Source organism: Canis aureus, chromosome 27, assembly GCF_053574225.1.
Source record: "Canis aureus isolate CA01 chromosome 27, VMU_Caureus_v.1.0, whole genome shotgun sequence".
NCBI classification, from domain to species: domain Eukaryota; kingdom Metazoa; phylum Chordata; class Mammalia; order Carnivora; family Canidae; genus Canis; species Canis aureus.
The window spans coordinates 26,375,784-26,481,389 of record NC_135637.1 but is presented as its reverse complement, the minus strand read 5'-3'; the positions used below and the strand labels follow the sequence as shown (position 1 = coordinate 26,481,389).

The 105,606-nt window shown below is 46.6% G+C and overlaps 1 protein-coding gene across 6 annotated transcripts; it reads right to left on the bottom strand.

Moving 5' to 3' along the window:
* Positions 1-19,865: 19,865 nt before the first annotated feature.
* Positions 19,866-98,741, bottom strand: NF2 (NF2, moesin-ezrin-radixin like (MERLIN) tumor suppressor). 6 transcript variants are annotated; one of them, XM_077874256.1, is made up of 17 exons: positions 98,221-98,736; positions 71,351-71,476; positions 69,289-69,411; positions 67,137-67,220; positions 58,434-58,502; positions 57,477-57,559; positions 55,314-55,389; positions 51,023-51,157; positions 47,856-47,930; positions 45,787-45,900; positions 42,943-43,065; positions 41,998-42,215; positions 40,321-40,426; positions 36,898-37,025; positions 34,983-35,148; positions 33,228-33,272; positions 19,866-22,772 (listed from the first exon to the last, which is right to left on the bottom strand). In XM_077874256.1, exons 1-16 carry the CDS (start codon positions 98,332-98,334, stop codon positions 33,237-33,239), a joined length of 1,776 nt encoding a protein of 591 aa, XP_077730382.1. In that variant the 5' UTR covers positions 98,335-98,736; the 3' UTR covers positions 19,866-22,772; positions 33,228-33,236. The 6 variants fall into 6 exon arrangements, with proteins under 6 accessions (XP_077730382.1, XP_077730381.1, XP_077730384.1 ...); XM_077874255.1 differs by lacking the exon at positions 33,228-33,272 and having other exon boundaries at positions 98,221-98,735; XM_077874258.1 differs by lacking the exons at positions 33,228-33,272; positions 98,221-98,736 and adding an exon at positions 72,108-72,371.
* Between the last annotated feature and the right edge of the window lie 6,865 nt (positions 98,742-105,606).

The window sequence follows — 105,606 nt, the reverse complement described above, 5'->3', positions numbered from 1 at the left end:
GCGGTCGCCCCTAGCCCGCCGCGGGCGCCTTCCCCCCTTCGCCCCGGGCTCCCTGGTCCTCCCGCGGAGGATCACTCGGCTCTCGCCCCGAGTCCGCAGCCACCGGACCGAGGTGGGGGTGGGGCCCTTCCTTCCTGCCCCTTGGCCCGCCCCTACCCCCCACGAACAGAGCAGGAAACTGAGGACCAGAGACCTGGCGGCGAGGTGAGATGGGCCCCAGGCTCCCGGGTCCTGGAGGAGAATCATACGGTGTTGGTGCCTGGTGAGGCTCCAAGTTGGGGAAACTGAGGCTGAGAAAGCAGGGCGTTGACCAAGGTCATAGGGTGCTGGTGGCAGTCAGGAGTTTGGGACAGACTTGCGGCAGGCTCCCCCTGCCCTGTAGCTGAGACTTGGCAGCTGACCTTGCCCCCCACAGTGGAGCCCCAGGCCTGGCTCCTCTCCAAGCCCCCACCACTCTGCCTGGGGAGCTGCCAAGGGTCTGTCTCATGCCCCTCCCCACCCCCAGCTCAGGGCACTGAAGATCAGAGAGGTGGCTGGGTGCCTGTAGGGACTGGTGTGAGAGCCTGTCAGTGCACATGCCTGCTTAGACCTAATGTGTGTGCAAGGCTCACCCAGGCCCCAAGGCATGTGTGCGCATCAGGGTGAGGGGGCAGGTGTTTGTGGGAGCAGCATGTGCGTGCATATATCTGTTATCCAGAAGGGTGTGTTCATGTGTTTTTGAGTCCGCACGCAGATGGATGCATGTTGGGAGTGTGTATGGAAACCTGTGTGTGCCAAGGTTGTGAGCTGGCAGGGCAGGAGCTTCTGGGCAGGAGCCCATGGGTGGGCAGGGGGCGGTGTACGGGCCCATGGGCAAGGAGCGGCATGGGCATGTGTGCACAGATGTGCATACATATATATGGGGGAGGGGTTGACCCCCTGGCCTCTCCATGGCCCCAGCTTCAGGACCTGCCCCTAGAGGCCCTGTGGGAACCACCTTCAATCAGTCAACAGCCCCAGCAGGAAAGCTGATTGCCACTGCCCTGCCCAGCCCTGCCCTTCCTGAGCTGATTACATTTTTCTGTTTGTTTCTGCTTTTGTCGTTGATTAATCACAGCCCTATCTTGGGGCCTGAGGAGAGGGGGCTCAGGAAGAGATGCCAGCCCTGGCTGAGCTGGGCCTGGCCAGGCCTGGGCTCCAGCACTTCTCAGGCATGGGTCTGGACGGGGATCCCAACAGCATCCACAACTCGCAGAGGAGGAAAGACCCTAGCTATTTGTCTCCTCAGCCTCTATGGATCAGCTGAGTGCCTGTTAGAACTGAGGGCCGGGGTGGGAAAGGCCTCCGAAAGCCCTACCCCAAAGCCCTCCTCATCCACCTGTCCGGGTCTGACGATTCACCTTCAGAGCAGAGTGTTTTGAGCTGCCTCGGATCTTCTGGTGCAGCAGAGGAGTGGGGAAGAAAAGAACCCAGAACTCAGAGCCAGGCAGACGTGGGGCTCCTGCATCTACCACCTCCTTGCCATGGGACCTTAGTCACCTTCCTTAACCTCATGGGCCCGTGGTTTCCCCCTCATGAAGTGAGGGTAGCAATGCCACCTCCTAGGCAGCGGTGAGGATGGAATGATGTAACATGGGAGAGGTGCCTGGCAGTGCATCCCTGTACCTCTTGGGAGTTTCCTATTAGCATGGAAATTCCCCCAAGGAATATGAATTAATAATAATTATAGCTGCTATGTATTGATTGAGAGCTTGAGCTATAGCAGCTCTCTCTTCTGTTTACTGAGTGGCCAGGCTGCACCAGCCCATGCCATCCAGTCCTAAATCAGGACCCCCAAGCCAAGGGAAGCTGGGCTGGAGCTTGCTAAGGGGCTGATGGGAACCCAGCTCCTAGTGGTGTCTAGAAAGACTGCTGCAGAGTATGTTGGCGCTCGCCTGATAGAGGGGCAGCTTCGGCTGCATCCCCTGTAACTCCCAGCCAGGGCAGTGGAGAATTTTCAAAGCACAAGGCAGAAATGGTCTGTGAGTAAATTCAACAAAAATCGAGTGAATGGGCCTACCCAACACAGCCAGGCCCTGAGGGTCTGCGCTGAGGGAGGGCATGAGTATCTGTGGAGACACAGGCCTCCCTCCAGTCTGTGGCCAAGGGGTCAGGTTCTACATATTGTGACCAGGCTGCTCCCTGAGACAGGCTCCCACCAGGCCAAAGGGACAAGACCTGATGAGGTTTACAGCCTCAAGGTCACAGTACACCCCACTGCTTGGGCCATCCCTGCCACCCCGTCTCTGGTGACTCAGGCCGGTCCGAGTCTCTCCCCTGATGCAAAGCCATGGCCCGTAGAGCTGACTGTGGGCCTAGGGGACTCCCACATGCCACCGGCTGCACGTGTTCTCGCTTCTCTGTCTGCCTGTCCCTGGGCTGTGCATGTAACCAGAACAGCATCCCCCAAACCTCTGAAAGCAGTTTGTCCTTGCCTCCATTCGTGACTGAGGGGACCCCTGCCTAGGGACCAGGTTGGGTTATGCACCATCGTGAGGCAGGGCTGGGGTTGGAGCCCAAGGCAGGAGCTGGGTTGGGGTCAGGGTGAGGGCTTTAGGAGCCAGGCTCTGGGCCATTCTGATCTTATCTTTCCAGGCTCAGAGGAATGCGGCCTCCTCTGAGAACCATCCTAGGCTTCCTCAGCCCTCTGTGCACCTCAGGCCACTGGGCGGCCCCTGGATGTGAGGTCCTACGAGCAGGTCAGGCCAGGAGTCAGAGGATGAGAGGTTGCTGCTTGTACCTGGGCCTCACAGAACAAGTACCAGAGAGCTGAGCAGCATGGTTGAGGTGACAGCTCACCGTCTGGTGAAGGGCAGTGTGGGGGAAGCTTCTGTAGAGGAAGGACATGAAACCAGCTTGAAAGACAAGTCTCGGACATGGGGTGGGTGAGGCGGCGCCACAAACTCTGCATGGAGAACCCAGAGCCAGGCATATGCCTTTGGGTGGCTACACTCACCTCTCTGAGCCTCAGCTTACTCACCTGTCAAATGGGCATAGATCTTGCTCCCAGAACGAAGGCTTAGATCCTGCAGTGCACAGGACATGACGGCTCTTACTATGAGTCAAGGGAACTCCAGGAGGAAAAGCCAGGGTAAGCAAAAGCTCAAAAATGTGAGAGGACCACCCCTACCTCTGGAGGGCAGGCTCTGAATCTGTACCCCCAGATTTGGTGCCTGGCACAGGGCTGGGTCGGGCTTGGGAAGTTGGCAGGGGCTGGATGAATATCTCCTGGATGAATGGATGAGAGAATGAATGAATGAATGATCACCCACCAACCCACCAGCCCTTCGGCATTACAGCCCCGTCCTCTCCTCTGCACGTCACAGGGGAGCAGATGGCGTGATTGCAGGGTGTGAATTATGTCTGTCGCTCCCCCATCTGGGGAGGTGCTGACGCCATCACACTACACTCCCTGGGGTGTCATCGGGAGACTCAACTCCAGAGGGGTCTCCACAGACTGCCCACTAGTCCTTGGCTCGGGGTGCTAGAGTCACTGGGAGAGGTGAGCCACCTGTGATTCCAGAAGAATCCACCAAGTGGCAGAAAGCAAGGGGAGAGAAGTGGATACCACCCTGTCCAGAGGCTGGGTGCCTCCCTCCCAGAGCCTGGAGCCCTCTCCTGTCAAAACTCACAGGCTTGCCGCCCTCGCTGGCTGGAAACCGCTCTTCCGAGGCCAGCATTCTCCTGCCACCCACATTCAGCACCAGGGAGAGCTCCTGGCAAAGCCCCGGGCCCAGCCCCGTGGGGCGCTGTCTGGAGGGATGGGGAGCCTGACAAGGCAGTAAATGAACCCACTGTCCAGAAGAGGCTATCAAAGTAGAGGGAGGACAAGTGCCAAGCTCAAGGTCAATCTAGGACTGCTAACCGTAGCCCTGTCCAAGCTGGGGGGCCTGCTGGGGGAGGAAGGGGGCTGCCAAAGGGAAGGGGGTGTCCAGGAAGGGCAGAGGCTCTGGCCTCTGCTCCTTGGCTAGGGAACCATATTGTTCCAAGAACCCTCTGGGGACAGTGTCTGGAGGTGAATAAAATATTCATCGTCTAGGCAAACTCACACAGTCACTTGATGAATAATGGAATTTATAGACTTGCAGAGGCTGACCCAGCTGGGAGGGTGTATGGGTGGAAACTAGAGGCCCCTATCTGTTCTGATCCCATCTTGCCTTGGGCACCCCCTCTAAGCTCCTGTAGACAGGACAGAGCAGGAGACAGAGTCCATCAGAGGGACATAGAGCAAAGGGGACAGGTCCTTGAGTTTGTTGCTCCTTGAGAAGAAACTTGGTGATGGAAAATGAGCACTGGACTCCGAGTCCGATGTGGCTGGGATGAATCTGATTGCTCTTACCAGTTCTATGTCCTGAGTATGTCAGTTCTGCCTCAGTTTTCTCTCCTGTGAAATGGGGTTGATACAGCCACCACACAACTAGGGTTGTTGAGATCTGATGAAGTGAAGAAAGTGACAGTACCTGGTGCCTCTGTCCCTGACATACATGGTGCTGAGACATGTTGCTGAAAGGCTGGACCTTTAGAGACTTTCTCTGGCCCCCAGACTCTCCTGAGCCCAGGAGTGTCTAGAAGGCAGAGAGAGGCATGGCCACAGAAGTAGAGAAGTTTCTAGTCCTCAAGGCAGAGTTTGCTGTTAGTAAGTGCAAAAACTTGGCCTGGGAGAGGCACTCACCCAGGCCCCCTCTACCCCAGAGTGAGCTCCTTCTTGGCTGGGCTTGGGCCTGGGCAAGGGTATTTTTAAAATGCTCTCCAGGAGCTTCTAAGGTATAGCTGGAGTTAGAACCACTGGTCTAGGGGAAGAAGGCTTGGAGGGGGAAACAGTCCAAGCAGGGGTAAGAGGACTTGCAGATGTCCCACCCAGGAAATGACCAAGATCCCCACCTCTCATCCCCTTTGGACCTTTGTCTCTCCTCCTGGGAAGTGGGAGCCTATGCCTAGGGTTTGACCAGGCTGCTGGCTGGGAGCGGGATCCTGCGTACCTCTGGCCCAGCCCCTGCTCCAGCCCTACTTCCTGAGTGACAGCTGTGGCAGCTGGCAGGAGACAAGGCGCGAGCCAGCTCCTAATTGCTCTGGGCTCCCAGATCCCTGCCTCAGTCTGTTGCCTCTGATGAGACACTCGACTGACCTGCCCAGGGCGGCTGCTTTCCCCAGAAGAGGCCCCATCTCCGGCTAGCCCTGGCATCATGGGGAGCAGGGGGAAGACGCCTCTCCTTGCAAGGTCTTGCCACCTCCAGAGCAGGGTGAGGCCAGGACCCTGGAATCCCCCACAGGCCTGCCCCCTCCTCTCTGCATCTCGCTGCATGACGTAAAGAGCTGTGTGTAAACTGCCCTTTGAACAAGCAGCTACACAGGTGCTGAGATGTGTCGACCCTGTGGGCGTGCTCTGGGGCCTCACCTGGCACACCCTGTCCCCTCCAGGGGGCTTGAGCACGTCCTCTGGCGTCAGACCTAAGAGAAGAACTGTGTGACCCCAGGCAAGTCATTGGAACTTGGAGTCTTGATCTTGGTGCCTTTGCTTCTGAGGGCGAGCATGAACAGAGGAAGGCATGGAGGGTGTTGAGCCCAGGGCCCAGGGCTCAGCACCACAGTTCCATAGGTATTGCGGGGGTTCCTCGAAATACTGCAGACTGGCAGCCTTTTGGCACACCCCCTTGGGCTGAGTTTTCAGGTTCCTGCTTGCCTCTCTCTCTGGCTGCCTGGACCCCTCCCGAAGCCCCCTCCCCTGGCCCTCTCATTCTGTAGAGGCGCTTCTAGGGCAAGATGTAGAGAGCTTCTGGGGATTCTCAGACCCTTACATCTCCAATTCTTTCTCAGGAGGACCAAATTATTTACCTGGTTTCAGTGATCTAGCCCAATGCTCATCCTTCCCCATGTGTGAGCTGCTACCTCTACCTGCTGCCACGTGCTAAGTGGTAGCCTGTGTTTGCATACCTCCAGGGACGGGAAGCTCACCCCCCCCCCCAGGCAAAGCCAACACTTGCCTGTTCCCTGGGCTCTTTGTCCTTTAAGATCTCCCCTGTTCTGAGACAAGGCACTGAGGACCTCCAAAAGGGGCCCCTGCATGTCATCTGGGAGACAGACAGTAGTGACTTATAAGCGGCTCATCAGAGTGGTGCTCCACCCCTATAGTGGGGACGTGAAGTAAGAACAGCTCCTCAAGCCTGTGGGCCGAAGAGAGCCCCATGATGGCAGAGAGGGGGCAAGGGAAGTGGGAGCCAGGCTTTCGGGTGACATTTATGGCTCCTTGTCCCAGGGCTGTGCAGATTAGCTCATTACAGAGAGACCAGGACATGAAATGGGTACGTTTTGACAAGGGGACTGTGGGAGAGGCCCAGACTGGGGGTGCTGGCCAGGGAGGGGCTGGTCTTCTGAGAGCCCCTCCTGCCCTGACCACCACCAGTTCTCTATGATCCTTTGGAGTCCCTGACGTTGAGAGACAGGGTTGGGGCAGGGTACCAGGATGCCAGGGGTGGTGAATGGAAGACTTCCTTCTGAGTCTCTGTCCTCCAAGGCTGAACTAAGCTACTGCCCCAGCCAGCCTCCCACCCAAAGGCCCACATTAACGGGCCTCTGAGGCCCACGGTGCCCTGATTGTGTTGAGCCTAAGTGATGATAAAATCGACAGCAGTTTAATTGGTAATTTTAATCCTGGACAGAACAGTAATGGCGTTACTAATTGGATCGTTAGAGATTTGTGCTTTATGGCTGTGTAATTAGAGGAGCTGTGGGGGGCCGGGGTGAACCAGGGGGCCATGTGGGGCCGGGGCAGGGAGCAGCAGGCAGGGCCCCTTCCCAGGCTGGGACTGGGTTGCCACTGGGACCTACTGCTCCTTCCAAGCCAGGTGCCTGGGGTAACTGAGTGAGGGATCTACACGTGCCCCTCCCAGACCTCGAGTCCCATCATGTCAGGAGGGGGAGGCCTTGGGGACCACTATACAAAAGGCCCCAAAGCTCATACGCCAGCTCCCTATAGAACAAGGTGGAGGGCTTCCCGTAATCCCAGTCCTTCCTGTCTGCACAAGAAGAGCCACAGCCCTGTGTCCTCCTCGTAGTCTGGCCCCTGGGACTCTGGATAACCACAAAGTGTCCTCATTTAAAATAGGAAATGGTCTTAGGTTCCGTCGCCCTGCTCGTTTCTCATATGGAGAAGGGGAGAGAACATCCTTTGTGTGTTCCATGCGGGTCTCATATGTGCATGTGAGGCTGACCGGCCCCGAACTCCAATATTTGGTAGGTTTTCTGCACACATGCAGCTGCTACTTCACACCCTGGCGAGGGGACACAAGGGCTGACCCGCGGGCCCAGCTGCCACCCCAGGCACATGGGCACAGACACTGTGAAGTGTGAAGGGAGGCAGGGTAGAGCGTCCTTTGGATTGAATTCACAAAAGGCTAGGACCATGCCTGGCACTCAACAAATATTTGCTGTGTTAATTAATAAAGAAAAGAAAAGAAAAGAAAAGAAAAGAAAAGAAAAGAAAAGAGAGGGAGAGATGGAGGGAGGACAGGGAGATTATGGGCCAGGGGCCTTTGTCACATGCCCTTCTCATGGGTCCCTAACCAACCACTGGTTGTTCTCCTAAATTCAGGCATGATCCCTTCACAGCCCTGGAACGAACGGCATCCACCTTATTCCAAGGGAGAGTCAAAGTCACAAGGGGCCCCTAATCCTCCCGCCTCACCTCCCCACCACCACCTGCCCCCCCTCCCGCTCCAGGGGCTCCAACTGCCTTACCTGGCAGCTCCTGACAGCGTGCCAGTCACACTCCCCCCCCCCACTCTTGTTTGCCAGGAATGCACTCCCCCTAGACATCTTCATCGCTCACTCCTTAATCGCTTTACTCAAAAATCACCTTCCCAGTGGACCTACCCTGACCACCCTAGCTTAAAATTTTTTCTTAAACACACAAAGAGAAAAAACAGTGCCTGTCCTCCCACTGCCTGCTGATCCGGGCTTGCACACACCACAATGTCACACACCGTGGACTCCTCTTTCCTGCCTGATACTGGATTCTTTTCCCCGCTGCATCCCTAGTGTTGTGACATTTGGTGGGTGCTCATACATAGTTGCTGAGTGAATGAATGGATAAAGAATGGGAGGCTCCCTATACTGAGGTGGCCCTGGAAGGTGAGGGCAGGCTGTGGAATTGTGCATGTTGAGGGGGCAGGAGGCTGATGCCAGGCAGGGCCGGTGGCTGAGGGGCCAAAGCCGTGAGTCCTTGGCCCTGGCTGACCTGGCTCCCACCGCCTCTGCAGCTCAGCTAGGAAAGTGCCCCAGCACATCAGCCAGTTAGGCAGGTGGGGGCGGGAGGAGATAAAAATCTCTGTCCTCCTGCCAGATGCTCCACCTTGGTGCCCTCCACCTGACGGCCATCAGCCCAACCTCTGCCCCCCTTTTGCCAGGCCATCCCGTGGCCTCTGACCGCCTCTGTCCTGCTCCCCCCACAAGAGGTGGCTACCTCTGGGGCGGACTTAGGGACCCCAAGGAGACCCCTCCTCTACTGGCCCCAGCTCCCTGTTCCCAGGCAGGAGACAGTGTCTGAAGTGCCACCACCAGCACCGAGGTGGCTCGCCCTGGGGCCGAGCACCGGGGTCCAGGACTCTCAGCAATGCCCTGCCCACCCGCCTGGCCCGACTGCCTCAGGCTTTGTCAGGTGATGTATGGCCCACTGGCCCTGCCAGGAAGTGACAGCAGATGGATGGGCAGTGCCGAAGGGTGGGCTCAGAGCCAGGAGCAGGGAGCAGGGAGGGGGAGGTGCCTGGCTCCAGAGAAAGCCATTCCGGGAATGCCACCCTCCCTGACCGAGGGCAGGACGGGGAGTACAGGAGTTGTCTCAGGCATGGCTCCCACACGGAGGAAGTGTGGGAAGTGCAGGGAGCTGGGGGGGGCTCTTGGCTCCTCAGGGCATCTCCACAGGCCTCAGTTTCCTCATCTGTATAATGCAATGAAGCACCCACCGGGAGGTGGCAGGAAGGATCAACCCAGAGAATGCACACCAAGCACGGTCCGGTCCCGGGACTCAGGGGCTCTCCAATCACTAACCACCAACCTTGTTAGGCTTGGTGCTGGGCCGGGGAGGGATTGCCCCTACCACTCTGCTTCCTTCTCCCTGTGTCTCCCCACCCGACCCCCGACCCCATCTTCTCTCTCCTGGCCTTTGGGAGAATCACACAGCCAGAGGCGGACAGGATCTTGGAAATTTCTAGTTTGACTTCCCTCCCATTTTCCAGAGGGGAAAACTGAGGTGTTGAGAGAAGAAAAACCTGCTCAAGGTCAATTAGGAAGGCTTTGTAAGACGCCCTGTGCGATTCTGAAAGAAGTGCCTTCCCCGTCATGGATCCAGGAAGGTGGGAGTGGGGGGGCACCGGCAGCTGCCCAGCAGTTGGGAAAGGGCAGGCAGGACAGTGCTGGGCACAGGGAAGGGGGCTGGGGGCAGGAGCGCAGTGCAGTTGCTTCGGCCAAGTCAGGATGTGCCAGACGCCGCCATGGGCTCTGTCTGCGTCCAAGGAGACCAGGACATTGGGCGGGCGGACGGCTTGTCCTTGCTGGCTGGTCCTGGAGGAGGGATGGGGAGTGGGGGGGTCATTCTGGGAACTGGGGCTGCCTGCAGGGCCAGGCGGCGTCTCCCGGCATCTGTTCACCTGCCCTGCTCCCCAGAGGAGCCCGGACCTCACGTGGGTCTCCCGACGGTTGCGGGCATGTGACACAGATGTACACCGGCAGGTCTGGTGGACGTGTGAGGGGGTGTGGGCGAGCATGGGCGCGTGTGCATCTGTGGCTGGGTTTGTGCACATGTATGGGGGTTGGTATGCATGTGCAGGGGGCTTAATGCCTGGGCCCCAAGAACCCAGGGCTGGGGCAGAGCTGTGTGGGCACCGCACGCATCTATGTGGGCATTGCACTGTGCACATGCAGCCTCCCCGTACACTCAGGTGTGGATGAGGTGATGACATATATCAGTGGGTATGAGGAAAGACATGTGCTCAGTCAACACCACCAGGTCCTGTTCAAGCTCAGCTTCAGCTTCAGTGAAAAGGAGCAGTGAGGCCCCCCCATCATCACTGGGAAAACCAGGGACAGTGGCCTGCCTAAGGCCACCAGGGTTCTTGCCTGCGAATTCAGGAGAAAACCCCTGGACAGACAAGAAATATCCCACCCAGGTGGGACATGGGCTTGGCTCCAAAGAAAAGCTCTGCCCAGATCACAGGCCCTATTCTGGAATGTGAGTGAGGCTTCCTTTGGACTTGTTCTGAGCAGGGAGAGGGCAGGGAGGACAGGGGGCATGGAATCCCAGGGTTGGCTGGGTCTTTGGGGTCATTTGGGGCAACCCTCTGCTGCTGATGTGGGGGCTCATGGCCAGGACCCTTGCTGAGGAGGGAGCCCCAGGTGGAGGGCCTCATCCCCGTCCTCCTTGGAGACTGCTTCCTAACCTGTAGAATGGAGCCCCACCCCCACTCCTCTGGGGGAGGGGAGGGTACTGCCAGAGGACTGAGACCCAAGGTCAGCTCAGGGACAGGGGGTGGTCCCAGCCTGCTCTCCTGCCAGTCTGGGAGGGGAGATGAGCCCAGAGCTAGGGGGTGACCAGGAGGGGGGTGGGGGAGAAGGAAACTGAAGGGATCTTAGGCAGGGAGGCAGGCCTTCCAGTTCAGTTAGTGAAGGGATTTGTCATTTTAATGATGTGATATTTCTTGCCTGGCTCTGGTCCATGGCAGCAGGAAGGGGACAGCTGCCTCCTCGAATGAGGTGATGCCTGTACTGGTGGAGGGTGTCCTCGGGCTCCGGTGCTCCACCAGGCTGAGTCTGGGGGTGAGGCCTGGGTGCTGGGGGGATTTGGGGACCATTGGCCATCACACAACTGCATCTCCAGTCCAGCTCTGCTTCTCCCTCCCTGGGTGACCTTGGGCGAGTCCTTCCCCATTTCCAAGTCTCAGTTTCCTCATCTATGAAATGGGGCTAGTACCAGCACCCCGGCTTCTGGCACCGACCACCGCTGGCTCTGGCAGCTTTCACAACCTCCCCTTTGCTGTCTCTTCTGGTCCCACCACCAGGACCTTCTCTGCTGCTCCTGAATTTCTACAGACCTTCAGTAGGACCCCTCCCCCGAGGCCAAAAGGTCTTTTGGAAAAACTGACCTGGCTCGGCTCCGTCTCCCCCTGGCCCCCTACCCACATCCCAGCTCCAGGCCGCAGGCATCCCAAACTTGTTCCAGCGGCCTGAGCATGCCTCACCCTTCCTCGTTTCCAGCCTTTGTATAAGCTGCTGCCTCTGCCATCACACTGGTCCGTCAGATGTGGTCAGCGGCCTCCTCTGGCTCTCACAGTGACCGTCTATTTGCCCCTTGGCCACGTCTGTCACATTGGAGGGTGACAGCTGGTTTCCCAGTCTGTCTTGCTTGCTCTGTGTTCTAGCGCATAGTAGGCACTAGATAAACGTGTTTTTGTTGAACTGCTGGAGGGGCCGCAGGGCTGCCCTCCTGCCCCTGGGGTGCAGCAGCGAGGGTACGAGGGTGCGGGTGGCGGCTGCAGTGAGCTTGGCCCAGTGGGTGGCCTATCCATCAGCCTGGCTCTTCGCCTGACCAGATGGAGGGAGCCCCTGGGGAGAGGAGAGGAAGAAAAGATCCATCACCCAGCCGGTTGGTCTGCGGGTGTGTGGGTGTGTCCCACCTGCCCCCTACGAGATCCCCATTCATCATGCTGTCCCTGGGATGCTGGGATGGGATGAGCAGTCGGCACCCCCTCTGGCAGGTTCTGTGGGGCCTGAACCTTCGGGAAGTCAGTAGCTCTCTCGTGCACAGGGGAAATTGAGGTCTGTAGGAAGCTGGCTGCAATTAAAAGTGGGGAGTCTGGGGCCAGACCGAGCAGTGTTTGAATGACAGCTCTGGGACTCACTCCTGGGACCCTGGGTAAGTCTCTGGCCTCTCAGAGCCAATGTCTTCATCCTTAAGATGGGGACACAGCAGTGCTTCCTCACCTAGAGGAAGAGAGAATTCATGGAGGTGAGGCCCGTGCCTGCCTGCCTCTTGCCCCTTACCTGGTCCCATCTCCTCCAGCAGACGGCAGAGGAGGAGGCAGGGCGGCTGCAAGTGGCGGGGCCCGCAGATTCAGGCGGGACTGGCTCATTGGGCATCAGGGAGAAGGAGACATTGATGGATGCTCCTCTGGGCCAGAAGGGTTGGGGGAGGGGGTGGCTGAGTGATGACCAGGTCCCTGGTGATTACAGCTCAGCTGACCCAACCAGCTGGCCAGGGGGCATCATGCCCCAGACTCTCTCCCAGGCCCCCAGCTGGTTTGCTGGGAAGTCACGGGCTCCCTCCTCCTCAGCATTTTAATTATAAAAGCCAACGCTTTCTGAGCTAGCATCTCACCTGAATTGCACAACGGCCTAGGGAGTGGGGATCAGGATCCTCATTCCACAGATGGGGAAACTGAGACCCCTTCCTTCACTCAGCAAATATGTACTGAGCACCTACTCAGTGCCAGGCTCTGGACAGGGGCAAGGGGAAAAGCGCACAAGGTTTTGGCCACCTGCTTACCCCAGGTGTTCTGGAGGTTACAGGCGGATCAGGATTGAGTTTTGCATCCCACGTGCTACATAAGTGAGGCTGTGGCAGCACAGACAGCATCCTCCGGGTAGCGTGTACTCCCCGGCAGCCACAGGGCACGCTTGGGGCCAGGTGCAGTGCTGAGCACTTAAGGTAAATTGTCTCATTTCCTCATCCAAGGCGGACATCAGTGACCCTATTTTCCAGCTTTAAGAACTGGAGCTCAAAGTGCTGATGTGACCTGCTTGGAGATCCCCAGCTGGGGTGAGGCGGAGCCCAGGTGTGCACCCAGGACTCGTGTTCTCTCCACCCTCTCGGGGCCACATGTCCCAGCCAGGTATGGCTCAATGACGAGCTGCCAAGTGGGAGACTCAGGAATGAACAAGTGTATGTACTCCAGCAAGGCTAAGCCCAACCCGGAATCCTCAATTCCACCTGTACTATGGGGACGAGGCCAGGGCTAGAGCCTCTCTTCCCAGAATCTGATCCCACCCCCAGACAGCCCATCCCATACCTGTCCTGCCTTGGGCTTGGCCCCTCTGCTGAGCCCCTTCAGAAAGTGCATGGCCACTCGCAGATAGAAGGGATAGGATACTGTGTTCCATCCATGCTGAGCTGGGCCGGAGGGAGGAACTCTCCTCTGAAGCTGAGAAGCAGAAGGATCCCAGGCTGGAGGCGGAGGTAGGATGGGCACCCTGAGCTTCAGTCTCCTCCCATCTTCCACGGGAGCAGTGGAACTGCACAGGTCTCTCATGAGGCCTCATGATGCCACCAGGTAGGGACCTACCTGGGAGCTGCTGCCATGAACTGAGCCCTGGTGTGTACAGTGGTGAATGTGGCCCTCCTGGCGCCACTAAGGAATGAAGAGAGAGACCAAGTATGCCGAGGCCAACACAGATCCATGCTATTGTTTTCACACTCCTTGGTGCCTGGCTGGAGCAGGTACTAAGGGGACCCAGTGGCCCTGACCCCAGACAGACAGGGTTGCCCCACTAGAGTGGGTTTTAGAGCCTGCTCTCCTGAGCCAGGCCTGGTGTTGGACTGGCCAGAAGATGCTGGGGGGCTCTGGGGCTCTGGGAGGGGGCTTATGCTTGGCCTGTACTGACCTACCCAGTGGAGCAGAGCCGGCTGTAATGAAGTGGGCTAGCCCCAGGCTGGCACTGATTTCACATCTCAGTGGCTACTTCCCAGCTGGTAAATGTCACTAGAGAGAACGGTCATGGCACCTGGCATGGGCCCAGTTGACAAGAGTAGGGGTGGGAAGGCTGCCAGAGGGGCCGGGGATGCCCATGGAATGCTGATGCTGGCGCAGGGTTTCCAGACCCTCCAGACACCCCTTCAGGTCCCAGCTGCAGCTTTGACCCACTCAGGGACATTTGCCACTACCAGCCTCTGTCCTGCTGTCAATCTACAAAGAGTCTGAGCCCCAGTGCTGGGAGGGCTCCCCTAACCCCACCCCACCATCGGCCACAGTCCCCTCCTCCCTTCATTGGGGGTAAGCTCAGGGAGGTCTGGAGAGAGGCACAGCTGCCCCAGGCACACAAGCAGGCGGCTGACCTCTGGGAGATCCCCTCCTGGCCCACGAAAGCTCCTGCTGCCCTGAGCTGTCTCCTTTGATAACTGAGTCCAGAACAAGCTAAGAGTAAATAGCTATAACCACACAGTGGCCGATCTTGTTTAATAAACTCTCACTGCAACAGGCACTGGCTCAGAAACTGGTATCTGTGACCTTGTGGTCACTGGGAACCGATTCCATCGCGCGGGGAAGGAGTGTGAGGGTTGAGAGGCCAAGCCCTCTCCACAGAGCAGCACTGGAAGCAGGAACCCCGCCCCCCTCTGCCCCGCTCTGCTATGCCACCTAGAGTCCTCAAGGGACCCTGCCTCTGCTCATCTCCAGACCCCAAAGGAGATGGGTGGCCCACCTGTCTTCCTTGTATCTTCCTCCCCTTCCTTGTCTCCTGGGACTGCCAGGAAGCAGGAGGTAGGATGTGGGGGGTAGGCTGGGGGTGTGTGGCTATTCTACTGCTCATCTTGGACTCTCAGCAGCCCTCAGCCTTCAAATCCTGGCTCTGGCCAATGAGTGCTGTGTGGAGGGAGACGGGGTGCAAGTCCCCTCCAGGTTTGGACCTGGGGAGGAGCTGGGCATCCTGCAAGACTAGAAAGCAAGAAGGACTGAGGGCAGGTGTGTTGCCGCTTACGGTTCCTCCCTATCCCGTACCCCCTTTCTCTCCTTCTAGAACTTCCTTTGAAAACCAAGATCTGTCCAACCCACACCCAACCTAGACTCAACATTTCCCAGGTGCAACCCTCCTAAGTCACACGAAGGAGTTACTGGCTGACAGCATGTGAGGGTGGCTGACATCAGGCCTGCTGCTGGAGGGTCTGGGGCCAGCACCCCTGGGGCAGACACGCAGGAGCTCCTGAGTCAGGCCTGCCTATAATGCTATGACTTCCACATGGTGCCTGCTGGGGCCCTTCAGCCCCATGGGAGCCATCCCCGAGTTATCAGCATCTCCTGGCTTCCCTCACTGCCCAAGGTGCTCCAAGGTGGTGTCTACTCAGTCACTGCCTTACCGGACCTCGGGCCTCTCTACCCTACGCCCAGCACAGCACGGACTGGCCCCAGCACAGGTTGGGCGGATGGGGGTCCTGGGTTGGCCTGGGGCGGGGGCTGTCCCTGGAGCCGAATGTCCTCTCAGAGAGCAGGGGACCAGCTCACAGGCCTGCCTTGTCTGGAAACAGTGCCCCTCCACCTGGCACCTGCTCCCTGCCCCCCTTTCCCGAGTTTCCCTGGATGGTTCTACGTGGGGCGGGGAGCCCTGGCATCCCCAGCCGCTCTCTCTCTTCCATGGGAAAGAGGACAGAGGAGAGAAAAGCCGTATTAATAAAAGAATAGGATACTGCGACTAACTCCGCAGCGTGTGCAGCCCAGAATAGCAATGTGCTTTCTCAAGGCAAACAGAACTCCCCAGGTGTTAATGCAAATTCACTCCAGTTAAGATGAAAGAGGGTTGTTTCCCCCTTTGCTGGCTAATATGAAGGACTTAATAGATTCAGCTTCAGGAACTTCAGGCTGGGAGCAGAAGGCTGGGGGAGGGATGTAGGCGTGGGCAAAGAAGGGAAGTCCCCATGGGCTTCAGGGCACAGCAACTGCCACGGTGCAGCGGCGCGGCTACCGCCACCTCATCCTCTTCCAGAGGTTGCCAGGAGCCGGGGCGCTGCTCAGGAGGAGGCGGTGGGAAAGCCCAGGGTGGCGGTGGCAGCCCCCTGGCCCGGTGCCCACTGCCCTGCATGTTAACTTGGGGGCCGACTCCACAATCGCCAGTCCCTCATTTGTGCCAGAGGAGCGTGGAGCCCGAAGGGACCGGGGCGAGCCTGGCTATCTGTGCAGGGCACCCCATTCTTGTCCAGCTCTTGGCTGTGATTGATCCTGTGGGATACCAGGGGGGTCACTCACTTCCTATTGGGCTCCCTGGGAGAGTGAAACTGGCTTGGGGCTGCATGGAAAGGCCCGGGGAGATCAGCTGAGGAATTCCTTTAGAAATACGATATTCGATATTCGAAGACTATTGGAATAAGAAAGCGAGTGTGAGTTCCTCTGGTTCAAACCTGACCTTATAGCCAAGGACTGGAAACCCAGAGAGAAAAGGGACTTATTCAAGGCCATATAGCGGCAAGCAGAGAGCCTCTAAAGGACCATGCCCCAAGGCCTGCTCTCCTGAAGTGCAGGCTGGAAGGCTGAGTTGCCCTCTGTGGGACACAGTCTGGATGGTTCTGCCAGCCACAGGCCCCTTTATCCTGTGGCAGAGAGAGGGACAGGGAGGGTGTCCTCCTTGGGCCTGGGGTCCCGGGGCTAAGCTGCATATCCCAGACCAAGCAGATTTGGCACACATATTTCTCCCAGAATTATCCTCCATTGAAAATTGCCAGGGGTCCCAGCTGGGCCAGTCTAGGGAGGGGGAGGGGGACACCATACATGGGCTGGCCTGCAGCTGGAACCGAGGAAAGGTGTCTCTAGGCTCAGCGGGGGACAGAGGGAGATCCAGGGGTGGGGGTAGTGGCGGGAGGCTGCCCCGCCCCCATCCACTTCACTTGCCTGCGTTTAACTCCTTTCTCTCAGGGCAAATGGCACCGCAGGTGCCCATAAGGAGACACCTCCGAAGCCTCTTCCCTTTTGTTTACGGACTTAATTCCTTCAGATCAAAGACTGCCCCTTCCTCCCCTAGCAGGCAGGCGGGGGAATTACATTATTTATATTAGAAATGGGCAAGACTCCATGGGGACTTCTTCCTTATGCCTGATAAGAGAAAATTAGGTCACTGGCGTGCCTCCCTGGTGTCTGTGGTTGGGTTTTCTACAGCCCGGGCACCCACAGGCTCAGGAAGGGCTCCAGGTGCAGAGCCAGCACTGCCCACCCAGCCCCTCTCTCCTCCTGAGCCTCCGGTAAATTATTGACCGGAGCAGCGGGTATTAATGTGACAAAACCAGAACATCCTTTCCGTGCAGCCCCAGCCGGGTTATCTATCATCTCCGGGGCTTTGCAGCTGGCACTGGGCAAACACAGCGAGGACAAACAGGCCAGATGCAGGTTCATTAAGCTCCCCGTGCAGGTGGAGAGATGAGGCCCACGTGGGGGCCACTGGTGGGCTTGACCCTTCAGAGCCAGGGCTTCCTCTGGGTCACTACTGCTCTTTTCTCTGCTTCTCCCTGCATGCCCACCCCTACCCCCACAAAGGAGCATCCAGGTAAAGAGCCACCCTCACCGAGTGGCACTGTGCTTGGAGCTCTCTTATGAATCCCCATAAAACCCTGTAACTTGGCTTGGGGTCACAGGGCTGGCAAGTCGCTGAGGAGGGATTTGAACCCAGGTCTGAGTTCCAGGTCAGAAGGGGCTGAGAACTTCAGCTAGTGGTTTCTTTAGCCCTCTCCATGGCTGGGTGTAAAGAAAAAAAAAATTGTTTCTTCATGAGCGCCGCTCCCCTATTACTTGTAAATAATGATAATAATTGCCACATATCCTCACTCTTTTTCTTAGAAATCTGAGTATTTTTTTGCTTCTGGTCTTCCACGTTATTCTGACAACATGCCAGAGGTGCCCAGAGATGTCATCGCCAACCTTCTTTTCAGAGGGGGAAACGGGCTTGGGGAAGCAGAGCCCCTGGCCCAGCAGGAAGGGGGCAGCCAGGAGCAAGGGCTTCTCGGAGGGAGGGCGAGGCAGGCTCCCCGCTCTGACTGCGGCACTCTTCAGGAGATGTCTTGATTTCTTCGGCTCGGAGGCAGCATGCCAGGTGCTATTCTGAGGCTGCCACCCCAGTGAGATGGGCATCAAGTGGGCACCAGGAGAGGACGAGGCGAGGGTTCCGCTCTGAGTCAGCTCAGCAGGTCTCGGGGCTGATGAACCGAGCCGTCTCCCTGTAAGCGAGCTCCTGACTCCCCACCAGAGCCGAGACTGCGGCCGCAGCAACCTGCCATAATGCAGCAATGACAGGCTGCCAGGGAGCCCCATGGCTGCCGAGAGGGGAAAGGAGCCCTTGGCCTCTTGCTGGCCTGGGCTGGCTGAGAGGGGGACAGAGGGAGATGGGGCAGCTCAACTTTCTCCTCCCCAGATGTGCAAGAAATGAGATTTCGACATGGTTGCACCCATACCTTTGCACCCAGAGTCCTGCTGCCAGGATTCATCATTGTACGTGGGTGGCTTCCTATCCATTCCTTCAACGCAAAGGCTTCTTGGGGTGGGCAGCCCTGGGAACAGCCGCCAGGCACTCAACTGTCAGGTGAGGACCAAATGCAACAGACCAAGTGCTGGCACGGAGGTCGGAGGGAGCCTCTCCGGGACCCCGTGGGACCGGGCTGCAAGCACTACTAAGCACAAAGGTCTGGCCAGCAGCCTTGGGTTTATAGCACCGTCAAAATGAAGTTTAAAAAAAAAAAAAAGCAGAGAATTCAACTGGTCTCCCCAGTACCAAAATACCAGGTAATATTATTATTAGTTCTAACTCCACTTAATGGAGTTAAGTGTTCAGCATCTGTGTGAACATATTACTGTCTTTGGCGAGGGGGTCAGGGATTGGCTTTAAAAAGTGAGGCAAAAATATTGTCTGGGCAGCTTAAAATGACCAGTATGTATGAAGTACTTTCTCTAGCTTGCACTGTATAGGAAATCAAACTATTTCTAATCATTAAAAATAACATAGTCTACATTTTAAATAAGTGAAGTGCCTTTATCTAATTAGTTACTAATTTTATAAATTTAAAACAAAAGATTTTATTTATTTATTCCTGAGAGACAGAGAGAGATTGAGAGAGAGAGAGAGGGAGAGAGAGGGAGAGGCTGAGACACAGGCAGAGGGAGAAGCAGGCTCCATGCAGGGAGCCTGATGTGGGATTTGATCCTGGGTCTTCAGGATTAGGCTCTGGGCTGAAGGCGGTGCCAAACTGCTGAGCCACCCGGGCTGCCCCTAATTTTATAAATTTAAAACAAAATGTTGTCTACAAATTTTGCAATTTTCTAATTTTACAACTTCAAACATATCTTTCCAGAATATATTTTTAAAATTATCTACATTTATCTTCCAACTCCTGGAAATATTTGTGTATTCTGATAGGTTTTTTTTCATGACTGGCACGTACAATGGAGACAGAAATGTATTCTGACACGTGGCAGACAGCACTGTGGTCCCTGAGAAGTCCTGATAACACATTGTGCCACCTGAATCTTTCATTTTAGGCTGCATGATTTGAGATAGAGTTGTCTTATAGTAGTTGTGGTCTTAAAGGATTTGTATTGATTGAAAAAATAGAAACAGAACAAAAAAACATAAGCTCTGCAGCAATGCTTCCCAACTTGAAGTGTGAATGTCATGTGGTCCTGTGACAATACAGGCCTCATTTGTCCTGTAGACAGTGCCCAGGGCCCCCACTGGCTCTGCAAGCCCCCATTACCAACCCCCTCTTCCAGAGCTCAGAATGGGGGTGCCTGAAAGCAGAAGCACCTGAAGGGGTTGCCCAGTCTGGCACTAGTTTTCAGGTCTGGAATTGAGGACAGGCACTGGGACCCTGTCCAGAGCTCTCTCCCAGACCCTGAGTGCCCCACTGGGGGAAAAGGGTGTTCCCGGGTGAAAGTATTGTAAGCGGTGCTGTCATTGGCCTGAAAAAGGTGATCCTTCTCTTACTGCAACATGGGCTGAAGTTGAAGTCCAGAGTGGTCAGGGAGGGCGGAAGCCCCATCTCCTCAGAGCCTGCCTACCACCCAGCCCATCTTGCCACCTCAATGGCTGGGAAACAAGCAAACCAAGGAATCCCGAGATACTTTTGACAGCTTAGAATTTTTATTAAAACAATCACTTAAATTACAACAATCCCCCGGAATAGAAAATAGCCTTCCATGGTCTGGCCCTGACGGGAAGCAAGATTCAGGCCCCACTGGAACAAGTGTGGTTTGACATCTTTGAAAACGGATGGAGCTTCCCTGGAAGCCCACGAGGGGCCTACCTGGCCCCAGGGCAGCTGGGAGAGGTTGTCTCCCCACTGAGGCGGCCCCTCCGGGGGCTGCAACGCCCCAGCCCTGTCAGCAAGCAACACTCGGTCACTGTCCTGCTTGTCAGCCCCTGCGTTTGCTGTTTTGATTTAAAAGAGAAAAGAGAGGGAGAGAGAAGCCGGTCCCCAAGATTACAAAACATGGTCACTTAAGAAGTGTTATGTAATGCCACAGGGTGTCATCTAGCAGGGTCTGGCGGGTACATAATTGAGTGGATGCCACAGGTCAAAGCCCTGCTGGGGCTGAGGCAGGGCCTCAGTCAGGATGAACGAGGTGGTCTGTGCAGAACAGCTAAGGGCCAACAGTGCAGCCTCACGGAGTGTCACTAGCTGGGCAGCCCAAGAACTGTCAGAAGAGCTCCTAATGAAATCTTTGCGGCTGGGGCCCTGCTCTCAGTGGAATTCAGAGGCTTCCTTACTTAATAAGCTCCCATGCCCTGTGTTCACTTGAAAAGACCACAGTCACTTGAGCTATAGGCACAAGTCCCTGAAAACCAAGCTCCTCTTTCATTCCCTTTCCTTCCACTGTGGCTCAAGACCTTTCTGAGGGCCACCATCCTCTCCACCTAGGCTTCTTTGGGAGGTACACACCAGCTTCTGCCTCCAAGGAGAGCTGAAGTGTTCCTGGATGAGCAAGGCTCCCTGGCCCCCCTTCCCCAAGTCTGCTCTCGGGCCCGAGGGTGCTCCTGCCACAGCTCAGATGCCAGCTGGCTCCCTTGTGGCCACATGGCTCCGCATTTCCCGGACTTGGAACACACACACAGCAGTTAAATAAAAAAAAAAAAAAAAAAAAAAAAAAGCCTGACAACATTTATATAAACCACTACCATGCTCCTGTGCCCACAGCCACTGCTACAGATTAAATTTACAGGTCAGGAGGAAAGTAACTCGTCATAGAAACTGAAGGATGGGTGGTGAGCCTGGGGAGACAGAGCCTCAATACAAGAGCCAGGCCCTACATTACAAACGCTTCCCTTCACTGGGACATCTTGGGGGAAGAGGCTTATTTTGAGGGACAAGGAGACACAAGGAAACTCAGCCACAGCCATCCACACTTAGTGTCCAGATGTAGAGTTACACCCTGCTTGTCCTAAGGGGAGTGGGTGATGCACACAGCTGGCTTCCTTAGGGCAAGGTGGCCCAGTAGGGGAGTGGCTAGCCTGGGATACCATTAGGTCAGCCTGACTGTGGAAAGATGGCAGGATCTTTTGTGAGCTTCTGAGTTTCTCAAAACCGCACAGCACGGCCAGAGATACCCCTGCTCTCAGGAAAACTCCAGGCCCTTACATGTCCTCACTTAATAAGCCTCTTTTTGCTGGTTCAGACTTATCTCCTGCTCTATGTAGCAGTCCCATTAGAAGGATCTGAATGGCTGGTGGATCACAGCAGCACCACCAAACCAGATAAAAGAAAGGACAAGAAAATAGCCCCATGGAGGTGGCTCTGTGACCTGCTGCTGCTCCGGTGGTAGGGAGTTGTGTACAGCAGGTGGAGAGCACCAACAGTGAGTGGATACTTGGCTTGTGCATCTGGCTTGTGCTGAGAGGAGCACAAGGGACCTACACGGCCCAAGGAAGAATATAAAATAAAGGGCCGCCTGGTGTACAAGGGCAACACCAAAAGGAGGCCCACTACAATCAAGGCTTAGGAAGGGCTTGCTGGCACATGGTCAGCCACAAGACTGGGGCCTCAGCAAGGAGTACCTGTGGGACCTCAGAGCCCTAATGGACCCTGGCCGGGCTACCAAGTGCTGACTACAACGTGACCAGGGAGCTCCCTGGCCGCCGCAGGCAGGAAAGGTTAAGGCTGAAGGGGGGTGAGGAAGACACACAGCTCCTGCCTGCCTCTCAGACTGGTCTGAGGTGACAAAAGGAGGGGAGTGAGTATTTGGTATGGAGCAGATTCCTACACAGCTCTGCTGGCCTCCCAGCCCCTCTGCTGGCAGCCAGCCTGTCATCACAGCTCCTGCTTAAAGTCTTCCCCCAGTCCCAGCTGCCTTTCCCATTCCCCACCAGCTGGCAGCCAGAGTGTAGCCTCAGGCGTGCCTGGGCTGAGGACCCATCGTGTGGCTTGTCATGAGCCACAGGTCAGCTCACCGATGATATGCAGCAGGCAGGCTGGCAGGCAGGTCGCTCTGGGCCTGGGCTTGGGCGAACCATACTTCTTCGCATGCCAGGTCCTCACCAGTGGAGGAGATGAATGTTTTGAACCCAGGGTGGGGTAGGGACAGTGGCACCAGCCGCCTCCCTGTCTCCAGGGCTCCTGTGCACTTCACTCCCTACAGCCACTTCCCTGGGCTGTGGAGGTCAGCACTGGACAGTGGGACACACACCCCAGGGCACCTTTGACAAAGGAAGTATGGAACCTCACATTAGATGGATGAGGAAAGACAAATATTTAAACATTTTAAAAAGAACTAGAACCCCACGAGAGAGCTCTCTGCAGGTCACAGTTCAAGGCAATTGCACATGAAGGGGGTTGGGCTCTCCACTCAGCTGGGGAAAGTTCCAGAGCTTCCACAGAAGCTCCCAGCCGGCCCACCTATGATGACTCCCACGGTGTCTGACCCATCCCTCTGGTGCCAGGAGCAGCAGATGTGACAGATCCTGGGGTGGCTGGGTACTTGCTAGAGCTCTTCAAAGAAGGCCACTCGGGACTTGGCGCTCTGCAAGGTGAGCTGCAAAGAAGCAGAGAAGAAGTTGAAAGGGGGCTGGATTTCTACTTTCATGACAGGTGCTGTCCTGCCCTGGGGACTAATCTCGGGATTGGTTTGGAGTGAAAGGGAAGACGCTCAGATAGATGTTGAAGAAGCTGGCGCCCAATCCCAAGTAAGTTTCCAGATTTGCCCAGGAACTCACATTAGGAAGTGACAAATGAGGACATGCCAGGAGGGATGGCTGGTGGACAGAAGCATGTCAGCAGGAAAATGTCATCACCGTCTTTTCACAGAGGGCAGCAGATCCCCTGGACACTGTATTAGTCTCATATTCTCATCTACAAGAGTCTCTAATGTGCCTCTGTGGGGCCCTGCCTGTGGTCATGTCAGCCGGGGATGCTCATCCTCTCCAGGGCTCAGAGGACTAGCTTGGCATACAAGCCTCAGGCAAGGCAGGCCTGTGACAGACAAGGAGGAGGGAGACCCTTCCAATGCTGTTCCCCAGGTGGCCCCAAAGCAGACTTGTCCATGACCCAGCAGCTCAGAGGGGGTTTCCATCTACAAGCTGGGAGGCGATGAGCTTTCTAGATAGGACTGGTTTGGGCAAGGAGGACCATGCCCACGGGGCAGCGCTCTGTCTGGAAACTTACTATAAGGCCTTCCCAGGAAGAATGCTGCCCTGAGGAGCACCTGGTGGGGGCAGAAGGGAGGGAGGCGATCAGGGCTTGAGCTCTTGGTAGGGTGGAAAAGGTACTAGAATTTGTGACCCTGACATGCTGAATCCTCATCCCCTGACACAGGAGGCCACTTCCCAGTAGCTTCCCCAACAGAAGCATCCACCACAGGCCCCTTCCAGTGCCCTGCTCTGGGCCCCTCCAGAAATCACCTACTTGGGGGAGACTGTGTGTTCTACATCCAGTTCCTAGACCTCACAAAACAGGGTTTTCAGGGAAGGGAGACATGGAGTACTGTTCATCTTCATATTTCCCAAACCCAGTTAGCTTACTGCTTCATACCTAGTAGCAGCTCAATGTTTGTTGAGTGAATAAGACGTAGGCTTAACAGAAATGGTCTGATGCATGGGAATGGCAAAACTCCACATAGGGCTGAGACGGCCCAGGCACTAACTCTCCTCTGTCACCAGCTTGCTGCATGGCCTCAGTGGATACCTTTGACCTCTCTGAGCCTCTTTTCTCTAGAGTTAAATCACAGAAGCTGGCTGGATAGTCTGGCCCATTCCCTCGACCTCTGGCAGTCTCTAAATCTAAAAAGTCCTTGGTACTATCTCAGCTCTCTAAAGGGTGGGGGAGGGAGCCTCAAAACCTATCGCTTCTCCATCAAACACAGGCAGCGTCAGTGTGCTCAAATGAGACAGCTTGAGAGCCGACTCTTTAAACCCTGCCAAATCTTGTGGCCTTGAAGTTCCTGACTAACAAGCTAAGTGTAGAGAGGCGTCTGAGCTGTCTTCTTCAGTGGAACCAATTTCAGAAGCTCTCTGGAAAACCCATCTCTAATAGAATGGAGAGAGCTTTCATTTCTTTGCTTAAGCAGAACTCCCTCTAGGAGGGAGCCAAGTTTAGATGGGTTTCTCCCTAAATGCAGTCAGAGGAGAACGGTCAGGAGTTACGTGCTCTGTGATAATGGTACTCAATGGTAACCAGGAAAGAAGAAAGAGAACCTGAGAATCACTGGGACAAAATCCTTTTCAGGGAGAGTTTAAATCAAAAGGTATAAAACTCAGGGGTGCCTGTGTGGTGCAGTCGGTGAAGAGTCTGACTCTTGGTTTCAGCTCAGGTCATGGTCTCAGGGTCCTGGGATCAAGCCCTATGTTGGGCCCTGCGCTCAGCATGGAGTCTGCCTGAGATTTTCTCTCTCTCTGCCTCTCCCACTCATGCATGCACTCTCTCTTTCTCTTTCTCAAATAAACAAATAACCCCCCCCCTTTTTTTAAGGTGTGAAACCCATTATCTCCACTCAGGTTTCTTCCATAATCCCGTAGAAGACCTCAGGTAGGCTCCTCAGGGGGACAGGGCACCTGCAGGGGACAGGGAGATACAGCCCTTCCACACACTGAGTCAACACCGGCACAGTGCCTGATTCTCAGCCACGGGGCAGGTAGATGGCCCTGGGCAGGTCACTTGGCCTCTGCTGTCCACCGTGAAGTAGGGGTAGTAGCACCCCTTCCTTATAGGAGGACATGCAGAATAACTGGGGAAGCACTCAGCACCATGCATGATGTGCACTGAGAGTTCAACAGCTCCTATTACTAATCACAGCACTATGTTTTTCCCCCCAACCCCAGTTCTGACTCCTCTCCTTCCATTGGGGGAGCAGGACAGAGTACAGGTTAGAGAGGGTGCAGAAGGCAAGATCACACACTGTGCTGGCCTTCACAGCCCCCAGGAGGCCTGGCCACTTCCCTAGGCAGGAAGCCCAGGCTGCGGGGGCCTCTGAGAGCCTTCTGCCCGTTTGTACAACGTTGACTCCAAGAATTCCTGGATCCTCTACTGGAGTTGCGTGCTGGCTGTCCCCTCGAGGTGCCAGGGGAAGGTTTTGGCAGCTCCTGCAGCACCAGATTCCAGTTACTCAAGCATGTGTTTGCTGGGAGGCAAAGCTCTCCTTGGGTAGGCAAGATGCTTCCCTGGATCCCCACCTGACACTGCATGGCAGGGGCTCAGCCTGACCTCTTATCTTGCAAGAGCAGGAGTTGTACCCCAGCCCATGGAAAGGTTTGTAGCAAAGTCAAATACTCCGGCCACACAGAAGGAGGCAAGCACTGCAGACACATGGCCTCGGCAGGAGGAGAGAGCAGCACAATCTTCCATAAGGCACTGGGCTGCCACAGGGCCAGACAGACCCACCAGAAAGAGGTGGCTGACAAGACTGCTGGTGCTGAGGACACTGGGAGCCTCCCGCATCGGCCCACAAGCACACCTGACAACTGTGTGATTCCTGGTGGACCCAGTTCCCTTAGGGACTCTACTGTCTGAGGAAATTACCTCCACAAGCGCACTATCTGCTGCTAGAACCCTTCCAGTCAGCACCCCAGCCTCTGCCTGGTCCCCCCTTCAGCAGCATCTTTTATCTTAGACATCAAAATGTCCTCCTCCTGAGCCAGCCGGCTCTCCCTATGCTCATGCAGGAAAGCAGGTGGGGAAGCACTGAAGATGAGGCTCTGCAAGGAGAAGCCTTGGGCTTCTTTCCTTTGGGTGAGGACTCAGAAGCCCAGGGGCAGAGGTCAGGAGGGCCGCCCCAGCACTGCCGACAGCAGCTCCCAGCTGCACTCTGCCTGGTTCCTCTCACCTGTGGGATGTGTCACCACCTGCTGTTTCTAGAAGGCCTACTGACTGTCACGTTTACTGTACAGCTACAGGCAGGAGGTATTCATAAGAGAGTAGGGGAGGGCTCAGAGGATAATGGCACAAAGCGAGGCCTTCATAAAACAAACTGCCTCTGTGGGTCTTTGTGTGCTCATGAACACCGGCCAACCAGCGTCCTGGTTTCCCTGCTACCCTCCCATGCCCTAAGGTGTACGAGTCCGTGTCAACGTTTGGTCTGCCTTCTTGCTCAGTGACAGGCCTAGCTCTCTCCGCACAGCACCACAGAGATGGCCTGACGAAGGCCCTCACCTCTCTCCTGTGGGTCACACTGTGAGATCTGAAGCCAGTCTCACGAGCTCCCCACCGCCACCCAGCACTCCCTTTGATGGCCCAGCAATACCCCTCCCTCACCCTCCAACCCTCCAGCCTGACCTGCTGGGGTGGGGGGGCACCGCCTCTAGGAGCGAGGGTAATTTCCCAAGTACACAGGGTGTGAGGTCTATGCCCACACCGCCATGGCTTATCTCCAAGCCTGACCGGAGCAGTCTCCTCCCAATTTCAGTAGGTGAAGCAGAAAAGCGTCAGGACATGGGTAGAGAAGCATGGCCTCATGGACAACGGCTGTATCGTTCTGGGACCTGCGGACTCCGGTCTACCTTCTTGGATTCCTTCTGAGGATAAGCGGCTAGAGCTCTGTCTGAACACAAGTTGACCACGTCTGCCATGCATCGTTCTAAAGCCACGCTGAATCTAGACAAGCCATAGAGCTCCTGGAGGTCATGCCCAGCTCCCGCGAGAAGCAGTAAATCACATGGGCCCTGCACAAAGCCCCCAACCTGCAGTGCTCTTGCCAGTTCCCTAAAGATGACTAAAAGAACATGAAGTTTCCTCACCAGGCACTGGGCTGACCTGCTTCTCTCTTCCAGCTAGCTGTCTCTTCACATCTGATTAAAATCAGCCGTGTGAATAATACAGGAGGAATTAAGTTCTCTCTTGACTGAACCAGCTGTTCACGTCTGTCACTAATCCAATTCCATTCTGAGGAGACAAACTTCCTTTGCTTGCCCTGCTGCGATCTATACAACTTGGTTTTCCCCTTACAGAGGCTCTGATCCACCTGTGGGGCCTGGACCCTTCTTCTTGCCCAGCGCCAGCAGCCTGGAGACTGGCGGAGTCACCTCTCCTCCTGCTCCTTTGTCTATCAAACTGCCAGTTGTTTGTGACAGCCACCAGGCTGTGAAAGGGCAGGAGAGGGAGCCACTTGGAGAGTTACACCTCTTCAAGCTATCACAACTGTGTGTGGTATGACCACTGGATGTATCCACCTAATCTCAACAAGTTCAGATTTGGGAGACATATATGTCTCCTTAAAAAGACAGGAGGTTGGCTCCTCTTAAGCCTTAGCAGGATCAGGTGCCCAGCTGGTTCTCCCTAACCCAGGCATGCACGCCAGATGCAGACTCAACTGGTTCCTACTCACTGGGTAAGCATTTCAGGCAGCCCATCAAGATGCGATGATTTAGCACTTGTCCACTTCTGAGAAATGGCTCACCAAACCCTCCCAGCCTGCCCCCCACCCCCCAGCAGAATGTGGCTGGCCAGCTCCAAAGGATCTTTCAGCATCATTCCCAAGAGTGCCCCCTGCTGGAAAAACACAACAGAAGCTGGCTGCCAACTCTCCTTCCATTCCAGCTCTCCTCTAAAAGTCCTTTTGGGGGAATCATTTCCCAAAGTGATGGGAGGGTAACTAAATGTATTCCGGCACGGAGCCTACAGCAGCAAGGCTGCTTGATTAAGAATGAATTACACTTTCATCAGCACATAGAGAAAATTGATTCACAAGGCTGCATTGTGATAATCTTGTTCCTAAAGCAAAAAAGGGTGGCGTGGGGGTGGGCAGGACACAAGAGCCACTTCGGCTATCAATGATGAGAGAAAGGAAGCTCTACAATTAAGCTGGGAGAACAAAACTAATCAGAGCGCCAGGATTCCTCCAACTAGTCTCTGGAGGCCTTGCCTCAATCCACTCATCCCGAGGGAAGAGAAAGGAAGGTGGGAGGGGGACTGCCTAATCCATTTTAAACAATAAGACCCACAATGCTGAACCCATTTTAGATACTAACCTAATAACTCTAGGCTTGGAGACTCTGCATGTCCCATAAAAACGCAGTGGAATTGAAATGCAAGCCCTAAAATCATGTTATACTTCCTCTCTTCCACTACATACTGAAAATGAAGGAGCGGGGGAGGGCACAGATTCAAAAGGACATGCAGATTCTCTGGCGCTGGGATTCACCAGGAGAAAGCCAACTCTGGAGCAGAAAGGTGACAGCCAAATCCAGCAGCAGCAAATTCCAACATAATCTTTGGTTTCGGGTGTGATCAACAGTCCCCCTTCCAAATTCAAGCTGAGGGGGCAAGGCCAGTGAAGGGGCACAGTTGCTGTAAACTGGCCAGATTAAGCATTTCTGCCATCTTGCCTAGTGACGGCTTGCACCGAATGCCATCTGGTGATATACACAGGATGAGAGCTGTGCGCACACTTATCCCTAAGCAGAGGTGGGATAAGAGACCAAGTCCACCCCAATTAACACATTCAATTTGTTATTAGCTTCTTTATCTGTTCTAGAGAAAAATCTGCCAGGGGTCTCTTTTGTATATTAATCCTTTAGGGACCTAAAGCAGGACGATGCCTAGAAATGGATGTGTGCCTGTGTCTTGAGCTGCCTGAGTGATCCTAGCCCTTTGCTACTCCGTTCCTTCATCTGGAAAATGGACTAATCAGCCTGATTCACCCCACTGGGCAGGTAGCGGCTAACTCATGGCTACAGCATACTCTGCACGCCGAGTACCTTAGCAAAAAGGTGCAGATATGCTGATGTCATTTCCAAATTGCCAATATCAGAAGGGAAATCACGGCAAGGATCGTAAGAACAGAACCTCAAGCCCGCAGAATGAGTTTGCATCCCGTCTTCCCTCCCACTGTTGCAGTAACAAATCAGGTGCCGGAGGAAAGCTGCACTGAAACGCATCTTCAGTGCTGAGGGACCAAATGGGATGTTTTACTGCATCAAATAAGGCCCAGCAATGTAATCAGGCACTTTCAAAGGGTTGTAAAATATCCTAGGAGAGCAAAGCAGGTTTCATAGGCTCTTCAACACCTCCCCAAAGGGCAACTGCTTGACTGGGTAAAGTCTCCCAACCAAAAAGAGGAACTAGGTCATGGTCTTTCAGAAAAGAGGCTGACAGAAACTTCTATCTAGACAGCTACCAGAAATAAGCAAGAGCCCTCTCCAGTCAAGAGGCCCCTGGACATCTTCTAGCTGGTACATGTGTGAAGTAGAAGTGGCCTTTGGAGTTGAGCCCAGGCATCATGTCCATGAAGACCAAACTCCCTGAGACCAGTCCACGTCTCCCATTGCCTTTCCTGGACTTTCCACAGAGCAGGGAAGAGTTTGCCACTGCACTCTCTTCCATGTGTTTTCTATCCACACGTGCTGTGCTGTTGCTCCTTGCTAATCCATCCCCCATTTTTCTCCCAGCCGCCCCCCCCCCCCCCCCCCCCCCCCCCGCCTGGCCTCTGCTACCTTTCAACAACAACAAAAGAAAGGTTCTGGAGCCATGTAGCCAGTGTGCTGCTTTTTATGTCAGGGCAGCGGATGCTGCACCAGACAATGCCCAGTCTCCAGAACGAGCAGAGCCACTGGCATCGAGTGACTGGGGTCATGGAAGGGCTGAACACATTAACCACACACAAGCAACAGAAAGCTCGTTCAGAGGCGAGCGACCAGAGGTCACCAGGGAGGCTCTGGCCGTTTGTTTTAATTGTGGGAGATGCCTTTCACGCATATTCAATCTCGCCCTGTGATTTATCACCTCCCTGGGTGTTTTAAGTGTTCTACTCCACTTCGCCAGTCCTGCATCTCCAAGGGGAGTCCGTGCAAATTGAAGATGACATTGGACTTTTATGTCTTCCTGAACCAAGAGGCGGCTACAGCTTCAGAACTGTCAAGGCTCCTCATTTGTGTTCTTCCACCAGCAGAAACCACAGCTAGACCCTGATGGCTCAAACCATTTACTAATAAAATAAGCTTTCTAAGCTCCGTGACCCCCATGATTTCCCATCTGTCGATTTCCTTGGAAATCCTGTGCTTCCTTGGAGATCAGGGGCAAAAAAATGACGAGCAGACCAGCTCAGGATCGGGGAGTGAAACCTGTCCCTTGAGAGGGAATGGAAACAAGACCCTGAAACGTGCAAGCTCAAGGACTGCATTTTCACCTTCCAAGTGTGCAGCACAGCTGGCCACTGCTCACCTCATCAGCACTGTGGCTCTGAAGCCCACAACACCTGTGTCCCCCTCACCTCAGCCTCACTGCCAGATCTCCCTCACTCAAAAGATTCAAAGGCCAGGAACATGTGTCACTGTTGCTCTCACTGAGAATGAAATGCATCTAGGTTCTTAGGGGCAGCTTCTGATCAATAGGGGCCACTATGAGTTAGTTGCAAATGCCAAACCAGTTGCACTGATTATCAACTGGGGGAACAAAATGGAAATGTAGGGAGTTGAGATTAGCAGGAGGAGCAAAATATTCCCTTGCAAACTCAAATCAGATAGTAAAAGAACCAGTGAAGTTAATTTGGGCTTTTTCAAAGTTTTTACCTCCAAACACATGGAAGTTAATTGCTGAGCTCTTATGGTGAACTATTTCCTGTGTAATTTAATCCTTATCACAATCCTGCAGGGTTAGGGACTGTCTTATTCACTCTTTACAGGTGAGGACACTGGGCTTCAAGAGAAAGAATTACAGAGAAAGTAAGTGGCAGAACAGTGGTAACCTCAGTTAACCAGACCAGACAGCCTCTTGGCAATCCCAAGGGAACATGGCAACCCCTGAACCCAAGGGTAAACCCCTGGAATTAGTTTAAGTGCTACTCAGCCCCTGAGGGTACTTTGGAGACAGTGTCAGATACTGAGACCTCACGGTGAGGCGGAAGGGTACTGAAGGTGAGGAGGAGGAATACGTCTGCACTGGGGTAGCCAACTAGGTAGGACCATTCTTTTCTTGAAAGAATCTATGATCAGAAAACATGAAAAACAAAAGAAAAATCAATGCAGGCTGCTTTGAACCAAGACTAATAGCTCTCAGCACACTGAAAACTCTCCAGTTCACTGCCAGCCTTCACATATCTTGTCCCAGACTTTGTAGATGGAGCTCTGCCCTTCACATGCTAGCTGGACATGCTTCCAAAGCCCACAGTGGTGTTTCCCTTCAGCTAGGTTCTCTTTGGCCCAGACTGTGGCAGGCACAACCCCAGAGCTACCCCGGCACAGGCAGGGGGCTGCTTGTCAGGCATGGTCACTGGCCCCAGAGACCACTGAAGTCCAGACACTGGAAAGGGTATCAAACTTCATGTGTAGCAAAACCCCCATTATTTCATCTAGTGATCCTGAGATAAATCCAGCTGTATCAAAAGCCAAGTCCATGCTTTTATTAACCCTCGAGTAATCAGAATTCTTGATTAACTGGAACCTGGCAGCCTACTTTGAAAACAGGTTTACGTTAAGACGTTTAAAAAAAAAAAAAAAAGGTTTCTATGAATGTCCTAGGAGCAGTACAAATTTGACTACAAATCAAACCTCATTTGTCTACAATAAGAGCTCAGTGAGAACTGACAGTCAAAATCAGGCCCCTGAAGAATCTAAATGTTCTGAATCATTACAGAAAGAAGAAAGATGAAATCCTATCAAGACAGAATGGTATGGTCATATGTGGGCATAGCTGACAGCACGGGCTGAGACAAAAAGGGACTTTCTGCTGGACCCTGTGCTAGCCACAAAGTGGCTCCACCCCATGGTCTTCTGGGCACCATGGGGTCACTACCTGAACTAATGATCTACCTGGCCTGCCCAATTCCTGTGTTGGCCATACTGCCCTCCTCAGGGCATGCACTGCTTGGTGGTGGGGTGTTCGATGCCAACATTTGTTACAAAAACTGAAGAAAGAGGAGCCTAACTAAAAGCATCACACACAAATCGGGGTTCATGTTATGGTTCTTGGAACCACTGACAGATAGAATTCATCTTGTAATGAGACCCATCTGGGACTTTAATAGCTAACCTCTCTTGCTTGGATAACAACTGCAAATAAGATCTATCTTATGCCAGATCTCACTTTTTGGTAGAAAGCTTCCAATAAGCTTATTTTATCCTAATAGCAGAAACTGTGCCGAGGACACCAAAGGACACATCCTACGTGACTGTCAGGTGTCGGTGGATTCACTGGCTTGCATACTGCTGGGGATCAGGTGAGGAGCAGAGGTAGGATGTTATTACTGGGCATAATAAATTCTCCCTATTGCCGAGGCATGTTGGGAGGATGATGAACTGTTGCAAAAGGAAAGCAGCAATCATTCCATTAATTCACTCAACAACCAGACTGCTCATCTACTGGGTGCCGGCGATGAGCAATGTGACTTCACACTGACCACAACTCTGCCCCAGGCTGTGGGGGGTGCTGAAGCAGAGATGGCCTTTAGAGCACCAACAGGCAGATGGTCCCCTTAGATGGATTAGAAATCAGCCTGCTGTGCTGGTGGTTTGCTTTACTTGGAAAGAAAACAGATGTGTACAGAAAGGGGAAGCTCTAAAGGAAAATGAGGGAGTACAGGCAGCCCCTTCATTCTACCACCAGAAGTGGCCGGTATGACCATGGGTCTTCAGAAGCTGTTACCACAAGAAAGGTCTTGATCTTGAGTTAAAGACACCCAAATTTATCCCGTTTCCATGCTAGGGCTATTTATCTAAGGAGTATGCCACTGGGACAAACGACTTTTAGACAGACCTCACTGGACAAGAAGCATAACCATCCCCAGCCCAACGATGACACAAGATGTGAAGAAGGACAGCTGGTCCTACAGCCCCATGACATGCTCTTCAGAACGAGACAGCCTTCTGGACCCCTGGAGGCTGGTCTGGCCCCACAGGGTAGATGCCTGCTCTCAGACTCAAAGCATGCTGCGGCCAGTACCCAGGCACCACCTGCCCTCAGGAGGGCTAGGCATGGCCCAGGGACAGAGACAGGCAAGCTCATGCATGGGTTAGTATCACAGAGGGTAGTACCATCACCACATACAGAGTACCTGGGAATAACCTACTTTGAGGGCTCAAATGCAGATAGGTCTTCTGCCTTGGGCTTGAGGCTAAACCAGCAAAATAAAATGAAGAAAAACAAAAACATACCCTGTGATATCAACAATGCCACATGTGCCATTTGCAAAATGCTCAGACAGGCCTGAAATTGTGACAAGTGACTTCATTTGTTTGTTTTTATGGCTTGGAAAAAGGTCTCTTCGGCTTTCAGCATTCCAGGTTCCTGTGGCTGAGGGCCCAGCTCACCGCAGCAGTAGCAAAGATGAGACTGTTCCGGGTGCCCAGATGAGGAACCAGGGACTGGGGTGGGGGGCCTGCAGCAGCTCCTTTGAGGACTGACTGGCTCACTAGCCCAGCTGTCATTTTACCTGTCAGTTCCCTGGCTGAGTCCTCACTTTAGCTCTCCTTTTGCTAACTGTTTAATAATTTTGTTTTGGAAGGGAAACCCAGTAAATGACGGGAGCCAAAGGAAAGAAGAATGTGGAATGGGGAAAGGCCTATCTTTTTTGGTTATGCTATTAAAAGGAATTCTAAGGGTGCCTGGGTGGCTCAGTCAGTTAAGCGTCTACCTTTGGCTCAGGTCATGATCCCAGGGTCCTGGGATCGAACCCCATGTTGGGCTCCCTATTCAGCAGGGGGCCTGCTTCTCCCTCTCCCCGCCCCCATCTTGTGCACATGCACACACACCCCCAAATAAATAAATAAATAAATAAATAAATAAATAAATAAATATCTTTAAAAAAAAAAGAAAAGAAAACAGATACCTGGGACACTACTTGAAAGACTGAGATAAAGAGTAAAAAATTAAACCTATCATGATGGAAACTCAATGAACAGTATGATCTTTTTTTTTTTAAGATTTTATTTATTTATTCATGAGAAACACAGAGATGTGTGTGAGACAGGCAGAGACACAGGCAGAGGGAGAAGCAGGCTCCATGCAGGGAGCCTGACGCGGGACCCGATCCCGGGACTCCAGGATCACGCCCTGGGCCGAAGGCAGGGGCTAAACCGCTGAGTCACCCAGGGATCCCCGAACAGTCTTATCTTAATGACACCTTTTTAACAGGTATGAGCCTGACCTGGGCCATCAGTTAGGAGCAGATGAGTGGCAGGAGAGGCCATTTCTGCTTTGCCCAACATGAGAGAGGTACACTCCTGGGCTGACATGTATACCCAATGTTACCATCTCTAAAATTGCTGAAAGCTCAAAATATCAGTAGAAAACAATCTGAAACTGCTAGCAATGGAAATGAAGTCTCACCTTTTAAAACATTAAGGTTCTTCTAGACACTAAGTATGAAAAAAGTTAAAAATTCAGAATCTGGTTCCTTTAAAGCAAGAACAAAATTTTTTTATAGTCTTTGCCACTTAGAAACCCAAAAAGACTAGAGGAAGAGTGCATTCTCAATAGCTTCTGTTTCATTTTGCTTTCTCATGAAGTAAGGCAGCTCCCTGGGCAGAACTCCCCTTGGCTTAAAAGACAAAAATGCTTTACTGCTAAATGATGGATCAAAACCTGTCTCGTAACAATGATTCATTTCATCAGAGCTTTTAACACAGGCTCCCCTTCCATCAAGCCAATGGGTTCACTGTCACTGGTGGATTAAATTCCCTTTCTGGCGTGAGTTAAACAATTTCCTCAACTAAGTATGCATAAAAAATAACAGTCTGATGACTCGGCTACTCAGGAAACCAGATGCCAACCTCACATTTCATTAATGAATGTCCTGATCAGCAAAAGACAGGAGACTTGGTACCTTTTTGATAGTATTGTGCTTGCTGCTGGTGCCACCCCGGTCAGAGTTCTCGTTGTGCAGAATATCCAAGGCTGTCTCCCTCTCTTTGAGTTTCAAGGCCTCAATCTCAGTCTTGAGTTCATTGAGCTGCTCCTGCAAATGCTTGCTCTTCTCCATGTATTCCACTCTGCCGACAAGAGGACACTGTGTCATGGCTTTGGTGACAGTGAGACATGGGATCCAGGGTCTTGAAGCCTGGGGCCCACACCTCTGTCTAGCCACTCTCCGGCTGTGGGAGCCTGGACCGGTCACTTAACAGGTCTGAGTCTGTTTCCTCATCCATGATATTGGGATAATGCTCACAGGGCTGTGGTCAGAATTAAGTAAAATAAAGCACAGGAAAGCCCTCTGGTAAACCCTCATTAAGTGCTCTATAAATGCCCGTTACAATAGAAAGCTTTTAGTTCTGCACAAGTAATGACGCATGAATCAAGACTCCTGGCATCCAAAACAATCTCCTTGTCTCAACCTTTCTTGGGTAAGTGATTCTATTCAAGTGACCTCTTCTGACAGGTACTGGCCATATCCCTACTTGTTTTGGGATGTCCTCTCCTAAAGAGGGTGGAAGCTCACTCAGCCAACACCAGGAAGAGAAAGATCCCCACCATGGTAGATACTCTGTATCTGTGATGGTGAAAATCTGAAAATTATCTTCAAGGTGTCCAACTTAAGGGCATCAGGCAAACCATGCAACACAAACACCAGGAACATTCTGTAGTGATTCCTACGGTTGGTATGTGGAGTCTGTTGTGTGCACTGATAATAAAAAACACAAACTACAAAAAAGCAGGACCCAGAACAGGATGTAGCCTCACTCCAATCACAACCATGAAATGCTCCCAATGCCTGGTCAATGGAGAAAGGCTGGAGGGGGAACTCGGACAGCAGATACCACAGATTGAGAGGCTCATGGTTGCTTACCCTGGGCTCCAGGAGACACTGTCCCAAGAGAGCTATCCCAAGGATATTGGACAAGGTGGGAGCATAGAGCCTCAGATAGGCTTAGAGCTGAATCTGGGTTCTGTCCCTCATCAGCTGTGTGATGCTGGCTGAGTTCATTAAACACTGTAGATCTGTGTTCTCATTTATAAATGGTACACTGAAACCTATCTCTGATGTCAGCTTGATGTTAGTTAGTGGGAATGAAATGAGACAAAGCTAAAAAGCCCTGACACCCAGGCATTCACTGTATGGTTCTCCAGTGTGGTTCTCCAGCTGTGGCACAAATGGCCACTACCTATGGCTGGGAACCAGGAGGGGGCCTCAGTCATGTTTCTTCTGCAGTGAGAGTCCTTTCTGCCTCAGTTCTACCTCCACCAACCATGAAAGGAAGGAGGAGCACATAGCAGAAATTGCTATGAACAGGACATGCAGGGCTCAGCTCAGGGCTGCCCCATGTAGCAGTACTAGCCTGACGTGGACATTTGCTTTCCTTGGCCTTGAGCCTCAGTCTCTTCCCTTACCCTTGTTCTAGACATGGGAAGTACCATAGATCTCAACTGCTAGAGGACACAACTAGGAAACCTGTTATGTTACCATGTTAGAACATTATCACAGGCTTTATCACCAAGTGAACAACAGTCAGAGAATTTATTCTGCTACTCAGAGACCCTCGACAACCAGTCCTAGACTATAGATGAGGTTCTAAGCCACCGTAAACTCCAGGTCACCAATTAAGGATCACTGTTATCCTGGAAGACAGAGTGATGGTGTGATGTCCTTCACTTCTGATGAGGAAATTCTTCCTCCAGAGGGAACAGAGCAAGCCCTGCAGAGCTAGTGATAGGCTCCTGCAGTGACCCTCTGTCTCCCCAGGCCCAGATGGCCCCACTCTAGCTCAGTGGCTGGGGGCACAGAGGTCAAAGGGACTACATACTTTTCTTTCTCTATCTCCATGGAAAGCCGCTTCATGTCAGTATCCTTGAAGTCGAAAGACAGGCTGTCACCAATGAGATTGAAACTTGATATGTCGGGAGGCAACGGTGCTGGAATTGGGTTCATGGGCTATGAATGAGAAATCTCCAGTTAGGACGGTCAGGTTCTATGAGAATGAGAACACAGGGCACTGCTATGTTAACCACCTATCCTCCAGCAGCCACAGAGGCAATGGGCACAGCTCAGGCCCTGCCCCCCAGCACTACCACGGCCTCTTGTCAAAATAATCACCCCTGTCTCTCTTCCCCCAGTCTAGTCAAACTGGCTGCTGCCAGGTGATCAACCCCAAAGATCTCTAATCTAGGTAAATCATTCCTCTTCCCTTAAACCTTTAACAGCTTTTCATGCTCAGCCAAATTTAAACACAAACTCCCACTCACTTCTTTGTTGAGGCCCTGGGCTAGGAGGTGCAGATGCAGAGAGCAAGAAAGAGTCCCTAGATCTGAGCAGCTGAAAGTATCATTCAGTAAACAGAGGTGCTCACAGATCATCATGATTAAGTAAGGCAGACACTGTAGCCAGGGAGTGAACAGTAGCCGAGGGAGCTGGAGAAGGTGTGCTAGAAAAGATGCTGCTTCTGCTGGCACCAGAGGATATGCCAGAGGAAAAGGCTTGCCAGGCAAGAGGCCTGGTACTGAGCAGGGCAGAGAATGCTCAGTGAGAATGCTGAGGGTCTGTAGTGCCAGCATAAGGGGGAGGGTGGGAGGCCGGGACCAGGCCGTAAAGAGCTCCCCTGCATGCTAAGGGGGCTTGGAATTGGAAGGTGGAGCCAGAGTAAGGCTTGAAGCAGAGGATGAAAAGATCAGATTTGAGGACTTTCTCATCCCAGAACAAGGGGTCGTCTAAAATATGGGGCCAATCTACTTTAGCTTCTCCTACTGTTTGCCCTATCAGATCGTGAAGAGTACCATTTCTGTTCCTTTGCTTAAACTTGTATACACCTTGCTCTCCCCATATACATCATCTTTTTTCCAAGGCCCTTCTCAAATACTAGGATTTCTCAACCAAAGCCTTTCTAGATCCCTCTTGGCCAGATGGCAACTCTTTTCTTTGCTATGCATTAACATTGTGTTTCTGGTTCTGTTATGGCACTACCCTAACTCCGCCCTGTGAAAATCCTTTTTGGCTGTGTCTTCTTTTCCTGTTGGCAAGTTTCCTTTTTTTTTTTTTTTAAGATTTTATTTATTTTTTCATGAGAGACACAGAGAGACAGAGACACAGGAAAAGAGAGAAGCAGGCTCCATGCAGGGAGCCTAATGCGGACCTCGATCCCAGGATTCCAGGATCACACCCAGGGCTGAAGGCAGACACCCAACCACTGAGCCACCCAGGCGTCCCTGTTGGCAAGTTTCCTAAGGGCAGGATCTGCCTCTTTCACCCTTGGATCCTTGGCTGAGTCTGGGATGGCGTCTGGGAAACAGTAGAGGCCCAGAGCACTCATCTGAGACGATGACAAGGCCTGAGGCAGACTGTCTGTGTGGGTGTTGAACGTGGTGCTGAGAGGGGGCTTCTGGGGGTACTAGAACGTTCTGTTTTCTGATTTGGGTGTTGGGTGCATGGGTGTGTTGAGTTTGTGAGAATTCATCAAGCTGTACAGTGATAATTTGGGCACTTTTCTGTACGTATGTTATACCTCATCAAAATTTCCTAAAAGATGGGTGCTGAATACTGCTCTGTGGGTGAGAAGAGACACTGGTACAACCTTTGTGGAGCAGATCGCGATGGGAAACCTGACCCCACCGTTCTATTTATGAGAATTTATTCTGCCAGTACATTTACCATATGCGTGAAGATTTGTGCTCAGGGATATTTTCCGCAGTTTTGTTCACAACTGCAGAGGAAAACAGACTAAATACCCATCCATAGGGGCCTGCTTAAATGAATTACAATCCATCCGTACCACGAAATATGATTCAAAGGCTGATACGGATGTGCTCCTCCAGGACTTATTTATTTACTGTGTGAAGAATGTATAAAGTTTGCTCCAGTGTAGGCTTTATTTATTTATATATTTTTAAAAATTTTCAGTAATCTCTATACCCAACATGTAACTCAAACCTGCAATCACGACATCAAGAGTCTCATGCTCTACCAACTGAGCCAGCCAGGCGCCCTGTTCCAGGATACGTTTTAAAACCATGTGCATGGGGATCCCTGGGTGGCTGAGCAGTTTAGTGCCTGCCTTCGGCCCAGGGCGTGATCCTGGAGTCCCGGGATCGAGTCCTACATCAAGTTCCCTGTATGGAGCCTGCTTCTCCCTCTGCCTCTCTCTCTGTGTGTGTCTCTCACGAATAAATAAATAAAGTCTTTTAAAAATAAATAAAAATTAAAAAGCCATGTGCATCTCAGGTACCCAGTCCAGATGAGCCCTCCAATGACTCCGGTCCTGGCTGCTCTGCAACTGCCTGAGGAAGGACCATTGGCCCAATCAATCCACCAAGCCATGAGAGAGAATAAATGAATGGTTATTTTGAGCTATACGGCTGGCTTGGGGTGGCCTGTCACACAGTAATAGATACCAGAATAGATGACAATAGCAGACTGCCCACATTTCCCTCCCCCTCAGACCCTGGGCTGTTCATGTCTCTGTGTCCTGTGTGCCTCTTTGCTGCATGTATGAGTGTGCAATGCATGCATCTGTGCCCTACGCACATCTGTGCATTGGCTGAGAACACCATGCAGTCTCTTTCCCACCCAGCTAGTTCCTACTTACCCTTTAAGAGCCAGCTCAGGTGCTGTTCTATGTGCCTAGTGTCCCTACAGGCTGGGCTACATTCTCCTCTAGACTCCTGTACACCCTGTCTGAATACAGACTCTAAAGCTGCCTGGTATTATGTGGAACAGAACAGTTTGCTGAACTGGATGCACAGAGGGAGGGAAGGGAAGGGAAGAGACATTTCTATTCATCATGTGACCCTATTTAATTGAAGTCTGCCTCCTTGTCCCAAAATGAGTTTGGAAACTGGTTCTTATGTGGCAATAGTTCACTCTGTAGTATACAGAGTACCCCTGCCCAGAACGACAAGGCTGGTGTATGGCATACACAGGCAGCTGAAGATTACATTCAGCTTGGCATCAAGAGGCTAACCTCTCTTGAGGATAATTTGGGACTATATTACTTAAAATAAGAAAAACATTGCAGAGCTGGGAAAGGCCCTACTGCCTGCTATCTATGCAATCAGAGAGGTGACTGGTCCAAGGCCAAATGGCAGACCAGGTATTCTACCGAGCGAGGCTCCAGCTGCAGGCCTTTGGCATCACTCATTCTGCTGGGGCACCCCTAGGGGAACCAAAGGGTTGAGAGGGAAAGGAAGGCTATGAGGTCTGAAGCAGCTGCAAGTTGGCAGCCCCCAGCCAGGCTCACCGGGTATGTGGGCTTCGTGGTGATTTCCAGGAGCTTTTGCTTGGCTCTTCGCTCTGCTTCTCGGGCTTCCTGCAGGTCCTGCTTCAGCTGATCTGCCTCCTTGGCCCTGCAAGGAAAGGAGGGAGCCAGCTCAAAAATGAGACAGAGAGACGAAAGAGAGCCCTTTCCCACTATCCCTCTGGAGGTTAACCCCAAGGATGGCACCAGATCAGGCAAACAAGACCATGGGTTGGGGTGGAGGGGGACACATTATGTGAAAATCAGAACTTTCAAAGCAAGGACAACATTCCTGAGTAGTGTTCATTGCAATGGTAAATTTAAACCAGAAGAACAGGGACGTCAGTGGGAAGGAGTCAAGTTCAAACCTTTGCAGTTGGTAGAGAGGGAGTAGAAGTGGGGCAGGGGCTAGCAGCTTCCTCTGCTTCACTTCTGGGTGAGAGTAGGCTGGGCAAAGGTACAGTATGGTGGCTCAAAAGTCTTATAATGGATTAATGGAGGGCAGGATGTGAGAGAAGTGCTTCTTCACCGCTCCCAAGTAAGACAACTGCAGGCCTGGGGCCAACCTTAGGCAAGAGGACGACGAGCACCAACACTGAGGGCCTCACCCTGCAAGACACAGGACCCAGGGGGCCTGGCCCAACATGCATAGTTAATGGGGGGAAGGGACCTACACAAAGAAAGAAAGGGGCCCGGAACAGAGCAGGAAACAAAGAATCATATTCCCAGAAAGACATGCAGAAAATGGAGAGGAAACTGTAGCGAATACACCTTGGTAGCAAAAAGCCAAATTCAAGTGTTCTAAATCAATAGAGCCAAATGCTGGGGAATGTGCCAGCATTTATCTGAAGGCTGCAATACCAGAACAATCCAGAGCCTAGAATAGTCTTTGGAAAGTAGAGACTACAGTTCTACCCTTCAACTTGGTCATGAGCTGGCACATCCTGACCACAGACAGGATCCTGGCCCTCCCCTCCTATCTGCCTCAGGAGCCTTAGCACCAAGAAGGGCTGCAGGGAAGCAGGTTCCTGCCCCTTCTTTAAAGGTAAATAGTTGGGATCCCTGGGTGGCGCAGCGGTTTGGCGCCTGCCTTTGGCCCAGGGCGCGATCCTGGAGACCCGGGATCGAATCCCACATCGGGCTCCCGGTGCATGGAGCCTGCTTCTCCCTCTGCCTGTGTCTCTGCCTCTCTCTCTTTCTCTCTGTGTGACTATCATAAATAAATAAAAATTAAAAAAAAAATTAAAAAAAAAATAAAGGTAAATAGTTGCTGTTTCCCCACATGTCCCCCACATGAAAAGGGAAAAGAATCAGATTTTTTAAATATAAGAAGAGCCTCCTGATAGCTCCTCAGCTAAAGGCAGTCTGTGGCCATGCTTAACGGCTTTTCTGCACACACGACTACCAGAGGGACAGTAGTTTATCACAGACACAAGCATGACCAGAGGTCTGCTCAACAAGAGAACTGGGCTCCTGAGCCTTTCTGCTAATTCCAGCCCCCAAACTCCACACTGGCTTAAGCACCAGTCCACTAACCTGTCTAGGGAGGAGCCTCCCCCTTGCCCCAGAAGATGGAGAAGCAGCTTACGGACAGGTGCAGTCAAGCTCTGCCTTGGGCCCAGGTTACAACTGAACAGCCCCTCACCTGGGTCCCAGTGTCCAGGACTCCCCACCTCTAACCTCCTCTCTGACTCCTCAGCCATCTTCAGCGCCAGCACCTCGGCCTCTAGCACCTTCTGCTCCATCAGGCGCTTCTCTTCCTCTGTCCGAATGGCTGTGGCCTTGATGCGCTGCATTTCCTGTTCAGCCTCTGCGGCCTTCTGAGCCAGGAGTTTTGCCTCCTCCTCAGTGATTTGGGCCTTTTCTGCCAACAGGTCAGCTGTCTCCTCAGACCGCATCTGAAGAGAAAAGCGCTATCAGCTGGAATGGGGACCACATGCTTGTCATCCCACCCAGATCTGGACTCAGACACTCAGGTCAGTGAGAATGAGAGTGTTGGACTTCCTGCGGTCCTGCCACAGAATGTCCCATCAGATGACACTGATGCAAGGAATGACAAGACATACCCTCAACATTTTGGAAAGGCCCTTCAGGTTTTACCCATGGGGAGCAAAAAGCAAGCCTTTTTGAGTACCCATGTGAGCTGAGGCTTATGCTTTACGAGGGAGAAAACCAACTTTACCTTGTTCTTTCCTTTTAAATCAGTGGTTCAAACCAGCAGAGACTTTGCCTCCTGGGAGACAGGTAACAATGTCTGGAGACATTTTTGATTGTCACAAATTGGGGGTGAGGTGGTGCTGTAGGCATCCAGATAGGGGTCAAGGGCACTGCTAAACATCCTCTGATGCACAGGATAGCTCCCACCATAAAGGGTGATCTGGCCCCAGGGCTGGCTGAGAAGCCCTGCTTTAAAGGTGAGCTCTAGTGAAAGTGGGGCTTGGTGGCACATGAATTCCACCTGGGTCTGCTTCCACAGACATAAGTAGAAAGAAAAGACACTGATTTTTTTTAAAACTGAAATGTCAAAGTGATTGTTACTAATCTGCAAACGTCAGGAGGCCTAACTCTCAAAACCTGCTCGAGTCCCCATGCAGCCTCCTGGGGCCCAGACCCCCCAGCAATCACCAGAGCTTCATTGGCCATTGTTGCTTCTTCTTTCATCTGCAGCAGCCTCCTCTCCAATTCATCCCTTGTGCGCTCTGCCTCCTCCCTCATCTGCTTCTCTCGAGCAAGGCGCTGCCGCTCCATCTGGGGGCCAATGAAAGTGGCCACTGAGTCATGGGGCCCATGCTTACGGTGCCACGGGGGCCCAAGGACGCCCAGTGTCTAGAGTCCCCCCAAAGAGACCCTCTTTCCTCCCCTTTCCTTTAGGTCGCCGGTGTCATTCTTGTTACCCGCCACCCTCTTTCCTTCGAAACCAGCTGCAGGATCGAAAGCTGTGTCCCTTGAAACAACACCTAGAGGTGAGGGAACAAACAAAACGACAGAAAAGCAAGCCCTGCCAAGTCTACCTGGATCGAAGGAGGCATTTGCACACATCATGTGCTGAAATGGCCACCCTGCCAATAACCCTTTTTGTTGGTAGACCTCACATGGCTCTGTCCTGCAGTGGACAAGACACAATACAAGTTCCTTCTCCCAGAGACGGAGCGCCAGAAACCAACAGCTCTCCTCTGTTTGGATGAGCACCACCCCCCGCCGCCGCCATGTCATCCACACAGACCCCACCTACATCTCTAATTTCTTTCTTTTTAAAAGATTTTATTTATTTACCCATGAGAGACACAGAGAGAGAGAAAGAGAGAGAGAGGCAGAGACACAGGCAGAGGGAGAAGCAGGCTCCATGCAGGGAGCCAGACGTGGGACTCGATCCCGGGTCTCCAGGATCACGCCCTGGGGTGAAGGCGGCACTAAACCGCTGAGCTACCCGGGCTGCCCCCACATCTCTAATTTCATCCACAGTTGCTTGTGCCTCTGACCCAAGAAGATGGAAAGACTCTGCGCGTGAGGCATCGGTAGTTCACACATTGTGCGTCACAGTTGGGGGTGGGTGGGGGGTGCTGCAGTGCCACGGCACAGGCGCCCAGCCTCATGCAGGGGCAACTCCCAGCCAAGCTTGCAATGGGAGGGAGCCAAGCAAGGAATGCAGCCCTCACTCCTCCGTCCTTAAGGCGCCAGTACAAAGCCGATGCCACCTCCTGTGTCTTCTGGATCACTGTATTAATTGGGCCACATGCAGAGCCTAATAAGGGGAACAAGCACAGGACAAGTGCTATTCTCTGTGATCCTAGGGTATTAACTGAGTTCAAAAAGCGAAGCCAGAAGTGACCACTGCACTATTTTCTTCCTTAAATAGAGCACATTTATTTATCTCTTGCTTCAATTTTCTCCCAAACATAAGATTTTTAAGACTGCTGCTTTTTCTAAATACTGAGCCAAAAAAAAAAAAAAAAAGGCACTGGGCCTCGAAAGAATAATGCAAAGACAAGCAATAAAATACTGTAAATTCTTCTCCAATTTTCCTCTTGCAGGTCAGTGAAAACCTTGGCCAATTGGTTCTCTAATTTCCACTGCATTACAATTTCCATTAGGTAGATTACTGTTTCTCCATTATTCTCCACTTGAAAAAAAGCCCAGGCAACCACCTTCTCTTCCCAGCACTGCACTTTCCAGAGACCTCCACCCAATAATGAGGGACCACCTGTTTGCAAGGTGGTTTAAATTCACAAAGGCTTTTAGGTACAATGTGTCCTTTGATCTAAGACAGAGAAGACATACCATTAGCTCCAATGGACAGGTGAGAAAATTGAGGTCTGGAAGGTAAGTCATTTACTAACATCACATACTAAGTTTCACATCTAGTTCCAAGGTCAGTGTCTGTACCACCGGGCCACAAAGCCCCTGGCCTGTGGTTGCCAGATGCCAGGGACATGTCTCTGCCATTCTATAGGCCATGCAGGTCCAAGGTGTATGCATGTTATTCTCTGCCACAGCCCTGAGGCCTCCACACTCATTGACGTTTTCAGATCTCTCGCTTGTAAGCTTTCCCCAGCTGAAAAGAGGCCTAAGACCCATGCTGGCTCAGGAGCATTTGTTTGTCCGATACAACCCATTCCACCACTGTGGCCCTGAAAGCGTCCCAAACAGCTCATCTATAGTCTGCCGTTTCAGAAAGCAAAGAGACGGAACACTGAAAGCATGCTGAATCAAACTGGGCATTTCATTCTAAATCTCAGGGCAGGGAGCCAGCCTTGCTGGAGCACCCACATCAGAGAGCTGCACACAGACTAATGATTACACCTCTGAGCCTGCAAGTCCTGAGGGCAGCTGACTGCAGCTACTGCTACTCCATCTAGGAGTTGGTCCAAAACCACAGTGGGTATTCTCAGCAGTGAGGCTCAGATTAGTTTTATGGATTTCAGTGAGTCGAAATGGTTTATGAGTAGAAAACAACGATGCAGACTGTCCAGTCTGCCGATAAGTGCTCCGGGCACCTCCCGCCACAGGCAATGTGCTGCCTGGGCTGACCTGTGGTGGGGAAGTGCAGCTGAAGTCTAATTAGCATTCCCGCAGCAGCACAAGATGCTGTCATGCATTCTATCACCATCTAATTAGAAGAGGACAAGGCTGGGCAAAGGAGACAAGCAGACAAAACGAAAGTGAGCCAGGTAGGTGGACGGACAGATGGGCTCAGGCTTTGCCTATCTCTTCCCAAACCTGCATTAATCACACCTCACTTACTTAAGTGGGGAAATAACTAGAGATGTTTCTTTTAGATATGCTACTGGAGTTTATTCCTCATTTCCAGAGCGGACACCCCACCGGCAGGGCATCAGCCAGTAAAGATCCAACAGAAATAAAATAAGAGAAGGTGGCCAAACGACATTTGTCAGCCCACGACTGCTCCTTACCTTCTCAGCTAATACCACAAAGCAGTGACAACAGTGGTTCAGACACACTCTTGCTCACCTGCTTTCTAGCCTTCTCCTCCCTGGCCTGGGCTTTCATCTGCTGAACTTCCAAAGAATCAGCCTTCCTTCTCCTCATGAAAAGGTCATGGTTCCCAATACAGAGCTGGAGAATCTGTGTTCACAGAAGCAGTAGAAATGTTAAACCCATAAATTTACTTCACTGCTTACCAGCTCACCAGTGCTACAGAATCTTGGTCTTAGGGCTCTTGAGGGCAGCAGGAAACCTGAAAAGTAAAACACAGACTGAAACACCATGGCCCTCCCTACTAATGGCCTCCAGTGCTCTCTGCTCTGGAAATAGGCAAAATGGAGGTGCCTCAAGTATGCCAGGGGGCATATATCACAAGTTAAGAGAGGAACAGATGACACTTGGGCATGTCTTCTGGATGCATATCATTCTCCTAAGATGTGGCTCTGCAAATTAGGGAGGATAGGAAAGCTCATGCAATAGGTTGGGCTGTGACAAAAAGTTATTCACGTGGAAAAAAAGAAGCAAGATCCCTCCCTTATATCATACTCAAAAATCAACTCCAGGAGGATTAAAGACTTAAATGCAAAGATTGAATCCTTTCAATTTTTAGAGGAGAATATAGAAAAATATCTTTATGATATAGGATATCAGATAAGACACAAGTAGTACAAATGATTAAGGAAAAGATATACACATTTGTCTATATTAAACTTAAACATTCTTTGTTAAGACATTAAAAAAGGAGGAAAAGTATGCCACAAGCTGGGAAATGATAGAACCAATAAAGAATACAAACAACCCAGAGATGTTTAATAATAATAACCCAGAGAATAATAGCCAAAGGACATAAAACAAGTATTCGACAAAAAAGACAAGCTTGGCCAAAAAATATACAGAAAGATGCTCAACTTCATTAATAAATATAAAGATACACATTAGTATGACATTGAGATACCATTTCATACACACAATAGTGACAAAAGATTTTAAAACCGGATAATATAAAGTGAGGAAAATATAAAGCAAAAAGAGTTGTACCCACTGCATTGGGTCTGTCAATTAATTCACCTTCTTTGGAAAACAACATGGTGTAATCTTGAATTTGGACATACACTACAGACCTGCGACTTGTACTCCTCAGCAGATATTCTCTAGAGAAACTATTGTCTGTGTACAGCAGGAGGCAGGTACAAGAATGCTCACAACAGCCTTATTAAAATGGCAGAGAAATAGAAAGCATTTAATTATTCATCAATAGGTAAATGGCACACACACACACACAAGAAGATTAATAGCAGTGAAAATAAAGGGCTCATATCTTGAAGCATCAACACAGATACATCCCAGAAAATAATGTTATATTTAAAAAAGTGACAGAACATAGACAGTTGACAGCACCTGGTAAACTTCAAAAGTTCACAAAACTTAGTAGTGTTTTCATTTTGCTATATATGAAGTCAAGGTCCAAGGAAAAGCAAGTGAATAATAGACACACAGCTCAGAATGGTGATCACTCTTTGGGAGGAGGGCGGGGGAAACCAACCAATAGGATGTTAACATGAGGGGTTTAACAGTATTAGAAATGTGCTGTTTCTTAATGCTAGGTAGTGGGTATGTAGCTGTTTATTTTTGCCTCTCTTTATACCTTATATACACATTATACTTATCCTTTTATATGTATAAGGTACCTCCATAAAAATAATTTTTAAAAACCCCACATCACAAAAAGTTTAGGTTTGACTTGTTAGGTTATGCTAAAGGGAAGAGTCTTTGAAGGTCTGTTGGCAAAGTGTATAGCAAGTGAGCTATCGTAAGAGGTCACTCCAATAATCTCTCAAAAAAAGGCAGTCGGGGGATGCCTGGGTGGCTCAGCGGTTGAGCATCTGCCTTTGGCCCAGGCCATGATCCTGGAGTCCCAGGATTGAGTCCCACATTGGGATCCCTGCGTGGAGCCTGCTTCTCCCTCTGCCTAAGTCTCTGTCTCTGTCTCTCTCTGTGTCTTATGAATAAATAAATAAAATCTTAAAAAAAAAAAAAGGCACTCGGTTTTTCAGAAAAACTACAGTCATCAGCAACAAAACCCAGGATCAACTTACCAGCTTATTAACACGAAGCTTTGAGGAATTGAATTTGAAGACATCAATTTTCTTATCCAATGGTTTAATAGTAAACTGAAAAAAGGAAGCAGAAAACAGTTTCAGTCTGACAGCTTAGAGTGTTAGCACCAACTGGGAAATTCCACAAAAGCAGCAACTACACTGGCAAAGATCCAGCAAAAGGCTATGCCTTGTCCTGGCTTCCTGGTGCCCAGGCACTAAACTATGGTGAATTATAAGTAGCTGAGGGCGCCAAGTCTCTGGCTGTGGAAGTTCAGGATGCTGGAAGGTATGTTGTCAGCACCATCTTAGGCTTGGAAACCTGAAATGCCAGCCCTCGACGGGCCACACCATAAGACCAATACTGGGAAGCCGGCTGTAGAGCCATGTGCTCAGTTCTGCCTTCAGGAAGCTCACTACCTAGCTGGAACTAAACTAGTGACAGTCAGTTACTGGAGAAATTATATCATCTATTGTGCCTCATTGGGTGGCACAAATCACAAATGTCATGGGGGTTCAGAGTAGATCCACCCTAAGTAGGAGGGGAACTTCAGCAGGTCATAGACAAAGAGTATGACAGGGAAGCTAAAAGGCTGGACATAAGGCCATTCAAGACAGGACATGCAAAAGAATGAGGCAGAGATCAGGAAATGAGCATTGTGTGTGTGTGTGTGTGTGTGTGTGTGTGTGTGTGTGACATTATTAGCTCTCTGATGACTAAGATGATACCATGAGCTCAGACTGGGAGGAAAGCAGGGGTGGGCTGCAGGTGGACAGTCAGAGGAAGTGGGGTTTGATGTGGCACCATACAGATCATCACTATGGGTTTCTGAATGTGGGGATTATCAGCTGAAAGCTGTTTATAAAAGGAATAAAGTGTGAAGAACAGACCATGGAAGAAGAGGGTAACAGTTCCTGAAATCAAAGGGGAGAGAAAGCTGAGTGATAAGGACGGGCTTGGTAGCAAGAAAGGAGATGCCAGGCCAGACCACTAGGCAGGGAAGCATATAAAGAACAAATGGTATCACTGTTCACAACTGTTCCTGATCAGACCAGACAGATCTGCAATTTCAGATGCACTTAAAAAATGGGTATCTATTCCCCAGTAAGTCTTGCTAAGCAGACAAATGCGTTTGGGAAGATAAACTCTAGGGTATTTCTTCCTCATGTTATTTTGTCTAAGGAGCGGTTAGCACACTGAGGAAAATGATCGTTGGGTTAGCTTTTGGTCAAACTAACTTAGAAGCACTATTGTTCTTGTGGAGGCTGCTATTTGAGAATTTTGTGAGCTTATTTTTGGCTTTGAAGTCAAACCCAGGAACTGTCAGTGGGAAACCACAAGTAGTGGGGAAACCACAGGCTCTGCACTGTGCTGGGATGCGCACAGAGAATCAATGGATCACTTAAAATAAACCAACATTTCTGTTTTGACAGCACGGCTGTCATGCATAACTACTAAGACTACTTCCTATTATGTCAAGTCAGCTTGAGGTCCTCTTACTGCATGAGTTATTGACATGATGGAATGTGATGGCACACTGCCCCTGGAGAGGGTATATTAAGAGTTTATTGTACCAGGCCATACTAGGGGAGACTTTAATCCTTGGGTTCTGTGAAAAACGAGTGTTTTGGGAGCCTTTAGCACACAAATGTGTGGATATGCAGTAAACAGACTTTATGAAATTAGAGATGAAAAACTACCATGCCATAGCATACCTACTGCTTTAAGTCATGTGGAGCTTTTAATTTAAGTCTTTATTTATTTTTTTTTTTCCATTTTTAAAAATGTTTATAATTTAAGTCTTTAAAAAAGAAATACCTAAGTGCTCTTCTTCTGGGCTACTTACAGAAAATTTGAAAGCCAGAATGTTTTGAATTAAGAAGCTCAATCTGTCTCATCGAGCATGGCCGAGTAGATCTCAACCATGTTATTGGAAACCAGAAGCCTGGTGTTCCTTTTCTTGAGTTGCTATTAGGGATGGGAAAACAGGAAATCTGCTCAGGGTGGGGGCTCTGCAGGCAACAACATGAGCCATCACTGTTCCTCACTCCACACTCAGCTTCCCAACTGTGCAGGCACCAGCAACTGAGCACTGTCTGGGCCAGCGCCTTCTGCCCAATGTCCTGTGCTCTCAGGACTCACCCTCAACACCCCCTACCAGAAAAACACCTCCCCACCCTTGCCAGGGCTATGGCTTCAGGAAACATAGAGCTCAGCCCCTGCTATTCCCAATCACAGCTTACCTGATCCCTCTGCATCTCTGCTTCCTTATGTGACACAGATACCTCAAACCTGACCCCTACTCTTGTATGTTCTCAGGAGGAGGGAATCAGAATTGAGGCGAGAGTGCTCATAAGTGGAAAAGTGAAAAAGCACTGGATCATCCTCAGGTCTGTCTTACAGCAGCCAGGCCCTCGCTTGACTATAACTTCCCTGAGGGCTGAGACTGGATTTTCTAGATCTTTGTTTCTCCTATGAAACCTAACACAAAGCAGATCCTTGATAATTCCTTTGAAACTAACAAAGAACGAACTAGTGAACAAACAAACATAAGATTACAGTGTTTGGGAAAGGTCACCATCCTATATAGAAATATCTGACTTCTAACTTAAAGTGTTCAGCTAAGTTATCCAAATTTAATTATTCTCAAATTCTCACAAGCAGTTAGTTCTGATATTCTTACTTAATTATCACTGAGACAGACAGACAGACACACACACACACACACACACACACACACATATGGGGAGCTAAATAGATATCCCCACCACATGTATCTTCAAGCACTGGACACAGAGAGAGAGGGCTTAATGCCTACTATACTTAAAAATACAAAGAGAATTTCTCTCTAGAAATAGAAAGCCTAGTATAATAAGAAGAGGTTACTTTCTGGATTGTTTACTATTCTTTGGAGGTAAGTCTTGACAAGTTGAGTTCCCCAGCCTCTTGTTAGTCAGCAGGGGGGTTTAGGGATGCCATTTGAAAATAGGATGCCAATAGTATTCTGTTAACAGAAAACAAAAACCAAAAACCCAAAGCCTGAGGATTAAAGGATTTTACTGGTAACAAGGAGAAGTCTGGCTCGGGACCACTATAGCAAGGAGGAGAGAGGGGGAAAGTCCATAAGCTGCGTGACTGGCCCATCTGCATGCGAAGCATGTCCTACCTCCTTGTCGCTGTATGAGATATTACGGATTTCATTCCATGGGAAGGAGATCTTGGGGGTCAGCCTGTTCTCAGGGTCATAGATGTGAAGCCCCAGAGCATCCACTCCAAGCAGCAACTCGGTGCCCTTTTTATTCTGTAGATTGAACAAAGATCAGTCACTATCAGCACCGGTGGAAGTTTGAAATTTTATTCAACTTCCTAAAGAAACTGGCATACACTGTTATATCTGACGAGTTCCAACAGGCCTCAACAGAAGTCACAGCTATTGTGTAACCCAGGGGGCCCCCAGCTTCCTAAATTGGGGCAGGCAGAGGCAAAATACAGTTCTCAGGGCTCATGTCCCAGAGACGGGTCACTGGGGCCTTCTGTTACTGGCTCGATGGCTAATATAGCAGCAATCTAAGCATTGTTACCTTCAATTAAATACTGTAGTCATCCCCTGCCCCCCTTCATCTGTGGTTTTGCTTTCTACAGTTTCAGTTACCAAGGTCTGGAAGCAGATGATCCTCCTTCTGAACTACCATTAGGTCAGTAGTAGCCTAATGCTACATCACAACACCTATGTGATTCACTTTACTTCGTCTCTTCATGTAGACATTTTATCATCTCACATCATCATAAAAAGAGTGAGTACAGTACAATAAGATGTTTTGAGAGAGAAAGAACATGTTCACATAGCTTTTATTATACTATACTGTTATAACCGTTCTTTTTTTGTTATTATTGTTATTACTCTCTTACATTGTGCCTAATTTATATATTAAACTTAACACAAGTATACATATTTTAAAAAAAACATATTATAGTATACATAGGGTCTGGTATTATCCACGGTAGCAGGCATTCATGGGGGGGTCTTGGAAAGGTACCTCTGTGGATGAGGGGGAACTATTATAATCAGGTTATCATAGATGTAGAATAAAAATCTGTAGGATTAAAAAAACAAAAAAAAAACCCGTAGGATTAAACATCTCTTACATTAAAAGAAAACGTAGCTGTACTACCAGAAGGAAAATTCTTTTTTTTTTTTTTTTAAGTAGACAATATGCCCAGAGTAGAGCCCAACGCAGGGCTTGAACTCATGACCCTGAGATTAAGACCTGAGCTGAGATCAAGAGTCTGACACTTAACTGAACCACCCAGGTGGCCCACTAGAAAGAAAACTCTAAGTGCTGGGATCAAAGGGTTTTCTTTTTTAAAAAAAAAAACAGAATCCTATTTATTTACTCATGAGAGACACAGAGAGAATGAGGCAGAGACACGGGCAGAGGGAGAAGCAGGCTCCCTGCAAGGAGCCTGATGTGGGACTCGATCCCGGGGCCCAGGATCACATCCAGAGCTAAAGGCAGATGCCCAACCTCTGAGCCACCCAGGTGTCCCCAAATGGTTTTATTTTATTTTTTTTTAATTTTTATGTATTTATGATAGTCACAGAGAGAGAGAGAGAGAGAGAGAGAGAGAGAGGCAGAGACATAGGCAGAGGGAGAAGCAGGCTCCATGCAGGGAGTCTGATGTGGGATTCGATCCCGGGTCTCCAGGATCGCGCCCTGGGCCAAAGGCAGGCGCCAAACCACTGCGCCACCCAGGGATCCCCCAAATGGTTTTATTTTATGTTAAAATGTATTCTTAAGTGTAATAAAGCAAATATAGTAAAATGTTAATTATAGAACCTAGACAGTGGGTATATATGGATATTCACTGTAAAATTCTTTCAACTTTCTTATATGTTCAAAATTGTTTATAATAGAATATTGGAAAAAATTTACCAGAATGAATTGTATATAAATACCTCAGGGTGCCTGGGTGGCTCAGTCGGTTAAGTATCTGAATCTTAGTTTTGGCTCAGGTCATGATCTCAGGATCCTGGGATCAAGCCACAGGTCGAGTTCTGTGCTCAGTGGGGAATCTGCTTAAGATTCTCTCCCTCTAAAAAAAAAAAAAAAAAAAAAAGATTCTCTCCCTCTTCCCCCCTCCCACCCTTCCTCAAATAACTAAATCTTTTAAAAAAGAAATTATACCTCAATAAAGTTGTTTGAAATGTTAACTGATTGTACATATGTTGGTTGGCAGTCAGAGTAGACACAGAGCAAGTGTCCTGGACCCCCAGATCACTGACCCAGCTATGCACCTGGAAGCTACATCCTCAGGCTGAAGGCCCATACACCTGCACTGTGTGGTGTGGCCTTTGTGTGGTAATAGAAGGAAGCTCCCTGTACAAGGACTTAAAGCATCTGACCTGTTGCTGACAACTAGGAAACTGAACCAGACTCAAGGGCAGGAAAATAGGTCTGCAAACCGAGAAGGTGCTCAGACTGTGATAAGAAGGACCAATCTAACAATAGGTGTCAGGTGGACAAGTGAGTGCTCCAAGATAAATCTTTTTACTCCTTCAAAAGCCCCCAGGTCCGGTGCTATTACCAAACCTTGAGAGAGATTCCTCTGTTTGCCTGAAAAGCTCTTAAAATTACCGCACTAACACAAGTGAGTCTTTGCTTTTTGTTTTGTTTTTTTAAAGATTTTATTTATTCATGAGAGACAGAGAGAGAGAGAGGCAGAGACACAGGCAAAGGGAGAAGCAGGCTCCATGCAGGGAGCCCGACGTGGGACTCAATCCCGGGTCTCCAGGAACATGCCCTGGGCTGAAGGCAGGCGCTAAACCACTGAGCCACCCAGGCGTCCCACAAGTGAGTCTTTGTACTTTTAAGTGCTGCGGTACAGTTTGGAAAATGACGTAATTCATTATGTTTGTGACTAGTTTAAATTAAAAAAAATAAAAAAGGATTCTACCCTCTGCTTCCTATCATGACTCCCAACACTTCGAGAGAATAAACAAAGAGAGGCAGGATTCAAGCAGTCTCTGTTAAATTGTTTTAAGCACATAATTTTCTTAGTTGATGGTGAAATCAGGGGAACTTGAACACAAAAGACACTAAAATATCCATTAGCCGTGTCTACTGTGTAATACAAAACAAATACACACACACAATTGTGTATTTTAATCTGCTATAGAAATATTTCCTAGTAAGAAACTTTTTTAAAGGACTGTAAAACACTACTTTTCTAGTATCTAGATGGTGGGCATATGGGCCAAGAGGAATTAAGTGGCCAAAACCACAGAAATGTGTTAAATTAGTCTGACCTTAAACAAACCAATCAGCAGATAAAAATTAATAAAACTTAAGAAAGTAACCTTTTGCGTTAATATAGAAAGTCTTTTAGGCACTTGTTTACTATATGAAATAACAGAACTTGCCAGTATAATTTTATACAAAGCAATCCATTAAAAAATTTGTATTTAAAAAACAAATCAGGTAGAAAGCTATCCTACATTATTTAAAATGTATTATAATTTACTTAAATTGCATACAAAATTTATAGGAACCCAAAAAAGGAAAGCAAACCATAATTATGGTATGAAAGGTGAGCCACTGAAGCGCTGGATGGCTCAGTCAGTTAAGTGTCTGACTTCTGATTTTGGCTCAGGTCATGATCTCAGGGTCCTGGGATTGAGTCCCCAGCGTCCCTGTGCTGGGTGTGGAGTCTGCCTAAGATTCTCTCTCCCTCTCCTTCTGCCCCTCCCACCACCCCCCTCTCTCAAAAGGAAGTAAGGAAGGAAGGCAGGCAGGCAGGCAGGCAGACTGCTGTGGGTGATTGTTTAACATCTACTTATCTGCAATTTGGAACCAGCAATAGAGTACCTGAGCCAACTGCATGAATTCCTCTGGAAGGAGCTCCCATGTGCTGCATCTAGCAGCAGAACCTCTGGAGAAAGAGGCTCAAGAGGCTCACAGAGCCAGGACTGAAAACAGAAGCCTCTGGTGCAGAAGCAGTGAGTTCCCAGAGGACAGTGGGACTATTAATGGTCTAAATAGAAAACCAATTAGCCTGCTAGTGAGAACGAGAGTCCTACCCAAACAAATCAGTAAGCAGCTTTACTCTTCCTTGTGGCCTGGGGGAAGAAAGTATTTACAGGTGCTCTCTGTGGGCCAGATCCCAAAGAGCCAGAAATAATCAAACCTTACACTCAGAGCATTCAAACAGGTTTCTGCTGAGCATAGGACCAGGCCCAAGTCCCCTTGGGGGCTCAACTGACAATTAATTACCTAGGATCTAACTGAAGTCCAAAAATAGAAAATGAGACTATAAGACCCTCTCCCCTTCCTCTTCTCTTCTCCATTGAACCATTAAAGAGTCTGCCACCCTGGAAGAAGGAAGTAACCCATTTTAGCAGTCTGCATCTGATTCAGTCTCTGTTTATACACAGGGAACTCAAAGAGGCTTCAACACACCCGGATTGCAAAGTAGTTCACACCGTACATCTCCAGGTCCTGAGCTATCTTCAAATATTCCATTTCAGCTTCATCCCTGTGAGGAGAATGAAAGACGCTGTCACTGGAGCTAAGTGAGAAAACAGAGGGCGGGCCAACCTGTGTGCCAGCCAGAGCAGATACCAACAGAGCTCTTCCCAGCCCTAAGTCTATGAAACACACCGAGGTCAAGCAGAATTTCCCATCCCCATAAAAGCCAGAGAACAGATTCATTACAGTGTCTCTTGGCTTCAATTTCATGCTTTGTCCTTGGTAAATAATGATACTCGGCTCAAGGAATTCAAGAAAGCACGTGGTATATTATCTTCACCTCTCAAATGGATTTGGATATGCAGAATTAAGTTGTGGCTTTATTTGATTGTGAACTTTCTTCACCTAGGTTTTGGTATTCAAACAATTCTCTCTGAGAGCTACCTTCCTGACTTTTATTTCTTTGGGTGCTGTTGGAGGTTAGGCCAAGAGCTATCTGGGCTGTAAAATCCAAGCCAGGTCACCTATTTCTAAGCTATGAGTCAAATTTAAAGTAAGCTCTTAAAGCAGCAATGACTTGCAGAAAACTTCCAAATAGGTACAATATTGAAATATTTTAACTTGATCTCGCTATGACCTTGCCTCTTGTCTTTCTCCAATCTCAAAATGTTCTCAAATGAATTTTAAAAATTCAGCCTAAGAGAACATACAGTGTTAGCAAGCATGTGGAGCAACTAGAAATCACACACACTGCTGATGTAAATTGCTATAATAACTCTTGAAAAATTGTTTGATGTTATTTTATTTTATTTTTTGATGATGCTATTTTAATAGCAAAAACCGAAAGACAGCCCAACACCCTCAATGTCCATCAGTAGTACAATGGATAACTCACGCTTTATTAATATAGTGGAATTCTGCACAGCAATGAAAATGAAAATTTTACTGCTGTTACATACCACAAACCCAAATCTCACAATATGATGCTGAGTAAAAGAAGTGAGACACAAAAAATAAAGGCTGTCCCACTGCATTTATAAAAAACTTAAAACAGGCACCACTACTCAATGGAATTAGGGATCAGAAGAGTAGTTAGCTTTGAGCAGGAAGGATGGTGAGTTAAGGCAGGGGGGTCATGTGCTATCGTCACCTGGTATTACACGGTATTTTCACTTTGTGATAATTCATTGAGTGGTACATTTATGACTTGTCCACTTTTCAGTACACAGATTTTTTATTTTTTTATTTTATTTTATTATTATTATGTTTTTAATTTATTTATGATAGTCACAGAGAGAGAGAGAGAGAGAGGCAGAGACACAGGCAGAGGGAGAAGCAGGCTCCATGCACCGGGAGCCCGATGTGGGATTCGATCCCGGGTCTCCAGGATCGCGCCCTGGGCCAAAGGCAGGCACCAAACCGCTGCGCCACCCAGGGATCCCAGTACATAAATTTTTTAAAACAAAAGCACATTATAGGAAGTTGATTTGGCGAAGAGGATGGTATTTTAAAGGCTAATGAAAAGATTATCAGTTCCTACAGTGATCAGGGAAATGCTAATGAATACTTAAGATTCAATAAGTCACCTTTTAGATTACAAAAATTAGATTGATAAAAATGAATATTGGGGAGAGAAATGCGGGGGGAAGACATGCACATACATTGTTCGTAGGTAGGTAAATAAATAAATCTTTCTGGAAGGCGATTTAGTGGCACCTGTCAACACAAAATGCTCACATTCTTTGACTCAGCAACTCTTGCAAAGAATGTATCCTCAGAACTACTCATTTAATTATATAACAATATTAGACTGTACACTGCAGGAAGCAAAAATCTATAGCTTCTCCAAATGTCATCAGTAGAAGAATGGACAAAAAAGCTATGGGATATCCATACACTCTAATCCTTAACATGAAACTGAATCACCAATGAATGTAATGGGTCTGTACATCTGGACAGACTGTGCATGCATTAGAAGAAGGACACAAAACTGAAGGCCAGCTACTCCCAGCTCTCCCTTTTCCTTCTATATACCTTGGTACTGCATTTTGTTCAACAAGCATGTCCTAATTTTGTATTCCAAAAACAAAACAAAACAACAAGAACAACAAAAAACCCATATGGAAATGTAAACCCATAATGAAGCAGCCTCACCTGGCTCGGCCTCGGTGCTCTGCGTACCAGGCTGTAATTCTCTCCTCCCACATTTCTGGAGTCATTTGATACAGATTTATTACCTACCAAAAAATAGAGTGAAACAAAAAACCCACACACAAAGAAAATTTGGGTATTGTTTGCCATTTTTATAATTATGCATCATTTTTACAGAACAGCAAAGCTATTTTTAAAAAGCCACATATAGGGAGCCAGTAACATTGCAGAGGTGGGTGTGTAAACAAGCGCCATTCAATCTGAGTCACAACTTAGAAGGGTGCACCGTTACTCAGGCCTAAGTGCACCCCTTGCCCAGCTGCAGCCCCTCTTTCTCGGGCTGTGCATCCCAGAGGGAGAAGCTCGGACAAGCTCTGTCAGAAGTGCTCACTAATCTTGGGTCTGCTGGCTGGGCCAAACTGTATGTGCTGCTCCCTCCTTCTGCACAAAAGCCATCAAAGGAGCAGGGAAAGTCAGGGAAAGGTGAGAAGCAGGCCTTTATTACACATGACAGATGAGTGGAGCTATAAAATGGGGAGCAGCAAAAGGGAGGGAAGGCCTGCTTCTGTGGCTAATGGACAATAAAAACACCACCAAGGATTAAAAACAATGTCCACCCCAATTCATCTCTGTTCTCCCTGCCCCACTGCAAACAGCTCAGCTCCCTGAGCTGAACACATGCTGCTCCAACAGTCTTTCCTGGGAATCACCGGTGCTCACCCACTTTGAAGGAAACAAACATTCAAAGCCATGCTAGCTCTGGCAATGGTAAACAAACTTCATGAACCAGTGCTTTTTAATATTCTTAACAGAAATTCTACATTTCTTATTCACGATTGATTACAAAATATTTATTTAAATGTTTTTGCCAGGTACTTCCAATATTCCTTCAAGTCCCCCAGTTACCTTTTCATAGACCACATCTCCACTGCGTCTCCCCAAACGGGACTGATTTCTTACCCTTTTTGGAAGCAATTCCTCTTGGGCCAAAAATCCACGTTTGTGAACAGAGGGGTCGTAGTCACCATACTGGAAGGAGAAGAAAGGGAGGGCAAGTGATTGAGATTCTAGAGACAAATGCCATTTCTGAACAGAGCTCGACTCTATCTTATCCCCTCCCAGCTCGGGGAGCAATTCAGTTCCAATTCAGTTCCAATGACAAGTCAAGATTTCAACCTTGCTAGTTTGTTATCCTTGAATGAAAATACAAAGCTGATTATATCTATGAACAGAGTTGTATAATCCGTGAGGGATGGATGGGTGATGTGCTAATAAGAATGTGACATTTGTATGGAAATGTAGCTGTGTTTTCTAACCCACAAAGAAAGCAGCCACTACCAAAACATTAGCTTTTGAAAGGAAATAACAAAACACAACTGTGAAAGTTGTAATTAGCAACGTGTGATAAGAGTCTTACCTACAAATCCTTCTAAGTGGATGGTAATTGGAGCCAATTGCTAGGTTGGGAGCTGGGAATAACGCAGGCAGTAGTTTTAATACCTTTCATTCAGGCTCTGAAAAGTGCTTTGGAGAAATCTGATACCAATGCTGTCATTCCCATTGCACAAAGAAACGAGAAAAAGGTTAACTAATTTCCCTGAAGCTACAGAGCAAGTGACTAGTGGGGCCAGAAATAGGCCCTGTATTTTAATGTACCCATTCAGGGACAATAACTTGGAAATTCATATTCTGATTTAAGAAAAAATATCCCTGGGACGCCTGAGTGGCTCAGTCGGTTAAGTGCCTGCCGCCTTTGTCTCAGGGCATGATCCCCAGGTCTTAGGATTGAGCCCCATATCAGGCTCCTTGCTCAGGGGGGAGCCTGCTTCTCTCTCTCCCTCTGCTACTTCCCCTGCTTGTGTGCACACTCTCTCTCTCTATCAAATAAATAAATAAAATCTTTAAAAGAAGAAAAAAGAAAAAATCTCTCTTTCCGAGAAAACTTAAGTCTGACCAGGAATAAAAAAATGAAGGCATTTTTCTTTCTTTCTTTCTTTTTTTTTTTCAGAGAGAGAGAACGCACATGAGCAAGTGGGCAGTGAGGAAGGGCAGAGGGAGAGGAGAGAATCTTACACAAACTCCCCGCTCAGTAATGAGCCCAACACAGGGCTCAGTCTCTTGACTACGAGATCATGATCTGAGCCAAAATCAAGAGTCAGAAGCTTAAGTGACTTAGCCACCCAGGCGCCCCCCAAAATAAAGGTATTTCTTAGAAGCAACTATGAACATATTAAATATACAAATCAAAGCCTGTCTCTTGGGATTGAACAATGTTCATTAGCAACTTTAAATTGTGCCTTATTCCCATGCCACCCTGTTAAAAAAGTACTATGAATTAATTAATGTTTTCTATGAATCTCATCATTATCTTTCAAATAGCAGAATTGTACCACGCTATTTTATGAATGTTAAAGTAATTAACTTGTCAAATTTAAATATTTAAAATATGCCACAGTTTCTGTACCTCTGTCTAGGCATGTCTTCATTTAAAAAAACCTGAAGGAACCTGGTATCTCTTGATGTCCCAAAGGCCTGAGGATGTGATGAGCCAGTAACTGGACTGAGTTTTAAGGGCATTGTCTTGGGAGGGAGCTGCAGAGTATAGGCAGCGGCCTAGCTCTGGAAGCAGGCTGCTAAAGGCTCAATCCCAGCTCTTCCACTTAGTAGCTGTAATCTTAGAAATTTTTGTGTCTCAGTTTTCTCATCTGTTAAATGGGGGATAATGACACTATTTGTCTTACAGGACTTTGGGAGGATTAAATGAAATAATACCCATAAAAATTGTAAAACTATGTTTGACACATAGCACTCAATACAACCTGATATCAAAAGACAAAAACTCAGTGGTGCCTGGATGGTCAGTCAGTTAAGCAGTTAAGCATCTGCCTTCGGCTCAGGTCATAATCCCGGGGTCCTGGAATTGAGCCCCACATTGGGCTCCTCGCTCAGCAGGGAGCCTGCTTCTCCCTCTCCCTCTGCCTGTTGCTCCCCCTGCTTGTGCTCTGTCAAACAAATAAAAATCTTACCAAAAAAAGGCCAAAAACTCTGATTGCATTACCTCTGAGTCTCTTTCCTAATTTGTCACATGAGTGTTGGTCTTAGAGGATTTTGAAGGGGGGCTGGTCTGGAGTATCCCTCTGAGGCCTGGGACATCCTCCCTCTCAACTTCAGCTTTCTTATCTGAAAAGCCAGGGTCATAATAGTGCCTACCTGGTAAGGGGGTGATGAGGATGAAGATGATCTAGAGAAGCATTTTTACATAGTGCTTGGCTTATTGCAAATGTCAGTATTATCCTCTGCATTATTTATGACATTGGTCACTGTTTGCCTCTCTGATTTCTGAAGGAGTAGGATGCGAAAGCAAGCTGTTAGTTGCATTTGCAAACCTCTTAATGGTGCTGACCAAACTCTAAATGCAGAAGTAAGCAGATATGCAAAGTTAAAGTTGTAAATCCAGGTTCCAAAGGCTCATGAGATTAATGACCCACATTATCATACTGAGCTCCCAGCTACTTCAGTGATCAAATGTTACACATCTGAGCAATGCAGAGGCAGCTTAAGGAACTTCATCACTGGACTAACTCCACTTACAACATTAAAGCCACCTTGATGTGTGTGTCTGCTCTCAAATGTCTCCTTAAAAAACAAAAGGAGGAGAAAATCTTTAAGTGGTGGCAGTTGGTTAAGATAAAAGAAAGTCGTGCCACTCCGTAGATGGAGATGGCTGTCCCTCACCCTCTCTGTACACATGCATTCTAAAAACAGCCTGGAGTGAATTTACTTTAAAGCTAATGAAGTTTGGGTTTTTAGGTCCCCGCACCTGGGTAGGCTTGAATCTAATTTTATATTCACAATTTGGTATTCTTGCATTTAAAAAAGAAGCCCCCCCCCCAAAAAAGAAGCCCCTAAGTTCTATCAACTTTAGGCCCCACAAAACCTGGATCCACTCTAATATAAACCAATTGAATTTAAACTCAAGAAAGAAAGGAGCTCACCATTTAAAGGACTCTTGAAGTCAATTCTTAGGTTAAATAGAAACTTTTTCTGGATGTGAAATGCTATCCAACCTCTATATACACGGAAAGTTAGACCAAATGCTTTGAACAGGATTTCACAAAACAAAGATTTGATCAATACATACATAGAACAAATAGATTCTTACCACATACCAGTCCACTAAATTCCAGGTGGATTAAAGACTCAAACCTATAAATGAAAATCCATAAAAATACCAGAACAAAATATAGGATATGTGTACAACGGTTGGTGAAACCATTCTAAAATCACTCAAAACATAAAAAGAAAAAGATTGACAAATCTGATACATGTAAAAAGAGATAAAAGGTTAACACCCATAATATATGGAGCTCCTATAAATCATTTAGAAAAAGACAATACAGTAGAAAAATGGGTAAGCTCTAAACACTTGATTCACAGAGGAAAGAAATACAAATCACAAGGAAATCTGCGAAAATATTCTCAGCCCCTATGGTAATCAGGAAACGAAAACTTCAGGAAAAAAATTCCTTTTCTGTCAGATTAGCAAAAATTTTGAAAGACTATTAACATCCACTGTTGCTGAGGATGTAGAAAAACAGGTATTCTCACATGCTGTTCTTAAAAGTTAAATTAGAACAGGATGTGTGAGTGGCTCAGTGGTTGAGCATCTGCCTTTGGCTCAGGTCATGATCCTGGGGTCCTGGGATCCAGTCCCGCATCAGGCTCCCTACAGGGAGCCTGCTTCTCCCTCTGCCTATGATTCTGCTTCTCTTTCTCTCCGTGTCTCTCATGAATAAATAAGTAAAATCTTTAAAAAAAAAAAAAAAAAAAGTTAAATTAGGACAAAACTTTTGGAGGACAATTTGGCCATACATATTTAATGTTTTTTATTCCAATAAATACACAAAATTCACCATTGTAAACATACAATTCAGCAGTCTTTAGGATATTCAGAATGTTGTACAACTACTGCCACTATCTAATTCCAGAATATTTCCATCACCCCAAAAAGAAATCCCATACCCATTTAGCAGTGGAGCAGTGAAGTCCTGATTGCCTCCTCCTTCCAGCCCCTGGCAACCACTAAATCTACTTTGTCTCTACGGATTTGCCTGTTCTGGACGTTTCATATAAGTGGAATCACACAATAGGCAGCCTTTTATGTCTGGTTTCTTTCACTCAGCATTATTTAAATTTTAAAAGTTCTTATCCTTCAGCCCAGTTATGCCATTTCTTGGTATTTATTCTAGAGAAAGATTGTTCCTATGTGCCCAAAGACGCATATTCAAAGATGTGCACTGCATTTGTTTAAACAATAGAAGAAAAACAAACCTACATATCTACCAATAATGGGACATTTAAATAATCCACAGTCCCTCTTTTTCAGGAAATACTGTTCGGTAGTTTAAAAACGAGGTGGACAGGGACTCCTGGGTGGCTCAGTGGTTGAACATCTGCCTTTGGCTCAGATTGTGATCCTAGGATCCTGGGATGGAGTCCCACATGAGGCTCTTCACAGGGAGCCTGCCTCTCCCTCTGCCTATGTCTCTGCCTCTCTTTCTGTGTCTCTCATAAATAAATAAAATCTTTTTTAAAAAATTAAAAATAAAAATAAAAAAAATAAAAATTTAAAAATAAATAAATAAAAATGAAGTGGATCATCTATTCTAATAGTTTTAAGTAAAAAAGGCACACTGTATGGGAGTTCCTCTGGAGTAGCCACCTACAAGTGGAATTCTGGGGACACGGGGACGGGGTGTCCTCTCACCAGATGGGCTCCTACTGCATCCATCATTTTATAGGGATCAGGCCAGTTCACAGTCCCTTTCCATCAGCACATGGGCTCAAACAACGTTTGTCTCTTATTTACTAATCCTTGTCAATCTCATGAGTTTGAAATGTATGTTAGTATTGCTTTAATTTTTCTTTTTCTTGACTACCAGTGATATTGAACATCTTTTTGTATTTACTGACCATTCTCATGTTCTCTTCTTTTTTTTTTTTTTCTCATGTTCTCTTCTAAAAAGTGCCTGTTATGCATGCCTTTATACTCATATACTTTTTCTCATATACTCAAGAATCCTTTATATTCTGGAATATATCCACAATTCTGCTTGTAGAAATCTACCTTAAGCGGAGAAAGCTTTTGCACCTGTACACAAGGACTCATATAAAAGGATTTTCAGTAAGCATTGTTTATAATATGAGGAAGAAGGGAGCAACTAAACTTACCTCTCCCTTCAAAGGGGGATGGATCAGTAAATTAGGCTTACTCATCAATGGCCACCATATAGCAATTACAATCATCTACATCTACACATACAACATGATACATCTCAAAATTGATGTTGAGTAGGAAAAAATATCAATATCTAAAAATATAAGCCAAAAAAGGGCTGAGGGAATGTGCAAAGTATAGTACCATTTATATTTAACTTTTACCTCCTGGATATTCTCAAGCTGGTCTCCTCCCATCCAACTGACTACTGCCAGAGGTATGATCCTTAAAGCCTCTCACCAGGATAACCACCGCACAGCCTTCTAACAGGTCTCCCTGCTTCCAAATCTGCCTTACTCCAATCTGTCCTTCACAGAGCCACCAGTCCAAGTCCCTGCTCCGCTGGGTGTCGGGTATACTTGGACCCAAGCTCGAGCTTGTAAATAAACCCTTGTGTGTTTGCATCAGTGTCGGCTCCTTGGTGGTTTCTCGGATACATAATCTTGGGCACAACATCTCTAAACTATAATAACTGGCTCTGCACCACCCACACAATAAAGTTAAGACCGTTTATGATCGGGACCCATATAGACTTCTCCAGGCTTAATACTTGCCACTCTTCACCTATACTTTATGCATCCCCAACTTTTTAAGTGCCTGGCATCAAAGAGTACCAAGAAACACTAAGCCTCTTCTCCCACCATTCGTTTCTCTGAACACTAAGAGTCTGTCTATAGGTAAGCATTGCAAGACTGGTAAATTACATACCATTCTCTCCCAAAGTCATTTTTAATTAGAACACATTTCAAACACCAAAACCCAACAGGAGGCTTAAAACATTGCAAGATGGTTTGGTATGTCATGTGACTGGACCAAAAAAAACAAAAAAACAAAAAAAAAAAAAACACACACAAAACAACAAAAAAACCAAGCAACAAAAAAAACCCCAAACCCAGCTCAGATTTTTGATTCAAACAGTCAAACATAACTCAAACTCTAACCAAGAAATATGGTTCTTGTCAACTGAACCATGTGATTAATATTTGTATTTATACTTTGAGGGTAATTGTTTCTTTATGCTTTGGAATTAGCTGTGTCTATATCATTCGAACAGCTGAAATACTGTAATGAATACATTTGTGCATAATTACATTCCAAGTGTTAATGAGCCCAATTCCCTTTCACACCATACTTCTAAAGTTCTTGTCTGTTTCAGAAAGATTGTGGGAGAAAACAAACTGAATATTATGGAAGAAAACCAGTATAGTTTCCTGAAAAGTTTGGACTTATGTGACCCTACAAATGAATCTGGAATTTGTAGAAAGACAGTGCGTGCTATCCAGAGACCTCCCTACACAGGAAGGGCAAGAGTCAGGCCACCCCTACACTAGGGTTCTCATCCCAGCTCTACTCTCTAGTTCCATTCTGCTTCAAATCCCATCCATCAAGAAGTGGGTATAAATCCCATTAAAAAAAGAATTAATATAAAGTATTACGACTTTAGACAAATTACTAATTCTTTCTGAACCTTAAATTACTCATCTGCAAAATGGGCATAATGCTCTCAAGCTGTGGCTCACGGAAAAGACTAGACTGAGTATCACACGAAATATTCATGTGTGACAACACTTTGTAAAACTGTAAAACATTACAGGCATGTAAGATCTTTTTAATATTGTAATCAGAGATACCTTTTTAATGTTAACCAACAGTCCTAGCAACCGGAAGCACATTATAATAATCTTTAGTTTCTCAAATGCAAACTTGAAGCCATAGATCACCTTTATTTGTAAGATCCTGAAAATTTACACTGGAAAAAACAGTTAGAACATCCTCCTCCATATGAACCACATATGCTGTCTGTGAATCACTTTCATCTCTAAATTAGTAGGATCCAAATTAGTAGGGCTTTCCTACAGTGAAATCTGTTTAAGCAAACATCTGCTGGTTCCCTGAAAAGTTATTTTTTTCCACAGGTGGCCTTTGAATTTGTGGTCCAAAATCCATGCAAAGGAAATGTAGCCTTTGAGATTAAAGCCCTTCAAAGAGAGGTAGTGTCCTTGAGAGCTTGGGTCTCCTCTCAGCTGGGGAGAAAGCGTGCTAAAAAGGAACTAGGTTCTGGGCCAGGAAGTGCTCAGATTTGATGAGAATGACAATGACTGCTTCATCACTGTCAGGGCAATACTGATTGAAAGGACACATTTTTCCTGTTATTAATATTCTTAATCAAAGCATAAAAGGAAGCATATGTTTTAGTTGAATCAAGGCCCATTTTCTGTTTTTTTCAATTACTCATTTTTCTGGGCAGTGGAATAGGGGAGGCACAAAACAATCCCAAAGCCATGAATTCTGCCCATAGCTTTACCCAAGATTGTCCAAATGACCTTGGGCAAATTGCTAAGAGCAGATACTTGTTTTAGTGTCTGTATCTGTGACAGAGTTAACAATCCCTCCTCAGGCCTGGTGAATACTCAGCAAATATTAGACGAGTCATCAAATGGCTGAATTGATTCTGGTGCTTCTGTTAGTCTAACCAGCATGAACAGACTCCCCCACCCCCACCCCCAAATGACAGGCCAGTCATTTCCTGGCTTTGATCTGAAATTGTATTAAGCTACCCAAAAAAAGTGGGCTAAAAAGTTCAGAGTGTCTTACTAATTTTTATAACACCACAAGGAAATGGCTTTATGAACACCTCTAATGAAAAAGGAAAATAAAAACGGAACATATTATGCAAAATCACAAAAGTAATGAAGGTGCCCCAATTCTGGGGACCTTTTCTTATGCTGCAGTGGGAGGTAGGAAGCAGTAGGACCAAGTACAGGGGGTATCTGAGAGACATGAAGCACCCCTGACTGACCCTGTAGTTGGCCTTATGAAGACAGGACAAAACACAAGAGCAGTGGTCTCCTTCACCGCCATTCCCAATCCACAGTGATTTCTCTATGAAAGACTCACTGACAGCTCAACTAGGCTCAGGGCAGCCAAAAGGCCTGTCATCCCCAGACATGAGCACAGCTACCATGCTCATCAGGGGTGGATGAAGGAGGGCATTCTCTAGGCAGTAGTGTGGTTCCCACACACAGGGCTGCCGGTCCTCAGAAGATAAGTTTGGGATAAAGACCTGGGCCTTTCTGACCTAAAGGCTATAGTTTGGCCGAAACTGAAGACCATAAATTCATTTTCCCTGGTTAATAAAAAGACCGGCGACTGTAATTAACCACATGTGCATAATGAGATTACACAGATAATTCATCATAATCCTCACAAGATTATACAGAATCTGGGACAGTGATAATAGTTTCTGCAGCCCACAAGTCTTAAACGTCTCCTTCCTGGGGAAAGTCTCTCTGAAGCCTAGAAAACCCAAAGAAACAAAAGACTGGAGTGCTCCTGTGACACACATTAATGCCAAGGAGGAAGGCACTTTCCTTCTTTGAGCCTACCTTAGCCTGGACGGCGTAAGAAGCCAGGAGCACAGAAGCCTCGGGAGGGCAGTAGATCTTTTCATCTAAAATCTGCTTCTTTACCTAAAAGGGGCAACAAGGGAGACATGACACTGTGTGCGAGGAAGTGAGCTGTGCATGCTGGTCACAGCAGATGGCTGCAGGGTGTTCTAATGAGGGCTGCCAAACCAGTCTGTTAATGATTTTCTTACAAAGGGTACAATTTTTTTATTGCTGCAGACAGGTTGGGAGTTCAGTCACTGAGAAGTCATTGGTAAGATGACTACGCATAAAAGAAACCCTTATCTTTTCTGTTCATGATCAAATGCTGAAGAGGAAAAATACTTTTCTGGTTAAAATAGCGGCTGATATCTGGACTGTGACAGACGGAAGCTGTGAATTCCGGAAGTGTGAGGACCAGCTCTGGTGGTGATTGTGGCCTCAGCTCCTGCTGAGCACACACACCACTAGAGGAAATGGAGTCTACTTTAAAGTCTTAACACAAGGCAAAAGTCAGCAAGGCCACTGAGTTATGACTGCAGGAAAAAAAACCATCACATTCAAAATGCCTGCTCTAAGGAGAAAGGAAGCAATAAAGTTTGATCGATTAAACTCTTAAGTACATGTGAGGTCCAGGAAATATAATTCTTAAGCCATAATGTTGAATTAACATATCTCATTGCATTTAATTTCTTAGAATGGTGAAGCGTGTGATGTTCCAGACAGAGAGGCAAGAGAGCCTCCCGAAGTGGGGGCACACTGAAATAAACATAACAGGAAAGCCAACTTTCTTTTCAAAGATGGCAACAGTCACCAGATTCATAAAAGTAGTAAATTTTGCCTTGCTCAGAAGTGAAAACACTCTACCATTTCAGTATGAGGGAAAATTAAGTCAAAGTCACATGAAGGATGGGTACTGCTTCTAAACACTGATAAGAAAGCCATCTCTGTTAACGCTAGGACATTCTGGGGCCTAGGAGACTATTATGTGGCTTTATTCAAAGCACTGCAACTTTCTAATCCCTTGGTTTCTTTTCAAAGAGGAAAAAAAAAATCCACACTGTAGATAAACTGAAAAGGTTTCCCTCTGAAGGAAAATGTTAGGGATGGGGAGTCTGAGTGTGTGTGTGTGTGTGGTGTGTAAATATATGCACACTCACACTTTTTTTTTGGTAAAACAAATTATTTGGGGGTTTTACTACATTTAACTTAATATTTACTGAACATAACAATCTGAGACTCAAACTAATTATATGAGGACTATTTATACGAGGACTATGTGACAGAACATACATACATCTATTTCTGGGAAATCACATAACCAATGCTCCTGTGCAATCTGCTCTCTTACTGACAGTGAGCACCTTTGGGCACACAAGCAGCTCCAGCGCCAGTCCCTGCAACTAATCATGAAACTGGGGCAGCGCTCTAATTGAGCAGTTAGAACACAAACAAAACTGACAAGAGTTTCATCCTCACACTAACTCCTACTCACTGTCTCCCAGTGACAGCCAACTAGTGGTCTTTGAACCCACAGTTACAGAGCTCCTCACTTGTTCAACTGGGTTGGGCAGTTACTTACGGAATGCCTACTATGCACTCGGTGAGCCTTGCCTTCAAGGGGCTTATAGTCTAACGAAGAAGTGGGAGAGGAATATGACACTTCAAGGCAATGGGCAGCACGAAGCACAATGTCTGAAGTTCCACGTGTGTAGAATTAGCCATGTGGAGTGAAACTCCAACTCGCTGGAGTTCTGAAGTCCTATCTTAATGACCCCAGATTTCAAACTTTTGGAAGAACTACTCTAAGACTCTCTCTTTGGACTTCCTTTGTACCTATTAGGTACTTTTCACTCAGTGACAAGAAAACAGGATCCATCTTCAAGGAGACTTCAAGTCAGAGACCCCTTCCTTACACTACCAGTTTTGCAATCTCGTCTGACCCCAATTCACATCACTCGAGTACAGTTCTATTCCAAAGGGTTTTGGTTTTTTTCCCATTATGGAACCAGAGGGACTGACTTCCCAAAGGCAGACCATTTTCCCAATGTGAAGACATCTGTGGCCAACTCCAAGGGGGTCATCCAGGCTGCCCTAGCAACGCCTGGGCAAGCTCTTGCAGAACAAACGGGGCTAGCACGGACAGGGGTACCTGCAGGAAGAATAAATGTTGCGTGATCTCCTGAACCAGCTCCTCCTCAGCATTCTCAGGATAAAATTTGGCCAGGAAGTGAAAGGTGACGGGTTCTTCCTTTGAAACATCATGATCCAGCACCTGAACAATTACAAAAGTAAAAGAAGAGCAAGCTATGTTGGCACCTGTTTCTCCCCGGCCACCATCAAAGAACCTTTCACATAGAGCATAAAAATGTTTTTCTCTCTCTACATTCATCACATGTCCCAAAGGTTATGGTCTTACAGTATGAAGCATCCACAAAGCCATCTATAACAAGAGGTAATATTCACCTCACATGGCGTTTCTGAACCAAATTAATCAATATCCCCGAAGGGGAGTGGAGCTAAGATTATTAAGGCACAGATGTTCTCAAGGCCACAGAGATAGTTAAAAACTAGAAATTTATAGCTCAGAGGTCTTGGGCACTATCCTTTACAGTGGGCTGACAGTTTTTTAATTTTCTGAACTAGTGGAATCTTCCTTTATTCTTTTTTCTTGCTGCCAACCCCCAACATTTAGGTCCATATTGAGATGGAGCTTAGAGATGATGAACCCTATCTTTGTAAAATCCTCTAAACATTAACTGAGCAACAGAAGTGATATGTGTCCATGGTGGCAACCCTTTGTTTCAAGGAACCTCTAGAGATGCCCTACAAAATACTTGAGCACAGTCAGTAAACCATGCTGCCTTTAATCTTCCAACAATTTCATCCACCCACTGAAAAGCTTGAACCATCTGCTCTCCAGAATGAATTTCATTTCAGGACATAAACATGCCATGTGACAGGCTACAAGGCTCCATTAACATGTGTCATAATTTATTTCCTTTGAGCAGCAAGGTTCCATGGCTCCTGATGCCCCCAATCTAATATCCATTTGGCTAACACTCAGGTATGATTTAAAATTTACTTTGCTGAGATTCACAAAAAGATACGGAAAGTTTTGCTGTCTTAGATAGATAATTCTTCATGCTTCTGCCCAAATTCCAAGTGGCAATGCCCAGGAGACCCAAAATAAACCAGATCTAGGACACTCTCATGGACATTGGTGCATGGTGGCATTCTGATGCTTATGATCATTGGGAATTACCATATGAAATTTATAACCAGTGGAGATTCCAACATGAAGATTCAGATTACTGTGTACATATGGAAACACAAATTGAACACTTGAGTTTAGAGTCAAACTTGTAAAAAAACAGGAGGCATTCATTGTTTATCATGCCATACAGCAGACGATAAAATCAATTGCAGAGGGTACCATTTGGGTAAGAATTAGACATTGACTTACTTTGAGATCTAGAGGACTTTTAGGAGTTACTAACAAAAACAAATGGCCCTGTTCCCAAACGTCTTCATGGTTAGGTAGGCAAGTAAGTAGGTAAGTGTGCCTTTGTGTGCATATGTGAATCTGGGCAGAAGGCAGTTCCCTTAGGCAATATCCATTTCTAAGCCACATTAGAACTGCTGGGAGTCTCAACTTGTCTTCTAAGCCTCAGAAGCCTCAGAGAATTATAAAGAAAAAAAAAACCCAGACATTCCTTCTTTGCCACAGGGACCAGGGCACTCTTTATTCCTTAGATCATGTTAATGTCTAAACTGAGTTGGGCCACAGTGTTTCTCAAAAAGACTTAAAAACATTCCCTAAAGAACATGAGTCCCAAGCAAATCTTTCAAAGACATAAACTATTTAAAAAAAAGGATAATAATATAATAATTTTTATTCATAAAGCCTGAATAGTGGTTCAATAAATTAAACAGCATAAAGCCAGAAGCAATTAGCCTGGTGATAGGGAATAAAGAAGCCAGAGATGGCAACAGTTTCATCTTGGTTGGTTCTGCTTGTAGGAGAGCATGTGAGGAACAGATAGCCTGTGGCATCTTTGGGACCTGTTTTCTACGTGACTTACTTCAGGACTTGCCCCCTTCTCTACTGTGTATCCATAGTACCCCAAGATGAGCAAAGAAGCTAGGCACATGCTCAGGGAAAAACCAGAGCACACACCAGCCTCACTGGTCTCATCAAGTTCCAGCCCAACCTTCTTGTCCATTTTCAGCCAGGCCACGGTGTCCTTGATCGTGTACTGCAGTCCAAAGAACCAAGTTTCCCGAAGCCCCAGAGTCCGGCACACCAAGTCGAAGAGGTCCTTCCCCTTCCACTTCATCTGCAATATAACAAGCCAACAGGAAGGGTATTGTGTGTGAGCAAAAGTCATAATCTGCTTGAACAAAAACCTTTTCTCTGCACTCCCTACTCTCAGGTTCCAAAATGTGGGGATGACACTAAGATGGCTGATGAGCACAGAATTCCTAAATAATTTTAAAGCTTTCTACACAAACCATGAGTGGGAAAATACCAATTAGAGCTTAATGGCTTAATCACTCCAAAGCATACACAATACCTCCCTTGGACAGTTCCTTACAGATCTTAATATCCCCAAAGCTGCTAATTTAGGAAAGCTGGTAAATAAGCATCCTCATTTAGGAGAGTTTAGCCTCTTGAGTTAACCCAGGGAGATGGCTAACTTCTAGGGTATTAATTTCTTTGAGACTTTGTCATTAATTTTTTTTTTTTTAACTCATGACACTGTCCTTTGATAAACAGCTACTGGTTTTGTTTTGTTTGGTTTGGTTTGGTTTTAAAGACAAGTTTTACTGGAAGTTTTATTTAAAAAGCAAGAGAGGGGAGGAAGTTGTAACTGAAGTCATAAATCACGCACAAAAAGAACCACTAGCAACCAGTCAGCCCAACCACCATCCTGATATATAACTGAAACCAAAGGAGAGGTGACTTACCCACAGTCACACAGAGCGATTTCAAACTCTGTATCTAAACCCAGAGGATGAACAAACACCAATATACTGCAGCATGCTTATCCTACAGCTTCACTTTCAAAAGGACCTAAAGCAATGATTGCTAAATCTTTTTCTCAGCTTTTCAATCAGAGAAAATGGAAAAGTACATTCAATATCTTAATAAGAGAAGAAAATGCCCAGCCACTTAGTAAATGTTGCCACCTTGTGGCTTCCAAGTTAAATCACCCAGGATGTTCCCATACTAGCCCCGTAGCTTGGCTGCCCCCCCTCCCAGCCCCCAACATCGCCCCCAACCCAAGGTATCTGGTGGACATTCAAATATACACTGGGTGCAGTTGTGAGCACAAGAGACACATCATAAAGATGGAGGTCACAGTAAGAATAATTTGGGGATTCAAATGCAAAGTCACCAGACATACTGGAAGGGCAAGACCACTCGACTGCAGAAGCATCTGTCCTTCTCCTGCCCTCATTAGAAATCTTCTCCCAATGTCCTGGCACACAGAAAGTGCATAATGAAAAGGAATGGAAGAAAATTTAGGGTTTAGAGACATGTTATAAAAGCAAGAAGGAAGAAAAAGTGAGACTTCTGATATCTGGCTTTTGTTAAAACCTAATTTTACAGAGGATTTTTCAAGTAGAGCTTCTATTTTTAATATATATGAATGAACAGTGTGTTCTCTACGAGGTACTCAACAGGAAAGCCCATCCCTTCTCTGTGTTTACAGTCAAAGAGCAAAGTAGCAACCTATATGGAAGGGCACCAAAACTGCAGCAGACAAGTGGCCGAGATATGAATTGGCTTTTGTCCTTCACTGGGGAGGGCCATTTCTCCTGTATGCCCTTCCAGCCCTGCCCCATCTCCTCTCTGTGAGGAGAGGCCCCTGGGACACTGCAAAGGTTGAGGTCTTTAGAAATGATTTTGAGTAGATTGAATAAAATGACAAGTTTTATTTTTTAAAAAAATCTCCTTCCCCTTCTGCAAGTTTACTAAATGTTTGATGGCACCTCCCATTTCTCCAGTCTGACAATAGCACAAGGGTTTTTTTTAATTCATGGCAGGTTTTAATTCCTACAGGCAGTTTCACTGAAGAAATGTTATGCTGGAAAACTAGAAGCTTTGGGATGCTGATTATCCTCTTGTCTCTATTTTAAGCCAGTACATAGTATATAAATTATAAATGACTACCTTTCTACAAGATAATGTAACGCTAAAGAACCGACATTAACTTGGAGAAGTTGAACACCCAGGGGCCTGGAAGATCACAGCATCGATTCCCAGGCTGTCATAACTCACGGCCACAGCCACAGCGGGACTGGGCTCTGCCATGGAGGGACCATCCGCAAGCTGGACGTGCAGTGCATCTCAACCAAAGCTGCGAAGACGATGATGAGTCAATTTCTTGACTTTGGGGGTGTTTAAATTCTCAAGCACAGTATCATATTAATGCAGTTTTACTGTATTCCTTTCTACTTCTTTGTTTTTAAAATGCAAAACAATCCCTGAAAGCGAATAGACAATGTCTTTGTTCCCAGGAAGCTTGCAATAAAGTGAGGAAAGGGAAAAAAACTCTCATCCCCATTCAGAATGCCCCTATTTAGATTCTTAACTTTGACTCTAAAGTCAGATGTGAGCCAGAGTAATTACCTACTGTAGACTCTTCCCTTTAAGTAAAAATAAAGAAACTGAGCCACAGATTCTTTGGCAGCCTTCTGAATCAGGCATTGGTCTTTTCCTGGTGATCTAAGGTAGGCAACTCCCTCAGTTCCTCAGTGGCCTCTTTTCCTGCTCTGAGGGCTTCATTTGTCTTGCTCTCCACCAGCACTCCCCAACCACCTTTTCCTGGAAGAAACTGGTATCTCAATACTCTTCTCCTGCCCTGAAACCAAACCCATTCTTACAGGAGCCAGATATTGCTTCTTTACAGCTCAATGTGAATTAAAGTCTCTGCTACCTCTCACTCTTTCAATAAGCACTACAGAGCACATCTTATGTGCCCAGCAACACCAGACAGAGAATGCAAAATGGTGGACTCATGGGACCTGTGGAAGACACAAGCAAAGACTTAAGTCAGAAAAGGCTTTAGAGAACAAATGAGAGTTAAATGAAGGAGGGAAAGACAGAATTCTAAAAAAGAAAATCATGATATCTACAGTGAAATGCAAGTCATCTCGTAGAGCTGAGACAGACAGCCTGAACTCAAGAGGGGGCATGGTGGGAATGTGGCACCATGTGGGGCCAGGTGGCTTGCCATGGAGTCCAAAAAGACTCTTGCGAAGAGAAACTAGGGGATTGGATCAGCATTCTGGAATGTGCTTCCATTAACGAGGCAGAGAATGGGTTGGAGGAAAGGAGCCTAGAATCAAGAAAGGCAGAAAGGAGGCCAACTCCCACCTTGATGAAGGCAGTGGGAAAGAGACAAGACAGCCTGAGAAGTGGGAAAGGCGGTCACAGAGCTGACTCCTGAACAAGGACTGCAGGAACAAGAATGAAGAGTGACACCTGCATTTCTGGCTTGAGCACCAGGTGGTTCTACTAGAGGAGAAATAGCATACCGAAGGAGAGGCATAGTTCAGAGGGAACAGAGGAACAACTAAGTGTTAGGATAAGTTTAGGTGCCAGAGGACAAGCAGAAATGTCCTAAATACATTTGATTTAAAGTCTTACTAGCTCTATTTATAAAAGAAAATGCTCGGGGGCCCCTGGGTGGCCCAGTGGTTGAACGTCTGCCTTTGGTTCAGGTCGTAATCCCAGGGTCCTGGGATTGAGTCCCACGTCAGGCTCCTTTCATGGAGACTGCTTCTGCCTATGTCTCTGCCTCTCTCTGTGTGTCTTTCATGAATAAATAAAATCTTTAAAAAAAAAAAAAATCTCTAGGGACACCTGGGTGGCTCAGTGGTTTAGTGCCTGCCTTCAGCCCAGGGCATGATCCTGGAGTCCCGGGATCGAGTCCCACATCAGGCTCCCTCCATGGAGTCTGCTTCTCTCTGCCTATGTCTCTGCTTCTCTCTCTCTCTCATGAATAAATAAAATCTAAAAAAAAAACAACAACAACAACAACAACAAAAAACTTTATTGTTAAGTAATTAAGAAGTTTTTCTTTGGGGTTAAATCTAACCTCTAACATATTATGTACCTACATGAGGTTCTACTTTTTCAACATGCCCTTCCCCAAGCATATGAGGTTTGCTTAGTCCTCCTAATTTGATTTTCTACTTCTTTACAAATGAGAACCACTGGTCACAGTTGTTCCAGGTGGTTCCCGTAACACTCTGAAGGGAGGTCTTGGGCTGTGAATGGGCTTCTTTGGTGTCAGCTGACTTACTAGACTGTGACCATGCCTGTCTTTACGGTTCTATCAGTGATTCACTGCATTATGCTGATGCTGTGACATGATATGAATGTCTGAATGTCTCCCAGGATTGTAGGTGCCTCAGAGCAAGAATGGCATCGGTCATCTCTCTGTTGCCCACACTGCCCGGCTGCCTTGATACATACAAGACACAAAGAGTGGCCATCCAACAGAAGATCTGCCTGCTCCAAAATCCCAGGGCTCAAAAACTTAAGCAAAATTAGCCCTCATTAGGGCCACCTGGGTGGCTCAGTCAGACGTCCGACTCTTGATTTCAGCTCAGGTCTTGATCTCAGGGTTGTGAGATCGAGCCCTACATCGGGCTCCATGCTGGGCATGCACCTGTTTAGGATTTTCTCTTTCCCTCCCCTCTCCCCCTCCCAGCTGGCAAACTCTCTCTCAAATAAATAAATAAGCCCCCATGCATCCACTCCTTCAATAAATACTTGGTGAACACACATTGTGTCTAAGCACCACCCAAGGTGCAGGAGATAAATAGAGAACAAAAGAGACGGTCTCTGCTCTTACAGAATAGGACTAGGGCATGAACCAGTCAGAAACAGATAATCAGGGCAGCCTGGGTGGTTCAGCGGTTTAGCGCCACCTTCGGCCCAGGGCGTGACCCTGGAGACCCAGGATGGAGTCCCATGTTGGGCTCCCTGTGTTGGGCCTGCTTCTCCCTCTGCCTGTGTCTGTCTCTCATGAATAAATAAATGAGATCTTAAAAAAAAAAAAAAAAGATAATCACCTTCCTCACCCTACACACAAAACCATCAACTCCAGGTGTGGTTTTCAGTGCTATAACACTTTTGAGTGCTACACAGGGACCCTCAGAGGCTGTAGAGACCCCCCAGGAAAGGACTCTATCCCAGAGGGGTGGGAAATGGTATCTAAACCAACTCTTATCGTGGGAGAGAGGAGCCAAGTGACGACTGGGCTTGGGGAAGAAGGAGCAAGCAGGGTAGTGTGTTCCATGCACAGGGAACTGCGTATGTAAAGGTCTAGTGGCAAAAAAAAGCTTAGATAGAGGTGCCTGACTGGCTCAGTCGGTGGGGCATGAGACTCTTGATCTCGGGGTCATGAGTCTGAGCCCTACATTGGGTGTAGAGATTACTTAAATAAATAAACTTAAAAAAAAAAAAAAAACTTAGATGGTCCTTGTAGAAAATGAAAGCGCTGTGGTTCAGTTTGATTAGAGAATACTGCTGTGCTTCCAGAAGGACCAAAACTACCACCTGAAACCAGTTCTTGGTTAACAAACTCCGCCTCTCTCACTTTAACCGCAGAAAGTGGTTAGCCACCAAAAAGTTATCTGGGCAGCTGTTTTCTCCTTTCTTCCCAAGGATGAAACATAACCATATCTCTTCTAGATATACAGGAGAGAAGTTAAATCATTACCTAAGATGGATGCCTCTGTACATTAGGGCTTAATTCTTTCCAGGAACCAGTCTAAGAGGCAGAGACAGGCAATAGTTACCTAACATCAGTATGAATCTCAGCGCTGTCACTGTGTGACCTTGGGCAAGTTATTGAACTTCCTTGTGCTTCGAAATGGGGATGATAAACAGACCCTGTCTTGGCAGATTGATCTAAGGATAAATTCATTAATATATTTTAAAAGCCTAGATACTTTAGTAAATATAGTGCCCAGTAAATACTCAATAAAGGATGGTTATTATTCATTCTAACTCCGCCTCCTCTCCTTACATTCTCAAGTAGTGCCATGTAAAGCCTCCCGGTCTTGTTTCACTCCATGGATGATGGATGACAGATCAGAAAGGGCACCATCAATTCTCATCAAGCTAACCATGCCATCACTCATTTGACAAACATTTATTGAGCACCCACTACGTCCTGGTCATTGTGCTCAGCACAAGAGATAAATGAATTCAGGACAAGACACTGTCCCCATTCATGTCTGACAGGGAAGACGGGTAGGTAAATGGATAATGAAAACAAGACCTGGTAAATGCTAACAGAACAGAGTGCTGCGAGAAGACAGCTCAGGCTAGGAGCTGGGGTAAGGGGCTTCACGGAGGAGACACTGTTTGGGCTGGGTCTTGGGAGCCAGCCAGTAGTTGGTACTCTGGTGAAGGGGCTAAAGAAACGAGGTCATGCCAGCCAGAGGGAACAGCATGTCTGCCGCTTGGGTCCAAGCTGTTGCAAACTGAAGGAATGTTTCTTTGCACTTTTCTAGTATCTGACAAGCAGCATAATTACCCTATCTGCAGTACTGAATGTTCAATGCGGTACTGAATGCGCCGCTCCAGCCTGATGCATGTGACACTTCGGACTCTCCACAAGTTGACTGGGAACCATGTGGTCCCAGGTTCTGAACGGTCAGGCATCCCGTAACAATACCTGCCAGATCGCTAAGGAGCCACGGCCAGGGGGATGAGTCTCCTGTTTATTTTTCTATTAAAGTATTTCCTTTTCTGATACCTGTTAACACATAAGTCTTTTGGGCTTTGCACTTACACTACTTAAAAGCCTTCTTATTAGGGTTTGTCATTTTTCCTGAACAGACTGCCAAAATAGAAGAGCTCCTGGTTCTGCCTAAGTGTTCACTGAGGCCCATGTCTCTCCACCTGGCCAAAGTGTTCAAACTGCTCCACACACATCACCACAGCCCCACAGCACCTCATCTCAGCCTACTGAGGAGGAGGGATGCTAATAGGCAGATGATCATTTCGCAGACAAGAAAAGAGAGGTAGCGGGAGTGAGAAAGGTGATCTGCAGGGAGGAGAAAAGCAGGAAGGAACACAAATCTAGACTCCACGGTATGTTAAGCCCCTGCGCTGCAGGCCTCGTCCTCGTCCTCGAGGTGCCCTTCAAGCAGGAGGGAGTGAAGAGTAGTGAGCCTGGAAGTACAATGCTTCTCGCTTTGTGACTCTGCTCTCCCATTACTTTTACAGGCTGCAGTTCTATTTCATAGATATATACTTGTGCCTGTATCAAAGATAGATGCGTATGAACTTTATAAACAGGACTAAGTGCTGTCAGCTTGTTATTTTTTGTAGGGGCTGGATTTATGTATGAGCTTTACCCAAAGTGAAGTGCTGGTAATTTATCAACCTAGAATGTTTTAAGTAAATAGTGCTAAGCACTCACCCTCCACAGCAGTAACACAGCACTCTTCTGGGTAGGAAGCAACTGACACCAATAAACTACAGCACCAATTGGGGACTATTAACCAGGGAAACGTTATGAATAACATCCACAACAGTGATCTTACAGTTGGCCAGGTTTAGACTCACAACCCTAAAACTACCATTTATTTTTTACTTTCAAGCCTTCACATAGCATTTCTCCCACTGCTTTCTTTGGGCCATGCATCCATCAACAATCAAATCCCTCCTCCTTACTGATACAACCAGGGAGGGTCAGTAGGAAACCAGCCACATGATAGGAAAAGGCCATAGCCAGAATGACACGATTAAATGACAATTTTCTTAAAGCAAGAGAATCGAATTTGGCCGCCATATGTGAAATGCCCAAGAATTAAACCACAGAGAAACTTAGATTTTTAAAGAGAAGACTCAAATCAGGAAAAAGCTACCTAAGAAACCACATTCCATTTCACAGAGGTCAGGTGGACTAGATTTTCAGCCACACAGTGCTATTTGATTAGCTGCACGGAAGATGAAAGAGAACTGACAAACTCAGCATTCACTTATTAGGGTTTAGCTCACAAGCTGCCCTAGCATTTGCCATAAAAATTGTCAAAAGATTAGCCCCCTTACAGAGAGAGCAATGAAGGAATTGTGCCTCCCTGGGCTCAGGACATGCACCACGTGTTTACCACTATTTCAGAAATGGAAAATCAAGGATGACTATGATTTCTCCTCTCAGTACCTACTCCTGATTAACTTCTGCAATCATGACTGGCCTACAAGAACTAGTTTATAAAAGTCTAGAAAATTTAAGATGCTAGCCTAAATACAACTTTTGTCTGTTATAAAAAAAAAAAAAAACAGATGCCAAATACTTCCACTTACAAGATAAACACAATGGAATAAGTTATAAAAATGATTTTGCTGTGCAGTAAGTGAATAAATAATGAGCTCCATTAAAATATATTCTTGTTAATCAAAGAGGATAAAAAATGTAGAGTAACGGAGGGGTAAAACCGACATGACCCAACTCAGGGTGCGGTATCACCATACCACAGAAGCAGGTTCTTGTATCTCATGAGCTGAAATTGCAAAACTATTGAGCTGTGTGCTGTCACAATTATAGGACACTCCAAACCTTATCAGCCATTATTTCCCAACATGAGGGAAAAGGGGATCCTCATAAAAAAGAGATTAATTTATCTGTTCTACCAATCACAATGTAGATTTCTCTACATCCCTCATCTAAATCTAGGCAAAAACCTCCTCTTTGCAAAAAAAACCTACCTCCAATCTCTTGCCTGTCAGTTTCTGCCTTAATCAACCACAGCCAGTAAATCTCCTCTCCCAGTCCTCCAATCATCTGTTAGTATGTGAAATCTATTTAAATTAATGGCTTCCGAGGCCCTCCACCAATTACTTCCTCCATCCAACCAATTACCCGGTTTGTTGCAACCCAGGCTGTTCCCTCCCAAGTCAGCAAACTGATTTCCATTTATCCAGAACCAGAACTTTGTAAGGTCCGTTCTTATACTTCACCACTGTCCTCTTCCCCCATATAAAACCAGGTAAGTGAGTCACTGTGTATTTTACATACACAGGCAAGTGAGGTATTTGTCTTTACCCAAGATTCCTGTCCTTCCTCCAATCTTGCAGATCACAAACTCCTTGAAGGCAAGGATTACTACATAAACACCACACAGACACACCACACTAAGTCTCCCAGAATACGAGCAGGTGCTGCATAACCTGTGGCCACTCCATAAGTGCTTGTGGTTGGCTGATAATGTTATGGTAATGATAATGATGACCAGATGAGGCTTCTGAGTAGAACAGTCTTCTAAGTAATGATTGCAATGAAGCTAGAATTTATGACACTCTGTATTAAAATTCTAATTGCATAATTGGGCCTTAAGGTATATATTTTCCCCCTTTGGTGACACATACTAATTTCTTCTCTCTAAAAATTCCCTGGCAAGGAAATCCAAATCTCAGAGAACCAACCAAGAAAAATTTCCACAGAACCAAAGAAACTAGTAAGAAACAAATCACAGCACCTTAGGAAGCCACAAAATGGAGGTTTTAAACTCTAAGTCTTTCAAAACTAAATGGATTATAGTTTTCTGGGTGAGGAAAGAAGTCCTTATTTTTATAGCTTCTGGCGTGTTTCCAGCTCAGTGTAAAGAGGTTATGGGAGCAGCAGTGAACCCAGAGAGGGGATCTGGATCCTAAATTCCCTCCCTCTACCACACACACAAGCCTATATATAACCTTGAGTGAGCCTTGGTAACTCCACTGGGCCTTGATTTCTTCCTCTGTCAATCTCTTATGCCCTGTGCAAGGCCCCAATTTTATGATGCTATGAAAAAAATGAGGCATTTCAAAGTCAGCTGACAGATGACAGAGCAAAAAGAGACAATACAGTTATGGTGCTATAAAAGCAATACACTCCCCCAAAAGCAAAGGAAACAATCTCTATCTTTGGAATTTAGCTCACAACATGAGAGCAATCATAGCCTTGTCAAATAGCTATAAAACACCCAAACCTGCTGTGTTGAGAAAGTCACTTAACCTCTTTGGGTCTCAGCTTCCACAATCATCAAGTGGTCTTTGAGGATTAACACCCTCTGAGTCTATGAGCTTGAGACGGTTTTGTATAAATATTGTAGCACTTTTTCCACTGTTATAATAATTTTCTTTTAGTCCTTTAACATTCCATTCTATATCTGAAAATCATTTTCAGGCATGTAAATGACACCTAATATTTAATTTATGTGTGCTTTCTACATGCTTTCTCCTTACTCAAGCCCTGCTATTGCTGCTGTGTTCCTTACTCCTAATAATCAGGAGCTGACTGTATTAACGATAAACTCTAATGTAACAAAAACGGTCATTATAATGCTGCTGAAAAACAACTTTTTTTAGTACCTGGCATGCTGTTGATATTCAGCAATTATCAATAATCACAAATGTTGAAATACTGAGAATAATAATTCCATAGAGAGCTACAAATAGGAAACAATCATAAATTCAGTGCAGGTAGACACAGAGCTAAATTTTAAATGTCTAAATATGAGGTAAAACTAGCAGACCAAAGTACAACCCATGACTAAGTATCATCCAATGATTAACTCCTCCTGCCTTGGACATCACAAAAATTAGTTTGTATTTAGGGATGCCTGGGTGGCTCAGTAGTTGAGCATCTGCCTTTGGCTGATGTCATAATCCCGGGGTCTGGGATTGAGTCCTGCACAGGGCTCCCTGCACGGAGCCTGCTTCTCCCTCTGCCTATATCTCTGCCTCTCTCTGTGTGTCCCTCATGAATGAATAAATAAAATCTTTTTTTAAAAAAAATTAGTTTGTTTAAAAGCACATTCTTTCAAAAAAAGTTCCTAGCAAAACAGAACTAGAGCATAATCCATTCATGGGAACTAGCTCATGAAGAACCCCAACTCTAGCCTGGAAAGAAATCTTAAACATTTGGGTTCTGTTTCTAGCTTGACCTTTTAAACTCAGTTTCATAGTCATCAGCAGTGATGACACTGGCTTAACAACACTGGAAGGAGTAGGTATGAGTGCACAGGGTTGGTAAAAGTGTCTGCAGATGGATGAGAACTACTGTGGGTTGTAGTTTTCTTTAACATATTTATGAGACTACAGGTAGCCCGAGTGGCTCAGCAGTTTAGTGCCGCCTTCTGCCCAGGGTGTGATCCTGGAGACCCGGGATCGAGTCGGGCTCCCTGCATGGAGCCTGCTTCTCCCTCTGCCTATGTCTCTGCCTCTCTCTGTGTATCTCTCGTGAATAAATAAATAAAACCTTAAAAAAAAAAACCATATTTATGAGACTACTTAATCTCCAGTCAATCCCCAGTCAATACACTAGATAAAGACACTGTTGCTGAATTTAAAACTCTAGATCAGTTCAGATAAGTTTAGTAACAACTCTGGGCTTCAGTTTTAAGTTTTTCTGAAAGTCAAATTATCAAAACAACTAAAACTAGGAGATTAAAACTGGCAAGGTGGATGGGGAAATCGTAAGTAACATAACTCACTAACAGAGAACTTTTGTGAATTTTCCAAAGCTCAGTTCAAATTTGGCAAAGAAGCCAAAAGTCCAATGGTAGTGAGAGCTGGAAGAGGAAAAGGACAAGTGACTTTAGAAATGATGCTCTGACCCCACCTAGTGGTGGCTGGCATGATTTCTAAAATGGGATAAGCACTTTGAGTCTTCCTTCACACTAGTGACTGAAGATTTGATTCAAGATCTTTTTTCCACCCTGAGGTCAGCACTAGTTTGATAATAAATTTTTACATGCTAAAAATGTACTAAAACATGTGGATTTAGAATCTAAATTAGACAAAGCACAGACAGGAAGATGGAACACATCATCCTGTAACAAACCAGAGAAGCCTCATCACCAGCTGGCTAAAAAGATTAGCAGCTCTGAGAAAACTCAATTCTGGGTTTTTTAGACCTCAAATGCCTTTAACTTCTAAAATTAAAAATAAACAAGTACCAAAAATGTTCTTGGACAAGAATGCAAAACTAGCATGAATAATTGGAGAAGTCATTAAAAACAAAAAAAAAATGAGAAAAATGACACACAGGGGACAAAAGCATAGTGAATAACAATGGCAAAAATCAGAAGAGAATCCTCCTATCACAGTGGACATCTAGATAAATAAAGATCAAATACAAAGAAGATCCTTAAACAGAAATTTGGTGTACGATACAGCTCATTATATTTAGACTAATTATAGAGTCCAGAGACCCTACAATTACAAAGGCATGGATAACCCAAAGAAGATTCAGACAAGATCGGGCGCGTTCAGGGTGGTATGGCCGTAGACCCCAAAGAAGATTCAAAGAAAATGAAGATGATTAAAGGAGAAAATTTATAGTGCCTCTAGCATGAAACCTTTCTGCTTTACTCCCACACTCCCAACTCATGATAACACGAGAAGCTAAATACTTACTTACCAAGTGCTTACTATGGTCAGGCCCTGGGCTAAGTGCTCATAAAAGTCCACTTCATTCACACCTTAAAACAATCCTATATGAAAAATACTATTATTCTCCTCATTTTATAGATGTGGCAACTGAAGCTTACAGAACTAAGTCCAAGATCACTCAGGCAGCAGGTGGCAGTGGTAGGACTCCCATACCAACTTACCCCTTTTATTGGAATGCCAGCTCTTGTTTCCTAAGCAATATCCTTCCTGTCCTCCAGCAGATTTTTCTCACACCTACATGCTCAAATCCTGAGATGGTTTCCTACCTCAGAAGGAAATATGAAAGGGAGAGCTGTGCAATGAGTTTCTTCTGCCCAGATCACCTAAAATAGGATGTTAAAGCAGAGGGCCTTTGAAATCGAGTTCTTTCCTCTCATTTTTCAGACTAAGAACTGAGGCCTGGAGTGGGGAAAGAAAAGATAAGCCCAAGATCACACAGAGGAATTTTGCCTAGAAGCCAGGGGTTGTTCAAACATCAGTGAGGGCTCTCAATGGCTTTATACAAGTAACACCCTGACTACACACCAGACCAGACACAGGAAAGTGTGTTATACAAGTAACACCCCAACTACACACCAGACCAGACACAGGAAAGTGGGTGTGACTACACACCCAAAGCTGGCCAGGCCTGACCCAAAAACTACCCCCTGCTTGGCTGGCCTTGCAGCCTGAGGACTAGCTCTAGACCTTGGTACCTCCTGAATCTTGGGTCTAGTAGGCTCCCTGCTTCTTCTCGTGCCCAGGCCGTAGGATTCAGTCTCATTTTGTCCCAGGTCCCAGCTAGTTCAGGTTTCGGCGTGACATCTGGCCCAGAGTAGCTGTCTTCTAATTGGGCTCCTTGTTTCCAAACTTTTCCACCCCTACCCCAAACATTTCAAATCATTCTGCGTGGAGGCCACTTTAAATCACTCTCCTAATAAAACCCTCAAAGCTCCCCACTGCATTTGATGAATACAAACTCCTTAATTTGACCTTCAGGGGCCTCTAGTATCTGTCCTGAACCTACAAATTCAAACACATCTCTCTCCTCTCCCTCCTCACACCACAGGATTCCCACCAGCTGCCTTTGCTCAGGCCACATCCACTGATCCACTGACAGGAACACTCTTGTCCTTCATCTGTGGACACAAACCTGCCTTCAAATCCTGGAGGCATGTTCCCCATTCACCACACTGCATGGTCTTTCCTCTTTCTCTCTAACAGGAACACACCCTCATTTGATATAGATCAATGCTAGATAGATACATAGATACATAGACTTCTTCGCATTATCTTTTCATGTGTATCCTATTTCTCTAACCAGATTATAAGCACCCTGGAAATCTGGGACCTTCCCTCTTAAGTATCTTTCTGTAAGTTCCAATGCTTTAAATATTGGCTATTCTAAAACTGAACTGCAGGGGGGAGAAGGGATAGAAAAGGAAGTATATTTTGAAGAAGTTAGATAATTAATTTTCCAAAGTACATGAAAAGGCCTTGGAATAGAGAGGATAACCAATTGCTATTTATGTGGTTATATCAAATATTAAGAGAATACCAGACTGAATATAGGGAAGAATATTCAGACCACAAAGCATGTTAAATATGTAACTAGAAAAAAACGATTGCAAAATAAGCTTCATTTGAAGCCAAAGGCAAGGAATTCCAAGTAGAATCATGTCTAGTGAAAAGGATTCACTTTCAGAAGTGAATTCGGAACAGACGTTATCAGTCACATCATCCACCAGCCAAAATTCAAGCCCACTGGCAGGTTCACAAAATGGTTTTGAAATGGTATCTTACACCAAATGCCATCGACAAATGGTTGAGTTAGGAAGTTCTTTGTAAGATCTCTTATTTCTACTTTATTTTGCCAGTTTACCAAATACCAAAGTTTTCTCCAGATTTGTTTCTCTCCTTCTTCTACTTGGAGCTTCTTATGTGGGTAGCATAGCTTAACAGAAAGAGAGCCAACCTAGAAGACAGATGACCTGGGTTTGAATCTCAGCCCCATCACTTGGTAGCGATGTAGTAGTATTGGGCACAAAGAGGGGGGAACACCTGAGCAGAGCCTAGACAGAAAATGAGAACATCTGTATCAGCAGACAAGTGAGAAGGGCATTCTATGCAAAGGCACAACAATATGAAAAGAACTTGGTACTTTCCAGAAAAACCAGGACAATAGACCCAGAGCAAAAAGGGTGAGGAAGTACAGGAGAGCCTAGGAAAGGGAGCCAAATAAGGAGAGGCCCTAGATTTACTTTCTCTTATGGAACAACCTGTATATGGAACTTACCCATGTCAGGTGCTAGTCTGAGTACTTTACCAATAATGACTCCATTTTAATCCCTGCAACAACCCCATGCAGGAAGAATTATTATGCTCCCCATTTTACAGACGAGGAAACAGGCATCTGAGAGGACTAAGGAACTTGTCTAAGGTTAGAGCAGAGCCTGGGATCAGGCTCCTAAGACGATGCTATCCTGAGATGCCCATAACCTCTAGGCTGTGCTGTTTCAGAGCCCAGACAGTAAACCAGAACTTGAGCTAAGACCTCCCCAACTGACTTGAACGCCTTGTTTTGAGGTTAAAATAAGCAACTGCTAGCCTCCTTGGTCACTATTGAGACTCTCCCACTGTCTGTTCCTGTCCTCTTCTTTCTCTTCAGAATAGACAGTGGCTCTGTGGGGGACTTTAAGCAAACTATGTACCCTGCTGAAGCTTCTGAAAATGAAGCCAATGACAGGGCTTCCATCCTAAGTAGGTCTTGATCACTGCTAGGTACTCAGTAAATACCTGTTGAGTGAATAAGTGAATGAGTCTGTATTGTAAGTATCAAATGAGGTAGTATTTTTGGAGTATTTAGCACAGTACCTGGCACACAGTAACTGCTACTCCTTAGCCCTTCCTCCTACAAAAGAGCAGACATGGGGTCCAGCAGATGGCAGCACTAGCCAGTATATGCCCTGCTTCCTTCAATCTTCACTGGCACAAGGGCATCCATCATTCACCTGATTGCCCGTGTCCCAGATCTGCAGTACCAGGCCATCCATGGGCACAATTTACACCCCATGGGAGAACCCAAAGATAAGAGAGAAACTATCTTTCTTCTGAAATTACTGAAATCACAGCCCTCCGGGAGTTTGCATCCTAAAAGGGAAGCATTTGTCTAAATCTTGGGGTGTCTAGAATGTAACATTTTCCTGAAAATGCCAGGGTCGTTCTTTCTGTTTTCCCTTTGCAAAAGTTCCTACTTTATGTCTACTTCTATGTTGAAATGATCTGTAATGTTGGTGTTTAATCCAATCATAATCCCACTTGGGTATGTGAAAACATTTGGGATGTCAACCAAGAAGAGAAGGAGGCTTTGTTTCCAATAAGATGGTATTAGAATCTCTCACAACTCAATTTTGAGAAATTTTTCATATTTGGCTCTTCTTATTGATAGATTGAATTATTGAGTAAAATTCCAGCCTAGATAAAAAATAACATAACCATTTAGCCTCCTGGTAAATTACGTTCAGCACCCACTTTCTCAAAATGACAAATATCAAATCTTTCAAGTGGAAAAATCCTCTGAAACAGCAAGCCAACTGTGCAATGCAGCAAGTAGTGCAAGAGAGAGATTTATTCCCTATCTCTACAGCAAAAATCTCTGAACTTATTAGCATAAGGAACATGATTCATACGTTAACTACCACTGGTTCTGAAACCACCTAACTTTGACCCAAAAAAAGTCAAGAATTCCCCAAGTAGCATCTCTTTTTTTCTTCAAAATGCATCTGCTATCTCTTATATTGGCATCTTGCTTAGTTAATATACAACATAAAAATAAGGCAAGAGAGAAAGGCTAATAGTTTCTCAGAGCTCTATCATCATAAATCAGACTATTGTTACTTTTTAAAAAGAATACAGGTATTCACACTGGAAAGTCAATGAGATGCAACAGCTTGACAAATCACAACAGGGCAGTGACCATGGTGACCTGAGCCTCCTACTTTAGGCCAACTATAGTCCCTTCTAGTTCTTCTGCCTGACACTATGTATTCCATGAATCCTTATAAAACCTTGCAGGGCCAAATAAATAACTTAAAAAAAAAACCTTACAGGGCCACTATTATTAGTTCCATGTTACTGATGCGTGAAAACGGAGGTTCAAAGAGCTTAGGTATCTTATCCAAGCTTGAAGTAGTCTCGCTGGAATTCAAGCCCAGGTCTATTTTATTTCAATGCCTAGGCACTTTCTAGTAATGCTTTCCTACCCAAAGTGTGGTCCCTGGACCAGCAGCATTGGCATCATTTGAGAGTTGAGAATGTGTTAGAAATGCAGAATTCTCAGTCCTACCATAGAACTACAAAACCAGGATTCTCATTTTATCAAGATCGTAGGTCATTTACTGGTATATTTGACAGACTCTATACCATTCTGCCTCTCTGAATATCACTACTTCTATCTTCTATATAGATTAGTGGTTCTCAATATGGTGGCAGGAAGAGGAGGAGAAAGAAGGGTGCTTTCCCCCTGGAGACATTTGACAACATCTAAAGACATTTGGTTGTCTCAACTGGGAGGGTGTGAAGGTGCTACTGGCATCTAGTGATGCTTCTAAACATCCTACAATGCACAGGACAGCCCCCACCATAACAAAGAATTATCCAGCCAAAATGTCAATAGTACCAAGGTTGAGAAACCCTGCTATAGCCGATAATATTGTACATCCTCTTTGTGTCTGGGGTCTGTTTAAAGAAAAGAGATTTTCATGGTAAAATTATGGCTGAAGAGATCTCATACAAAATCCCTTTCCCTACCAGTTAGCCTCTAACAATGTCTCATGACCTTTACCAAATAGAAACTTAGATGGGGGGCACCTGGCTGACCTAGTCAGTAAAGCATGTGACTCTTGATCTCAGAGTTATGAGTTCAAGCCCCACATTGGAAGCAGAGATTACTTTTAAATATATAGAGGCACCTGGGTGGCTCAGTTGGTTAACAGTCTGCCTTTGGCTCAGGTCATGACCCCAGGGTCCTAGGATAGAGTCCCACATCAGGCTCCCTGCTTAGCAGGGAGCCCTGCTTCTCCCTCTTCCTCTCCCTCTGCCACTACCCCTGCTTATGTTCTCTCTCTCTCTCTCTCAAATAAATAAAATCCGGAAGGAAGGAAGGAAGGAAGGAAGGAAGGAAGGAAGGAAGGGAGGGAGGGAGGGAGGGAGGGAGGGAGGGAGGGGAAGGAAGAAGCTTAGATCAGGGGTCAGCAAACTATGACCCACAACACAAACCTTTTTTTTTTTTTTTAAGATTTTATTTATTTATTCATGAGAGACACAGAGAGAGAGAGGCAGAGACACAGGCAGAGGAAGACGCAGCCTCCCTGCAGGGAGCCCAATGTGGCTCTCGATCCCAGGACTCCAGGATCACACCCTGAGCTGAAGGCAGACACTTAACCTCTGAGCCACCCAGGCATCCCCCACAATATAAACCTAATTTGCCACCTATTGTGCAATCTAAGAGCTAAGAGTAATTTTTACACTTTTAAATGTAAATTTTTAAATAATATTTCATCATTTGTGAAAATTACATGAAATTCAGATTTTTTTTTTAAGATTTTATTTATTTATTCATGAGAGAGAGACAGAGAGAGGTAGAGACATAGAGAGAAGCAGGCTCCATGCAGGGAGCCCGAAGTGGGACTCAGATCCCGGGACTCCAGGATCACACCCTAGGCCGAAGGCAGGGCCAAACCGCTGAGCCACCCAGGCGTCCCGAAATTCAGATTTCAATGTTCACAAATAGTTTTCTTTTCTTTTTAATTTATTTATTTTATTCATAGAGAGAGACTGAGAGGCAGAGACAGGCAGAGGGAAAAGCAGGCCCCATGCAGGGAGCCCGACATGGGACTTGATCCCCGGTCTCCAGGATCACACCCTCAGGCTGCAGGCGGCGCCAAACCGCTGCGCCACCGGAGCTGCCCTACTGGAACAAAGTCATATCTTTTGTTCCCATTTTGTCAAAGGCTGCATTTTCCTTAATATAGCCTGAGAAATAATTCACATACCTTAAAATTCACTTAAAGTGCACAATTTAATGGTTTCTAGCATATTCATAGTTATGCAACCACCACCATTGTCAATTTTAGAATATTTTCGTCACTTCAAAAAGAAACCTTGTACCCCTTGGCTATCACTCCTGCATCTCTGCACCCTTTTCCGAGCTCTAAGCAACCATAATTTTTTTTTTAAGATTTTTTATTTATTTATTCAGAGAGACAGAGAGAGGCAGAGACACAGGCAGAGGGAGAAGCAGGCATCATACAGAGAGCCTGACGTGGGACTCAATCCAGGGTCTCCAGGATCACGCCCTGGGCTGCAGGCAGTGCTAAATCGCTGTGCCACGGGGGCTGCCCAGCAACCATAAATCTACTTTGTATTTCCCTACACATCCCCCACTCTACACTGACTGATGAATGAAATAGGTTGTCATTTTGTGACTGCTTCTTACACTTAGGATAATGTTTTCAAGGTTCATCCATGTTGTAACATATACTTACTGTTTCATTCCTTCTTAGTCTAGCCAAATAATATTCCATTGTATTGATATACCAACTTTTGTTTACCCTTTCATCAGTTGATGAATGTTTGGGTTGTTTCCACCTTTTGGATCTTAGGAATAATGTTGCTATAGACATTTGTGTACAAGTTTCTCTATAGACATACATGAAGTTCTCCTGAGTACATATCTAGTAATAGAATTGCTGGGTCATATGGTAACTCTATATTTAACTATTTGAGGAACTACCAAACTGTTTCCCAAGGTGGCTGCACCATTTAACATTCCCACCAGCAGTGTATAAGGGTTCTAATTTCCCCATATTCTTGCTAACATTTATTATTATATTATGCCTTTTTGATTCTAATCATCATAGTGGTTGGCTCTCATTGTGGTACAGTGGTAGTTAACGGTGTTGTTTTTTTTTTTAATTTTCCTTTCCCTGATGACTAATGATGTTAAACATTTTTTATTGCTTATTGGCTTATTGGCCATTTGTATATCTTCCTTGAAGAAATGTCTACTCAGATTCTTTGCCAATTTTTTAAGTAAATTCTATGGCCAACATGGGCCATAGAACTTGAACTCACAACCCTGAGATAAAGAGTAATATGCTCTACTGACTGAGCCCATTAGGAACCTCTACTTTGCCTATTTTCTAATTATTTGCCTTCTTATTACTGAGCAATAAGAGTTCTTATTTTAGATATAAGACCCTTATGAATTCATGATTTCCTAATATTCCTTCTTTTCATGTTCTTGATGGTATCCTTCAAAGCACAAAAGATTTTAATTTTGATCAAGTCTACCTACCTTTCCTTTTGCTATCATGCTTTTGTTGTCATATCTAAGAATACTATCCTAATCCAAAGTCATAAAGATTTATCCCTGATTTAAGAGTGTTACAGTTTTAGGTCTTACATTTAGGTCTTTGATGCCTTTTTAATTTTTGTATGTGCTATAAAGGTTCAACTTCATTGTTCTGCATGTAGTTCACCAGTTGTCTCCGCACTGTTGTTAAGTCTATTCATTCCTCCAGTGAATGGTCTTGTACCCTTGTCAAAAATCAGTTGATCATAGATGTATGGATCTATTTCTGGACTCTCAGTTCTATTCCATACATCTATATGCCTATCTTTATGCTGTTTCTACACTGTCTTGATTATGCTTGTTTTGTAGTAAGTTTTAAAATAAAAAAAGTAGGAGTCTTCCTATCTTCCTCTTCTTTTACAAGATTGTTTTAGTTATTTTGGATCCCTTTGCAATCCCATTGAATTTTAGAATCAGTTTATCAATTTCTACAAAGAAATAAACTGGGATTCTGATAGGGATTGTGTTGAATGAGTAGATCAGTTTGGGGAATATTGCCACCTTAACAATGTTAAATCTGGGATGCCTGGGTGGCTCAGCAGTTAAGCATCTGCCTTTGGCTCAGGCTGTGATCCCGGGGTCCTGGAATAGAGTCCTCCATCAGGACCAGCTTCTCCCTCTGCCTATGTCTCTGCCTCTCTCTCTCTCTCTCTCTCTCTCTGTCTCTCATGAATAAATAAAATCTTAAAAAAATTAAATATTATCTTCTATGAACAAGGGAGGTCTTTCCATTTATTTAGATCTTTAATTTCTATCAATGTTTTAGTAATTTTCAGAGCAGTTTTCACTTTTTAAATTTGTTCCTAAGTATTTTGTTTTTCGATACTACTGTAAATAGAATTTTCTTAATTTCACTTTCATTTGTTCATTGCAAATATATAGAATTACAAGTGACTTTTTTTAAAGATTTTATTTATTCATGAGAGACACAGAGAGGCAGAGACACAGGCTGAGGGAGAAGCAGGCTCCATGTAAGGAGCCTGATGTGGGACTCAATCCTGGATCCTGGGATCACGCCCTGGGCCAAAGGCAGATGCTCAACCACTGAGCCACCCAGGCATCCCACAAGTGATTTTTCTATATTGCTCTTGTATCCTGCACCATGCTGAACTCATTTATTAGTTCAAATAGTTTTTATGGAGGATTTCTTAGAATCTATATACAAGGTCATGTTATCTGTGAATAAATTTTTATTTCTTCCTTTCCAATATGAATGCCCTTTATATCATTATCTTGCCTAACTGTCCTGGTTAGAACCTCTAGCACAATGTTAAATAGAAGTGGCAAGATACCTTTGTCTTGTTCCTGATCTTAGCAGGTAAGCATCCTGTCTTTCACGATTAAGTATGATAGTTAGCTATAAGTTCTACACAGATACACTTTATCAGGTTGAAGAAGCTCTCTTCTATTCCTATTTGTTCAGTGGTTTGTTTGTTTTTCAAGAAATGCTGTTGGATTCTGCGTGCTTTTTCTGCATCTATTGAGATGATCATGTGGTTTTTGTTTTTTTATTCTACTGATATGATGTATTATATTCTTTGATTTTTCAATGTTAAACCAACCTTGCATTCCTGGGATAAATCTCACTTGGTTATGATGTGTAATTCTTTTTTTTTTATACATGTTGCTGGATTCAGTTTGCTAATATTTTTGTTAAGAATTTTTGCTTCTGTGTTTTTTATGAAACACATAGAGAACAAAAATGAGAGTTGTACACCAAATAATTATATGACTACACCCAACATGAAGCTAGTATTCACAACCCCGAGATCAAGAGTCACATGACCTATTAATTGAGCTAGCTAGACACCCAGCTTTGTTTCCATATTCATAAGAGATCTTATTCTTAGTCTCTAGTTTTCTTGTGATAGCTTTGTTGAGTTTTGGTATCAGGGTAATGCTAGCCGTATAAAATGTTAGGGAGCATTCTCGCCTCTCTTATTCTTTTGGAAGAGTATGTGAAGAATTGGTATTGTTTGGGGATCCCTGGGTGGCGCAGCGGTTTAGCACCTGCCTTTGGCCCAGGGCGCGATCCTGGAGACCCGGGATCGAGTCCCACGTCAGGCTCCCGGTGCATGGAGCCTGCTTCTCCCTCTGCCTATGTCTCTGCCTCTCTCTCTATCATAAATAAATAAAAATTAAAAAAAAAAAAAGAATTGGTTTTTTTTTTTTTTTTTTTTTTTTTTTTAGAATTGGTATTGTTTTTGAAATGTTTGGTAGAATTCAGTAGTAAAGCCATTTGGGCCTCTACTATGGACAGCCTGGACCTTTCATCATGAGTATTTTTATTACTAATTTAATCTCTTTACTGGTTATAGGTCTATTCAGATTGTCTGCTTCTTCTTGAGACAGTTTTGGTGGTTGCTGTCTTTCCAGGAATTTGTCCATCTCATTTAAGTCATAATTATTTGGTGTACAACTCTCATTTTTGTTCTCTATGTGTTTCATGTCTTTTTCATTTCTCCATTCCTCCTTTACTATTTGTTTTTCCATTAAGTGAATATTTTCTAGAAGCATTTACATTTACTTAATTATTTCTTCACTATACTTTTTAAGTATTTTGGGGTGTTCAGTGGTTGCTCTAGGTTTTACCAAATAATCTTGACTTATCAAGAATCAGCTTCAGCTTTATACTAGCTTAATTCCAATGATATATACAAATATTACACCTATATATCTCCTTTCCCTTTCTACCTTTTTCCCTTTCTACCTTTTTTCTACCTAACAAATATATTATTTATATTTAATATATATTTAATGTATAATATAAACATATACATAATATATTATAAATATGTCTTATAAATATAATATATTGATTATAATAAATATAAATATTATATATGAATGTTTATATTATTAAAATATACATATTAAAATTACAAAGCCAACAATACATTGTTATAGTTATTACTTTACCATCTGTGATCATTTCCTCAGCCCATTACAGCTTTGCTCCCATCCACTTCCTTTGTGCTGTTTTAGGCAAGTATACTACATTTATATTACATTTGTATGTCATAGACCCAATGATGTTATATAAGTTATTATTTTATATAATTGCTCTTAAAATCAGTTACAAGAAGTGAAAAGTATACATTTCTATTGTCTTTTTATAATTATATAATGACCTTTCCCAAAGCTCTTTTTTTTTAATTTTTTTGTAAAGATTTTATTTATTTATTCATGAGAGACATAGAAAGAGGGGCAGAGACACAGGCAAAGGGAGAAGCAGGCTCCATGCAGGGAGCCTGATGTGGGACTCAATCCCAGGACTCTGGGACACGCCCTGAGCCACAGGCAGACGCTCAACCACTGAGCCACCCAGGCATCCCAGTCCTCTTTTTTTTTTAATGTCAATTTGAATCATTGTCTGAGGCCACTTGCTTTCAGCCTCAAGAATTTCCTTTAATGCGCTGCCTGGGTGGCTCAGAGGTTAAGCATCTGCTTTCGGCTCAGGGCATGATCCTGGAGTCCCGGATCAAGTCCCACATCAGGATTCCTGCATGGAGCCTGCTTCTGCCTCTGCCTGTGTCTCTGCCTCTCTCTGTGTGTCTCTCGTGAATAAATAAAATCTTAAAAAAAAAAAAAATTTCCTTTAGTATTTCTTGTAAGTCAGGTCTTTGAGCAACATCTCCAGTTTGCATTTACCTGGGTGAAGTCTTTATTTCACCCTAATAATCGAAATAGCCATTTTGAAATATTCAGCTCTGCTGGATGTTGGATTCTTAGTTGACAAATTTTTTCTTTGAGCATTTTGAATATGTTATCCCACAGCCTCTGACCTCTATGATTTCTGCAGAGAAGACAGCTGTTAATCTTATTGGAATTTCCTTGTATGGGACACCTGGATGGCTCAGCAGTTAAGTGTCTGCCTTTGGCCCAGGGCGTGGTCCTGGAGTCCAGGGATCGAGTGGAGTCGGCTTCCCCCTCTGCCTCTCTCTCTGTGTGTCTTTTGTGAATAAACAAATAAAAATCTAAAAAAAAAGGAATTTCCTTGTATGTGGTAAGTCCTTTTCTCTTGCTGTTTTTTCAAGATTTTCTCCTTGTCTTTGACTTTCAGCATTGTTTTACTCATGGATCTCTTTGTATTTATCCTCCTCGGAGTTTACTGAGCTTCCTAAATGTCCAAGCTATTGTTTTTCAACAAATTCAAAGAAGTTTCACCCATTATTTTTTAAAAATATTTTTTCTCTTTCCTCTCCTGGTATTCCCATCACACATGTGCACTTAATGATTTACTACATTTTTTTGGAGGCTCTGTACATTTTTCTTCATTCTTTTTCTATTCTTCAGGTTGCATAGTCTCTATTATTCTATCTTTTTAAAAAATATTTTATTTACTTATTCATGAGAGACACACACAGAGAGGCAGAGACAAGCAGAGGGAAGAACAGGCTCCATGCTGGGAGCCCGATGAGGGACTCGATCCCGGGTATCCAGGGTCACACCCTGGGCGCTATACCGCTGAGCCACCTGGGCTGCCCTCTATTATTCTATCTTAAGCAGGCTAATTCTTTGTTCTGCCAGTTTGAATCTACTTTGAGTCCCTCTAGTGAATTTTTATTTCAGTAATGGTATTTTTCAACTCCAGGATTTTCATTTGGTTCTTTTTTAAAATTCTTATCTCTTTACTGATCTTTTCTACTTGATGCAAAAATGTTCATTATACTTTCCTTCTTTAATTATGTTTTCCTTTAGGTCTGTGAGCATGTTTGTAATGCCTATTTGAAATCTTTTCTGCAAAATCTGACATCTGGTCACTCTCACAGGCAATTCTATTGCTAGTGTTTTTCCATTAAATGGTTCATAGTTCCCTGTTTCTTTGCAGGCCTCATAATTTTTGCTGGAAACTGGACATTTTAGGTAATACATTATCTAAATAATATAGATACTGTACTGGTTCTCCCCATCCCAGCCCCAGGGCTTGTTATTGGTTCGTTCATTTAGTGATGAGCTGGAATGTTTTAGTGAAATCTATCTCCTTCACATAGTGTTAAGGCCTATGATGTTTTCTTCAGAGAGGCACAAATTCAGTTATGGCCACAGTCATCCTTGGGTGTCAGTGGTTCTAATAGGGCTCTTTCTCATCCCCCTAATCACACCCAGCTGTTAAACTCCATTAATTGTGTTTTAGTCTTCTATTATTTTCATCCATGCCCTGGAGCATAACTTGCTCTACAAAGTAATCCAATCAAGGGTGGCTCTTTGGGGGGTAAAGTTTTTCAATCCCATGAAGGGCTCTTCCCAGCTGTTTTAGTTCTCTGATTCTCTACTGCAAACTAGCTGGCGTACCTTCTAGGCTGGATCTTCATTAAATCTATAACCTCCGGGATCCCTGGGTGGCGCAGCGGTTTAGCGCCTGCCTTTGGCTCAGGGCACGATCCTGGAGACCCAGGATCGAATTCCACGTCAGGCTCCCTGCATGGAGCCTGCTTCTCCCTCTGCCTATGTCTCTGCCTCTCTCTCTCTGTGATGACTATCATATATAAATAAAATTTTTTTAAAAAATCCATAATCTCCTCCCAATTGCCCTTCATCAAATCCTCCACTGTTTTAAGAGTTCCTTTAGGGATACACTTCTCCACATTTTGTTGCAAATGAAGTAACTGCCTTTGGGAAGAGAGCAGGAACTACAGGTTTTAAAGCCGCCTTCTCCCTCCAGGTAAAATCTCTGAGTCCTTGGCGGAAGAGGAAGGATTGGGGGAACACACAAGCCTGAAGTTTTCTCAGTTTGCCTTCTCTGGCATGAAACCACCATTGCACAAGCTGGGCCTGGGCCAGGAGTAACCGGGGCCCCAGTAGTCTCAGCATGCCATGCACAAGGCACAGCTCCCATTCTGTGAATAGGAGCTGGATAGAAGAAGTAAGCCCCATCTTTCAACTATACACATCTGGTACTTAGTCTCAGCAACAAGTAAGCTTATGCAGAATAAGAAACACTGAAATCCTGTTCCTCCTGGGAAAAAAGTGGTCTGACAGGGAGCTAGGGAAGAGGGAGCCCTGTGTTCTGGGTTACAGCAGTCTGGAGTGGAATCTCTACTCTGCTGAATTGGAAGTGGGGAGGGAGGTAGTAGCCTTGGTTCAAATACCATAGACTCTCGCCTTAGCAAATTTTCATAGATTTTCTCAAATAGCCCTTTATTCATTTGATGAATGTTTGCCCTTAGGACCATTTCCAGAAGGTTTAAATAGTTGAGTTTTTTGAAGTAATTTTTCCTAGTCCTCCAAGGGAGGTCAATGAAGCTACTCACACTGTCATACTAGAAGTGAATCATCAGGCTGTTTTTGTGCTATAATAGTAGAGCTGAAGGACTAAGTAGTTGTAACAGAGATCCTATGGCCTGCAAAGCTGAAAATATTTACTACGTGGCCCTTTACAGAAAAAGTTTGTCAACCCCTGACTTAGGTCACTTCTGTCAGTGCTGCTGGTTTCACAGACTACACTTTGGACTAGCAAGGACTTAAATTACATGAGAAGCAGTACTATTTTGGCTAAAAGCTGGACTTAAAATCCCACTTTGCCACAAACTAGATACATAGTTTGGGGTGCCTACCTCATTGGGTTGTTGTGAGAATTAAATGTATTAATGTCTGACTCTTACAACACATTCAACAAATGATAACTGGTATCATCATGGTGTAAACTGCATGAAAAATATTAGACATCAACTCTCATCTGAAATAGTTCACTTCCAGAAAATGGAAGCTTTTGGAAAAAAGGAAGTAAGTATAGATTTTCCAAAACACAAGACGCAACTTTTAATACCTGGGGCACATAAAAATATCTAATGAAGTAAAACAAACAAACAAACAAACAAACAAAAAAAAAACCATAGAGCTGGAACTTAAGCCTGACACTGAAAACCAGAATTTGGCCTTCCACGGACGCTTCCAGTAACAATGAATGAAAACCTGAATGAAGTGCTTCCAAACCCAAAAGCCCTAAGAAAAAAAAGAAAAAGAAAAAAAAAAAAAAAAGCAGCAATTATCTTTAACATGAGGATTTGGGCCTAGATGGCTCCTTCTGGTTCTGGCTGGCTCCGTCTATGCTCAGAGATGATACGAGCTGGATCCCTCAAGCTTCCACCTTGACTGTCACCGCGGCAGGGGCGCCCCAGCTGGTGCCCGACCCACAGCGGGGCCGGGCGAGCGGGGATCCCGCCGGATTCCGCCCGGCGCCCGCTTGCCACAGCCCGTCGGGGTTGCCAGTCGGTTACCTCGCAATTGAACTCCATCTCGGCGTCCATGGTGACGATCCGCACGGTGAACGTCTTGGGCTGCTTCCTCTTGAGCGAGCTGAAGCTCATACGGGAAGCGATGGCCCCGGCCATGGCGCGGGGCTCAGGCCCGGGACCCTCGCGCCCCGAGGCCTGCGCTCTGGACCTGTTAGCCCCCCTGGAGGAGCCGCACAGGCCTCAGGGCCACCATGGTAGCCGACTGGCCTGCCTGGGAGCTGGCTGGTCCGCGCGGGCCCCCAGCGGCCAGCATGGGCCGTGAGGACCCTGCCCCGGGAGCGTAAAGAGGAGTTGGGGGGCGGACCCTTACGGCCACGGGGACGGAACACGAGCCAAGACCAAGCGGATGGGCTCTGCCCGGCGCTCAGGGTCTCGGGCCGGGGACGCTGGGGACGCCCCGGGACTGGGCCCCTAGACGGCAGCGGCCCAGCCCCCGCGCGCCTCGAAGCGGCCGACGGAGGTCTCGGGGCCGCGCTGCGGCCGGGCGCGCACGTGCGCGCGTGGCTGTCACCGTCCTCGCTCCGCGCGCCCGCGGGAAGCGTCCCCTCCCCACAGACCCCGGCCTGCTCCCCGCCCCGCCCTCAGGTCCCCAGATCATTACACGCAGCGCAACCGAACCCGGCGGCTGCCGCCCGGACACCGCGATTGGCTGAGAACCCCAGGGAGGCGGGACTTTTCCTGCCAGTCCACCCTACTTCAGAGGGACTCCACCAATCGGAAGTTCCGCCGTGATTGGAGGCGCGGGCCTGGGCTCGGCGTTGAGTGGCCAGAGTGGCAGTCACTCCGAACGCTTTTGTTCGCAGGGAGTACGCCTACTCTAGCAAGATTGGTTGAGGCAGCGGAGCCCGGCGCGGCTTCCACGGGCAACCACCTAGAGGCTGGCACGCGGCTGCGGGTGGGTCAGCGGGCGCCTGCCCTTCGGACTGAGTACGCGTGCAGTGTGGCACCCCAGAGGGCGCGTGTCGGACACCCGGCGGAAAGCCCTCCTCGGCCCTTAATGGCATATGCTGACCTCTGTGTTTCTCTAAACTTTTCAAGTCACGTGGAAGCTGCTTAGCTTGCTGGCACTCCCCCAGATCGTTCTGCTTCTCCCCGGGAGAAAGTGTGTTATTACCAAGGAAGGGTGATGATTGTACCTACCCCGTGGGGTTGTTGAGGAATTTAAGGACGTTAATACATAGAAAGCTTTAGAACGGTGGCTGCTGGCATATACTAGGTGGAATCCTATGAAATTGCTGTTTTTCATGAGAGACTCCTAACTCTGGGAACTGAACAAGGGGTAGTGGAAGGGGAGGTGGGAGGGGGGTTGGGGTGACTGGGTGACGGGCCCCGAGGAGGGCACTTGGCGGGATGAGCACTGGGTGTTATGCTAAATGTTGGCAAATTGAACTCCAATAAAAAAAATTTTTTTTAATTGCTGTTTTTATACATACACACAGAACAGTCCAAAAAATGAAAGCGTTTCTCATTTTGTATTCTGATTTCCACTTTCAAACCATAGCTGTGTTTTATTTATTTTTTAAATGTCATCAAGTTATAGTGGGTGTGTTGTGAGGTGGGGGTGTATATAGCTTTCTGTATTAAAAATATAAATCCTACTTTTAAGTAACTCTTAATAAGGGACACCTGGGTGGCTCAGTGGTTGAGCATCTGCCTTTGGTTCAGGCTGTGATCCTGGGGTCCTGGAATTGAGTCCTCCATCAGGATCCCCTCAGGGAGCCTGCTTCTCCCTCTGCATAGGTCTCCCCCCTCTGTGTGTGTGTGTGTGTGTCTCGTGAATACATAAAGAAAATCTTTTTTAAAAAAATAACTCTTAATGGTTGAGAAGAGACAGTTTCCTCTGTTTTGACTGAACAGTAAGCAATCCATAAATGTTAACCACCATTAGCATCACCTCCTCTACAGATGGGAAAAGTGAGAGGCTCAGCCCACAGAGCCACCTGCTAACTATTATTTAGATAGTGAGAAGCTAAGATGGGACTCAAAACCCAGATTTATCCCACCCAGAGCCTGCTGGCCATACCATTGTGCTGCCCTCCCCTAATTGTGGCTGCCAAGTTGCTCCCTGTTGCGGCCCCAAGAATCATGAACTACTGTTCTGGAGCACTCAGCAGACACTGCTGCTGTAACTGCACTATAGCATAAATCTAGCTCTTCCCCCACAGGCCCCTGTGGTGCCATGAATCACCAGCATTTGCTGGCCCACCCAGCAAAGCTGCTGTGGGGGAACTTTATGTCCCTATCCACTGCTAGCAAATTCTCCCCACTAAAATGATTGTTCAGGGCTATGTGAGCTTAGAGTGAGAGTGTCTTCATTTTAATTGCTTCAGTTCTTCCCTGTAGGTGGGAGAACCAGGGTGGATTCTCCTAAGGGCCCCCCACAGGGAAAACAAATGAGAGCTTTAACCCAGGGCCAGGACTGCTGACAAAATGAGTGATTCTGGGATCCTACTGAGGAGTAGAAAGAGGATGTAGATCAGACAGCAGGGGTAGAAATAACATTGATGACCAGTAATAGCTCCTGTTTATGGAAGGATTACTAGGTGCTAGGTACTGGGCTAATTGGCCAAAGATGCCAAATTTAAACATTTTTAGGGAGACACCCAAGTAGGTACATGGGTCTGGATCTCAGAAGGGAGGCCAGGACCAGGAATAAAAATAGATGTAATGGAATATTATGCTGGCATTAAAAGTGCCATTCACAAAAAAACAGAGACAATAATAGTACCTACGGCATAAGAGAATAATTCAAGCAGAGTTCATTAAAAAAGATCTGGGGATGCTTGACAGGCTCAGTCAGTAGAGCATGAAACTTTTGATCTTGGGTTCATGAAATCGAGCCCCACATTGGGGGGTAGATTGTACTTAAAAATACATATTTTTTAAAAGATTTTATTTATTCATGGGAGACACGGAGAGAGAGGCAGAGACATAGGCAGAGGGAGAAGCAGGCTCCCTGTAGGGAACCTGATGTGGGACTCGACAACGGGAACTCCAGGGTCATGCCCTTAGCCAAAGGCAGATGCTAAACCACTGAGCCACCAAGGCATCCCAAAATAGATATTTTTTTTTAAATAATTAAGGGACCCCTGGCTGGCTCAGCCCATGGAACAGGTAACTCTTGATCTCAGAGTCATGAGTTCAAGCCCTATGTTGGGGTTAGAGATTACATAAAAGAATAAAATATTTAGAAAGAAAGAAAGATCTGGACATACAGACACCAGTTAGTAAATACCAATTGAATGAAGAAATAAAGGACACAGGGAAATACTTAGTAGTTTCACTTATGGAAACAATATTAATATCTATAATACATTAAGTGCTTACTACATAAGGTACTCTGCAAAAGGCTTTGCATGCTTTATTTCTTTTGATCTTTATCAAAACCCTATTTAGTAGGTATTATATCCCCCGTTTACACATGAAGAAACTGGCTAAGGATGAAAGGAGGTAGTGTTTACCCAAGATCATACCCGGAGAGATGCAATCTGTATCCAGGACTGTTTTTATCTGGATTTCACCTTAGTTACATTTTGTTCCTCCATTCTTCCAGAAGACCAGTGGTTCTCAAAGGTAGGTCCATTTCCTCCAGGAGACATTTGACAATGTCTAAAGATTTCGTGTATGTGTGTGTGTGTGTGTGTGTGTGTGTGTGATAACTAGGGAATGTTCCTGTACTCCCTGGTAAAGGCTGAGGATATGTTAAACATCTCACAATGCACAAGACAACCTCCCACAATAAAGAATTATGTAGTCCAGGGCAGCCCTGGTGGCACAGCGGTTTGGCGCCGCCTGCAGCCCAGGGCGTGATCCTGGAGACCCCGGATCGAGTCCCACATCAGGCTCCTTGCATGGAGCCTGCTTCTCCCTCTGCCTGTGTCTCTGCGTCTCTCTCTCTCTCTCTTTCTGTGTTTCTCATGAATAAATAAATAAATACAATCTTTAAAAAAAAAGAATTATGTAGTCCAAAGTATCAATGGTGACAAGGTAAAGAAATCCTGATCTAGAGCAATTTTTTTTTAAGATTTATTTATTTATTTGAAAGAGAAAGCACAAGCGGGAGGGGCAGAGGAAGAGGGAAAGAGAATCTCAAGCAGTCTCCAAGCTCAGTGCAGAGCCACACTCAGGGCTCACCCTCATGACCCTGAGATTACAACCTGAGCCAAAACCAAGAGTCAGTGCCACCCAGGCACCCCTAGAACAATGATCCTTTAACTGTTTTTGTGTTTGTTTGTTTGTTTGTTTTTAAGTCAAAAGCACTGTATCAACTCTCTGATTTAACCAGTAGACTTTCTCCACAAAGAAATACACACACATACACATGCACAAAATTTTGCATGTGGTTTTAGAAGGCTCATGGGAAGACTCTTCCAAAGCATATCTTAAGCCCCTGATTAAATCAACTCATCACCAAGATTGAATCAGCTAGTACCAGATGCTTCATGTGAATGTTAGATTATAACCTGTCTGCCAAAAACTGGACTTTGTTGTTTCTGGAATTACTTTTACTGTATATTGGCATAAAGCCAGTGGCCTGCACTAAGGATGTTATAAGAACCCTGCGGAACTCGGTCTTTACAGTAGAGATTTTGCTGACAAAGGTACACACGGGATCTTTTATATGAAGACCCACAAGAGAAATATTTCTTATACTCTAGCACTTATATTTCTCATGGGAGACTGCTTTACTTTTATTTTTTTAATAAGGTTCATTGTGTTTTCCTTATCTCATAGGTCATCCATATGTGTTACAAAAAAGAAATAGAAACCAGATAAGCAGTGTGGTAAGCATAATTCTAAAATGTCCCCCATTGGGGAACCTACATGGCTCAGTCGGTTAAAGGTCTGCCTTCAGCTCAGGTCATGGATCTTGGGATTCTGGAATTGAGTCCCACATCAGGCTCCCTGCTCAGCGGGGAGTCTGCTTCTCCCTCTCCTGCCCCTCCCCCTGCTTGTGCTCAATCACTCTCAAATAAAATCTAAAGAAAAAAAAAGGCAAAAAGTAAAATGTTCCGCGTTGATCTTATGCAATCCTACCCATTGGCCATAGGTAAGACCAGTAGTTATGATGGGATATTATTCCTGTGATTATGTTGTTTTATATGGCAAAGGGGATTTTTGCAGATATAATGCCCCAATCAGTTGTGTTCATCAAAAAAGGAAATTATCCCAGAGGGATACTGACCTAATAAGGTGAGCTCTTTTTTTTTTTTATTTTTAAAGATTTTATTTATTTATTTGAGAGAAAGAGAGAAACAGCCAAGCAGGGGAAGGGCAGAGGGATTGGGAGAAGCAGGCTCCCTGCTGAGCAAAGAGCCCAATGTGGGGCTTGATCCCAAGGCCCAGAGATCATGACCTGAGCCGAAGGCAGATACTTAACGAACTGAGCCAGCCAGGCACTCCTCTTCTTTTTTTTTTTTAATTCCAGTATAGTTAACATACAGTGTGGGCAGCCCCGGTGGCACAGCGGTTTAGCGCTGCCTGCAGCCTGGGGTGTGATCCTAGAGACCCAGGATCGAGTCCCACATCAGGCTTCCTGCATGGAGCCTGCTTCTCCCTCTGCCTGTCTCTGCCTCTCTCTTTGCTCTCTCTGAATGAATAAATAAATAAATCCTTAAAAAAAAATACAGTGTTATATTAGCTTCAGGTGTAAAATATAGTGTCAGGTAGACTTTTTAAGATTTTGTTTATTTATTTGAGAAAGAGAATGCACAGAGTGGGGAGAGAAGTAGAGGGAGAGGCACAAGCAGACTGTGTTCTAAGCATAGAGCCCAATGTGAGGCTGGACGAGAGGCTCCAGCCCATTGACCTTGAGCCAAAATTAAGAGTCAGACACTTAACCAACTGAGCCACCCAGTGGGCCCTCAGGTGAACTCTTTAAAGGAGATTTAGGGTTCAAAAATAAAGGAAGTCAGAGAGATGAGCTCCTCCTGACCTGAAAGAAAGCAAACATCCATGCTGTGAGCTGCTTATAGGGCCTCATAGCGAGGAAATCTGGATGGCCTCTGGTTGTGGAGAGTGGTTCCCATCTGATAGCTAGCAAGAAAACAGGAACTTCATCCCCCAACCACAAGGAGCTAAGTTCTGCCAACAACCTGAGTAAGCTAGGAGGAGGATCCTGAGCTCCAGGGGAGAACCATGGAATGGCTGACAATTTGCAGCCTTGTGAAACCCTATGCAAGAGATCATACCATGCCACGCCTGGATTCCAGACCCATGAACACAGTCAGATAATAAATGTAATTACCACTAAATGTGTGGTAATTTATAAACACAGCAATAGAAAATTGATACTAGCAGAGAGAAACAAAAAAATTTTTAATTAGATGTTTTATTTTTAAATAATCAGAACCCTCCCCACCCCCCATGCCCTCTACCCAGTTTCCTTGGTGGCAACACAACCAAGGAAGCTAGAACTAGAACCAAAGCTGCAACCAGGATCAAGGGCCTTTTCAATGATCAGAAAACCATGGCAACACGCAGCAGGGTTTTGTTTTGGTTTTTAAAGATTTTATTTAGGGCAGCCCCTGTAGCTCAACAGTTTAGTGCCTGCCTTGGGCCCAGGGCGTGATCCTAGAGACCCTGGGTCGAGTCCCACATCAGGCTCCCTGCATGGAACCTGCTTCTCCCTCTGCCTCTCTCTCTTCTCTCTGTGTATTCTCATGAATAAATAAACAAAATCTTTAAAAATTTTATTTATTTATTCATGAGAGAGACAGAGAGACACAGGTAGAGGGAGAAGCAGGCCCCATGCAGGGAACCTGATGTGGGACTTGATCCCGGGACTCAAGGGTCACGCCCTGAGCCGAAGGCAGATCCCCAACCACTGAGCCACCCAGGCATCCCAACACACAGCAGGTTTAAGTTACAGTTAATTATATAAAATATGCCAGTACAAACCATTAAATCCCTTAAAGGCTAATTTCCCCAAACTCCCTCTCACCACCCCAAAAATATTTGGCTAAACTAACATGTGAGTGATAGTTGCTCCTTTGTTACTGCATGAATGGGACAACTCCACCCATTCATTTTGTTTGCAATATCTTGATTAAAACTAAAATAACTGGGGGAATTCCTGGGTGGCTCAGCAGTTTAGCGCCTGCCTCCGGTCCAGGGCATGATCCTGGAGACTCGGGATCGAGTCCCGCGTCGGGCTCCCTGCATGGAGCCTGCTTCTCCTTCTGCCTGTGTCTCTGCCTCTCTCCTTATCTCTCTCTCGCGTGTGCGCGCGCTCTCTCTCTCTGATGAATAAATAAATAAAATCTTTAAAAATAAATAAATAAAATTAAAAAAAATTTCAGAGCTGACTGGGTGGCTCAGTTGGTTAAGCATCTGCCTTTGGCTCAGGTCACGATCTCAGGGTCCTGG

Coding starts and splice junctions, on each gene's coding strand:
- NF2 (XM_077874260.1), bottom strand. CDS start 98,334: ATGGCCGGGGCCATCGCTTCCCGTATGAGCTTCAGCTCGCTCAAGAGG. Junction 45,901..47,855: donor AGCTTCGTGTTAATAAGCTG/GTAAGTTGATCC, acceptor CTGTGAACACAG/ATTCTCCAGCTCTGTATTGG. Junction 37,026..40,320: donor CCACGAAGCCCACATACCCG/GTGAGCCTGGCT, acceptor TCTCATTCATAG/CCCATGAACCCAATTCCAGC.